The 144,179-nt window shown below is 31.0% G+C and overlaps 13 protein-coding genes across 16 annotated transcripts; 4 read left to right on the forward strand and 9 right to left on the reverse strand.

Annotated features, from left to right (window-relative positions):
* Nucleotides 1-256: 256 nt before the first annotated feature.
* On the reverse strand, nt 257-8,353 carry LOC137931189 (popeye domain-containing protein 3-like). Its single transcript, XM_068774598.1, has 8 exons — nt 8,224-8,353; nt 7,720-7,778; nt 6,521-6,605; nt 5,620-5,801; nt 5,188-5,319; nt 3,067-3,174; nt 901-1,198; nt 257-480 (listed from the first exon to the last, which is right to left on the reverse strand). Exons 1-8 carry the CDS (start codon nt 8,351-8,353, stop codon nt 257-259), a joined length of 1,218 nt encoding a protein of 405 aa, XP_068630699.1.
* Nucleotides 8,354-9,009: 656 nt separating this feature from the next.
* Nucleotides 9,010-31,608, forward strand: LOC137930910 (polyamine-transporting ATPase 13A3-like). Its single transcript, XM_068774266.1, has 20 exons — nt 9,010-9,194; nt 12,270-12,506; nt 12,583-12,811; nt 13,032-13,236; nt 14,197-14,410; nt 15,224-15,354; nt 15,880-16,062; nt 16,554-16,742; nt 17,161-17,373; nt 17,495-17,635; nt 18,385-18,498; nt 19,814-20,087; nt 20,902-21,029; nt 21,874-21,997; nt 22,813-22,974; nt 24,116-24,270; nt 25,613-25,836; nt 26,443-26,591; nt 27,412-27,599; nt 28,113-31,608. Exons 1-20 carry the CDS (start codon nt 9,161-9,163, stop codon nt 28,245-28,247), a joined length of 3,429 nt encoding a protein of 1,142 aa, XP_068630367.1. The 5' UTR covers nt 9,010-9,160; the 3' UTR covers nt 28,248-31,608.
* A 545-nt stretch (nt 31,609-32,153) lies between these two features.
* On the reverse strand, nt 32,154-38,441 carry ppk23 (pickpocket 23). Its single transcript, XM_068774508.1, has 11 exons — nt 38,236-38,441; nt 37,683-37,780; nt 37,506-37,608; nt 36,583-36,760; nt 36,131-36,276; nt 35,912-36,017; nt 35,539-35,815; nt 34,432-34,570; nt 33,646-33,752; nt 32,764-32,947; nt 32,154-32,322 (listed from the first exon to the last, which is right to left on the reverse strand). The coding sequence occupies exons 1-11, from the start codon at nt 38,439-38,441 to the stop codon at nt 32,214-32,216; spliced, it is 1,653 nt and encodes a 550-aa protein (XP_068630609.1). The 3' UTR covers nt 32,154-32,213.
* A 1,101-nt stretch (nt 38,442-39,542) lies between these two features.
* LOC137931155 (adenylate kinase 7-like) lies at nt 39,543-51,705 on the reverse strand. The gene is made up of 16 exons (XM_068774557.1): nt 51,579-51,705; nt 49,144-49,299; nt 47,731-47,876; nt 47,117-47,244; nt 45,620-45,772; nt 45,467-45,548; nt 45,312-45,398; nt 45,073-45,231; nt 44,877-44,996; nt 44,321-44,508; nt 43,912-44,003; nt 43,116-43,226; nt 42,163-42,444; nt 41,920-42,047; nt 40,686-40,844; nt 39,543-39,758 (listed from the first exon to the last, which is right to left on the reverse strand). The coding sequence occupies exons 1-16, from the start codon at nt 51,703-51,705 to the stop codon at nt 39,543-39,545; spliced, it is 2,334 nt and encodes a 777-aa protein (XP_068630658.1).
* yrt (erythrocyte membrane protein band 4.1-like yurt) lies at nt 51,169-57,004 on the reverse strand. 2 transcript variants are annotated; one of them, XM_068774147.1, is made up of 2 exons: nt 56,943-57,004; nt 51,169-55,700 (listed from the first exon to the last, which is right to left on the reverse strand). In XM_068774147.1, the coding sequence occupies exon 2, from the start codon at nt 55,678-55,680 to the stop codon at nt 53,656-53,658; it is 2,025 nt and encodes a 674-aa protein (XP_068630248.1). In that variant the 5' UTR covers nt 55,681-55,700; nt 56,943-57,004; the 3' UTR covers nt 51,169-53,655. The 2 variants fall into 2 exon arrangements, with proteins under 2 accessions (XP_068630248.1, XP_068630249.1); XM_068774148.1 differs by lacking the exon at nt 56,943-57,004 and adding an exon at nt 56,869-56,931.
* A 910-nt stretch (nt 57,005-57,914) lies between these two features.
* On the forward strand, nt 57,915-61,328 carry eIF3g1 (eukaryotic translation initiation factor 3 subunit g1). Its single transcript, XM_068774328.1, has 6 exons — nt 57,915-58,021; nt 58,264-58,452; nt 59,304-59,468; nt 59,723-59,846; nt 60,340-60,554; nt 61,131-61,328. The coding sequence occupies exons 2-6, from the start codon at nt 58,264-58,266 to the stop codon at nt 61,272-61,274; spliced, it is 837 nt and encodes a 278-aa protein (XP_068630429.1). The 5' UTR covers nt 57,915-58,021; the 3' UTR covers nt 61,275-61,328.
* A 2,017-nt stretch (nt 61,329-63,345) lies between these two features.
* Nucleotides 63,346-64,891, reverse strand: LOC137931084 (uncharacterized). The gene is made up of 3 exons (XM_068774483.1): nt 64,805-64,891; nt 64,354-64,712; nt 63,346-64,020 (listed from the first exon to the last, which is right to left on the reverse strand). Exons 2-3 carry the CDS (start codon nt 64,572-64,574, stop codon nt 63,657-63,659), a joined length of 585 nt encoding a protein of 194 aa, XP_068630584.1. The 5' UTR covers nt 64,575-64,712; nt 64,805-64,891; the 3' UTR covers nt 63,346-63,656.
* Nucleotides 64,892-65,162: 271 nt separating this feature from the next.
* LOC137931278 (tRNA N6-adenosine threonylcarbamoyltransferase, mitochondrial-like) lies at nt 65,163-66,465 on the forward strand. The gene has a single exon (XM_068774709.1). It carries the CDS (start codon nt 65,214-65,216, stop codon nt 66,462-66,464), a length of 1,251 nt encoding a protein of 416 aa, XP_068630810.1. The 5' UTR covers nt 65,163-65,213; the 3' UTR covers nt 66,465.
* Nucleotides 66,466-66,825: 360 nt separating this feature from the next.
* Nucleotides 66,826-73,382, forward strand: LOC137931277 (cytochrome P450 302a1, mitochondrial-like). 3 transcript variants are annotated; one of them, XM_068774708.1, is made up of 8 exons: nt 66,826-66,855; nt 68,362-68,593; nt 69,368-69,552; nt 70,035-70,236; nt 70,612-70,771; nt 71,570-71,818; nt 72,220-72,426; nt 73,153-73,382. In XM_068774708.1, exons 2-8 carry the CDS (start codon nt 68,427-68,429, stop codon nt 73,264-73,266), a joined length of 1,284 nt encoding a protein of 427 aa, XP_068630809.1. In that variant the 5' UTR covers nt 66,826-66,855; nt 68,362-68,426; the 3' UTR covers nt 73,267-73,382. The 3 variants fall into 3 exon arrangements, with proteins under 3 accessions (XP_068630809.1, XP_068630807.1, XP_068630808.1); XM_068774706.1 differs by lacking the exon at nt 66,826-66,855 and adding an exon at nt 67,879-67,958; XM_068774707.1 differs by lacking the exon at nt 66,826-66,855 and adding an exon at nt 68,056-68,094.
* A 308-nt stretch (nt 73,383-73,690) lies between these two features.
* LOC137930900 (uncharacterized) lies at nt 73,691-114,371 on the reverse strand. Its single transcript, XM_068774252.1, has 5 exons — nt 114,082-114,371; nt 105,382-105,434; nt 78,749-78,914; nt 76,813-76,934; nt 73,691-76,284 (listed from the first exon to the last, which is right to left on the reverse strand). Exons 2-5 carry the CDS (start codon nt 105,406-105,408, stop codon nt 75,556-75,558), a joined length of 1,044 nt encoding a protein of 347 aa, XP_068630353.1. The 5' UTR covers nt 105,409-105,434; nt 114,082-114,371; the 3' UTR covers nt 73,691-75,555.
* Nucleotides 102,760-103,873, reverse strand: LOC137931112 (uncharacterized). The gene is made up of 2 exons (XM_068774512.1): nt 103,808-103,873; nt 102,760-103,563 (listed from the first exon to the last, which is right to left on the reverse strand). Exons 1-2 carry the CDS (start codon nt 103,871-103,873, stop codon nt 102,760-102,762), a joined length of 870 nt encoding a protein of 289 aa, XP_068630613.1.
* A 4,619-nt stretch (nt 114,372-118,990) lies between the features above and the next one.
* On the reverse strand, nt 118,991-125,207 carry l(3)mbn (lethal (3) malignant blood neoplasm). Its single transcript, XM_068774505.1, has 4 exons — nt 125,143-125,207; nt 123,048-123,192; nt 120,880-121,011; nt 118,991-120,466 (listed from the first exon to the last, which is right to left on the reverse strand). Exons 2-4 carry the CDS (start codon nt 123,190-123,192, stop codon nt 119,400-119,402), a joined length of 1,344 nt encoding a protein of 447 aa, XP_068630606.1. The 5' UTR covers nt 125,143-125,207; the 3' UTR covers nt 118,991-119,399.
* A 14,053-nt stretch (nt 125,208-139,260) lies between these two features.
* LOC137931033 (endocuticle structural glycoprotein ABD-5-like) lies at nt 139,261-141,145 on the reverse strand. Its single transcript, XM_068774428.1, has 3 exons — nt 141,082-141,145; nt 140,425-140,540; nt 139,261-139,692 (listed from the first exon to the last, which is right to left on the reverse strand). Exons 1-3 carry the CDS (start codon nt 141,091-141,093, stop codon nt 139,503-139,505), a joined length of 318 nt encoding a protein of 105 aa, XP_068630529.1. The 5' UTR covers nt 141,094-141,145; the 3' UTR covers nt 139,261-139,502.
* Between the last annotated feature and the right edge of the window lie 3,034 nt (nt 141,146-144,179).

The following is a 144,179-nucleotide window of genomic DNA, read 5'->3' on the forward strand; positions in this document are numbered from 1 at the left end:
AAGTCGAATAAAATTTTATTCTTCTGTTTTAACAATAGTGTAAACTAAAGTAGATATTATTTATTATCTTATATTTGTTGCCTAATATTTTCGTTTTTGTTTTGTTTAAATTTTAAATACGGTTAAATCATGTTCCGATGGATATGATTTCTGATTAGTATATTTTTATAATTGTAACCATTCCTATCGATCGATTTCAATAGAATTAATAATAAAAAAATAAGATAACAAAAACAATTTTACATTCTTTACTCCTTTAATGTCGTAATTCATCATCAGTTTCAACAGCTTCACAGCTATGGTATTTAGATGAAGTGTCCGGGCAACTGTCGGCAACGGAGAGGTCATCAGAAGAGGCAGCCGGTGCCTCGTGCTCTGCTAAGGGAATGAGTTCCTCGTCCTCCTCTACATACGCAGCTCCGGCTATACCGTTGCGTTTCGCAGTGTTAGCCGCATGTTCCGAATCACGTGTCCAACAATCTGTGATAAAATAAAGCTATCTATCGTTTTATACAACAAAACTGAAGTTTATTATACTATAAAAACAGCGTTCTATATTATCTAAACTTGAATGCATTTGAAATATAAAAGCTGTGTATTTCTCGATATTACTTACTAGCAAATACTATTTTAACTGTTTTAAGCATTTTATTTTATTTATTTATTAAAATAAATAAAATAGGTAACATCATGGAGATCTCCCTTGTAAGCATGTAGCTTCTGAAATAAGTGGATGTCTTTTTTTCACACATTTTTCTAATCGTATAAGTAAGTCGCAACAACTGGTTAATTATAAAATAAAAAAGTTATCTCGAAAATATTACAAACAGGATGACAACAACTAATTATAACCTGTTAAGCACATGAATAAATAAAAATCTTTGTAACAAAATTACTTACTCGGTCGTTTCTCGGGAGGAACGGGCTGTACAGTAGTCGGTGGTGGAGGCTTATTAGCTGATCGTAACCTCCTAGGACTTCTAGCAAGAGCATGCGAGATGCTCGGCAACCGTATATCTAAATGTGATCCCCTTTCTGTTACGATTTTATTATTCATAGCGTACAATTTTGTTGTTATATCACGAGCAATTAGTGTTGTTACCACACAAGCAAGGTAAGGCTCTTTAACGAATAGGTACTCAAGGGAAGTACGCTGCCAGTATACGTAGCGGCACGATGATGCTGCTACGATCGATACCTACGACAAAATAAAGCTCACTTGAAAATCAACTGGCAATAAAATAAAAAAATTGATTCAGCATAAAATACTTGAACATCCAAAAAATTAAAAAGTTTTGGACGACGATTCGTAATCATTTTTATAAATTTTTCTCTCTATTTTACGCTCTACGTGGCCTGTCACTTCAATTTGCCAATCTGCTGGCTTATGCCGGTTACTTTCTACAGATCTCCTTCTTCCTGATTCAATCTGGTAGAGAAGACGCTGGAAACAGGCCGCTAACAACCATTTTTTTTTTGGAATCTATCATCTATGAGCAGCGGGCGTCATTTGACTGATTATTTAAACTTTTTTAAGGACTGATTTGTCTTTAACCTTTAATTTAAAGTTTTCTTGCTTTTGTGTTTGTTTAATCTGTGACTAGACACTGATAAAATAAAAAAGATGATTACATATTGTTACTCAAACTCCTTTTTTAAAATATAAACGTTTCTTTAAATCTTCTTGCAATTATTGACGCCCGCAACAATAATAAGTCAATGTTACTTGCTTACAAAAATGCTGAATGTAATCTGACCGTTGTTAGAAATATTAACTATTTTTGTTAGTTCGAATTTGTAGTTTTTTCGCCAAATTTTTAACATCGTTTTACCATTAGCATTTAGATCATAGTAAAAGAATAACGAACATAATATTTATTTTAAAAACAGATTATCAATATATAACTTTAACCTTATAAACACAAAAATCTTAATTGATTTGTCTGTAAAAAACAGACTATATCTTTAACGTTTTACAATGGTTCCTAATATTACAAATTTAGTTTATAAGGACACAAATCTTGGGATTGATATTAGATCATATGTCGCATCTTGTGGGAAGACGTGCCACGCTGCGCTTGCCGGTCCGTGATTTCAGTCTTCAGTCCAAAACCTTATGACACTAGCCATCATATTATATACACGTAGATTTAATTTAAGAATATTAGACAATTTATACTAGACAACACCTTATATAGTTCCTTATTTGAACTCTAATGTAGGTCGGTCGACGCTCGGAACCCTTTTAGTGTCCGTAAATAATGAAGTCATCAGAGTCTCACCCGAACACGTTAGCAAACCCCATTACCTTATTAAACTCCCTGACACTGGAGTTAAGGGGGCATGTTCATATATATAAGGGCAATTTAATTAACAATACATCATTTTGTTGCTAATTAGTTTAGCATAGTAAATGTTTGTTTATGAAAACTATCTCTGACTGCGATTTTTCCTGGTTGATAACAAGTTTTATAAGAATAGAAAAAATATATATTAATGACACCTCGTGAATTAACGATTTTAGTATCAGCGGACAATGTGCCTGTTAAAATACACAAAATACTTTAATTCCAATATCATCTCAACATAACTGGCTTCGAACATCAAGTATTCATTTGATATAACAATTATGAAACAATTCAGCCTATTCATACAAGTTACCAATGCCTCTATTAGTCCGTACGTCGTTAGCGGCTAATGGTTTAAAAAAGAAAAAGTAACGAATTAACTAACTTTGCTTCATTCTGCTCTTTTCAAATGTATAGGATGATTGGTCATAGCTATAAAAGCGTTAAATGGGTATACGTAGCTTATTTGCCAGCAAAAATTTTAAAGCTCACACCTATATCCAATCACCTGTATAAATTAAATGATATTGCGATTTTAGGTATAATAATAAAAATGAATAAATAAATTGACATTAGTTTTAAATGACTTTAAAATGAAACCTAAGTTTTTTAACTATATGTTAAGTCTTTAAATTTATAATATTCTATTTTTGACGCGGACGTAAAGAAATCATAAATTAGAATGTTTTATATTTAATGCTACTTAACATATTCTTACCTTAAATTTTTCATCAATAGTCGCACGACTCGATTCAAATTCAGGCGAGTCCAAAAACTCACAAGGCAAAATGGGATGCAAGAATTGATGTCCGCTCATAACGTTTACCTGTTGAAAATAGTTTCTCAAAAGAAATTTACAACTTACTTTTCAAGTTGACAGAATAATGTATTTAATATATGGCTTAAAAATAAAAATTGATACTTAAATATCATAGATGTGTTTGTTTGTTGCCAGTGATGACATACGGATCCGAGACGTGGTCTCTTACGACGTTGGATCTTATAAAACACTCAAGCTCGTTACCAGCAATGGAGAGGGCTATTCAAGAAGCATCACTGGGAGTGAAATGCGAGGATCCGCAGAAGAACCAAGATCTCCAATGTAGTTAAAGTATTGCTCGTCTGAAGTGGCAATGAGCTGGGCACAACGCTCGTGCAAGTGATGACTGTTGCGGCCCGATGGTTCATGAATAGCGGCCACGAGCAGGTTGACTCGGCGTGGGTAGGCCCCCACTAAGTGTACCGTGGACATACTTATGGTCGAGGAAGTCGTTGGATGTGGGCACCGCAAGACCTGTCATCGTGGCGATGTTTGGGAGAGGTCTATGCCATGCAGTAGGCGACAATCGACTGACATGATGATGAACTTTGATAATATAGTGAGGTTAATATCATGCTATTACATTTACTACTTGTTATACATAAACTCTTTAAACATGTATAATCTTGTAATGTGACCGCTGATCGGTTACAAGCCCTCTCTGCTTATAAACCTTGATCACAGAGAGCCTTGAGCTAATTGATGGATGTTATGTTATTAATCCTTAAGGCTTATTATGAAAATATGTTGTTGTTAACTCGTCGCCATTCAGCTTCCAAGGTGTCTCCGTATGCAATTTAATACCCAATGAAATTAATGTGTTGATATAAAGTAAGCATGACGCTAAACGCGACTGTGAAATACGTCATAAGACGAGAGCTATCGTTGCGTGAAATCGTAATAATAAAAACAATCTCCGCAAGTGAGCGATATATGGTTGTGTATATATTGTATGATAATGGTTTCAAAACGATGTTTTTCTAACAGTTTTTGGGCAGCGTTAATATAATATAATTGCCACGGATTGTAGAAATATGTACATATTGCAAACGAATCTGCGATCTACAATGCTTCAGAGGAGATAATCACTAGGTTATTATTAGGGAATAATTATTCCACAGTCCCACTGCTGCTACAATACCCGGCGATAAATATTGCACGACTGACAAAACGTCACATAGGTAGTGTGGGACAGAGATAATGCTCTACGAAGTCTAAATTAGCCGGTTGTCTCTTTCCAAAGGTCGAGGTGCAATATTTATCGCCGGGTATTGTACATCCGCTGTGACCTACCGTCTCTTGTGGAGACAGATTCAGGTGAACCCATTTCTATTTAAGTTTGAAATGGCCAGTATTGAGATTCGGACACTTTATAGACAAGGACTTAATGAAGTAATAAATAAATAAAGGTTTAACGATGTCTAAGAAGATCCGTAATATTCTTATGAGGTTAAACAAAAAATAATAACGCTCATTAATGAATTTGATTAAAAGGAAAAATGAAACACGTCTGCAGTATAACTGTATAAGCACCCGGTAGATAATGGCGCGTGTACCCACAAAAATTGTTTTACATTACCTCGCCCGTGACACGTCTCCTGAATACAAATTACAATTTACATAATTTGCAACCAATAAGTATAGAGAATTTAAGTATTTTGTAGTATTAATAATATGTATGCACATAAATTTAAACACCTATCGCTGCCCCCTCTATTTTTATTATCTCTCTATATCTTATTAACCAATGTTGATAATTAATAAGGTTTTCAGGAAGAAACACCGTTTTGTAATTAGACCGCCTTTTGAACTTATTATTTTTTGTATAAAGAATTTGATTATGTGATTTCTGTTTATGTTTATGTTTATTAATGTACTCTAAAGAGTAAATATATATATATATATAAATAATATACATTTTCCTTGCTAACACTACATAATGTGTAATGTTAGCAAAGGCGAGAATTTAAAATTTAAATAAGTTTTCGCATAAGACTAAGATGATTTTGCGTTACATACCTTTCCGGATAAAAGTAAACCTAAACGATCGGTTTTAGTAAGATTTTGCATAGCGTACGCTTCTCCTGCATGTAGCGACATGATGTGCGCAAAATCCGGTGAAACCATGCGCTTGAACTGCAGTCTAGTTACCTATTCAAGTTAATGTAAGTAAATATTAAGTATCGACGATTTCTAATATTTATAATAATATTACATACTGTTAGCGGCATCAGAGTAAAAAATAATGAATCGATTATTTTTTTTTATTATTTTACAAACATGCGCATAAGTTAATGAAGAGTAATGAAAAAAATATATCGGCATAACTCTGTTATGAAGACAAAAATGTTTAACTATAAATTTAAATACTTAAAAAGTAAGTTAAAAGTAGTACAAGCAACTAATGTGCTTCCTAAGTAAATTATTAAGTATTGTAGTACAAAATTATACCTTAAAAGGTTCGAAAAGTGTATGGTAGACTTCTTCAAGTTCCGGATCAAACTTCACTGGCCTCATTTCATATACCAAGTACACAACCTGTGCCAGATTTAAGAACACAAATCCAAAATTCCACGAAAATGCGTCAGGTGAACAAATCACATGCCAAGCCCAAATTGAATATAGCATGAACGCTTAAAAAGAAAATTATTTTAAAATTATCTTATTTTTAATCATAAGTATAACAAACCGCCTAAAATGATTAATGATTTTTTTATGTAAGTGATTTAAGTTTCGTCAAAATTTTCGTGTTTAATAAGTATTTTACGAAATGGCGAGTGAGACGGATAACTGATACCCGCTGATGTGAGCGCCTTCATGTTTAATAATACACTTCTATTATAGGAGTTACATAAATATTCGTTGATGATCACAGAATCCCTGTAATTATTTTACAGATAAATAACTTTACTAAGATTGGATGTATTCGTACTATTTATCCGACAAGGTAAAAACTAGAATTTTTTATAAATTCGATATTAAGACACCGCCTCCATTAAAGCCTTATAAATACTTTTGGTATCTGCACTTTAATTCCCCAGCTGAAGGACCTGGAGTGGACAAGAACCGGTAGGTGGATCCGTAACAGTGATGGCCGCCCGCAAAATTGACGGACATGGTAAGGACGTCGGAAGACGCCGGATGCTGGCCAATTGAACCTACTGGAAATCTATGGAAGAGGTCTTCCATAGATTTCCAGTAGGTCGTCTTAATTGACGTCTTAATCATGACGAGGTACGTAATAGAAATATAGACAGTTATATCTCAAAGTAACACAAATTTCAAACATAATTTCGTAAAAACGTAAATTTAGTGAATAACGTGATGTTAATATCAATGAAAAAGCACATACCGAATATTAATATTGTATGCATCCATAATTGTCCTTTTTTTGTACTCGGCGCGCAATACGAGGCTACGAAGAGCATGTTTGATAACTGAAGAGAAAAAAAAACAATGCACCAAAATAGAAGCATATGATTAAAATATACACTACATTAAGAGAACGGTTAGATGAGCTGTAACTGAAAAAATAACTACCTATTTTAGCCATAAATACTATTATAATAAATAAAAACGTAATATTACATTTAAGTTCGGAATTCCTCATTCCTCTACGAATAAATTTTCTCATGTTATCGGTGTTAAATATTCTTGTGTCATCAAAATGGAGTGGAGTGAAGAACCAAATAGCTTTTAAATTCTCCTTCCTATTTATACTTGTTGAATATTTGCATACTGAATTATTAATAGCTACATTAAAAATCTACTTCGTGATAGAAAAAAAAATTAACCTTCCACATAGTATTCGAAAAAATTCTAGTAGAGTCACTGATCATTATTTGACGGATAATTAAAAAATATTAGGGGACAAAATTAAAACAGCTTCTGCGGTACCACAATATTTAGTTTCTTAACGTTGCTAAAGCTAAAGTTCTTAATAATAATTAAAAATGTTTTAAACAAGATTATTTAGTGGATTAACAAAGCCAGCTACAGTCGTCGTTCTTATAAATCTATACTCGGAACAACCTTTATTTTATGACGATAATACTCTATAAAAAAATTAACCATTTTTTCGGAACTATTAAACATGTCGACTCCAACATGTGGCAACCCTAGAATAAACCTAAAAACCTCGGCACTAGACGTCACGAACACGAAAGTTCTCAATTTCAAGAGCGTGCACAACCATGCGGAACGCAAGCAGCGCAGAATTAAGCGTCGATTTGGGTGAATTCTAGTAAAACACACATTTGCCCGAATAGTTCCTTCGCAAACATTGAATGTTTAGATAATAATAAGGACAAATTCTCAGAGTTAAATAACCTTTTTTTCGACTATATTACGCATGTTTCCTCTCAATGCAGTCAAATATTGTATACGTTTTTTTTTTTTTAAATTAAGATTAATATAACTGAGTGGCCACAAATGTCCGAACATAACTACGTATTACGTTAACAATAAATCAACATGACCCAAAAATAACAAAACAATATTATTGTGCTTCAGGATAATCATTTAAACATATTTTTAAAGATAATATGTTACCTGAAATAATGGATGCTGCGGAACTCTCCATAACGGACACCACGGCCAATACCATGGTCCTAAAATCGAGAAAAACCGATAAAAATATGAACATCAGCAATTTTCGTTAAGTTTTATTTATCACTTTGCTAAGGACTATCTTTTTGTAAATTAAATTATAGATAATTTTTATGTAAACATGTAGAACTGTGCATATTAAAAAGAAAAATTGAGTACAATTAAGAACTTCGCAATATTTTAACTAATGAATAACGAGGCAAAACAACAAAGAACTTTGCATTTGGTTAAATAATAATTTCATCATCATCACCATTTCTACCCGATACTACTGCTGTGCATAGGCTTTCCCATAGATTTATTATAGCAGCCTACATTCATCGCCTTCTGACAACCTTATAAAACGATCGTCTCCAACCAATGTGTGTTATCAGTGCTGACTTATGGGGCTCAAAAATTATTCAAATAAATTGTAATAAACACTAGTTACCAATCAAGAAAGCTCACCTGAAGGCATAGTATAATTAACGGAACCAAAATCTTGATATGTTCCATTTTCTCCTGGCCATGTAAAATTATAAGAGCTTATTTCTAAATATTCACTCTTGATTCCTAGTAACGCACTTTGTTGAGACATTTATTTTTATTTTTAATAAAATTTATAATACATATTCGTATCTATGTAATATCTCACTTTACTCTCGTTATCAGGTTGTTCTATAGAATTCTTAACAAAAATTTATACAAAATTAATTAATGTGTAAGTATCACAATATGTTGATATAATCACAAATTTAATTTACGCTTTAAGTACCGTAGAAAAATAAATCTAAGAAGTATTGGCGCCGGCGCTAACAAAATCAATAGTTACATTAGATAAACTTACAGAGCCATCTAGTTGCACCTAGGTTAACCAAGGAAAATAAAATAATTCTATGTGTTAAATGATTTAGACACGACAGTTTATTAGACTAAAATGAAAAATTACGAACATTCTGGTTTATACTTCCATACTTCGATAATATCTGGTAAGAAAGGTCCATAATCTAAATTAGGCCAAAAATACTCTCCGGCAAATAAAATGCTTAAACTAATTTTTTGCCATAAATTAAATCACAATGACAAAATTGTTTTGGATTAAAATAAAAATAATAAGTAATGCATTTCATTTTATGAGCACAGCTATTAACAACATACTGTCAAAGTCAATTAATATTTGACGTTTAGACGGCGGTGCATTATCCTGTGGTTCAATTTGATGTTTAGTTCTAGTTGTCTACGGTATCAGTCACCTTTTTTAAGGGTGTAATGTGAGATTATAATCGCATTCAATAAAAATCCTTTACATTTTGCGATGAGGTAGCACCGATGAAATAAAAAATACATTAAACATCAAAATATTATGCCTTAATTTGAGTATTGTGTCATTAAAAATATTTCGGGGATGCCGAACATGAATAATACCACCGTTCCCAATGGTAAGCATATTTTTTTAAATAAAAGCTTTACGTTTATATTAATATTATAAATAAGACCTACAACATTGACCAAAAAACAACAATTATTCCATGTGTTAATAAAAACAAGAATATAAGATTTCACCATTATTTTTTTAATTCTGACTGCCATAAATGAGATAAGTATATACCCGAATTATAGGAACTTTTGCTACACATGCATGTTTGTTTTAAATTAAAGAATGAAAAAATAATCGTCGGATATATTTTAGTGCGAAAATATTTTATAACCACTAAATTATTACAAAATATTTTTTATACACATGAGTCATTTGACAATGCTATAATCATAATACATATGAATTTCTTAAAAGTGTATATTCTTATCTTAACCCCTTGGCTACTCATTGAGAGCTTGCCAAATTTATCAGATAAAATAAATATTTAAAATATAACACCATTTAAATTTTAAAAATACCACATTCATAGATATCTTACATTTCATGAACTCCAAGGCTCTCCTATGTACGTTATTTTAGTAACATATAGAACCTTAAATTAATTTACCCTTGATAACACTTTCAATTAGTTTTAAATGAATGTAATAAGCAAGTGGTTCATAGTCCAATGTTGGATGAGGTTAAGATGTACCAATCAATATTATTTGGTGGCTGTTTGAAATATGCTTCTTCGTATTTATATATTATTAAAATGCTGTAATTGGTTATATTTCTGTTTCTGTCACTAAATAAAATACTGATGAGTTAAAAATGTTGATTCTCTGTATTAATTTTTTCTCAAATTATTATAATATATTTTATATAAATCATACAGAAAGTATATCTTAAAATTCATGGATAAAAGCATTGTAATTAAGTGTTAAGTGAAGTGATAACAATCTCTGTGTAACTAAATGTACAAAGGAATTCTTACTTAAATATAACAGATAGTAGTGATAGATAATTGTTGAGAAGTATTGCTGTGAACAATAACATTAATTTTTCTGCACTGAACTAATTCAAATACCTCTGTTCTTGAATTATTTCTAGAGGTAGAATTAATATTCCACCTAAGTATTGACCCATCAGAGGAAATCTGAACCCTTAAGGATTAGAGACTTGAATTTTGGTAGAAATATTCTCAAATGTTAATTATTTTTGTCAAGTATAGGGTTTAACAAAATATCATCCACAAGAGGTGTTCATTAAGATAGTGAAGCGGGTAGGAGAGAGCTAGTTACTTATAAAGAAAATAAATATTAACATATTCCAAAAATAAGAAAAGAAAACAAAATTATTAAATATTTTTAAATCTGAATGGACCAATACTTTCTGTAATTTTCTTAATGTTAACTAGGTTTACAATTTATATAATTAAAAGTTTTGAGTCCAGTAACTTGTATAACAACTTATTGAATTTTCTCTTAAAAACACTTGTTTTATATATTTCTCACATGGATACTCATTAAAACTTTGCTATCATTAAAAAAACAAGAAATGATCCAACGCCTAACAAGTTTCTCAATGTTTTGAAATAGTCTTTGGAACTAATTCTTACAATTCTAATATTTGCATCAATGTAAACATTACAAAGCTGGACAAGTGTTAAAATGAAGATAACAAAGGACCAACTTCATTAATCTTTTATCATCCAATCGGCAAATTTAAGATTATGATATTAGAATATAAATATGTAAGATTTTAAGAGCTGAATTGATTTGACCCTATGCAGAGGATATGGTGAATGATTGTTTATATTAAGTGCTCGGCTCTTAAATAACACTATAACGGGAAGTAGTATAATTACATGAAACAACAGCAAGCAGCTAGTCATTTTGCTTATTTTCCATTAATAATTAAGAAACCAATGCAGAGTCTCTACATGAATAAAGCAAAAAAAATAGATCTACATGGAACATGCCATGGCTATTATTTAATAACTTTTGTGACCAAGAAATAGCATTAGGCCAGGCATGTAGCCTAATGTACCTACCTATCAAGCAGCTAAAGTCTAGTACTCTTCATGAATGTTTTCAAAGTTTCTTTCACCTGTTCTTCTTAGGTCTGTGAGAGATATAACTACCATTCTCAATGTCTATGAGAGACATAACCATCATATATATTGAATTATTTTTGTATTCAAATTTGTCAGCACTGAAAAAAGTGAGAAAATGATAGTTTAAATGACAATTGATTAATCATGCCTTGGAAACTTGTATGGGTTTACTGGTGTAGCTTTATCTTTTTATTGATATGTTGATAATGTAAGTATGGAAAATCCTTAAGAAATCCTGGTTTTTAAAAAAATCAGAAAATCAACAATAAATAAATTGTTAACAAGTAAAATTTAAAGATAGTTTATTATCTCTCCAGACAAAATATCCCGACTGATTTTTATTTGCAACTTTCATAAACTTATTTTCTAATACTATGTAGCATTTAAAATCTAAACATGGTGTTTTCCTATTCAAATATCTATCCATTACATATATACTCATATAGTTTTAGATGCACCAGAGCTATATATAACATGTTTATAGACAATTAAAACAAACTTTCCGCATTGGTAGAAACAAATTGCATTGTTTCTCTATTTTACTGCATACTTTGCTCATACTTATAAATTTTATGTTTACAGGCATTAGTAGTATTGTAACATCAGTGAACTGATGTGTTGAAATTATTATTAAAAATCAGTTTTAAAGGGGAAAATGCTAAGCTAAAATTATTGTTTTATTATGCCTATTTATGCAAATATCATTTATTTTTTAGTCTTACAGTTATATAATTATGTAATGCACAAAATGTGAATGTCACAGTATTAAGTAAACAATAAAATGTAGTAGAATCAGGGCTCTTATTTTTTTTCTGCCTTGCCTAATATTTTAAGAGCATAAAACTTTGTATTGCTATTAAAAACGCATGTAGCTAACCACTGAGTTTGCAAGTTTCATGCTTTTCTCTTAATGGTAAAAAACATGTTTTTCTATTAATTTTACCAGCTAAGGTTTTTATGTTGTTTAGAAATAGTAATCTATTTAGTTCCTAAGCAATTTAAGCTTTTTATGTGTCTGTTAATTATTCCATTAATTTTCAGATCAATATGAGGTTATTGGGGACCCCCATTGGCAAATCTTTGAAAATGCTGCTGAAGACCAAGTCATTAAAATACGTGGCTACCAATATTCTAGATTGCGTACCTTTTTGTTTCATTTAATTTGTATCTCATTATGTGGTTTGCCGTATTTTATAATAAGTAACTATCCAAAGTATTACAAATTGAAGTACATAAAATGCAGTTTGAAAATGGCTAATATTATCTGTGGTAAATGTTGTAAGTAAGAGTTTATTATTTGAATATTTTGAAAATGAAGGAGAAGGTATGACCTTTATTTATTTTTTTGTTTCAGTGTCGGACCCTGAAGATAAATTTAATATGGTACCCATTCATGAAATCGACCTAAATCTTTCTAATCATAAAGATAATAAATTGCGTTACTTTATTTACCAACAATGTCGATATATTTGGCTTAGTGATCACGGTATTTTTATAAATGTTCAGACTCTCAATGAAAAAATGACTATAAATTTATTAATGGAAAATATATCCGGCATTAACAAACGCCAGCAGAATGAATTGTAAGTTATCTTAGAATATTCTTATCAGTGAAGGGCTTTAAAATTACTTCACATGTGCACGTAAAATAAAGATAAAATATATGTTATAATATATACACAGTAATTGTGTAAACTTAAACCGTAATTGATGACGTTGATTAATTACTCGTATTTTATGCTTAGTTCGCTTTTGCTGTATGAACAAGTTTGAAGGCATTAAAAATTATTTTAATTTTTACAGAATTAAACTATATGGATACAACTCTGTGGAAGTAAAAGTAAAAAGCTACTGGTCCTTATTTACAAATGAAGTGTTTAATCCATTTTATTTATTTCAAATCTTCTCCATTGTCCTGTGGTCATTAGATGAATACTATCAATATGCAACTTGCGTATTTTTCTTATCCGTGGGCTCTTGCATGCTGGCTTTGTACCAAACTAAACAGGTAAAACTGAATTTTAACATTTTTAGTTAGCAAATAATTTAATAAATACAACACCTGGCTAGATTATAGTGCTACCGAAACCGCTATACCATATCTTAGATATATGCGTCTAGGCGGAAGTATTATACTTCCGCCTCGACGCTTATACCTAAGACACACATCTCGCCCACGCTATTCATAGGCGCGGTACAGTAGTTTCGGTAGCACTACAGTATGAACAGAAAAAAAAATGAACAAATTAGGTTTTGGAGGTTATATGTCATTTACTTATTAGTAACTGCCATTTTCTTACGTGAACAACTTATCAATTAAATTAAAATATCAGGATTATATTTTCAAATGCAGTCCGTTCGCCGTTAAGAATGTAATGAATCATCATAGTCCGCCGGCCTTATTTAAATTACAAGTTCAAACACTGTGTAGAACGTTCGAATAATTTTTTTGATTAATTAGGGACGATTCGATTGGTTTCGGGCGTGGCTAAGCTGGCGGACAATAATACATCTTTAACGTAAACAGGTTGAAGTATCGACGTTGATGTAAATCCATGTATTTATCAAATTGAACTGGAACTAATAATAGTTCCAGTTCAATTTGATAAATACATGGATTTTTTCATAAGAATATAAGATTCATAAGAATTATTTGTACGCTTGTTTCATTATATTATTAATGTAATATGTAACACGTAAGAAAAAAAAATATTAGCATTATCTGAAAGCTTGACATACATATTATGTATAAGCTATCTATTTAAGCCCCAAATAGAGTAGTAGGGACAATAAAATAGTTTCAAATGAATATATAGTATATAGTTGATTTTCTGAACATATGTTTGTTAGATGCTTCCTTGGACCTTAATGAGTTTGGAGAGTGGTAGTCTATTTTCGCGCATTGACATCCGGTATTGGTGAAGGCTGTCGGAAATATAGATATATTAAACGTTACAATAATTTGTAGATAAGCGTAAAACTTCACAAGATGGCTGGTTCGACGAGTGCGTTGACTGTGACCGTTGTACGTCCGACACGATCAGGTCGAGAGGAATGTGTTGTGACGGGCACGCGACTAGTTCCGGGTGATGTGATGGTTCTACCTCCCAACGGCTGTATCATGCCGTGCGACGCTATGCTGGTAACCGGATCATGTATTGTTAATGAAAGCATGTTAACAGGTACGCAACATTATTCATACAAACAAAAGCTTAGACACTACTGACGGTATAGACATTATTGCTATGATCTGTCCCCATTTCTTTCATTGTGGTTCTATGGTGTTGTAACGTTATAAATATTAGGTTTTACTATTTTTAAAAATTAAATGCTCTCTCTTTGGCAAGCTCACAGCCACTCAACATGCTATGGAGAGGTCCATGCTCGGGATTTCCTTACGCGATCGAATCAGAAATGTGCGGACCCGTGCACGATCGAAAGTAAGCGTCAGTCTCGCCGGTGGCAGACTCTGACTCGCAGAACAAATGGAACTTAAAGATTCTGGAGTGAAGACTACAGATCATCAAGCTCAGTGTAGAGCGTCCTTGACCTTAATAAGGTCGTCAAAAGACGCTGGATGCATGAAGATTTCTACCGGTCCTATTAGATATCTGTGGGCAAGGCCTTCTTTTTTCGTCTTACGTTTGAAATGATAATGATAGGTTTTGTTCATAATATTATTTATGATAATGTTGCCAAAGACTGATAAATGAAATAGCAATTACAAATAGAGACAAAGGATTAGTAATATAGAAAACATTTCAAGGCAAAATGTAATTAAAACTAGACATACATTTTATTAGATTTATATTTTCTATTCTTCAACAACACAAAAAAATCCTTTTACTACCATCTGCAATCATGTTACAGTAGGTGATCTATAGATAGGTATCATATGGTAACATTTAGTGTACATATTAAATGTATAGCATTTATCAAAACAAAATCTTTACATCTAGAAACTATTGATTTTATCATAAATATTATAATTCTAGGTGAGAGTGTACCAGTGATGAAAGGGCCCCCATGTGTAACTACAGAAGTATATTCAACTGAAACTCACAAGAGGCATACATTGTTTGCGGGAACACACATTATTCAAACACGGTTCTATGGCAATAATCAGGTAATAACATGATTTAACCTACAATAAGAAAAATTACTTTCATATAAAACTGCGACATACTCGTGATAAAAAATATACTCTATTTAGATAAATAAATAATTTACAACTACACATACTAATCTTATCAAAATTAATATTGTAAAAAAATTATGTTTTTCGTGATTAGAAATATCGAATATTTACGATGCATATTAAACACAAGTTTTTTTTAGAATAAGAGATTGTGAAGGCATCCAGCCACAATGAGCATACTAAATTAATGAAATGGACTGTTTTGGATGTAGCTGGTTATATCGATCGCCCCCTTTGCTACCCAGAATTTTATCCATGCAAAAGCGTTTATTCATTTTAGGCCATGACTTTATGTAAAAATGTATTCAAATATCCCATCGCTGTTTATGATACCATATAAATTAATATATAATTATAGTAGCGTTTAATACCTTAATATTAATTCAAAATATTATTATTATTTGGATTACTTTTTAAATATTGTTCTTTCTAAGAATATTATGTTTGTTCCAGGTTTTAGCAAAGGTTGTACGCACAGGTTTCTATACAGCTAAAGGCGAATTGATTAAAAGCATTCTATTCCCGAAACCATTTGTTTTCGAATTTTACAAGGACGCTGTCAAATTCGTTATATTCATGTTCTGTATTGCCGCTATTGGAATGACATATTCCGTTTGCATTTACATTTTGCGTGGAGTGAGTAAATTTTTATTTATATCTATCTATAATTAATTACAATATATTTTGGTTTTGCACAGCACAAATGACCAATAGGGCAATTAGGATCTGAAGCGGAGACTACAGAGGACTTTGCTAAGGTCTTCGGAAGACGATGAGTGCAAGGCATTTACAACCGGTCTTGAAATCTGTGGAAGAGGCATCATGTTCAGCAATAGACTTCCTGTATCAATTTAACTTAGAATCAGACTGGTGCCACTTAAGTGATCCTTATGGCCCATTTAAATAAGCTCGATGAAACTTGACTTACCCCAAGAAACAAGGACCTCCAATGGCCTATGTCTAAAATGATGGTGATGAATTTTAAATAATGATCTATCAATTTAATTTTTTTTTATCATTTATTTCAACCAAAATAGTTCAGGGTTGGTCAGAATTTTATTTAAAATATTTTTAAGACCATTTTTAATTGCCAATTATTCTAAGTGAAATGTTTTATCTAATCATAGAGTTCTCCGGGCACAATAATTCTGCGTACGCTGGATATCATTACAATTGTAGTACCGCCTGCTTTACCAGCCGCAATGACAGCCGGCATTGTATACAGTCAACAGAGATTGCGAAGAAACAGAATATTTTGTGTATCTCCAGCTCGTATAGTCATATGTGGAAAGTTGCAAGTTATGTGTTTTGATAAGGTCAGTAACGATTTTTTCTTGATAAACCCTGTGCTTAATTAATTTTCTATATTTTTTGTAATCTAATTATTTCTCAGAAAACGTTGTGATTTGTTGTCTACTTATTTTTTTATTTAATATTCTTTATTGTACTCCATATAGTAAACACATATAGTTTCATAATAATAAACAAAAAAGTACAAGGGCGGTCTTATCACACGAGGTATTCTCTTACAGACAACCATAGTATGGAAACAGTAGAAGTATAAATAATTAAAGTTTTTAACAAAGTATTGATGTTTATCATGTGTAAAGAAAAAAAATATATTGAGATCTAGATAGAATTTCATTCAAAAACAGATATCATTAATTAATAAAATGTAACATGTACATTATAAAATGATAATTTCAAAATCAGCTAACAAAAGAATCTTTACAGACCGGTACTCTCACTGAAGAAGGCTTGGATTTATATGCTGTAATACCGTCATACGTTGGCGAAAAGTTCGGTCAGTGTATTGTTGAAATAGCAGCGCTGTCAAATTCTAGCCCATTAGTGCAGGCACTCGCTTCCTGCCACTCCCTTACTAGTATCCAAGGACAATTGAAAGGCGATCCTTTAGATTTGAAAATGTTTGAATTTACGCAATGGGTAAGTGTTGCTTGTTCTAAATTCTAATGCTACAGATAGAGAATATTTTTGACCCAAATATAATAATAAAATAATATTTGTTCCAAATATATTTCTTTTTCATAATTTGAAACCTTTTTAGGTGCTCGAAGAACCTGGTACAGAAAATACTCGATACGATAACCTTACACCAGCTATTGTAAAGCCTCAACCTACGACGCCAAATGAAAACTCTCAGGATTTAGATAATTTGGATTCTCTTACTATGGAAATGCCTTATGAGGTACTTATTTTAATCACAATATTAATTCTGCATAGCCTTTTTTAGGTTATTTTTATTATTGCCATGCGTAAATGTATTAGGGATCTAACATAAATATAATTTATTAAGAGCTACCAATTTTTAAAATTTTATAGCAAAATTTTTTACTCTATGATATTAATTAATTTCGTTTACATTTATGAGGAAATGTTTATTTAAAATATATTAATATTTTCCTTAAGTCAATAGACTATTGATCTTAATTGTATCGGAAATTTCGTTAAAATATAATGTAATTATGATGAAACAGTGCGTTGGAAAGATTTATTTGCCGCGGGCAAACATTCAAACTATAAAAAGCTCAACTATGGCCTAAGTTTATGCTCGGAATTTGTTTACGAGATCTGATCAGGAAAGAGAAGATCCGTAGACGAATGAGGTAATCAGACATAGCACAGACTATTAGTAAGATGAATTGGCAATAGGCAGGCCATAGCACTCACAGACCAGAAGGCCGCAGTGGCCTTAAGGTTTTGGAGTGGAGACCATAGACTGTCAAACGCAGGACGACCACCCCACAAGATGGATAGACGATCATTAATGTCGTCGTGAGTCGCATTGGAAATCTTTAAGGAAGCCCTACGGCTGTCAACCTCTTAAAGCTGAAATGATTATGATAAAATTTGAAATTCCAACCATTAACTGTCAATTAATATTTATAAGAGATATTGTTTGTCGCTAATTCTTTATTTTGGTACCTAACTTTTCAGATTGGTTTATTACGAAGATTCCACTTCTCTTCGTCTCAACAATCAATGGGAGTCATTGCGAGGGTACTCGGTCAGCCGCAAATGGTATATTTCGTAAAAGGTGCACCTGAAAAAGTAAGTCTCGTTATAGGATAATAACTCATATTCCGAATATTACTTACTTATTAGGACTTTTAGTGGCTGTTTAAATTGTATTGCAGAAACTGTATTCCACATATTATTACTAAACATAGCTTGTACATAATCATAATACTACTGAAGTAGTTGTATCGTGCTTGGAAAAAGGCGGGGTAGGAGGCCGAGGGAAAATAAGCAGATCAACGCCGCCACGAGCGCTGACGGAACAGAAAGGCCGATATTTTAATAAATTCATTACTCAATAACTTCCAAAAGGGATAATAAAGCTAACGTTTGAATTATTTAAAACTATATAAGAGTGACTACAATAAAAGCCTTTTTGAGGTTATTGTGCACGCTACTTGGATCAGGGGGTGTTTGGATCTCTCAAAACTCTGAGTTGGATACCATTATAGTTGAGCTCAAACTGAATCTATTTTCTTTCAAACAGGACTCTAGTGGCATTCTTCATAACATACCCACGTTACGTATGTGTACAAATGATTTTATGTGAATAATAATATGAAGAAATAATACTATACCTTTCTCATACCTAAGGCGCGGCGGAACAGCGGTTTCAGTTGCACTTTAATATTTGAATTATTACCTGCTTAAAACATTGTTGACCGGCAATTTTACCGAAAATTTATCTCGTGTCTCTCGTGACCGGGTACCGTTGTCGCATAAATTTTATGTAACTCTTTCATTTGAGAATTGTAAAAATTGGTCTGCGTAGCGACTAAATCAAAAACACTACTTTCAAAAAATAGTTGCACCAGGAATATTTAAATAATTCTGTAAGTTTGGTGCAATGTCATGTTCGTTCCACTCCTCTTTCAAATCGTCGTTACAATCTGGTGCTACAATTGGTGGCCTAATATCATAGTCGCTCTCTTCTGTTACGAACAATTAGATAAAGCTTCTACGTATAATTCATTAAAAGATTCTTCATTACGTTGCGTTATCGTTTTTTTTTTTAATTTTAATCACGAAATATTTTTTAACAACAAAATATTTTGCGGCTTTAATAAGTGAGTGAAACAGCTGGTAAGCTGTATATATGTATGTAATACCAGCTGTTTCTCTAACGAATAATTGCACTGCATGATCGCCAACAGAGATAACAGGGATCAAAAAAACCATCACAAGTTTACTTGTGGCCGGTCAGCATCGTGCGGCTTTAAAAACACGTGTTAACTCGTGACCGGTTAATAATTTGTTATTTGGTGCATTAATATAGTATCAGTAGTAATATTGTTTAACAACATCACTGTTATATTTTATTTAATATTATCAGTAAACCTTCTTTTAGATTGCCAGCATGTGTGACCCGTCGTCACTTCCAGAAAATTTCAGCACAGTACTACACGAGTACACCTCTAATGGTTACCGTGTTATTGGTTTCGCACACAAGAAACTCGATCGTAAAATGAAATGGATGGACGCGCAGAGAATTAAAAGAGATAACCTCGAGTGTGACATGGTGTTCTTAGGCTTTCTAGTCATGCAAAATAGCCTCAAACCAGAAACAACGGGGATTATCAAAGAGTTGCACGATGCTCAGATCAGGCAGATAATGGTGACGGGTAAGCGTTCATTGAATGCTATAAATGTATATAAAGTAAAATATTGCAATTTCAAAAGTTAACTATACCAATTATCATTGGTGTAGTTAACTTTTGCATTTAAAGTGTAATTGATTACATAATTAATATTAACTAGATGTCCCCCATCCATTTAGAGAGGCTACACTTTCTTTTGCGGATGTAATTTATTAAAACCTGTTTTTGGCTTAATACCAAATATGGCAAAGAAATACCAAGTTTTATAGCTATAAGAGGCATGGTTTGAAAATAGGCTTTTTTTGAGCACTCCCTCCCAAGGGGATTCCTAAAATTCTTAAGTGACCCCTACTAGGTCAAAGGAATTATCTTACCAAATATCAACTTTTTAATTCTTATCGTTTTAGGGATATCGCGATGAGTCAGTATTTTAGTTGAAAACTCTTCCATATATACATAAGCCAATAAAAATACATCCAGAGAAAATAGATTCATGTTTTTAGAAAGTTATTTATGCCTAAAAGATTATTATAATTTACAAAGATTTTAATATTAATACCTAAATTCAAAAAAGTAACTTCTACCTATTAATGTAGTTTGTTGCGTTATCCTTTCTTTTTAAAATATATTTCAAATATACATCCGATTTCTGGTTACAGCAACCTATATGTATATTTAATAACAGAAATAATTGCAATACAGACAATTTAAATTTATTATTTTATCGTTGGCAACAAACTCTTTTTATTGGTACCTTGATAAAGACCTGTATTTTAGGCAAGCAGTATTGATTTCATTTATAAATATATATTAGTTAAAAAGATCTAAATTTATATAGGAGATAACATAATGACTGCTGTGTCAGTGGCAAGAGGGTGTAATATGGTGCAATCACATCAGAAATTGGTACTAATTTCTCTTGGACAACAACAAAATAATGATACTCGTCCGCCATTACATATGGAGGTAAGTAATAAACTATAGTATTATTTATTTAAAGATAAGAATACAAATAGTATGTCATATTGTTTTAACAAGAAAATAACCAGCTTAATCTTTCTAGTGACTATTAAATTTTACTAAATTTAATAGTCACTAGAAAGTTCTACTGAACTAAAACGGTTCGCTTTACTGTGTAAGACATGGTATTAGACAAGACAATATACATCTTCTCATTGGGTAGTCATAATGGGAGATAAGGATGCGTTTACATGCATTTGTTGTATGACGACATAACAGTATGGGATTCCTTATCTTGCTTTTATGATAATCCTATTTACTACCCAAAAGGATTATAGCAAAAAAATAATTACATAAAATATTTCTCGCGCACCTTATAAAAAAGTAGTTTAAATTAAATTTCTGTACATCTGTTGATGCCCACTATAATGATCTGTCTGTTACACTTACGACTTAAGTGTGCGGTTTAAAAGAGCTCTATGATAGTCAAATAAAAAAATATGTTTGAGGAGAACAAAGGAGGCAATATGTAATAGTTACATAGATTTCTGAATGTAAAAGATCCCATTTTTAAACTTTATAAGAGAGATTCAAGATCAAGGCTTTTAAATGGATTTTATTAAAACATAGTAATCGATAGGGTTTCTGTTACGCGTATTGTACCTTCGCATGTTCTTCAAAGATAACTTTTCTTTTTGCATGGTGCTCATGGCATTCATAATTTTGCTATATCAGTTATTTTGGCCATTTTCTTGTTCTTTTGAATAACATGTTTTTATATTCTAAAATTTAAGTTGCAGTAAATAAAGTTACATATGAAAACTGCAATAAAATTAATTAATGTTCCCAGGTAGTCGGTGAAGATGGTCCACCGCTGTTGTCAATGAATTCATATGTTTTGGCCTTAGATGGTAAAACGTGGGCTGTTATCCGTACTCACTATCCAGAAATGATGCCAACAGTACTTAAAAAAGGTAAAAGGAATCTTGTTTTTCTATGATCACTTAAGATGTCATTGTAAGTTTATTGTTTATTTCCATTGAATTATTAATACACAACTTAACTCGCTAGAGCAAAAGTTATTTAAAGCGTTCAAAAGTATTAGCCTTATTGTTTTAACACTGGGTTTCTACTGAAAGTCTTCTGTCAGAGAGATTTTCTAACGACAGCCTTTTTCGTGCTACGGAAAAGGCTGTGCTGCGCCCATAGCGCAGTGCGGTAGGGACCGAGAAAAAAGAAACACGAAACAAAGCGGCCTATATTTATCAAATCGATACGCGGTACAGCGGTTTCGGTAGCACATAGTCCATATTCCATATCTAATATGCTTTTCTTCTTGTATATGCTATTTTGAGCGCGACGATCTGCCCGATAAAACAGTAGAACCAAAAATAATTAAAAAGTATTAAACGTAACAAATATTATTTAAACGCAACAAGAAACTAAGGGAATAATAATTGAATTAAAAAATTTATCAGAAATCCATATCGCAATACTGCCGTTGTAGTTTTCTATATACAGCCCGATCGCGTTAAGAATGCGATGAATGAAAAACGAAATGAAATCTTTGTTTTTTGACCTACATACACCCAGCAAATCGTTTCTAATTTGCCATTACGTTCAAAAGTATGCCTTTAGTTAGTCTCTGTGGACCCTACTTTCTAATTAGGCACTAATCTAATTCTGCCAACGAACTTTAGTTTTTTGTTCTTTAATTTGTTAGTATTGTGACTATAAAAATTTAAGAAAAGATGGTTTTCTTATACTAAATGTATTTTAATTTGTCTAGGCATGGTATTTGGCCGGTTCGGACCTGAACAAAAGACTCAACTAGTGACAGCTTTGCAAGGCGAGGGTCTTGTGGTAGGAATGTGTGGAGACGGAGCGAACGACTGCGGCGCTTTGAAAGCCGCCCACGTGGGTATATCACTTTCCGAAGCTGATGCGTCTGGTGAGACTAAATCATATTATTTATCTTTGCTTTTTTAAACTTAATCAAAATCGTACGCACAGGGTGGGCCATTAGGCCGGTTTTCAAAAAAAAAGCGGAAAAAAAATACTTATGTAAATTGATGTGTATAATGGATTTTATTTGTTCATATAAATACTTCTCGTATAATGTAGAGCGGAGAACTTAATGCCAGAGGCATATTTAACTAGTTAACGCTTTTGAACGGTGCAGAGACACACAAGAGAAAGAAATCAAAAATCTAAATATGAAAGGAAAAGATAGCAAAAATTAAAAACACCAAATATAAATATACTAATGGGTACTAGTAAATATAATGGTAAACAAATATAATAATCAGTAAAATTCAATTATCGTGATGTTTCCGTTAACTTGTCAAGTGACAGCTTTCGAAACTTCGCTTTGAATGCGCAAAGATTCTTGTTCAATATGGTAAACACGAGAATTTTACTTTAAAAAAACATCAATAAGGTGCTTGCCATCTAAACTCTTCGAATCTATATATATAATAGACTTCGAATTAGTGAAAACCTGCTGGTACATCGCTCGCGGGATTGCTTCGTGAATGTTCTTTTTTAACGTAAACGCAGCTCTTGTGGTATTACCAGAGAAAAAATCCAATGACGTGAGATCTGGGCTCCGGGGAAGGCGCGTAATGTTTTTTCGACGCGATATCAGTTTTCCGCTAAACATTTTGTTTACAACTACTAAAGACTTGTTGGATAGAATTATATCTTGCTGTTGTAAGCTTCAAAAGTTTGAAAAGAAAAAGTTACGTAACATTGCCGTGTAACGATTATAATTTACTGTTCGCGCACATTTTTGGTCCACCTGTATTTAGCATTGCAAAAAATAAATATCGTTATACTTATTATCTGGTCAACGCGGCCTAGTTTAAACTTGGTTCTGAACATTTTAAAATCGTATAACAACTGTAAAAATATATTGCAATACAGATGCTATTAAAGATCACGATGTTATTGTTTTGTTTTATAGCCGACCAAAATTTACTCAAGATGCATACATTCATAAAATATAATGTTTTATGGTCTACATGATAATAGTTTAACGATTTTATAGTCGGTGTTGACGTTCTATTAATAAATGCATTGTTTGTTTACAGTGGCAGCGCCGTTCACATCCAAAGAGCAAAACATAAGATGCGTAAAACTACTTGCATTAGAAGGCCGATGTGCTCTTAGCACTTCGTTTGCGATCTTCAAATACATGGCTCTCTATTCACTGATTCAGTTTTTCTCCATTTTAATTCTGTATAACGTAAGTTATTATCTTAATAAAACAAAATAGTTGATTGGATATAATTAAACTTCTTTCGAACATTTCTTCTCTTTAGCCGATAGACGCCGACTGCAAGACATAGACCTCCTCCAAAAATCGCTGCCATAAACGGTCGTGCGCTGCTCACATCCAGCGACTTCCTGCTACCTTAACTATGTCGTCGGTCCACCTAATAGGTGCCTAGCCAAGCCTCGTCTTTCGGCTCGTGCTCGCCGTTTGAGAGCCTTTCGTCCCAGCGGCCATCAGTTGCACAAACGATGTGCCCCGCCCACACACATTTCAGACGAGCAATTCTTTGAACTATAGTTCATTCTGAACCTGGTTACCTTGGTTTTTCAGCGAATCTCCTACTTTGTGATGAGATCTCGCAGCGAAACTCCGAGCATAGCCCTCTCAATTACTCTAATAGATTCAGGCGTTACCTTGCGGAAGTTCATCCTAACTAAGAAAGGGACTTATATATAGCTACTTTCGCTATGCAGCAGTAGTCGTGCAATGAAGTGCACCGCCCGCCAGCCCGCTGATAAATGCACGTGCGGCAAACAATGCGAAACACAACTTTTACAAAAATACTAAATTTACTCTACACGTGTTTCACCCCTCCACGGGGAATCCTCAAGAGATGTTACACCGACCAGTGCGCTCTCCATTACCCTCTAGGTGACCGCAAGCCTTCGAACATAGTGGTACTCAATTTTCCTCTTATTGACGCCTAAAAAAAACTGTCATGGTTACAAACCAAGAGAAAAAATAAAAATACTAGTTAATGATCGATTAGGTTTTCGCAATGTTTACAAATTTAATCAAACCACTATAAAAGAATGCACTGATTTTTATATTTTTTTGGCATTTAGTGAAATTTTATAGAAATTACAATGTCTAAAGTCATGAGCAGTTGTTTAATTCAAAGTTCTTAGGCGGATATAGTTTCCCGGAACTCTCGTGTACACGTGTTAGATATGTGCAGTTTCCTAAAAACGCACAAACAACCACCACCTTTGCGTCCTTTAACCTTTCTGAGAAGTTCTTCGTATCCCGACATTATCACAATGTTTATCATATCGCATCGTAGGATGCCTCCAGCCACAAGGTGGACAGACCACGTAGTTAAAGTCGTCGAAAGACGCTGAATGTTGTTTTGAACCGATCCTATTGAAAATGTATAGGGTAGGCCATATCCGACAGTGGACGCCTTACGGCTGAAACGATCACTATGAGATTGTTTCCTAAAAAGGCAAATATTATTGATCATGGTAATTTTTTTATAAAATGTTTGATTGAATAACATCTGCTATATTAATAATAATATTACACTTTTCAGTACTTTTCAATCCTGGGCAATAATCAGTTCTTGTACATCGACCTGGTTCTCACGACACTGCTAGCGTTATCCTTGGGGCGAGCGGCTCCCGGGCCTGTCCTGACGAAGCAGTCGCCCCAGGTGTCCCTCGTAGCTATGGCCAGCATTCTACCGCTGACAGCGCAAGTCACCCTCGTACTATTGCTCCAGCTCGCAGCCGTCTACCTACTACACTCGCAGCCCTGGTAAGTTCATTATATATATTTTTTGTGCGAATTTTCATTCACAGTTTTTTAATTGCTAGCCAACTTCGTACTGTCAGCTAGTAATTTTAAAAATGTGTGTGAAAATTCATGCGCTAATAGCCAGAGTAATCTTTAATTTGGTGTGGAAATCTTCTGGATGGACACAAGATATCCTGCCCTCTGAAGTAATATAAACACATTGGTTTGGTCATTGATTCTAAATCTTAACTAGATGTTTGCGAAAACCTTTTTCTAATATTATTATATTTATAAATATTTGTAGAGCTCGGTATCTTATTTTGGTTTCTTAATAAAATAAGAATTAAATATACTGTTTCATAATACGTCACATTTTCTGTTTGATTACATACATCTTATTTTGGTTTTCATTGACCTTAAAAATTTTGACAGCTATGGAAAGAGAAAAGAGTTGTTGGCATATGTTGTTTATAACAAAATTCATTGTTTCTTAAGGAAGTTATATGAAAAATATAACAGAATGGGTTGGCTCAAACTTTGTGTTTTGAGCTTAGCAACAATTTTGGCAATTTATTAGAAATAAATTGCCAAAATTGTTGCTTGTAAATTAATAATTATAAATTTCAGGTACAATCCCGCGAAAGGAGGAGGAGAAGTAGAACAAGTGTTGCTATGGGAAAACACCGTCATCTTCATCGTAACTTCATTCCAATATTTAGTACTTGCCTGCGTATACGCAAAGGGCTGGCCTTTTCGTCAACCATTTTGCACTAATTGTGAGTAATGCGTTATATAACTATTTAACACTTTGACTGCCATGTTGGTCATATACGAGGGGCAGTAGTTTGTCCTGTGACGCCACGGTGGTCATTTGACCGGAGCCTTTCTATATTTTCACAATTATAAGAAAGTAAATAAAAATCGAGAGTTAGTTTATTTAAATATGACCGATATAAAGATGATACTTTAAAATATAAAATGTCATTGAACGATTAAAATTTTTTATTCAAAAATTAATAAAAAACAATGTTTGAATAAATCATGCATTTCACGGTGCATTTTGTTAAAGCACTTTAAACATAAATGTGGCGCGTCAATACAATCCGTACAATAAATGGTCACCTACTTTTACTTATTTTTATTAATTTTTGACCTAAAAATAAGCATTAGAAGGACCGGAAAGTAATCGTTCGTTTCTGTCGACATATTTAACAGAAAAACCGATTGATTTTTACCGCTCCGGCATTAAAAATTCGTATCATAGATGGCAAAAGGTTGTTGATAACGAAAGTGAATATATTGTTGATTAGAAATAAAAACATGTTAAAGTGTAGTCGTGTGAATTTAACTTGAGAAAGCCACATACTTTGCGGTCCTCCTGATAGAATGGACAAACACTGCTTATCCTTTTCACGCTTTACTTAGGATGGATATTCCGTTTACGACAAAATAACAAATGCAAATGTTTCAACCGTTACTAAGGCGCTATGGTGGTCATCGGTGACCTCCAATAAGATAAACGCCCAAAAGATGCAGTGGCGTCTAGGGCAAAACAAATGATTATTCTTGTAACGTAAAGCAAAATTATTTTTTCAGATTACATGGTGTTAACATTGGTAACTCAAACTACATTCGTCATCCTGCTTCTTCTGTGCCCTTGGCCGTGGTTGGCAAAAGTCATGGAGATAAAACCCGTCGACTTAGCTGATAAAGAACAAAATGTATTCCGCATTTACCTGCTGGTTATACCGGTGCTACATTTGATATTAGCGATCGCTATTGAGGTATGATCGAAAACATTTATCACTGTTTACTAATATAGATATCTGTTTACATTTTTAAAACATTTTAACCCATTTGCACTATATGCGTATATACACTCAATTATCCTGGTCACTATCACCAGAGCATATATACCATATATTTAATAATAAAACACTCCCTAGCAATACAAGATACAGAGATGCAATTATATTGATAACATAATTTTATTGTTACATTGCTTTAATAATGATTTGCTATTTTACATGACTTTTGGTAATTAAAGAACCAACTAAGGACCAACAACATAGTTAATATCGCTGGATGCGAGCAGCGCAAGACCGGAAAATTTCTCCCTTGCAGGGGGCGTAGGTCCGCTGACATGATGATGATGATGAAACAAAGTGCGTTTACAAAATATGTAAAAGTGGGAAAGCTATTACATAAAGGGTACTATTGGCATTCTTGCATGTATTTAAAGAACCTTAATATTATGCAGTAGTTTGATACCTTATTAAATAAATATACTTTCGCAGGCGACGTTATCAGAAGTCGACAAGTTCGGTTCCTTGTTTCGCATGTTCCGGAGACGATGCTCCGATAAGGAAGAAGCTGCAGCTGAAATCACAAGCCCTCTATGGCTACCTCACTCCACTTCTGAGGTATGCTGACTTAAAGTTCGGCTTTTTAACACGTGACGTCACGGTACTTAAATTTTTATAATCTAATGTACGCGTTTGCGATAGTTATAGAAATTCACAAAACATGAATCGTATTAATAGTATAAAAGTTACGTAATTTGTGTAGAATATTCATGGCAGTGGTTGAATACCCGTTTTGATAGCTGTGAATGTAATTATCAAGAAATTAATTTGATATTTAGAATTAGCGCAAATATAAGAATGCATTCTATAGTTTAATTAGTTTTGATGAAACATTTTAGAAAATACCTTTTTAGTTAATATACAATCATTTATCTTAAGCTGACCTTGAAACTAACATAGTAATTGTTATTAAAACATCTAAAGTGCTGATTGACTTAAACGTATCAGTCTAATTAGTTTTTGTAGGTACCTCCTGGTTTCTTACAACACAAGAACAACTCTTACAAATAATTTTCATATTATTACATTTGAATGTAATGCTTTTTTAATTTAAACTAAATTATTTTATATTCATTATAAATCATCAATTTTCATTTCTATTTTGTGAACTGGTTGGTACAATTAAAAATAAAAGTGTAAACTGTAAATCAAAAGATATGAAGTATCAATAAATAAAATAATTAGTGAGAATAGATAAAAATTTAGTTTTTTTTTTTATTATAAGCTCTTAAATCAGTCTTTACTATATTTGTCTGATATTTCAACCGCGCTTTTAAAGGTTAATGAATGGAACAGCTGATTTTCCTTCACCGTTAGTGGGCGTTAATAATCGTAAAGAAATTTAAAGATGCGTCTACACATGGTCAGTTTTTTAAAAAACTATCAAATGAGTTTTAAAATATAAAACTCAAAGTTTATTATATGATTCATTGTCAGTTTTATAGATCTCTTTCATAAAGAAATATTTATGATGTAGTCCATGATATATATATCTTTTTACGTGAAATAATATGAATCAATGATGTGTTATCTTTTTAAATTAACACTGTCCGCTAAATGTAGCATAGTGTAGTTTTAAAAACTAAAATTTATACCAAACATTATTGTAACTATATAAATAGTATGGATATATGGTACCGCGGAGATGGCCAAATTTGGAAGTCAAAAGTTACTATGAAGCGCCCTTGTGGACATGGAGCAACAAAAGAGGATATTGAATTATAAAATATCAGTTTTAAAAAAACGCACTAACCTATGTGATGGTAGGAAACCAAGAAAAAGAAAGAAATGATTCATGGAATTGATACGATAGAATTAATAAAGTGCCAATATGAGTATGCATTGAATTTGAATTGTAAGAACATGAATTTTAATTCATAAAAAATGTAGAACCATTTTTCGTCATCATAAACGTTTTTTAAAATTTTTTATCATTATGTATTGTCTTATTTTAATTCAATCAGCTTTGAACACTTTCATAGTCCTCTTAATAATTTTTATAGTTTACCACGCTTTATTATATTAGTAAATTGAATACTATTTTGTTTTAAAAGTAGTTTTATGAATAATATTTTATTTATAATGAACATATTTATTAATCAATTTATAATATAATTGCATCAAAAGGGTATGTAATTGTTAATTTACATAGATTTCTTCATCTTGCCTGATGGTGTTAGCAATATTTTCTACAGACCAGTTTATGTAAATATTTACTTACATTATAACTTATGCTTACAGAAATGTATTATTTATGTTTCATAGAGCTTATAAACAAAGAATACCATTTTATAAATAATATAGAAATATCAATTGGGCATAGAATGAAAAAATACTATGCAATGATAAAATGAAGAATGATAAATTAATTATCTTCTGAGGTTTGTTTGTTGCCTCAGTTAATTATTAATATTATTGATTGCGTACAAAGACATTATTTCTAAACAAAAGCGGCGATACATGCACTTTTACAACTTACTCTGTAAATCTAATGTATGAACTTTCTCACGTTTTCTTTACTTCGTTTTTGTAGATTACTTAATTTATTTTTCATACAAAACACAAACACATCAAAGTACCAGTTTACAAGAATTACAAAAAAATTACTCGATCGAATAAATGTTTGATAATTCAACATAATTAAGACAAGACTTAACCTATGTTAGGTTTTAATTTACCCGTACAAAAAACTTTCGTTTAAAAAGTCTCTCTTGAACTATCAAACGGCAAATGTCTTTAGAAATTATTTTCGAACACGTCAGCACTGTCGTACTTCCTAATTATATCACCATATATATAAAATAAACGCCATAATATTTCATTATAATCAGTATAAATTACTTATTTTTAACATTTTGCTATTGTCTCAAGAACATTCTGTTAAATGTTTTTTATAACACAACTGTTAAAGTTTTTAGTATCAGCAACACGCTTTCTACATTATTTTATGATTGTCTATAGAAAATGTATTTTATCATTTTTCGACTTATTACACAATTATATTTTTTTAACAATAATGTAACTACTTTCATACCTTTTATTAATTAACTACCATACGAATATATATTACACCGTGTTAATGGTCGTTTGTGTAAAGTAATATTTGAAATAAATATTTTAATAAGATAAATTGGTGTACTTCGTTTTAGTACTTACAATTGCACTATTGATACATTATACAACATTAATGTAGGAGATATCATAGTCTAAGAAATAACATTATATTCGAATGAAAGTAGTTGAATGAAATGTTAAATAGAAAGTCGGCAAAAACAATATTTTGGTGACTTCATCCTTAGAATAAGTTTGTAAACAAAACACATTTTTAAAAAGTTAATTAACGGGCAAATACGAATTTTAAATCAAATTTTATTCTAATAATTTAATAGCGAAAATTAAATTTATAATTCTAAAATTTATGCCCGTATTTCTTGACTTAATAAATGTTGTAAAATTAATCTTCTGCCATGTACTTATATTAATTGAAAATTTATTTAGTGGGTCATTTTTTGTTTCATGCATTTATTATGGCGTTTTGGCCGAAACCTTGGATTATTCTCATTCTGTTTTTGAGTTATGTGAATTTTTTTTTAGTAACATTAAAAAAATTGTTCTAGTAAATATGCAATGTTTTGAATGCCCTATAGGTTATTTAGTATTAAAAAAGGCTATGCACCATTCCTAATAAACTAGTAAGTACTTAATTTTTTCGAATTTGTCCTTTGGCGCACATAATGTATAAAAAAATTAAAAGTATTCTTTTAAAATTTTATTGAAGGAACTGCATTATTGTGATCTTTTGTATTCTTGTTATTTCTATGTTTATAATCCTCGAATATTTTGGAACTTGTTGACTTGTTTTGTGTCCAACCTTCGAAACGATAATGTAGTTCGATATAAAATTTTACCTCGACAATTTTTAGATTGATATGACCAAAAATTTAAATAAATGTAATTATCTAAATTTTGTTTTATTTATTTCCAAATCTAAACCCCGAAATCATAGGCATACTATGTGCGTTTATTACATTACATATATTGTGTGGTACCAGTTGAATATTGCTATGTCAATTCATAAAACGCATTAAACTTTTTCTTTGCGCATTTTTTCTTATGCTATATATGTTAGATGAAACTTCTATTCAGTTGAAACGTTGCCAAATATTCATTTATACTACACAATCGCGTGTTTGGATTTAAAGGACTCTTACTGGTAAGACTTTTGAGCTAATACTAAAATGTCACCTGAACATAAAATGTTTAAATAGACAGCATATTTGAATGTCTTATGTCTAAGTGACGACCACACAGGGACTTAACACTTTGAAACAATATAATTATATTATATATATTAATACATTATAATTTTAACAAATGGGTTGTAACACTGGCCATAAGATTATCGTCTTGCTACAGGTTAAAAAATAAATGATTTATATATTAAAAAAATATATAATAATAATTTCACAGAAAAATTGTAGGAATCAAGTAACACTTACAAATTTTATAATAAAGTACATAATCTTCAAGAAGTCACGGCAGATATTCAGTGTATCCAGGAGGCGGTGAATACTGCGGCGGCTTCACATTTATGACGTTTAATTTAATTGGAACATCCTGTGGCTCTGGGGGTTCTTTCCACCTCAAATTTTTAACATATTATTTGCTTATATTTTTATTGTAATTACGGAAAAGCATTTCCTAAAGTTGTTTAGACGGAAATGTGTCATAAACATAAAAATGAGAACTTTGTTTTATCACTCGTAACCTACAGTTATGTCAGAGGTATTTAAATAATATTAAAAATTGATGGGAGAGACCTATGTTCAGCAGTGGGATTCCTTCCACTGTAAAGATGATTAATAATTAATTCGCGGTATAGAGAAATACATTTTTTATATTCTAACATTAACATTGCGATTAATAAGAACTATAGTAGAAGAGTATTCTTAAACCAAATAAAAAAAAGAAATCGTTAAGATTTAAGAATAGGAAGGGTAAAATTATAGACATCAGTGGATTCACAATATCCATCACGAATTTCTGTATTAAATTACATAATCGATAAATGAAAATATCTTACCATGGAACGAGACTAAGGTTATAGAGTGGTTTAGGCCTAGAAAGCCTTTCGGCGCGTTCGCGGCGCAACATATCTGCCTCCCTCCAAACCGAACAGCACGCGCGCAAAGTGAAATAATACACTAACTCAACTCCAGACAACAGCGAGAAACCCAGAAAGAGACCGGCAATCCCACCGAACGATACTGGAATTATATCAAACAATTTCAATAATTAACATACACTATTCATTTATTTAAAAAAAAAAACCTATATATTAGGTTGGATCTAGATCCAACCCAATATATTTTGTAAGTTTCGTCAAATGGACTAATAAAAAAAGTAAAATATGTCTTATTACAACTTTGCCGGAAAATTCAGGAATTGCTTGAATCGCAAGATGGAGATTTCACTGTATCCGACTCGGATGAAATGTCAAATTCACAGCCCATTTAAGAAGAGGCTTCAACAATCACTGTAAACGTGACAATTAATTTGAAAAACTTTGTGAAGGTTTAAGAATGGCAAATGAATTTTGGAATTTCTTTGATTGATCCGTCTATGGAACGAAGTCTTATTTTTAAGAGGCAAATTATTAATGCAACTGCTGATTTGTCTGAATTGAAGGAGCTTTAAAAAACTGCCAAGGAAGAGAAAATAACAAAATTCTTCAGACCATTGTTTATGTTTATTATTATTACCAAAGGCATTGACATTTAAATTCGCGCACAAAATATAATATACAGCTTTGACACGGCTATATATTTGAATCATTTTATTATTCATATTTGAGTATATTTTATTTAGTTTTAGTTGCAACGTTTCTCTAATAAACTAATAATAAAAATATATATGGGTAAAAAGATATACATGGAGACAAAAATATCATACTGAAAGTACTTGCCTAGTAGATCTACCCAACCGAAGAGCACTTCGCGTTTATAACGTACCATAGGCCACGAAACGAACTCGATCTCTAATGAATTAGAAGACAGAGGTTCCTTACTTGTACTGAAAACAAAAAAAAAACAATTTACCTTTCTTGGTCATAATTTGAGAGGATGAAACATATTTTAATCACAGTTTTAAATACCCCCGTAGGTATTAATTGAATATTTAATTAAGTTTTAATAATAAAGATTGTTAAAATAATTAAATTTTAATATTAATAAATAGATATATCTGTGGCTACGCGCAAAATTTATCCGGGTTTCTTAATATTTTCGTTGGTACGAGGAAGTTGCAGAAAAATCTTGTATTGAAAGAAAAATTGCGACTTGAGTAGTAAAAACAATACTTTTCACCCATACACTCATGCTAAATTAAACACTCATTCTTAACTACCAAAAGTGTCCTTAACGAAAATCAAAAATGTATCGACCGTTATAAAGGTTTACAATGAAAATTTAATCTTAATAATGTTTAAGATTACAAAAAATAAAACTTGTTTTTTAAGTAATCGTAATTCATTATTAAAACAATAATGAAATTTAAAAAAAAACATCATTCTGAAATTTCTTTTATTCAACATTTCGTCTATTGGATTGCGATAGCTTTTAACTAAGAGTCAGGGCTGCAGGTAAAAAATAACAATAGAATCAAAATAATTAAGGAACTTTTCAACTAATTATAATAATTTTATTGCTAATACGAAAAATAATAAGAATCGAGTGAATTATATTATATTTACTCAATTTCCGTAAGTTTCTCGACCTCATACACCGTGTGGGAACAGCCAAGTTCGCAAGAACATCGGGTAACATCCGTAATTGCCGCCGCGTACTTGGCAATACACTCCAGTTCGCGAATTGTGCATTGCCTGTAACCTTCTACAAATAAATAATTTTTAAATTATTACTGAAACAAAAAAAAATGGAGAGTAAGGTTCAAGAGTTCAAGGTATTCAAGAAAATAATTGTGAACTGATAGCAACGGCTATTTTTTTTTATAGTAAAACATATGTCCATTAATAACTCCTCCATTAATGAAATTGCAAAACACAGTTGATTTATGTAAATTAATTCAAAGAAATTATTAAGACGAATGTAAAAGCATAAAGCTTGGCTGAATTTTAAAATTGATATCTTTTTCTCATTTATTTTATTAAGACTATTACTCAATTCTTCATAAATTTACACTATGAAAAGTGAATGAAATTCCAAAAGAGTTATTTTAGTATAGTAAAACATTGAAATAAAATTCATGTTTAATTTACAAAAGGACCAGTTATCACCTGCCCACTTCGGGCCCCGCGAACCTTTTCTGGATATAATTTCATTAAATGACAAACTTAACGTACAGTACTTTAACGTACAAAAAAAAATATTCTGGTCAATTTTTATACCCACAGTAAATAAAATATGAACATAAGCATTTTATAGCACCTTCAACCGGGTGAATTTTCGTAAAATCCGGTCTTACCCTTCCTCCACGCGGCTAAAGAAATATTCTTCAATTATTAAAATAATTTCAAGTTTCTAAACCGTATGGTTACTGTACTGACACCGGAGAGTGTAATACTAATGTAAATTCACTTGTATATTCTCTAAAGTACACGAGGCCTACTACGCTAAAGGAATATTCCAGAGACATCGTGATCGTCATTCTCTCGATCTGAAAAGTTATTTAGATTTCCACTATATAATAACATACATGGGTGGATATCTCTTATATTTTATGTTTAGGTAAGGAAATTGCAGACAGCACAAATTATTTTTGAAACATCAAATTATAATACTTCTAAAAATAAAATTAGTATAATTGGTGAAACGAAATGTACACATTAGAGTACACGCACTCGTTTTTGGGTAGAAATGTGGCACACATTTGCAATAAGAGCGACTCCTTTGCATTCTACACTGTCGCATGCACGCTGAATACGTATAAATGGGGGATGTCTCTAATGTTACTTCGTCTGCGAAAATACATCGCCTCTGCCGAATTGAGAGTTGTCGTGCGTCCTCTGTAGTGTACGTGTGTTTAACCGAGAAAGACACTTTCTCCACAAAGTGATCCCAAGAAAGTTGCGCGCTTTGTTCTAAACCAGCCATTTCTTCCGTGGAGTGTATGTAAATCTGAAATGCGTGGCACTGTACATTCCCTATTTTTATTTGTATATACTATAATAAACAACTTTATGAAGTTTAATTTAAAATTTTAAAGTTACTTACATCAATTGTAGATGTGTTTTTTAATGAATTAAACATAAAAGACCATTTCGAATCCGTCTCATGAATGTAGGCTTCAATGAATTGTTCATTTTGTGCCTGCGATTGCCTATAACATCAACTTTAATTAAAAGATAATTAAGTAAAAAATTTAGAAACCCATCGATAGTATGCTTGGATATACTACAGCGTTGCAACTTTAAAAAAAAAACAAAACATTACCATGGCCATGATTTCTCCGCGTGCCTTGAATTGTAGGCGTAACAAAAACCCATTTCTGTAAAAGCCGGTACTAGGAAGTCGCAACACTCCTCTGAGTCCCCTTTCCATTCACAATCATAAAATGCCATATCACATCGCTGGACAATCTGCGATAAATTGATTATCATTTTTTATTTTCATAACAATATTTTTACAGTACTTTCTTAAAAGTATTCTATTAAAATACTTTGTCGAAATTTTATAAAAAAGAACTTTTGTGAATGAATTCTGTATGAAAACTGATAACCTTTTCTAGACGAATTTATTTAAGTTTCTTATTTAATGTACTACTGCATGTACACACTGTATGTACGTTTGCTAATTTTCAAAATATAGGACTTATATAACCTGCTACGTGGTCCAATGTTTTTAAGACGAGCTCTGTATGCGGATATTATTGACTAGATACTAACACTGAAAACGGCCTCCTTTGGGTCCAAAGCCGGTGGAGGCGCATCAGCAATGCTATGTCCGACTAAATCTATTTGTTTCACAAACTTGGAGGCACTTTCGGCGATAGAGCGGTAGCTTAGAGTTGCAAGCCACTGCATCATATCGCTTGCATTTTCCGGCACTCTCGATGGCCACACTCTATAAAACAATAAAGGTACTCCGTTAATCGGGTGCAAGCAAAAATCGACAAATAATAAACACATGTTATTGGGGTCCGAGTGTTACGAGCTAAATTAATCTAGCCAAGCCGAACTAAGTTAAATGTGCTATGTTAAATAGGTTAGCTTGAGTGAACCCTAGCCTTCACCACAAGCAATACCAGGCTCGGAATACTGTGCCACGTCTGATAGAGTCAGTTGAATTCGTCCAAATTTTTCACAATTACAAAGCGTATGTTTTTTTTAGATATAAATCTATTTCATTTTTATAACAATAACCTCTATTTTTTATTCTCTCTCTATCTCTATTTTAAAATTTGCTATTTAGCTAGAACTAAAAGAGATATCTGTAGTCTCTTTTTTTCGAGAATAAAGTATTTATTGGCAAAAATTGGAACATGCAATACGTATTAATAATTTATTTTCTTCAATTTGCGCCCGGCTAACGTTAAAGTATCAACCTAAAATTTATAAACACAAAATTGTATATCAGACAACAAATTTTGGGTGTTATGGGATTAAATATATAAAATATCGTATATACTACAATCGTGGAAACAACGAAAAAAGTACATACGAATAAGAATAAGCACAACGCTTACTGTGATTGTTTTAGGTTTTTGGTGTTAGGGATTTACAAGACAATTATCACTGTAGCTTGTTCAATAGTGCTATAGTTTAAGTGTAAAAAGATCAATCATACTTATGAGTATAATATAACATACTTAGCAACATATTCACTCAATAAATCTTCATCGACAGGGTTCATATCGCATATTGTAACGGCTGGGAAAGGTACGTCCCAATTGTGGAAGTCCGTATCCAATCCTATGTTATAAAAATGATATCGATTATTAGAAGAACAAATCCAAAAATGGTTAGACATTATTAATTTAAATTACCTGTTATTGTAGGATTTGTTTGAAACTTTTCCCAAAGACTCACAATTATGATGCAAGTTGCAACTGCACCGATTGCAGTAAAGCTAAACCACATGAATCTAAAATAGTAATAAAGGTATGTATTATTAATACGTCGCAATAAATAGTAACACGGCAGTTGAACTTTGTCTCACACTTACTCAACGGGTCAAGGAGAGAGCTATGCTCGGAAGTTTTCAACGAGATTAAATCACGAAATTAACCGACATATCCGAGTAGATTGTAAAGTTGACCTGGCAATTGACAGACCCTATAGCGCACAGAATGGATGGCCGCTGGCGTTTTAAGGTACTGTAGTGGAACCCACAGACTGGTAAGCGCAGCGTAAGACGTCCACCTACAAGGTGGACAGCAAATCTTATTAAGGCCCTCGAAATATGCTGGACGCAGAACGCTTCCGACCGGTCCTACGTAATTATTGATTAATAATTTAAAAGTGTAACATACCTTTCATTGTTTGATAACTTTAATTAATTTTCAAGAAATAAAAATGGTAATTTTTATTACTACTCACTTTTCACAAAATGGTCGCTCTTTCTCGGCGATATAACGAACGCCGTGTAATGTAGAATTGTTGAAAAATTCTGTAGTTTGGTGACGTAAGCTACTTGCAAATAATGATAATATACCGTCATCATCTTTAGTATGCTGGTGACGTTTTTTTCTCTTTCTCGCTTTTTCATTACTATTTATTAGTATATTTTGAGGATAAACCTTCATAGTTTTTTCAGGTACGATTTCAAAAAATACGTGTGTCCTGTCGCACTAAATCACGCAAAGCAATAATAATTTATCGACCCAGATTGCGTGTTAGCCACTTTACTAATTATGTCAGAGCAATCATACAAATAAAATCAAGATTACGCTTTAATAGTTCACCGTTCCAATTTTTATTGTCTACACCGATGGCGTATGATGTCTTTATATAGGCGTTCAAAATAAAGTATTTTCCTACTGCTACACGAGCATTTTAAAAAATGATTACAACCAAATTATTTATTAAATGAAAACGTGATTTTTTCAACACGTAAGGGTAAACCATAGTTTACTACCGTGTATAGAAAATATTGAAAGCTTACAAAGTTAGTATCAAAAATTAAAATAAAATATAGCTGTAAAGGTTTTCTAACCACGCAATTAAAGGTTTTGTTACAAAATAAAAAATAAATGTTTTTTGAAAAATGCATATGTAATATATATATATATATATTCTAACATTACGTTATTCTTGTGTACAAGGCACTTTGTGTGAAACTATCCGTAGGGTGTCCAATAATTCAAAGGTTCTTCAGAATAATTTAAAACATGTAACTTGATGTCACTTTTTATCAGTATAATTGTTTAAATTTACTTGGGAGCTAGGAATCAGCGACTATTTTACCTCATGTAAACAGTTTAACCGAGAAACGCAGAGTATTACATCTAGGAATTTGGATACAGGCCGCTTCAAACCGGATTTGTTAGTAATTTATAGATGGCTGGAGAGGGCTGTAATGATAGTGATAAAGACTTTCTGGTTGACTGTCTTTCAGGTGCTCCCGTACAAACATGCAAGCAGGGTTGCACGTGAAGTTTGACCTGTTAGTATATATTCGTTTAGCACACCATATAATATCTGTCACGAATTTAGAAAACATTTTTGTGGTGCCATCTAACCTGCGTTTATTATTAGTAAAATTACTCTTTTTGTTAAATTACTTTACAATCTTTTATATTTTATATGAATTTGAACCAGCAATAAAAATATGTAATATTTATAAGTAAATTTATTATTATAATTTGTTTTGTTTCGAACACTATAAAAATAACTCATACGATATTCTACAGTGCACTCATGCGATTAACTTCCTTCTTCGATGTCGTGGCTTCACCGACATTCACGTCGACGTCGGCCGGTAAAAGTGGTTCAATATTAATATTCAGATCTTTTAAAGCTTCATCTAATATTTTAATTTTACCCATTATTCTTTCAGCTTTTAAATTATAACCCGGTTCGAGCATTTTGCCGGTAGGGTTGAGCTTAAACAAATATTCAGCCTGAAAAGGAAAAAAAAATAGAAATTCGATTTATAAGTTCTGCGACTCAATCTTTCACTTATTAATTTGTACACTTGAATAAAATAATTTTATTTTAAACATTGTTATATTTCTCATACATGTATCGTTTATTCATATTATAATCTTTTGTTAATGCCGCTAGCTTGAACGCTTTTGTAGCTACATCAGAACTGAGTTCTTGGAACTGTAGGGTCCAAGAACATAAAAAAAATATCTAGCCCGATGTGAGTGTGAGGTCTGCGCTTGCAGTGTTCTATGTAACTGAGGAGGATATGGTGTGATGAGTGGGTTGTGGAAACCCTGAGATAGTATCAGAAAGGACGTTCTTACAACGCCTCCTTCTAGGCTTGGAGGAGTAAAAGGGGCAGAGGTGAATACTGGATTTTGTGACATTATATTGTCGTTTATATTTGTTATTTCAGTTTTCCAAATATATGAAAATATATAAGAGAAAAATTTGATTGTAAATGCATATTCACGCAAAAATGTTTTGAAATTTTGTAATAAATAAAATTTGCGTTCTGTGTTCATTGTTAATAAGTTCATTGTAATATAAGTTATTTATACGTTTTCTTCACTTTCATGTAATTTATCCAAACTACTTTATATTTTGTGTACTTTATATTATATGATAAAAAAGTAAATTGATTTCATTCAGAGATCACTAAATCGGAAGTACGTTTTATTAAAATTACTAAGAAATGATGGAAGCGAGGTCAATATATTACTAATAGTTATATTAAGAAATGGATATATTTTCATCTTTATTTGCGAGTAAATTAAAAAGCAAATGTGATTAGCCTCACTCGCCCATTCGAATTTCGACACCTTTTCGATATAAAAGCGATATATGTACATACATATATTTGAATAAAAACAATAATTTATGTATAGCACGTAACTTACCAGGAAGTCTATGGGATCTTTTGGACGAAGTTTTGCTACTTCTAGGAGGCCTGCAGTCAGTGTAGGAAAGATATATTGTACTAGGTAGTTGCGCATGGGCTCGCCCGCGGCAGCGAGAGCCATTTCCTCCTCCTCCCGCATCAAACCATATAACTCCGACTATTAACAAAAAGTTTTAGATACTTTGCTGCTACTTCAAAATGTTTAAACAATAACCTTATAATAATGTTAGTCATTTTAAACTTTTGAGTTTAAAATCTACTCGCATCGTTTTTCTTGGTTTTATTTGATATACACTACTTAAAGTTGATATTTGAGTAATAAAAGAATAATTCAATTTTACGAGACTGCAGCGAAAGTAATTTTACAATTTCGTATTTATAGTTCTGTAGGTCAAATAAATTGTCTTGATTTACCTCGTCTAACGTGTCTATGGTACATTAGTCTAACCACCGGATCTCTCGAACTTCATCGAATTGAAATGCTAAACGCGTGTGTACGGAAAATCTAAAATGATGCCCTGCCGGCCGGACCTTGTGCCTGGTCAATGTCGGCCCTAACGACTTACGAGCTTTGTCGGAATTCCAATCCGGCAAAATATAGACATAACGGTCCGGATCGAAATTTTACAGGTTTTTTCTAATTAAGGGAACTCTTCGACACCTCCTAACTGCAAATGCTAGTAAACCAAATAAAGCCATTCCGTCACGGAAAGTGGTAGCCCAGCGATAGAGGACTGAGAGCGACACTTCCATCGCAACTCTTCTGCCAAGCGTGGCGATTATGCTACATCCCTCTTCTATGGGAGGATATAGCATATCCTTAACCTTTTAACGGAGGCCTATACCATGCAGTAGCCGTGTATGGGCTGAAACGACGAGTCGCAATAAACAAATCTACGAACGACAATTCTCCTTAAATATTTTCTACGTGGATGTTATTTTCTATTTGACAAAGTCGTTTTTAAAAAGTTAATATTTAAGCGCATTTTGATTATGACCAGCACACATTCTTTCCCTAAGAGACCACAATCCAAACCGAGGCAATATTTGGATTCGAAATCAAAATTTACATTTTCGAACTTTAGCGCACACAGTAGTAATAGTTTAGATGTTTTATTCAGAAAATACGCAGTTAATGGGACCTTTGATAATGATTCGATCTTTGAGCAAAAATTCCTAATTAAAATAACGACTATGACATAAAGCCGTTTGCAAATATTTGTGAAACTTACCCAATACTCCATTTTATCCTCTCTCTCTTCCTTCATTTTCGCTTCCAATTCCTGTAGAGCTTTCTTTTGTTTATATTCCATAAGTTCTTTATCAGCCTTTTCTTTCTTCTCCGCCTTTTCGATGAGCTCTTAATTGTCCAAAAATATTTGAATGTGGCATTGTATATTTGATATATGATGCATATATATATATATATATATATATATTTGATGTAATAAATGTAAGTGTGACATATATCATACCTATCAATTTCCCATAGCGGCAGGGCCGTCCCAAACGGAGTGATACTTCAGCATAAGGACGGTTCATACCATAATCATTATGGTCATTCACTGGCACTACAAGAGGATGAATATCTATTTCATCAAAGAAATTAAGCGGAGTTATATCTGGTGCATCCCCTGCTCTGAACTCATTAAGACTCTTCAGCACCACATCCTCATCCAATCGGTTATCATCTTCTGGTTGCCGCATTGCCTTCTCACATATAAATTCATCGGTTACTTCTAATGCCACGACTAAATCTAAAATAATATTGTTATAAGTTAATGGAAAACTCTAGAAACTTAAAAATTTTGCTGCGTCATTGTCTGTTTGTTGAGTATTTTTTTTTAATGGCACCCGCTATTAGGAGCCTCTTGATCTTCCCCTTTTCTGGGTGTAGAGGGATACCAGTTACAATAATAGTTTATTGTCTCAATTTTCTTATCTTTATACTGTTCTTCCTTCCATCTTAATGCCATCCATTCATTAATCTTTTATTCGTAACAAATTCTTGCGTATCAATTCATTCTTTATATTCCTTCCATACCTCACCTCACTCATTTTATTTAGCTCATTTATATATCTTTGCTTTATTTTATAATTCATGCACTTTTGTTCCTATATATTTTTTGTTATACTCAGCCTATTTGTTTCCTCAGTTGAGTATTGTGAGGGTACAATTAATTGATTAATTAACTAAAATTGAGACAAAACCAACTGCAGCATTATGTGACTAAAATTTATAAAATTTATAAAATTTTAGTCACATGATGCTGCATTTTATAAATTGTTTCTTCGATTTGCATGGGAAATCAAAGATACAATGAACATTATATAATAATGTTTCACTGAAAAAATTGTATTTAGTTCGATTTACTTATTATAGTAAATATATTTTTATTAATTTATTTCTACTTGATAGTAGTCATACCCGGTAACAATTTCTTTAGCACATTACTGTACAAATCTATGTCTTCATCAAAGCCATCAGGATCAGCTTCGTCATTTTCTTCCGTGTCCTGTTCATCGCCTTTTTCAAAAACTGTTGACAAAACTTTTGTATAATATCCCTATTTTAGTAATAACACAACATAGTTCCTATCAAAATTAATATGATTTAATTCGAAACTGCGCTTGAATTGTTTGCTTCTGATAGATTTAGAAAGCCAATTATAACAATTATTATTTTTTCCAAAGATCCCTTTTTGTTGTGAACACAGAATAAGCTGGCTGAGTTTGCTGTGGGCTCTGCTCATCATCAAACGCGTTCGGAATAATCTTTGTTTTATTTTAAGTCAAAGGATTTAACTTTTAATTAATCACACCTCAATTTGATATTAGTTTCTATCTATTTACGATCCACTCGCAATATTATCTTGACGTTCGGACATCTGTAATCACTAATATGTACTATTTATATATATATAAATGAATCTAAGTTGAAATGAATAACAAATTTGTTTTAATTTTGACTCTATATGTTTTTGAAACCGATGTAGTGCACTTTTTACGATGAGGGGGACAGAAAAAAGGGGTAAAGGCCATTCCGTTTCGACAGCCTGCTGTCAACGCTTGCAGCGGCGTCGCTTATGCTCATTTTCCTAAGCTGCCTCCTCGCCGTGCTTTGCTATGGCCTAGTATAACGGTTTCTGTAGCACTATAATTCGACTACGGTGGTTATCTTTCAAATTTTACATTTAAAAGACGTTAATACAAAGATATCTTACGTGCAGTACATTGTGCTAGAGTAGTTGGGAAACCATCTAGTACCCATCCCTTGTTTTGTGCCTCGTGACTTAGAAGTTTTTGTCTGAGATATCTGCAACGAACAAAGAACATGTTTTACTTATGTAAAACGAACGTGCTGTATATTTAAAATATATTCTACACTACAAAGCTATGTCCTATAGAAAAGATTAGTAGATACACTGTTATCTCTGACTGATGCCAATTCTTTGTCTTATGGATAAATGCAGTTTATCCGCTGGCGTTAGCAGCTTTAACAACAGAGTACAAAAGGTGCTTAGCGTCTACTTTTTTACTGTAACTAAGGTCCCTGGGAGTTCTTTAATTTATTTCACCAGATTACAATGGATGCAATGTTGTGTAATACGTCTACAACTCAAATGTGCAAACCCAATAATCTCCTCTTCGCTAGGTGGTCGACCAGAACGTAAAAGACCCAGCGTCACACGCGCCGCGTCTTGTTCTGTCTCATTATCTTCTTGTTCTTCATCATCGTCAACAACATTATCACCCTCTTCCATTCCAGGAAGTTTAAGAGCCGCTGTCTCTCCTATCTTCCAATGTTCCAAGCGTATTTCCTTTAAATATCCAAATATGCTTTAAATATTGCAGACACATGTCTCAACTGACACTACCAGACTTGTCGCAGTCTTCTGGTTTCGGTATTACTTGTTGTTAACATGTTGCTTCAGGTAATGATGCTTCTTTTCAATAATGTTTCATTAAATAATGAAGTGAAACCTATAACTTAATTCTCTCATTGTATTGTCGCCGGTTTATCATATAATTTTATAATTATTGAAAATTTTATTATAATAGAAAAACATCCAAAAATCTTTAATGAACAGGTATTTCAATATTTTGTAACTTTAATATGGGCAAACGACAGTTATTAATAGTAAAGTACGAGCTACTGAACAGCAAAGAAATATTTAAAACAACTTACTAAACTCTGTGCTATATCTTCAGCAATAGTCTCTGGTGAAACATAGACAAGTCCATAAGCTTCACATATTAATTTCGATAAAGTAGTTTTGCCAACGAGTAACGGTCCGTATATTATAATCTACAAGAAAGCTAAAGTTAACATAATTTTCAGAATGTTAGACTAACAGAAATCTTCGTTACATCTTATGACAAACCTTAAAAGACTTCAGTTCTCTTTCCTTTTTAAACTGCTTTATAAGGTCTGGAATATTCTCTGCAAAACTTAACTCTGATGTCCATTGTAAAGACATTGTTTCAACAATAAAGGTAGGTTCCATATTTAAATTAAGGTTCATCAAATCGTATGTTCTTTGCTTAAAATAAAATAATTTTATTAAGTGAAAAAGATATTTTATAATATATATTTTATTTAAACTGCTTTATCAATTCTCACATCTATTTCAGGAATCAAAAAGGCGTCTTCTGGCGGTATACATTTAAACATTCCAGAACCAATTGCACGTCCTAATGGTTTGATAATCTGTAAAATGACAAATCGCATGTCGATAGGTAATGGAATTTACATTAACAAATTTACGTTTTTATTACCTCTCTTTGTTTCGTAATATTTTGTTCAACAGCTAAAATGTAAAGTTTCTTCGGAAATGTTGTAATAAGATTGTAAATAATCCTGAGACAAAAATAAATTGTTTATAAAATATACCTTATTGTCCTCCCTTATTATCGTTGATAAATACTAACTCTGATAAATCCAATACATTAATGAGAGGAATTACATTTCCACCACGACCTAATATGGGTAAATATTGTTCACATTCCCAAGCTTTTTGAAACCAATAAAATAATGCCTCTTCTTTTCCACCATATGTCATACCAGAAGCAACCACCAAGGCCCTAAAACAAAAAAAAAACTTAAGATTCTTTGATAATTTACACGATTAAATTAAATATCCGATTCCGATTTAATGTAATCTGATAATATATTTTTTTTATTTTTAGTTAAACTTTTATAACGCAGGAGAAGTCCAAGCAAAGTGGATAGGCCTGGTTTCCTATAGGCAATTGATGACACAAGTTGTGTTCTCATGATGCATGATCTCTACACCGACGCCATGACAATTCAAACAACAACTTACAGCGTCCATACGTTGTAACAAAAAAAAGAGTTTGTGTCTTTTACTTTTTAAACAGATGTAATTTACACTAATTTATTTTCATAATAAACTTATTAAAATAAATGTTTGCATAACGACGTAAGCACGTTTTAATGTTTTAATCAAAATATTATTCACACTGATCCCTTTTTGGGTAAATAGGATACGCTAATCTAACCACCTTGCGCGTCGGTTAACTGCGTGTATGTGTGTGTGTCTGTTCGGTAACCATTTTGTGTTTAGTTTGATGACGGTGCTTAAATTCATACACAAAACAACATCCATGGTCAGAAATCTTGCTAAAATAAACAATAAATGGGGAAAAATCTGGATTTGTTTATCCGATTAACTCTTTAATTTACTCCAGACCGAAAAGAAACCCTTTGGGTTTAAGAAACGACATCTTGAGATTGCGCTTCGATCACTAGAACCTACTTCTGTAGCTCGAATGAAGGGGTTCAATAATTAATATATAAAGTACACCCAGAGACGATTTGATCGAATGCTGTTTCGTCTGTCACACGTTGTATAGGAGACAAAGAAGTCACTTCTGTAATAACTGCTACAATGTATAAATTATATCCACTTCCTTCGTGAGGTAAATCTGCTTTGCCCGGTAAGTAGGTAGAACAAAACGGATAATCGATAGGTTCTTGTTTTAACTTCATTTTAAAGAGTATTTTAATATATTTTTAATGATGATCGCATATAACAAAAGGTGAGTTATAAGTACAATTAAAGGTAGAAAAAGATTCTCTGGCTAGCAGGATTTCACATTTTTCCTCAGTTTTCCTTAACATATCCTCTTTATCCGGACTTCCGCTTAACCTTATTTCCAATGTTTTTTTTTTTTTTTTTAACATGGATGTTGCGACTTTAAGATTCTGGAGTGAATACCACAGACCGGTAAGAACACCGTAGGATATATATTTCTAGCTGGCCCTTTTGGAAGTGTTAGGAGGAAGACCACATTAGCAGTGGACATGCTGCGGATAAAATGATGACGGTGATAATAACATTTAAATAAATAAATGTTTTGTAAATTGAACTTGCGGTTTTGACACTATAAACTGCCCACACGAACCCAATATTTGTTCTGTATTTTCTTGCAATTCCAATGACCTCATTTTCTACGTCGTAATGCTGTTTGTAATTCGGGTGCGGTTTCCTCTTGCGAAAGTCCGTTTCAATAAACGGCATATCAGGAGAATCCTGTTAATAAACATAAAAAATGTAGTAGTAGCAGTAACATGAAAAAAATCCTGGCTATTTCATAATTTCTATTGTTTGTGTCACATATATTTGACTTTATGTACTGTAACCTTGTGTTTACGTTTTTTGCATATAATTTGAAGTAGGATAATGTTTTGTTGTACATAATTTAAAGGAAGATGTAGTGCACGCATTAACGTATGTAAATTGATAAAATAGCATTTATTTCAAATTGATTTAAGGCAAAATAATAATAAAGGTCACGTCATATTAATTTTTTAAAAGTTTTCACAACGTATGTTTTTTTTTTAAATTTAATATTTTATAAAAGTATTTATTTATGTAATATTTTTAAAATGACACAATGCGTATATGTAAAACAGAAAAAATAATATTGATACAGATTTATATCAATATTATTTATTCTGGATGGATGGATTCTAACAAACGCTTTTTTGACTTAAATAGTTGTATTTCTGCTATTACCGGGTCTAATGGTTTCGTAAGTGCCCACGTCATTACTGTTGATATGAGTATAAGAATACGTCTCTTAGGTACCGCAACATCGTCGTCATCGTCTGGACTTTGTGTCTTTTCTTTGGGTTGCTCTCTTTCCAGTAAGTCCTTCAAAACTATAATTAAAACAAGGTGAACAGTAAACTTTCGATAATTATTTAGGTGGAAAGAAGCACAAAGTTTTATCGTGTTTAGTGTATTTATAAAGCTATTGCTGAGCAGTGGTAGCCCAGTGGTAAGGACTGAGATTTACGACCGTAGTTCGCCAGGTTGATTCCCGGGACACAATCTTCTAAAATTCACACTTTGTGCATTAATTATTATAATAGAGTACCACTGCTCATAAACAAGTATCTATAGGATGGGCAGCGGCCTACCCTGTATGCCACAATATTACATTTGTGATCGCCTACCTGTCGGCCAAGCGAGGCGATTTGACATCACCTCATAGATGTCTTTGTGAGAGGCCTTGCAGTAGACATCTATAGGCTGGAACGACAACGAAGTACACTATTTTTCAAATAAAAAATGATTTCTACAAAACCTTGTGATAATACGAAACTAAATATTATTTGCAATTTTCGTATCCGTAAATCATTAAAAATAATTGGAAAACTTTTTTAAGTTGTCTAATTAAAAGCTCTGTATATTTTGAAACAAAATTATTATTTTCTGTTGTTTCATGTTATTGATATCAAACATCTGAAATGTTCTCATTAATTATCAGCTCATTAATTATAACTTTTTTCAGTTAAAGAAAATACGGACTCTAAGTTAAACTTTTCGCGAGACTGTAACTTCCGGGTAGGATCTTCGATTTTTATTTAATTCTTTGAAGCGTTTAAAATTAAAAAAAAAATCTCGATCTTAAACGATTCATGGTCACGGAAATTCCATCTTATAAAATATCAGGTAGATGCCTTGGCTAAATAACAACTATAGTCGTATGGTATATCCCATCATAGATATCTTTGGGGAAATTTCATTTAGTATTAGACTAAAAATTTAATACTAAATCCTATGTCAATAAATTATTGGTATAAGTGATTTTTTCTGCGTTATCAGATGGCTATGTGAAATATTTCTTTTTGTTGCATTTGTTGTTTTTTTTTTGGTTAAATTGGTCATGAAAAATTAGGCCGAGTTATGCAAAATATTTTTACAAAATCATAAAAGAGGTATGTATTTTCTTATTTATTTATATTAAATATTTCACCATTATTAAGGAATTTGATATGAATATTTTTGTTTTTTACAATCACGCAATATTAAATATGATTATTTTAATCTTGTTAATATTATCATCAAAAATAGCAAAGTTTTATGTTTAACATCGGCTAACATTATGCACGTAAATTAATTTAAAAATAATATAGAACTTACGTTTCAAATAATCCGACGCAAGTTTAACTTGTTCCATATCACTACTGATATCCAATATCACCGTACCGCAAGTAAGCATCTGTGGTAAGCATTCGTTAGAAGGTAAAATGGCGGTAACTTGATCCATTGTCTCGATTTTGGAGTCGGTGACAGTACCTAAATGATAAAATACAATAGCTATTATCTAATTTACTAACATATTTTGGACAACTTCAATAAGATATGCCTTTTTAACATTCATCCGTCCAAATATTGTCTGTAAGAAATCGCGAAATGCGGTAAATCTGCCATTTGTGACTGTGTTGTTATTGTTCATTTCTGCTTTATGTTTATACGGTAACCTTAGATATACAGTAGTGTAAATTCGGCCCTTCTGAATGCCCTTGATTCAAAATGCTAAACACTTTCTGACTGCTCAAGCCCAGATCGCTTAAAAGACCCTTGCGTCGGACACGTCATGGAACTTCTGCCTAAGCGATCTAAGAGCTCGGACGTCTCTTAATCTTACAATGAGGTAGTAAAGCAGCGGCCCGAATCCACTCCTTAGAGATCCCTGGGGCCTAGCTACCAAAATCAAGGTTTACGCTTTACGCAATCTGCACCCTGCTCCGTAAAACCCGCGAAATATGTAAATATCAATAAGTCAACAGTGGTCATCCGTTGTAAAGAATAGAAGTGCAAAGGCGTATCCTAGAATCCAGCCTGAGCATCACCGTGCATCGTTTATATATTAGTTAAGTTTAACTCTTGCTTTCAGAACTGTATATTATATTGTATACAACTGGGTAAGCCAAGCCAGCTTGTCGCACAGTAAGAATATAGCAAAAATTTAGCGTTAATAAATAAATATAAATCAATGGTATTGATTAGGAAGCGTGATTTGCGATCCTACGCGACGGGTTCTTATTTCAGTAAGATATACACTGTGTTAATTATACCACTTCGCCACCGCGCAATGGTGACGAAAAACTTACACCTTTGTAACAAAAATCCATAGGATATATGTAATGTACTTATCCATACTGGGCAATCATAGTCATGACTCACAATCCATGAGAAGCTTTTCTTCCAACAGAGAGAAGAATACCCGATGACACTTTTATAAATCATAGTCTTAAATATAATGTTTACCTGATAATCCGCTCTATTTTTAGCTTTGCGATTCTCTCCTGGTTTTGAAATTCAAAGCCCTGCTTTGGGCAGAAATACGTCCATCAAAATTTAAAAAAATATTGCTAGTTCACTAACGGCGAACGTAGGCGCTGCGTTGAAGTCTACCTGCACTTTGTTACGAAACAAAACTCCCATAAAGTGTTAAGCAAAAGTAATAGTTCATATTGTTCCCGTTATAAATTATATAGATTAAGTCATTTGAACTAAATTCGTGTAAGGTGCATGTTCTTATTTTTCAATTATAAATAAATATTCTAAATGTATTATTAATGAAAAATATATTGAAAAATCGTAACACTACCGATTACTCCACGAGAATCAACAGGCTTTGGGGACTCCAATACTTCCGCCGTCTGTTCTCCGACATTGGTTACCGACGAAGGTGCCGTTGAAGGAGAAGCATTTTCGATTATTTTTGTCAATTTCTTCAAAATATATACTCCGATATAGGAATCCAAATTGTTCAAAAAATAACGTTTATCTGAAAATGTATTCTCAAAAGTCGCGGAATCATTTTGAATAATGGACATTGTTATAAATTATTTTCCGCACTTTCAATATCAAGCGTCGTGTGAAGTTTGTTGATGTCCTATTTTATAAACGTTATTTGTGAAAAGAGGATTTATGACAATATGTTTATAAATGATTATGTATTTTAAAATATTTGTTAAGTTTTAAACGTAGACTAAAAAAGTTTTTTAAAAAATACTATAAAGTACTACGTATAAAGAAAATCAGAAAATTCACGTGACAATTGATTTTTGCAGCAACAAATGAAGAAATGTAAACAAAAAATTTAATTAAACAATTTATTAATGATTTTCGATACATATAGTCGATTACAAATAGTAACATAGCACAATAATAAAACGTAAATATTTCAGTACATTTTCGTACTTACATAAGTAAAAGTACACAGTAATATAAGACACATCCTTGCACTTTTTTATAATAAAAATATTAATATATACTTAATTCTCTAGTAAGTTACCTCCGAAGATTATGTTCAGTATAATGTATGAATATGAGTATAAATTAAGTACTAATTTTAAGTACAATACACGGACGTCAGTTGGACGGAAATGAAAAACTTAGTGGAAATATTCTCCTTATGCAACTGAAAATTTCTCAGAATTTCAAGTAATAATACGAATATAAACTATGGTACAACGTTATTGTAACAAATTCATTGTGATTTCGTTATACAAATGCATAATATCGCGTTTTACGTTCATCTTGATAAATCCCGTAATTTCACTGACTCTCGTCCTCGAAATAGCGCAGCCAAAATATATTTGTCTTCGACAATGGTATACATAGTACAGCTACCAGCACTATAGATGTTTTTGTAGCGACGAGACATGCGCCCAATGTTAACGAACACGACATATCTGGCAATTTACGGCATTACTATGTGTTTTGTATTTCAAAATCTTCCATATCAATTGCAAGTTTAAAAGGTAAGAGATCAGTTCACGTTTTCCTTCGCATGAGAAACCAATAATAGCTTGTAGCAAAACTTCATTATAATTCATTCATTCACTGCGTCGTCGGCCCACGTAACCGTGGGACTTCGACGCGGCGCCTTCCGGCACGTAACTGCCGCTCGAGATCCTTTCGGTCTTTAAGGGCTGTCGGCAGCACGAGCCAAGTGCTGCGCCCACTGCCACTTCAGATAACCAATTCTTCGACTAAGTATCTGGTTCTTCTTCTCATTTCTGATTTAATCTCTACTCTTATTATGATTGACGCTGCAAAAGAATCTCCTTCCCGAGTGTAGATTATTAAAAATGCATTTAAATATTGTACTACACATTTGAAAGTATTCCCAAGCACCATGCAACTAAAACTAAGTTTAATTAATCTAGAATATTCAAATTTATATAAAACTTAAATATTGTCATGTACATTAAAATAATTTTATCATTTATATAAAAGCATTATGCAGTAAGAATACGACAGAAAATTTCATCAACAAGACACATTTAAAAATTACCCAATTTCAGTCTCAATTCCTTCGTTTGTATATTCCTCACGTAAACGACACATTAACAAAAATTCGAACATTATTGAAAAATGGAATTATGGCACAAACATTTTGTTTGATATAATACTGTTCATTTCTTGTACTGTATTAAATAATTTCAAAAATATATTCGATGTGTAAAAGGACGGCTAATTATATAAATCTTTAAGTATACATTTATTATATGTTAAAGATGTAAGATACATCGTCGTGTAAATTTAAAAACATTTATTATAGTAAGGTTTTACTTAAGTAAATTATAAAATATTATTTAAAACAAAAAAAATCCTTGCGAATATCGCGTTATCGACATGTTTATGGGAATGTTAAAATGTATATTTTTATTGGAATGTGTTTTATTTTTTTGAAGGTAAAATGTATTCGAATATAATCATTAACTGTGTTTTGATTTGTTAACTAGTGAGTATTGTTTATTCGCTATTGCTAAATTAAGTACCATTTAATAGGAATATTGTGAAACATCAATCTTTTATAACAAAAAACTCAAAACATTTAAACTTGTATCAAATCGAAGTAGTTTGTTCATAACATATAAAACTATTATCGCGCTTTGTATTCGCTGTTTCTTGTTAAAGAAGATTAATGTTTGTTCGGTAATTTAAGTACACAAGTGTAGCTTTTTCCGTGTTATTAACCATGAAAATTGTTATTCATACTCCATTAAAAATTTTATATGAAAAATCTTAAAAGTATAACATTAATAAAAAAATGTAATTATAACTTTAATATCTATACATTCGAATAATAATCACATAAGAAAATAGAAAGAGCGCACAGGCAAGATATTTGACCTTGAAGGCAAAATTGAAGTCAGTTTTAAATTGTGAATAACCACTCATTTGTATGCAGATGTATTGCAACGGCATACATCTTCGTGAACCAACTTGCTAGTTGAAGCTAACAATGTCCGTAATGTAATGATGCAAACCAGATAATTTGCACCTTTAAAAATTTCATAATTGGAATGTTATAAGCAATTATATCTATAAAATATGTAGATTTATTCTTAACCTAATCATGTAAAAGCTTGACAGAAATATAGGCGATAATAATGTATTATCTCGCCTTAGGTTTCCTTCGAAACTTCAAAAGCGAAATAATATTTAGTCTATTAAAGGCACTTCGTTGTTTTGTGTATTTATCACTGACAACTGAAATTACAAGATAATTTCAGAGCACCTTTGAAAATTGAGAACTGGATTACATTATTAACAGCACCTGACTGTTCTTTAACTACTAATATCTTGATTCATTAAGTACCAGCCATAAAATAAGTATTTCGAAGAATAATTTTACAACTGAGTTGTAATAACCGACTTGCGATGTATTATTGTTATTTCTTTCTCTCCAATACCAGACGGTGAACTGGGTTCGGAAGTTACAAGCCAGGGAGACAGGGAAGATATTGGCTGTGACTTAGGGATGACGTCTTCTTTTCTTTCTACTAGTTTCGGTGAAACTATTTTTGATTGCGCACGAGGTGGCTCGACCACCACTATAGATACATATTGAGAATTATTTGCCAACGGAGAGCTGGGCTCATTAATAATTTTTGGCGATGGCGTAGACGGAATGGACAGGTTTATATTCGAAGACTCGTTGATTATTTTCACTTCGTTCTCTCTTGCTTTAAGAATGTTATTGCATTTCAATTGCCCCGGAGGAAGATTTTTTGTCGAGGACAAGTAACATTTAGCTTGGTTATTGGGTACTTCCTTATCCGGCAACGAATCTGATTGGTCTTTTTTTGCCTCGTTTTTCGAATCATCACTATTTAATTTCTCTTTGACTAAACTCATAAGAAGGTCATTCAGAGGATTAAATTCGGCTACGGGAGAACAATTACAAGATGGTTTATTTATAACAAGCTGTGTAAGGTTATTTTTCTTCTCGTCTGTACTGCCTTTATCAATTTTAAATAACACTTTATTGCTTATCGCATCTTCCTTAGAAATCTTTACTTCCTCTTTTGGTTCGTCATTCATAAAGTTCTTTGTCGACGATTCACCTATTTCTGTTAGCTTGTTGTCAATGTCAAGCAGTGATGACTTTTGGGACTTGGCACTACTCTTTCTGGATAATGTATCAAGTCCTGAATCCAATACTAATGGGGTTGTATCTGTAGAAGTGCTAGGCAATTCAGTATTTCCTTCAGAAGGAGATGACGCCTCAGTTTTAGTGCATACGTTCTGTTTTTCACGTTCTCTCAACACGTGACTTTGACGACGAGCAAATCGCTGACTTGGACGTCTTTCAAATTGAACGGTACGACGAGCTCGATTTTGTTGTGTAGTTTGATATTCCGTTTTGCCGGAATACTGAAATCTCGATCCCATCCTAAAGAAGTTTTGCCGGGCGGAAGGCCCTTTGACGGGTGCTCGTAAGCGGAAGAAGGTGTGGTGTTCTACAGCACATTTCCAAAGATGTTTACAAGCTTTCTCATTGTGAAGACGAAAAACAAATGTGTGTTCTTGTTCTCGCCCTTGATCATCATCTTCTACAACAACCAAGGTTAACTTTTTTTTCTTAAAATCCAACTTACTTATTTTGGGCCAAAAAAATAGTCCAATTTTTTGAGGTCCTTCAAAGACTAAAATACCTGTAGGCGTCAACCCCAAGTGGTATTCACACCCATCTTTACCTAAGACAATATGCATGTCAACTCCATACATTTCGAGCCACTTGGCCTTATTCAAATAGTTTACCTCAGCTTGAGCTGGAGTGAGACCTTTGTATTTTTTGTACTCTTCCAAAATTTCAATCTCCATTTCTTCTGTTTGATTTGGAACAAATCGAAACTCCGAAACTGTTGCAGGGGTGTGCAAAGATTCATCAAAATCTCCTAACTCTGATTGCAAAGCTAGAGCAGCCAATTCTATTGCAGTGGAGTGAGGGCATTCCAATTTACTTTCCAAAATATCTTTTTTTAATTGTAGAAAGAACTGATATCTTGTCAATTCTTCTCTTAAGTTATTTGGTTCAGATGAGTAAAATTTGACTTTAAGACGTAATGTATATGGAGGTCCGATTTTAACTTGTTTCTTTATTGTTTTAGTAGGATCTAACCAATGCTTGACATTATTTGTATCAGTAAATTGAAGACCAAAGTAATCTTTTTCAATTAGGTCCAATGAATAGAAGACTTGTTCATAAAGATCAGCAGCACTGGCTTTTTTAGAAAGATTAATAGACAAGTCAGTTTCATCAAGTAACATTACCTTACATTGTATAAAATTCTTGTTGCTTGAAGCTTTTTGGGCTTGTTTGTTGCGGTTCTGGCTAGATGAGCGCCCTCTTCTACTGAGGAAACGCAACATGTTGACACAGCGCTTTAAATCTATAACAATGAAAGCATATTATTGAAGCACAGTGCTTATACAATTTTATTATAGTTAAAACCAGTTTTTTATTAGAATGCAAATTTTCCCTGAGTGAGAACAATTTTTTACTAAATATCTTTGTTAAAATTAGAATTAACTAATGTTAAATATTGTTCAGTAAAAACTAGCTCTTCCTGAACAAAATTTATTCCTAAAAGAGTCTGTTAAAACTGTTTCAACTGAAGCTATATTTCATAGGAAAAGACGAGGATATACACACTGCATATGCACAAAAACATAATTTAAAAAACTTTCTGGTGCAAAATTACTTAACCAAAAATCTTTGAATAACAATTAGACACCACTCATTTTTTTTAGTTTTTTAAGGCCAATCATTTTTTAATTTATGCCAACCAAAGTTCCTATAGTGTAAAATTATTATTTTTAATAAGTACATAACTGTGTACTAACTCTTATTAAGCTATATCTTGTTTTCAAGACTAAATTAGTTTTCTAGTATTAGTTATAGTTATGTAGAACTGAAGATGTAATATTTGTCTGTTGCTAATCAAGTTATTAATTTTACTTTGTATTGCTTGTTCATTAATTGTTTCAATGTAAAAACAATTAAACTTGTTGCAATTACATATATCATCAAACTTTATTTTTTTCAGAAGCCATGTATGTGTATCAGCTAAGTTGTCCCTCATAATGGATAAAATAATGGTAATTGGATTACTTTTATGAATTATGAACAAATAGGAAAGGCATGTACTCAATTTTACATTTACTCATATATCACATATTAATTCCATCTTTTTCTGAACAAACTAACACAACCAAAAACCAATAACTATCAATAAATGAATGAGAAAGTATTTGTCCCTAATATATAATCCTTGTTATGTTTTTTTACCATATTATTGAAAATAGGTCTAAAGAATTTTTGAAATTGTAAAACATAAATATTAGCAATAATTATTTATTTATATTATTTTGGTGGTTGAAAATAGGTGTGTATTGGATCAATGATGAATTTTTATGAAAATTATATATTAGTGTAAAAATTTTAACTAAGATGTCTCAGATATTGCTAACATGGTTTGTCAATAACGATAATCTTGACATGTATGGGGGCGTAATCAAGAACCTAACGTATTGGCTTACAATATCAATTTTACTTACAATTTTATGGAAATATGGTAGGAATAGCAATTTATTTCTAATAATTTTATATCTTAACTTGATTCTAAACTTACCAAAACGTTAACGATGTGCAACGCCTTAACAACCGTAACATAAAAAATACACCCTTGACAACACAACAGACTGGAATAACAAGATGTCAAAAAATAACAGAATAAAAAAAGAACAAAATAAAATTCATCAGACTGAATAAAAGTAATTTAGTTTGAAAGTAAATACATCTCAAATTAAACTTAAGAAAAAACTATGCTCATTAATAAAGTATTAAATAAAGATAGACGTTTCTATTAATTATTATTCCGATTTTTTAACTTTTTAAAAACATTTTTTCCTGTCGCCTCCATTTGCACCATATTCTCTCAAATCCATCGAGTGTATCTTACGACGAAAAAAATTCATCAATTTAAGAAGATTTTTATTTTTACAGAACAAAAAGAAATCACAGTAAACAGATATAGGGTTGTAGAGCTAAACAGAACTAAGTTTTATCAGTGTATTGAAAAAGAAGGCCCTTATTTTGAACATAATTTTGAGGGGTGCTCGTTATGTGAAATATCATGGAGATTGAGTTTCACGTTTTCTTAAGTATTCCCATACTTTCCAAAGCTTCGTTAAATCTAACTTTTTCCTCCCAAAAAATTATTACTAAGAACACCAAAAATAAGGGTTATATCATTTTTGTATTTACAATAATGTAATAAATATTTTTACTTAATAAATTTTCCTAAATGAATTACGTGTTATTAAATAGAAACTTTGTTTTCCAAAACATCTGCGGTATCGAAACTTTATTAAAATAGTTTAAATACAGACAATTTTTTACGTGAATTGTTATTAAGGGTATAATTCATTGAACAGTAAAAATTATTTTTATACATATAAGAAATAATTAAATAGATAGTACCAAAGTCAATAATAACAAAGGTATATTCGTAATTCGGAAACTGCTATTCATATTTCAATAATATACGAAATAACACACATAATAGTCATAAACTTAAAACGTACGCAGTAATAAAAAATAACCAGTGAGGCCTTTGTTAATCTGTTGTTCCGTCTTTTGATTTTGACTTTTAAGTTAAGGTGATTGTGCGTGGCTACTATACAATAAAGAGAAAACCGTTTTTTAAGGGTAAAAGCAATTATTATATTAAATCGATCAATATTTTTTTTATCATTATAAGTGTATAAATGCTGCCTAGAATTTAAATGCAACTAATATTGAATGTAGTTAAAGAGGTTATACATTAATAAAAATTAACATTAACCAAATAAGCTAAGATTAAAATTTTTGGAATGCAATTAAGATTTTACATCATAATGTGATTAACTAAAATTTTACTATGCAATGTTTACAATTAATTATATATACAGATGCCTGTAGCTGATGATATACAGTCTTCTTGGGCAGATGAAGTTGAAATTGATCAGGGAGCCTTACCTCCACCCTCTGAAGTAGTTGAAAATGGCTTGAAAATCGTCACTGAATACAAGTACGATAACGATAACAAGAAGGTTAAAATTGTTCGGACTTACAAGATTGAAAAGCGAGTTGTTTCCAAGGTTTGCTTCTTATTTTTACTATATATAATTAGACTTCGTGTAAAATATGCCCAAAAATTTGTTTGCATATTAAATGAAGAAATTTTAAACATATTGTGCACAAAATAGGGATTTAAACTTTGGTTTTTTGTGACAAAGTTGACATAAAGTGCAATATTGTGAATATTATAAATATGTGAATATAATACCATGTCTCCATAAATAGAATGGTGCAATGTGTTTTGTATTGTAAAATACATGCACGCAATTTTTTTATTGGTATTAAAGAGACTAGATTTGTCAAAGTAACTTGGTTTTGTTATAAATTTAGTTATCTGTGATAATTATCTTAAAAAAAAATTAAAGTAACATTTGTCTTAGTTTTGACTAACCATGAGTTAATCATGTTCCTTTTTTTCTGTATATGTTGGGAATAAAAGAAATATGGAATGTGATAGATGTAATGTTAAACATGTTATACTAATAGTTTGAAGAAGTGAAGTATGGTTAAACTTTGTATTTATAAAAACAAAAGATTGTAAAGGTATTACTGTAACAATGATATAATGTTTTTAATTTAGTTAAAGTAAGTCAACTCATGTCAACTATGTTTTTTGCAAAAAAATTGAGACAAGCATGTCATAGTACTTTGAAAACATGGTACACTTTTAGAGTACGCAGTGATTATACTTGACATTAAATATTGGAATTTGAATTGTTGTTTATAATGACATAATTGCAACAGAAACTAGATATTGCTTTTGTATGCCTGGTTTGTTTTAATATCTGTCCTATCAACTTTTTGGGCCTTATGACTTGTTTATACTTTCCATTTACTTTGGAAAGTTTTATTTTTACCCAACTTCTTACAGAGCATTGCAAAGCGCAAAACATGGAGTAAATTTGGTGATTCAGCTAATGATAAGCCAGGGCCTAACCCTGCAACCACCAATGTTTCTGAAGATGTCTTCATGCAATTTATTACCAGCAAAGAAGAAAGTCAAAGAACTGATGATGGTGAACTGGATGGTCTGAAGGTACATATTTCATATATTTATTTTATCATTATTATTACACAATTCACAAAACAAAATTTTTTCTTTAAAATTTTCTAACAAAAAGTAAACACCTTTTTATAATGTGTTAGGGTTAAATCTTAGTATGGTTTGACCCTGACACACTCCCTCTGAGAGGTCAGTGTTTAAACAATAAGAACACTAAGACCCTTAGGTAACCATAGTTGTTTAAATATTAAATTTAGTAATATTAACCCACCTTTCACAACTTTCAGCCTCAAACTAGCAGTGTAATCTACAAATGTCGTACATGCCAGGGAGAACATTGGACTTTGAGTTGTCCATTCAAAAGCAGCGATGTTGTTATGGCTAAAGCAAACGAAGCAGCAAAGGCATCAGGTCTGTTGAAGTATTTCTAAGTAAAAGGATATTAAAAAGCATTGTTTGTAAATAACAACCAAAAGTAGTTTATTCAATATGGTTGATGGTTAATATTATTAATTAATATTAATTAATTAATAATATTAATAGTTAATATTAATTCCTGCTGAACAACTTCCTGTCCAAGTTAAAATCAGAGTTTTCCAGACCTTTTTTTATCGACCACTTCAAAATGTAGCTGGTTCCGGTAGACCCCCTGCAACTAAATTTCTACCATGTTCCCAAAACTCAACAAAAATGTAAAGATCCAATTCATATATGGAAGTTTGCATTGTTGCTGACTTTCAACAACAAAATGATAGTTTTTTTTTAATAAAAATAGGGTTTAATTACATAACTTTAGAGATCAGTAGTTAACATTGTGCATCTAAATATTTCATCAAATGCTTCTATATTATTTATTGTAACAATACTTGTAATAATACAATATTTTAATTAATTTTTATATTAGCTGAAGTAAAACCTGCCGCCACTGCTAATAAGTACATAGCACCAAATCTTCGCGAGGGAGTCAAACCTATGAGTCGTGAGCCGCCAGGTCTCAGACGCGATGACCTTGCCGCCATTCGCATATCCAATCTTAGCCACTTTGCTGTGGAAGCTGATCTTGATGATCTTGTTCGTGGATTTGGTCCAGTGCAGAAACTGTATCTCGCCAAGGAAAAGGTTGGTGTCTTTTTGATATCTTTGGAAATTATCGCAGTATGTACGTATAATTCTTCTTAACAAGAGTCAAAGACAAATCAATAAGTTTATTCTCAACTCTCTTTAAAATATTTTATTATGAGCTTATTAAATGATTTTTAGTGAAAAAAAAAATTTCATTATGTGCCCATTTGCTTTTCGACACGCTTCTGCCCATGAAACACTTAAGCGCCCACTAGAACCGACGCTAAGGAACCTAAGATTTGGTTTTCATGTTATTAAATTCAAGTGTATACATTTCCAACTTTGGCTTTTGAGAGTGGGTGTAAAAAAAGCAATGTAAAGTATGTGCTGACTTATCACGATATATAGTATAATATAATAAACTATAAATTTGCTTGGTATATTCTATTAGCGGAGTTCAGGTCAGTTAATAATGGATTTTACGAAATTGGTGGTTACGGGAAGTTAATTCATGTTTATGAAGATTTTTACATAATTACTCTTTCAGAGTAATTATGTAAAAATTAACATAGTTTTAAGAATTCGCTTCCAAGAAAAATATTTTGTATAAAATGTAATTGTTGTTTATTTCAGAGTACTGGACAATGCAAAGGATTTGCATATGTACATTTCAAGTTCCGAGCTGATGCTGCGAAGGCTATCCAAACATTAAATGGCTATGGCTATGATCATTTGATTCTAAATGTTGAATGGTCTAAGCCTCCACAAAATAATTAAATTGTCACAGAATTAAAATGTAAACATTTCACAATAAACTTTATTAAATTTCCAGTATGTACTTTTCCTTATTTATTGTAATAACATATGAATAGTAACAACTTCTAGGCGCTTGAAATTGTTCACTTATATTGTGCCTCTCCCTTATGTACAAATTTCTCCTTATTGAAAAAAAAAATGAGCCCCTTTGGTGGATAGTACAAAAGAAATTTGATTGCACTGAAACCCCTAAAGTGATTGTTGTTTCAAGTCTTATTATATATTATAGTTATTCTTTCAATTTTTAGATAAATATTACAATATATTGTTTTATCAACATGTAGCGGTTTTTACTTGATTTTAATAATAAATTCGTTTCCTAATTTTGTACATAGAGTTAATCAATTTTGCAAATATAACATGAAATTTTTTTAGTCTATTATTATTAAATATTAGAATGACCACATACTAACCTCAATAATATGTTAACTGTATAGTTTTGATCTGCCTTAAAGTAGTCACAATAGTGAGTCTACTATTTTGAATATTGCTACATGACAGAAATTGTACTATTTTTTTTGTCTATGGTTTATACTCCAACACCTCACCATCAACTCATCGTTAAGTACTGTATTTTCTTACAGACGAAGATAAAAAACTACTATACATTAATATTATAGTACCATCCTGTCCTGATTAACTGATTACTTTCTACCTGAGCTGAGTATTCTTAAAGTTAACTGAAGCACCCGCCCATTTTACAAACCAGATCAATCCCGGCAATCAGGTCTCGTAAACCAAAAACAAGGATGTTTGTGTATAGTATATTGATAATTTTATTGCCTCATCTGAAATTTTAAACCAAAAATTCGGATGTAATATGCATTTGAGATTAGTGGATATAGGACATTCATAGTTCAAACTTTAAAGAAAATAAAAGCTTGTAAATTTTACTTTTTTTGTCATGGCAGAGCTTGAAAAATTTTCTTTTTATAAAAGCGAATCCCTGTTTCGTAGTAAAAGGTTCTTATGGAAAAATTCGAAAATCATATGGAATCTTGAATATTTTCAGGAAACATAATATTCGAAAATTCGTTTATTTATCAATAAATTAAGTAATCACCCAAAAACGTGTTACATACATTTAAAGTTTATTATTTCTGTTCAAACATCTAGTACAATATACCTACATATCCTTAAGTGTACATAATATGATTTGTGACAAAATCGACAATAACTTTTTAATAATAATTTTTTCAACAGCTTGTTCAAATTGGCACATGTACATCATAGTATTCTATTGTTATTTATTTGTTTCTTATTAACTAAAAAATGATTTTAACTGATGTCCCATTGATGATTTATTGAATAATTTATTTTTATAACACCAATTTGCGAATATGGAATGTATTTGAAATTTGTCTAGACATAAAATTTCTTCATCAATGATTACTCTCATATTCTTATAACTTAAATTTCTTAACAAAATTCATATAACTATTTTCATAGTTTAAGGTTTGTTTAAATATCACCTACACCATTGTCCAATATAATGAGTTCTTAGTTCTTTTTTAAAGTCTTTAGTTAGTAGTTAGTCTGAATTTTATTGCAACTGTTGTATAGTAGTAACAAAGCTGTTACAACTATATATATATTTTTCCTTATATGTATTTGTTCTTAAAGAATTATTATGCATATGCATGTACTGGAATGATTTATAAAACAAATTTAAAAAATAGGTCTTTTTTAGTTACCATGCCAGGAACAAATATCCTTGTAATATTTTTTGATTTAAATTTAATTTAATGCAATTTTAATAAAAAATTTTACAATAAATAAATTTGCAAGTTTAACCCTTTCAGTACGGTTGGTATATGTAGGTACCACATATTTTTTTATCATTGTCTTTATGTATAAAAGCAATGCAATTTGTACCATGCCATATTTTAAGTGTTTCATCAGTTAATGGGTTTATATTATCCTAACATATACCACACTTTAATATTATTATACAAAAAACATTTTTAAACAAGTTTTTGAATAGTCCCGAAGGGTTATTAATGCTTTAAGTTACTGGTAGTCTGGTGATTTAGATAAAATTATGTTTATGTAAGAATTATTTTAATAACAGGGTTAATTAAAAACTCATGTAACAGTAGCAAAGAAATTGCATTTATCAATAGGGCATGTAATTTAAAGAAAGGCAAATCAGTGGAATTCCAATGTACACAGAACTCACCTCTTCACTTCCTATTTTAATAAAAAATATTTAAAGTTCATAGCTTTTATTACTTAGGACTAGACATTTAAATAAAAGCAGTCAACACCAACTATATAAAGTGAATAAATAGATATGAAATAACATTTGCATATGATTTAGTGAATGATCAATTTTCTATATAATTATATATCAATGTCATACTTTTCATCGTCACTATTAGGACTGTATGTTTCTTCAGGTAGCCGTACTTCACCACAGAACATGAGTTCTACATAATTGAAATAATCTAAAGCAATATTAGTCAGAGTTGCTCCTGTAGCAATACCCAGAACTGTGCCAATAACAGGTCGTTGACCTACAGAGCTCCTTAGGATAGCCCATAGAAATATAGAGCCCAAAGGCCAGAGGCATCCGCCAAGGAACGCCCAGGAGAAACGTCTTGCGGGTGCTGCTGTAGCAATATGTGGTCTTGCCCATAGCCAAAGTCCTGCACCACAGCCTGATGATAGGAATAATATATCTGTCACATCACGCCTTGGAAATAATCTGGAATAAACAAAGAAAATCACAAAATATTTAATAGCTATTACTAAGATTTTAATAAGGGTAAGAACAGTGGGAAAAATATTTATAATCTAAAGATGTGGTGATAATTGTTGATATGACTTAATAACTTTGTTGCTTTCCTTTATAATATAAAACAGACAATATCTGTAAAAAATAATAAAACAAACATATCTACATAAAAGTGGTAATTTTAATAAAGTTCTAATCAATCTCTATTTTTTTTTTATGGTGACAAATCTAAAAGGCAATGCTTTGAGAAATAATTGTCTTTGATAAGCTAATGAAGAAATTTATACTGAGAAAAATACAAACCTGACCATCAAATGTGGGTTCATCACACTTACTGACAAAGTTGTGTAACTGACTAGGCCCTGCATTGGTAAAAAGTAAAACAACACATTGTCTTTCGTGAAAGGTGGTATTCTTATCCTTTGGACTGATTTATTGAAATAGTCAATAGTTTTTGGAACTGCCCCTGGTAAATTGGAAAGTTGCCGCTTGATGTGAACATACATCTTTTCGAAAAAATCCATGTTTGAGAGAATAATTAGTGCACTATATAATTCGCCGATCTACATTTACAAGGTTACGACGTTGCTGAGTATTTGGCAAGCCTTAGGTGTTTATTTATATTGTTATTTGCCTTTAACATTAATTATTCGTAGTCAACACTGCAAAGAAAATTTACTCAATTGCAATCGAAAACAGACTAAAATTTTTGTTAAATATTTCACACAGACTACAAATTTAAGTATTTTTTTACCATATCAAACTAAAGAAAAACAAAGTAAAGATACGTGAGTGAAATTTCATAACATCATATTGATTTATACATGTTGATCAAAGAAGATCAAAACCGTGTGGTTTGTAATGGTACTTAATGCGCAAATATGCTTAGAATATTTTTTATTAATAAAAACCTCCTTGCATTGATTTTTTAAATCAATTAAATGTTAAATGTGTATCCGCAATTCGGACAGAATTTTAAACACAATTATGTTTTAAAATTTTTCGTATGTTAATAATTCTTTACGTCAACTAAAGCTTTTAATGTACTTTAGTCTATTACTCAGACTTAAAAAAATTGAAGCAGTTAATGTCAAATTCAATTTGACAAAACGTATTATATTTGTTTATAATTATTAACTTTACGAAATATTTATTAAAATAATATGTTTACGTCACGTTTTAGTAATTTTACACACAGTACTAAGGCTAAATATAATATCTACTGCAAAAGAAAAATATTCTCTTTTATCAAAAGAAAATATAGTGATGGCTATATACTTGGATTAGAAACGTCTTGTGATGATACGGGATGTGCAATTATAAACAGTGAAGGGGAATTATTAGCTGAGACTTTAGTTTCACAGAATTTAATTCATCTACGAAATGGGGGTATAATACCTGATATCGCTCGTGATTTACATACAAATTTCGTTGAACCAGTTGTAACTAAAACATTAAAACAGGCCAAATTGTCAGTAAATGATGTTACTGCCATAGCAGTAACTTTAAAACCTGGTCTTCCCCTTAGTCTTACAGTGGGTATGAACTATGCAAAACATTTAGCTCGTAGGTGCAACAAGCCTATTATTCCAATACATCACATGGAAGCACATGCTTTAGTTGTTAGAATGGAACATAATGTTAGTTTCCCATATCTAACATTGCTGATATCTGGTGGACATTGTTTATTGGCTGTTGTTGAAGATGTCACAAAATTTAAACTGCTCGGTGAAAGTATAGACATAGCTCCAGGAGAAATGTTTGACAAAATTGCTAGGCGAATGAAATTAAGGAACATTGTAGAATATTCTGAAATGTGTGGAGGAGAAGCTATTGAAGTAGCTGCATTAAAAGCTTCTAATCCCCACTTATTCAATCTTCCATTACCTTTAGCTGATTACAGAGATTGTAATTTTAGTTTTAATGGGTTAAAAACATCTGTACTTTTACATCTGTATAGAAAAGAAAGAGAGCATAATATAATTGCAGATAATTTAATACCAGAAGTAAATGACTTATGTGCCGCAACACTGATGGCCTCATCTAGACATCTTGTTCATAGAACCCAAAGGGCTATGGAGTTTTGCCAGCAAAATAACTTAATACCAAATGAAAAAAAACAGTTAGTTATATCAGGTGGAGTTGCATGTAACAATTACATCTTTAAAGCTCTTACCTTGTTATCTCATGAATATAATTATGAGATATATAGACCAAAACCTAAATTATGTACAGATAATGGTGTTATGATAGCATGGAATGGCTTGGAAAAGTGGAGAAAATGTTCGGATATTGTTTTTAATTTACATCATCTGGATATTGAAGGTACTTGTCAATTAGGTGAAAGTCTCATAACCAAAGTTGCAGAAGCAAGAATACCTATAAAATCTATGAAAATAAAAGTCAGATGTTGAATTTGTTTTATTTATTCATTATATGTTATATAATATTTTGAAATTTAGCTTCATATATCTGTTTTACATTAAATATAAAATAAAAACACATGAGAAAATTTCTTTGAAATGTCTGTTCATAGACAAAATTCTTATCTTTGTTAACTATGATTTCCCCAAAATTCAATAAAAGAATGGGTATGGTGTAATTTTCTTAAATGTTAGACTTCAGTAGAATTACTAAAAGTGTTATCTTTGAGATTTATTGAGAACTTATTGAATCCTCAACCAAGCTTTCCAAGATGGGCACATCTTTCAGCAATGAAGATAGGCAACTAAGTAGTAAAAACATTAAAACAACTATGCTGAACTACTAAGTAATAACTGCACAAAAGCTGCTAAGTAATATATTGTAAGTATATAACAAGCTGAGTAATATAACACTAATATGAAATGGTTTCGTATATTATCACATTAAAATTGTAGTTAATGCTTTTGTTCACAATTCAGGAGAATATGTCCAATTACTACTGGCTTTAATGGATCTTCCATTAAAGGTGCATTTGACAATATTCTCTATTTGGTTGAAGGATCACTTAATATCATCTCAATTGTATAATTGTACCTTTTTTCTAGTGAAAGATAACCAACTTTTAAAAATTATTGAACCTACTGTACCTAAAAATGTTGGTACTTTCCGCAAATCATGGTTACAAAAACCTAATGCTTCGAGGTTACATTGTTTACGACCGTGTCAAAAATTAACTAAAAATAAAATGAAATTTGTTTCTTAATATTAGACTACAACAATAAATAATTTAGCATTTTTAGTGATTCAAGTTTAAAAAATTACAATCTTTCAATAACAAGCACATTTATATAAAAAGCATATACGTATAAAAGCACCCACATGCTTCATTAGCGCGCGCTTCACAATCTGTGTTGACTTTTGCCCAAAATCGAAATAAAACGTTTTCATCTAAATTACCAATTAGAAAAATAACTAACGACTTAATCACACGTCACTGTAAAATTAATTATATTAGCTTTTTATGTGTCCCTATCCCATAAACTTTTATATGTACTAAGATAAAATGTTAATAGTTGTTCAGCAAAATTATAAATCGATATCTCTGGGGTGTTCAACAACGTAAACATCATTTATATTCAAGTTACCGGGACTTGATCTGCTTTTTCAGTTTGTTTTGCTTGTTTATGTGCATCTTATTACGGCCCGACTATATTTTGTAATCAAATGCTCAGTAATATTTTGTTTTTCGTGCGATACGTAAGCGCCGATTGGTTAAAAAAGTCGAATAATGTTTAAAATCTGTAAGATTAACGTCTTAAAATGCAAGAGGCGATTTAAGAATGAGTGTTTTGTTTTGAAAGATGGTTTAAGATTTTTAAATAAGCAATGCACAAGCAGTAGAATTCCCTTGAATTTTAACGATATTCCAGGCCCAAAAAGCTATCCGTTAGTTGGAACATTATACAAATATTGGCCATACGTAGGTAAGTAGAAAATAATTTAATTGGACAGTTCAAGTTTTTAAATATTTGATAATTTTTAGATTTTTACGTTATTTCTTATGCACTCTAATAGAAAATATTTTGATGTTTGTGTATCAGAGAACTTTGTCGACAATTTGTGAGTTTTACAAGTAGCAACAACATTATAATTTTTATGCCGTATGACTGTTCATTACATAAATTATTTTTAAGTTGTCCCTTGAACAAAGTTTTGTCTTCGTATTCAACCTTTTAAGTGAGACTAATCTATACTTTAGTTTTTTGACATTCGTAAGCAGGCAATGAATTCGACACTAAACTATAGGCTCTTAAGGCTGTTATTACAAACATTGATTAACAAGCTGAGAAGAGAGACAGACACGATCTAAACTTGTCTTATTTTTAGGAGATTATAATGCAGAAACTCTTGATAAGAATGCGTGGTTAAACTGGCGTCGATACGGCGGCCTGATGAAGGAAGCTCCTGTTGTAAATTTACTTCATGTTTTCGAGCCTGACCTTATTGAAGCAGTATTTCGACAAAATGATCGTTATCCAGCACGGCGAAGTCATATTGCAATGCTTCATTATCGTCTCAGCAAACCAAGCGTGTATAACACCGGCGGTTTACTATCCACGTAATGTATCAATAGTATTCCAATATTCCATCCCCATCCCTAGTATTCGGGTTTTATTTCAGATTTTTTCTTTTTGTGTAGTCGTTATTAATTGGTATTAGATTATTAGTATATATAATTATATTATAAACATAACTAGTAGATTAATTCTTACATAACCTAACATTTATAGCCTATATACAAATCTAACATACATTTATTTTTTAATTGATAGACTTGAATGTAAATAAAATCTAGCTCGAAAATTTTTTCTTATTTTTTTGTTCGGTCACTGCGCCTTTTAGAAAATTTTATCTGTAAATGAATTTCACTATATTTTGTTACTGTTTGTTTGCTGTAATACATATGAGGGCGCTAAGGTTTTTACGTAATATATATTTATCATAAGAGTAGCTGTAGTCCGTCATGCATTGTGGCGTCTCAATTAGGTAAAAACTTCAATTTATAATAAGATCAATATTAGGTAAAATTAAACAAATATTAAGATAAATAAGGATAGACCATATTTATCCCCTAAAGTTAAGATGTTTTAAATATTCTACATTTCGTTATCATCTTTACAACCGTAGGAAATGCACAGTTGGACGTAGGCCTCTCCCATAGATTTCCAAAACCTTGGGTTTTGGTTGTAAGCGGTCTGCATTATGCAGCTTCCGACGACCTTAAGAGGGTCGTCTTTCCATCTTGCGGTGGCAGTACTACGCTGCTGTTGCAGCCCATGGTTTTTATTCCAGAGTCATTTACGTTCGTTTTATAATGTGTCTAATTTTCCAGAAATGGTCCTGAATGGTGGCGCCTCCGCAGTACCTTTCAAAAAAATTTCGCGGGTCCACAAAATGTTAAACAATATGTTAAATGTGTTGACGGTGTTGTTCAAGAATTTGTCGAGTGGATAACGAAAAGCAAATTGTCGCACAAAGAAGATTTTTTGAAATATCTCAATAGACTTAACCTTGAAGGTACGGTTTATCAAAGTATCATAGAATATAAGGAAAGTACTGAGAAATCTAGTAACTTATAGTTTTCTTACACATGATTTTAGAAGAAGACTGATGTCCATCGAAAGAGAAAAGCATCTGTGGTGATGCGCGCGCTAATTTATCTTTTTATTTCTTAATTTTATTATTTATACATTTATTGGAGATTATACGAAGTGAAACTTCGTCTTCGGCATGTTTTATGTTTTATAATTAGAAAAATTATTGTGTTTTGTTTATGAGAATTAATACAATTACAAAAAAATGCCTCCCAAAAATTAGATCTAGTAATTTTTTTTTCTATACGAATAAATATCTAAATTTTGAAAGTTTACTATCGTTCTGTCATAGTATAAATTTCTATTGCAAGGCATTGGCCTCCCCTAGTGATCTCCCCGGGGTCTTGACTAAAGTTAAGTTTCAAATGTGATTTTAGAATTTTTATTGTAAACTTTGTTTTTCAGTGATAGGAGTTGTGGCATTCAAAGAAAAATTTAATAGTTTTACTTCTTCCGAACAAGAGCCAGATTCTCGTAGCAGCAAAGTGATTGCAGCTGCTTTCGGTTCCAACAGTGGCATAATGAAGCTTGATAAGGGAATTTTTTGGAGGATGTTTGAGACACCGCTATATAAAAAACTCGTTGAATCTCAACAGTACTTGGAAAAGTAAGCATAAATATAGATGCTGAATTCGAAAAACCTTTAAATATGTGGCATTTTTAAATTAATTGCATTCTTTTTCGTAACACTTGCTTTATCTATGTATAATGTGGATAGTAGTCTTTATTAAAATTCTAACTAGAATTCAGCGCGAATTCTGAGTTAGAAAAAAAGTAAAAGAAATGTATGTTATGTTTCAAAATCATAACAGGTTATTTTTAACAAATACGAGTAAAATAATTAGTGTCAAGAAATTACAAAAAGAAAATCCATTTTACATTCAATTTTCTTCTTTTCATTAATGTACATGCTTTTATTTTAAAATAAAGATTCCTGGCTCATGTTCCTAATAAACTATGAAAGTAATTTATGTATTTTCAGAGTTTCAAGGGATATTTTATTAAACAGACTTAACTTTTTTGACAAAAGAGAAAACTTTGAAAATAATTCCTTATTAGATTCCTTTCTACTTCAACCGAATTTGGACTTGAAAGATATAATGGGTATGATGGTGGATATTTTAATGGCGGCGATAGATACGGTCAGTATGTGAAACTCGACAAATTTTACGGGTTTTTGTTGCGTATTCTTATGGCGAATCAAAACGATACAGGTCTTATTAAATTGAAAAAAATATATATATATTAGTCAATAAAACTGTTTCCATGTGAAGGCTAAATGCTTTTTTTTAAGACATCAATGGGTTTTTAATGAAGTAACAAGTTTATCTAACAAATAATTTTTAAGTCTACCAATTCGTCGAGTATATTTACCATCATGAAGTGTGCCAAAAAATTCTGTATTTCAGTTATAATCCCTGCTTGTTTCTGCTATCTATATACATCGGTTCCGGTTGAGAATACTTTATTAATGAAGTTCTATTTATATCTTATGCTGCTATTTATAAATGTAATACGCTTTTACGCTCAACACCTTAATTCATGAAATAGTAGCATGAGTATTTTTAGTCACACTAACCGGTTTTTTGCAATTTACCAGTTGAAATATATGGATTCACTGGGTTTAAGTATAGTTGAGAGAATGTGTATAAGAGCTTTCTAGTGGAAACATTAAATTGTGCTATAACTGTGCGTTTAGCATTCCTTTTCGAGGAAACCCGAGAGGGCCGAACCTGAGCTATAAAGGTATAGCATTGCACTGTTATAGCCGAATAATGTGGCATGCAATCATGACATTTGATTCTTGTTATCACTTTAATTTCAGTACAAGATTTTTTCATTTAATTTTTTCCTAAGGATCTAAAAAAATTTACTTTATGTTTATAAAATCCATGTGTTTTTTTTATTTTACAGAATTAAATATGATCTTTATTTTTTAGACTGCTTATGCAACGAGTTTCGCTTTATATCATCTTGCTCGCAATCCAGAATGCCAGCAAAAATTATACGAGGAAGTTGCTAACCTACTGCCGACGAAAGAGTCGGAGCTTACGTCAAATGTATTGGCTAAAGCGGTTTATGTTCGAAGTTGCATTAAAGAAAGCCTTCGACTTAATCCAGTTTCTATTGGTGTCGGCCGTTTGTTACAGAAAGATATAATTCTTAAAGGATATTTTATTCCAGAAGGGGTAAGTATGAATTTTAACGGAGACATGTTTTATGTAGTAATCGTTTTATTTAGCGCCGAATCTTGTATCTGTCTTCAAACGCCTTGTCGAAATAGTTGATCAGCTGTTTCTACGTCTACCGCTTTCCTCAGGGTATTAGTATTAGAAATTGTCGTTAATCCCTATAACTGGTAGATTATTGTGGTTATCTGATTGTCTGCAATGTGGCCAAAATAACTTAAGACTCGTTGCTAACATGTCATATTTTAGTCTTGATGTGTAGGTGGATAGACATGTTTTACAATAGTTCTTGTAAGAGTTAAGTAACACTAACCTCGTGCTTAAAATCTCTTAAATTTAATTTTACATAGTAACGAGCTATTTATGATTTAATTATTTATTATTAATGATATTTTTTACAGACAGTAATAGTGACACAAAATATGGTAGCGTCACGATTGCCGCAATATGTAAGAGATCCTATGGTATTTAAACCAGATCGCTGGATTAGGGGTTCTGAACATTATGAGAATATACATCCTTTTCTTAGCCTTCCTTTTGGATTCGGACCGCGATCGTGTATTGCTAGGCGATTGGCTGAACAAAATATGTCCATTACTCTTATTCGTGTAAGTTCTACTCTCTGACTACTATAGATATATTAGTGAAAATAAATGGCTTAATATCAATAGAAATAAATTATTATTGTGATAATATATTGTTAGATTAATGTCTCTTTGAAAGTTTTTTTTTTTGGCAAAACCTGACGACATGAGTTTGACTTCACCTTATAGGAATTTATACTACCTAGTAGTATTTGAATCACTAAAATACTAACCAGTCATATAATGCACAAAATTCTACGCAACGAAGCAATACGCTTACCATCTTCAAAAGTAATAAGAATTGCATAATCCGACAATAGCCACTAATCGAACCGTGGTTCGCCATCATCGTTGATGCGTCCATCTAAGTCACTTAACAGTTCATTTACTGTCTTCGCCATCATCGTTTCAACAGGACATCACGGATCGACAAGCGCAGCATAAGATGTCAATGTAGACAGACGATTTTATTGAGGTCGTTGGAAGACGCAGGATGAAGGCTGTTTCAAATCGGTGCTATTGGAAATCTCTGGGGATATATGTACAGCAGTAGATGTCCTGTGATTGAGACGATGATGCTGATGACAGAATATTATATTGTTTGATACGTTTGATATCATTTTTTTAATCTTGGAACATTAACGTTTTTGTGATAAACCTTCGTTGTCTCTTTTCATTAATGAATTTAGAAATACACTTATGTATTCTTATTTATTTTTGTTTTAATTGTATTCAATGTTTTCATTTCAGCTTGTAAGAGGGTTTGAAATGAAGTGGATGGGAGGAGAACTGGGCGTTAAAACATTACTTATTAACAAGCCCGATAAACCGATAAACCTATCTTTTATACCCAGACAAGAGTAAATAAAACGTAGCCAGTATTGTTATAGCAATACTAAAAGATGTTATTTTTTTAAATTACTTCATTTTACGTATACTACTGTCGTTAATATATTGTTTAAATTTTTATGTATGCGTATTGTTGCAGATGTCATTAAACTTTTTTCAATAGAAATATAGACTAGAGCTTTTTAATTTTTTCCTAAGTATTTTTGTGAAATTATTATTATTTGGTGTAATCATTCCCGTCGTTGATAATTCATATTTTGACTTATTTATGACTACAGAATGTAATATTTTAGTCACCAGAGGCAATCCTTTGAGTTTACACTGGCTTTTTTTTAATACGCGGCAGAAGTAACATAGTTTTGGGTCTATTTGACTCTGAATAATAGTTTCGAATTATGTTTTTTTTCTTTATTTTTATTACAACATGTTAACTTAATTTCAATAGACGTACAATTGATTAAATGTTTAATAATATTAAAATATACATGTTAATTTATATTAACAATATTTAACAAGCTAATATTACAAATATGTCCCCAGTCTCAGTCGTTGCAACAAGTCGTCATTAAGTTGTTTTAGTCAAATTACTTTTGTTGTTTGTCTATTAATTATTAATGACAAATTATTCGCATCGACTGTATATTTTATCTTACACCAAGTATAAGCTGTTTCAATATATAGTTATTCTAGAAATGGGTAAGAAAGATTTTTTTATAATCTGTAGCAGGTATCAGTAATCTGTTTAGGCCGTTTTAATTTAATCAAATAGTGAACATTTTTAAGACTTATTTGACAGATATGTTTGTAACAATATTTTTATACGTATATATGTTATTCTCCGAACATAAGAGCTAGAAATTTCTAAAATGGGAACGTTATAGTAGGGTTGCTGACTCCTGGCTGTGTATTATAGAAAAATCCTTATACATATATATATTATCTTGACGACACGACTAGAACGTTCGTCTGTTTTTTAGTCATATGATACTTATTGTTTTAAAGGAATTTATTTCCCAACGTTTTGTTCACATTCAAAAACTTAATACATAATATTACGTCGAAATAGCTCATGATCGTTAGCAGTGGATGACCATCGGCTGAAATAATCGTCTGAAAAGCGTTCAGAAACCACTGATTTTCTTTTGTTACTTTTCCGTTAGATGGGTGCAAGTAAAAATCACCTCATCATTTCAGAGGTAGGCAGTCCACAACTGGACATGAGCTTTCCCCATCGATTTCTTATAGGCTGCTTGTAAGCTGCCTGCATCCAACATTTTCTGACGACATAACAAAGTTAGTAACAATAAGGTAATAATTTAATCATATAACCCTTAATTTATGTTTGAAAACTTATACATTCATAACAATTTTGTTCATTCGCCGGACAGAAGTAATCCCAGAAATTGCGCATTTAATCCCATTGGAATATTAAAGAGACGTTTACAGGTAATATTCGTTCAAGACGTGTTTTTTTGTTTGATTTTTCTAATATTCATTATTATATTTCCGTAACATGGCGTTTTACAAACAACGGTGACCAATACATTGGAAAATCCAGCAACAAAGAGTACAGGACGGAATGTTTTATCAACTGTAAAGATGTTGTTAAAACAACTAAGAAAAATTGATACGTAGATAATATTACTTGCCGTGTAATAGCGTGTTTAAATTTGATTTCTTAAAATTTTTCTTAAACAGGATTTTTAATATACGTTCATGCCTAATATTTGATATCTGATTATATATCTTTATATAAATTACAATTCAGATTATATGAAAGAAACTTTATTCGTATATGGCCACAATTAGACATAATAGATTATTCATAATGATGGATACCATGGATCTTGTAATAAAACGCCTTCGCATAAACATATAAGTAATTCATCTTGATAAGTCATCGAGATAGTCCAAGTTCAACGTCTTTATTAATAATAATTCGTAAGAACACTAACTTTCAACACATGTTTTGAAGCCTAAAACTAAGAAAATAGTTAGTCGAAATAATTGATTAATAGATACAATAGCATAACATTAGAATAAATATAATGGCACCTACATTGAACTAAAGGCCATTGTTTTAGGCGTTGCGTTCTATTAATACGAAAGATTCTTTAGTAAAAATAATAAATAAATTAGAGTTATCTTTTTATAAATTAATGCCAGCTAATATTTCACAGAATGTTGGCTAAGAAATTTCGTTCGAGATTCATTCGTTTCGTCTTCTATCAATTTTTTTTGTAAATTATCAATACTGATATTCAAGAGGTAACTTGGACTCACTTCATAGAGTTGTCACAAGAGTCATTGAACTGGTCGGGGATCATAAGGCGTCGCGTCGTGACCAACGTATCTGTTGTTTTTACGTATCTGAAATCCTTCTTCGGGTGACGTGTTATAATAAATAACCCTTCGAATTCCAAACGGGTCGACGTAGCCAAAGCTTCCTATCCTTTCATTAGTATCTTGTGTTGCTTCTTCGTGATATTGTTTTGGGAGGTAATAGCGGAATCCGTTTCTTCTGTAAGCTACACCATCGTACCCGGGGAATTGAGGCGTATATCCATCACCAATGCGAACATTGCTTTGATATCGACGCATCCAATCGTCGGCGTGTCTGTATGAGTTAGGATTATAAACGTCATAACGTCTGTAAGGAGTGCTGTCACTGGCGACGTAATGATCATCAAGCGTGTTTGAGTTTTCATAATTGTTAGCGTTTGGAGATTGTGCTGCTTCATCAGCAGTGATTGGTGGTACAGTGGGCCTTAGATTATACAAGGTCGATATATCGATCGAGTTAGGGGATACATCGACTTGCGGTGTTGAAGTAGGATACAATGATTGGGAGGGCGTTATTGAAATTTCATCTGTGTTGGATTGCGTTTGCTGGCTGGCCGTGGTAGAAGAAGGTAATGGAGATTGTGTCGTGGTACTTCCTCGAGTAGGTGGGTTGGAGCGATGCAGTGGTGGCGCTGGTGTGATGTTGAATCCAGAATCAGTTGGAGCAGTTTTTGCAATTTTTATTGACTCCTGTAAACAACAAATATTTTATTCTCCATGTCTATATTTTAGATGTGTGTTTCTCATATACATACATTAATTTATACCAGTAAATGACGAAAGAAACAAAATTGTATCTATATCTATCAGTATATAGTTAGTAAATAAAATTAATTAAACTTACATACAAGTCTCTTGTTTTAAAAATTGTAATATTAAACTGTAAATATTTTTAATATTTAATTAAACACATAGTGATATTAAGATCAAGTTTAAGAGTATTTATTTGAAATAGGACAGAAAAATGATCTAATCACCTATGTTGGCTATTAATAATATAAACACTCGTTTTTAGTGCACTAGCACTGGGTTAATAGAATACTTCATAAAAGTATGCTTCATTGATTGGTATATAAATATGATACGTGTATATTAGTATAGTCTTTGAGGTATATGTTTCCGTGTTTTATTATAAAAAATTACACCAGGGTATAGGTCCGGGCAAGATCCTGATAAAAAAGTAGTTAACGATATTAAAATATATACATGAATACATACTCCAATTGGACGATTCAGTCCGACGTAAACTGTTTTAGACTTATAAATTCTGTATCCTTGGTCGTCGGCAATGTAGTCTTGCAATCGCAGGAAGCCATCGGCGCCTACCCAACCAGTTGTTCCTGAAAATATGTAACAAAATTATGGAGCAAGCTAATAAAACCAAATCTATTTAATTTTGGAATATATATAATCTAATAGCTTAATAAAATTAACTATTTAACGATAAGTTTAAACATAAGAGACGTGAAATAAAAAATAATAAATGATATTATTTGAAGTTGATAAAGGAGCAATTGCATGGATTCTCGGGAAAGGCACACTTTGGGTAAATATAGCTCACTGCCACTGTTATTGAATTAGGACATCGGGCGAAAACTGTTTATACCATCAAAAATTCAAAATGTATGAGGTATCTACTTAAAAGTATTTTTATCATTATAAATTAAAAAAATACAAAAAATAAGAAACATCACTTGTGGTCTATACAAGTTTGTTTGTAAAAATTATTAATGAATGAGGCTAGTTGTTAAGAAGTATTTGTAATTGGCATTAAAAAATTTCCATGATAGAAAAAAAAATGTTTTCTTTATTTTTTCTTTTTCTTATTCATTGACTAATTACCAAACCACGAGAAATATGTTATAAAATATGTTAATATATTATAAAACTTGTGATCGTAGGTCCCAGGTTCGATTTTCGGGATACAATCTTAAATAATTCACACTAAGTGCATCAATTATTTAGGATTGCCACTGTTCACAAACAAGTTTCCAGAGGATGAGCAACAGCGTCCTCTGCGTATTGTAATACGAGTACCATACTGCGATCACCAATACTGCCAAGCGTGGCTATTAGGTATATGCCCCCCATAGATTTCTTTGAATGAGGCCTATACCTTGCAAAAGGCGTCCATGGGCGGAAAAGACAATGTTTATATACTTATTATTTTCTATTTTTATTAATTATGTAGTTCTGGTTACTTAATTTTCTTGGTATTTTTTATATTATATGAGTCTACACTCTTTAAGGAGATAATTCTTTTAGCATTAAGTTTGTCTTATAAATTTTCATTTAAACTGATAGCTGTAATACCAATTCTAATTTTTTTTTACGTATTAATATAATTGTTTAACTATATGGAATGATAAAGCAAAATAGAAGCAATGAAAAAGTTCAATTTGTTTATTTATGAAAAAAATTAAATTGTTACAGACACACAATATACATAATATTATTTTCATAATTTTACTGGATATTAATAAAAGGACAACGTAGAAACGTATGCATAAATAGTATCTTTTTATTCTGAAGAACAGCTGCCAACCCAAGAAAAATAATCATAATTTTACGATTCCTCTGTGATCTCACGATAATTAAAATACTTACTTAATTAATGTTTAATGTCACGATGAACATAAGTTTGCCATTTTATAACTTACTAAGTGAAAAAAATTTTATGTAGTACTACTGCAGTAAAGTTTATAAAACAAAAACTTTATTTAATAAAATAAAACTTAGATTAAAACAATATAAAATTAATTACTGTTACTATTGAAAGTTTTAAATGTTTATACAGTTATTTTTATTGTTAATGGGCAGTCACTACAAAGTAAGTGTACTTCGGAGAATAAGGTTATAATAACCGTAACTTGTAAAAGGTAGCAATAAACGCATTCTAAGTACGTTTATTTAAGTTAACAAAATTATAATGATGAACCGGGAATAGCGAAAGACCCGTACATGTATATATTTTTTTCAAATTGGAGAGTTTTCGTGGAAGATTAGTGAAAAAAGTCAAAGGTATATTCCCGAGATCACGAAAATTCTTTATTGGAATACTGACACTAGCATTTGCAGTCTTATTCTAGATATCTGTCTTGTTGTCACCTTAAATAAATAAAATTAAATAATATTAATAAAAAAAATTACTCACCAACGACCGAGCCATCTTTTAGCCTCCTCTCTTTGCGATATTGGCCATTGTGAGTTTGGTAAAGGAAATAGCGTTCATCGTCTTCATCAGTCTGTATATGGAACTGATCCGGGTCCTGCTGCGGGCTGTATCCATCGAGCGCAGCTAAAGCGCCGCAAGTCCACACCTGGTCGAATGTGAAAATTAATACAGGCAATATACGATAAAACAATTTTAATTATGATTTCCATTAATTTTTTTTAAACGTTTTTGTGCCAGTTTTTAATGTGTAATCGGACAAACAAAAAAAAATAATTCACACGTTCTGATAAATAAATTCTATATTCAGTTAATTCTCCGCGTGATTGTAACCATCGAATATTCGATCTAAATTACACATATCTGCAATATGATGATATTATTTGATTATAACACGCAATATAAGATAAATTTACTCCCATTAAAACGTGTATTGGAAATATGAATGTGATGAATATGTGGGTATTGAGCCTGTGGAATTTATTTAACTACCGAATTCCAAAAACAAAAATTACATCATACACTGTCGTTTTTTTTTTTCACGGATGTTGTTTATTAATTGTCACTATACCGGATTATGATTGAGATACCAGAACGTGAAAATACTTCAATAAGAACCTTTTTGCAAATACTATGATTGGAGATACTGTCTTAAGCTACGGCTCCGATAATCCGTTTCACCATATTGGCAGGCTGCTTAAGTTCTAGGGTAGCTGGACGGACCATGGAGTGACTGTGTATCCAAAAGAGCCTATAAAGATTATGTCGGTTTCGTTTGTTACTTGTTACGCATACGGTATTCTGATTAATTAGCGCTTTATAGGGCCGAATTATGACTCGATCGATATAATATGTTGACAATAATGAATCACATCACTCATCAATAAAAATGCATAAAACTTACAACAAGTCGATGTGTGGAAAATAATGTAAAATAAATAATACAGTCGAAAATAAATTTCATAACGAAACTTTCGTTATGTATTTAAGTAACTCGTTTATTTTGCATTGAATTAAAATAATAAGTTTTCTGTCAGTAGGGACGGTTTTTATGCCTTCTACCATTGTTGTCTGGCGTCCAGTAAGATCTTTCACAATTGTATAAAAATATCGACAAACTACTTCTAAAGTTGATCAACGTAAATACGTTTAAGCTGTATATTGTATTTGTATTTTATTTTAGAATTAAAGTTATGATTTTCCCGCTCATGCACGTTTCAAGGAACATTGAAAATAATTAGGGACTATTTTCACATAAAACAATGGAATGCCGTTTTTGTAAATATTTATAATTTTAAGAATGTTCATTAGCATTTAAAGAAACCTAAAAACATTACGGTAATTAGTGAAGATTAAGGTTCTCAGAGATTGATGTAAAAACTTGCACGCCTTGGTCATCTACGTTGTATTTTTTTACCCTGGTCTCGTTTTTCATCGTCTCTCGATGTGCATTAGCCGTAAAATCGGACAACGAGTTGGGAGACAATAGCTTTGCCTCGAATTAGAGACGGAACATACAATTTTCAGAACAATAGCTCGATACTAACCAGTCACCGAAGGCCGTATTGACGTAATGAAAACACATGGAAACAATACAATTATTCAGACTATTTCTATTGCAAATATAACGGTTATATTTACATATGCGGAATAATTTAATATAACCTTTTCATGACATTGTCACAATTCATAAAGTGCATTTATAAAATGTAAGTATACATTTTCATCACATTAATATATGTAAATTAAATGTTAATCACTTGTAAATGTGTATGTGAACCCATTTTGTATAATCACCGCCTGCTGTGAATTATTACTTTGCTTTTAAAGACCCTTTTTATTTTGATTATTTAAGAGATTGCGATTTTTAAGTCTCCCTTAAATTTATATTCTGTAAACACTTGTATAAATATAGAATACGTCATTATACCGAATCTGTAATCAAATATTCTGAATGTAAATTTGTGTTAACAGATATTATATTTTTAAGCTGATGTGTTTAAGTTTGAAAATATTTCTTTTTGTGTACGTATATGTTTGTAAGTTAGAAAATACAAGGAAGCAAGTCAGCAGTACACATGCGTGCTTTACTTGTATTTACAGCGACTATTCTTCTAGAATATCAATTTTAGTATTCATAAACAGCGACCTGCAAGGTTGGTGCCATAATAGCCTCGGGAACATACGTGGGCTGATAACTAAGGATCTATGCGGAAACGTTTTACATGGATATTGGATTAGACTTATTCCACTAATTCACATTGGTATAGATAGAAACAGTTACGCGTGTTAAATAACAATTAAAAAGTGTGATATGATTTTTTGTGACGAAATTTTCGGTAAAGAATAGCACAGTGATGGGTTTCTAAGACTTTGTAGGTTATTTTTAATGAGTCAGACAAACGAACGTGATGTAATTTATCTGATGCTATGTGATTCATCAAAAGTTTACGTTTATTCCTGACAAGAAAACAAATCGCAGATAAGCTCATGTTTTCTTAATACCTAAAAAGATTACTTCTACGATATTATGTATATTAAAACATATTTCCTAATAAATAAATGATAGGTCAAAGTAATTTATTAAGAACGAGAAGATGAGAATTCTGTGTTATTTTTAGAAGGGCTTATGCATTTTATTGATTTCTAGTACTCAAAATTACAGCAGTAGCAAATTAATAATTTAATGACTTTGAGAAGCCCGCAGTAATTAATTTACTTTGTGACCACTGAATATACAGGTACAATTTAATTATATATACAAAGATTTAAGACTTAAGCACGCCTTTAAAGTTCCATAGGTACGATTGACATTTACTTTGGCTTCACCATTTAGAGCTTTCGGTCAGTAAGGCAGTGGTATTGTATTGTTAACAATACGTCATTGTTGGGAGTGACTAATTGTTATGTTACGACAAATTCATTGTACCGAAATTATGAAAGGTTACGGTATTTTTGTCCAGGCTACAAACGCATGTATTACTGGTTTTAACTCTTTTTTGTATCGCCATAAAAATATCAAACTAATGCTCCATAGCCTAAAACTTCGCGCAACTTGTAAAGGGTTTCTGTTGGTAGATTTATATTATCAAAACTAAATGAAAAATGTTATATTTGGCACAGAGATTTAATTTGTTTCAGTCGAGGGTTGCAGGTTCTCTGAAACAAGTAACGGTAGTTTTGCATGTAGACGTGGCCAAAATGATGATATATAAAACCTAAATCTGCTACCAGATACCTTATGTAAGAAAATGTGTTAATGGAAAGCGCATAGTTGTTTTTATTAACATTGTATCGTTACTATTTCTTTTTTTTTAAATATATGTCCTTATTAACGTAATTTTACGTTTTTTTAAATTAACGTCAGTCCAGAAATAGGAAAAATTAACGAAATTTCTACGCTTCACTTTTTAGCCTGACAATAATTCACTCTAGTTATAAAATTAATGACGTCGATTATCACAAAATATATAAGTTATGGGTTTACTCTAAATACGGCTCCCTTTCTTAATACACACTAAGTATTCTAATAAATCCGTTTTGACATTTAGCAAAAGAATTGACACATAGGAGAATAGTATATTATAAAGTTAAGTTTTTATGTAATAAGTTTTCAATAAAATTGGAATTTTTTGCGGAAAAATTAAATCGTGCTAGAAGCACGACCAAAAAATCTCATTAGTAACGTTCATAAAAATTACAATTCTTTACAGTTCTGTTGTTATTTTTACGCTAATTCCGTCAAAAGAAAAATAGACATTTGAACAATGGTATAATGCATGTAAAAACCATAGCTAGTAGTAAAAACTGTACTGTAGGATTTGAAATATTCCGCGACCGAAACGAATAGTAACAAATCGTTCTTGCTGGGATATATACAAAGTTTTATTTAATCTGGTCTTTAATCTATAATTTACAATGGTGAACATTAAAAAATAAACTACAAAAATGCAACAGTAATTACAAAGACATGAATTATATTTATTAATTATTTGGAAAGAAAAAGGATATAATTCACGTGAATAAACACAATACCGTAGACAATTTGTGTGAATATAACTTTTTAATATTATATCAATTTTAGTTTAAGGCGTCGCCAGAACGTAATGAAAGATTTTAATTAGTATTCAATAATACGAGTAAACGTAGGTCTCGTAAAGAATTTCCTATAGAAAATATCTTGTAAAATAAGGTCTTGATATTTTAAGTACTGTTTATAATTTTACATCGTCACCTGGCTATAAACTAGGCTAGCCTATTCATATAAATACTTGTACGGTAACATTGACGCAGATAAATTGTTCTGTTCGCATTAAAAACAATGAATAATCAAAACATGAAAAATTCGCCTGGCGTTCAGGAAAGATAAGATTGAAGAATTTTCCTTGTCGGAGTAAAAGCAATACAAAAGGTGTATTATACTATCCATAAATTTAGTAGACAGCCAGCGAGTTCCATATGATATCTTAGACCTTCATTTACTTAGTTTTAAATCTAAAATTATAAGTACACTATTAATAAATGTTATTATAATATTTTAGAATTCTAAGTTAAACGAAATGGTGGATATTATAATGTATACATCAAATATTGTTAAATTCCGTTTAAAAAGAACAGGTGTTGAGTTTCTGGCCTCGCTCATCTCAGAAGATCAGCGTCCTGAGCCTGTGGTAGCTTACAACAAAAAATCTTAAATTACTTGAATAAAGATATTTTGTATTTAAATTTGACATCTCGATGCTACAAGTTTAGTCAGGTTGCGTGTTTTTATTACCTCTTCCATTCTACTTCTAAAATAGTAAAGAATGTGTTGTTTTCTTGCTAAAAATTTACTCACGATTCAAATATACATTTTTCCTTTAATTTAAAGTGGAGTTTATAAGGGTGACGTTAGCTCAGAGTATGAGTCAAGGCGTGTCGCGACCGTTACCATACATGGGAGAAGATAAGTCGTAGGCCCGATAAGCAGCAGTTACGTGACGGTGGTAATAGCGTTGTCTATATATTTATGGAGTTCTTAGGTAATTCACGAGTCCTAGTTTATGATGATTTGCAAGCGAATTCCATAAAAAGAACGTAAAGAAAAATTATTTTTTATTTTTTTGATTTCAAGAAACTGATCTATTAGAAAACAACGACAATAAGTCGCTTAACAGATATACATAAACAGGATAGTTCAAATTAAAGAAATATAATTATTAATACAATTGAATTAATCGCATACTTTGTGATGAACCGGTGATGATACGATTTTTTACGTTCCGGTCAGAGATTTTTATTTGCATTATAAAATTAATTTACGTTTAGTAATCGAAACTACGCGTAGGCTTTGTCGATAATTTAAAGCATGAGATCAGCTTACATGGAATTAAGTAGGTGGGGCGAAAAGTAGTTCGTATGCTTAACTATAGACTATTTAAAAAAATTAACTATCGATAGCAATAATATTTACATTTTTTATACTATTGAAAGTTTGATGAAATGATTTATAAGTTCTGTTTCTGTTCATATTTTAGGGGTTCGGAAAGTAATTTCGCTTTCTTAAGTTTAAATTCACACGACTACATTTTTAACAAGTTTTTATTTGTAATCACCAATAAATTCATGCCTTCGTTATCAACAGCCTTTTGTCATCTAGGAAACAAATTTTCAATACTGGAGCGGTAAAAACCAATCGGTTTTTCCGTAATATATGTCGACAGAAACGACATTACTTTCCGGGCCTTCTAATATTTCCACATAGTTAACTCAAATCAAGTAAGAAAAATAAACAACTTAATAAGAAAAAGGACTATAGTCATACAAACAAACAGATACACGTCGCATTTAACATTGTACGTGTTTTGTAAAACAATTATCAGAAAAGATTTCAGTTCATAATTGAACTTGACGTAGGAATCTACCGCATTTTGATCTGAACACGTGAGGGAATCGATATAAATATAGACGAATGTTTTTTTATAGAATTTGTTAATCTATACAGATTGAAAGATTGGTTATAGGTGTAAAAGGGTTGAATGTATAGCTCATTTGTCAGCAAAAAGTGTTAAAGCCTTTGCACCTATTTCCAATCACTCTAAAATATGCTACATTATTTAGTTTTTTCTACTGAAATGCAGTTGGGAAATAATTTCTGGCGAACAATATTTAATTATTTAATAGGTTGTTATTTTGGAAACGATTTTTTACAATATATTTTTAAATGCACAATATCGATACGTTAGTTATTATTTCTGCATTCCATTGAATTTTGGATAGGGTGTATCATAAGTTTATTGACAGCAATTGAACTGTACGTTCACCTCTTTTAAACTTTCACACCAATAACCAATCACTCGTATTAACAATGAGTAATCGGTTCGATAAATCAGTAATATAATATGCTTGTTATTTAAGATATGTGATTAAGCCTTCATTGTTCGTTAAGTTTAAAATTGTCTATTTATCAGCAACTTTGGTAATGCGCAATCCCGTGTCCGTGGGCGCCACCTACTGTGCGTGGGTACGTAGGGTAAGCAAATCCGCATTGCACGCGTAATGTAACCTTGGATGTCATGTTCACAAGGCTAGATTTACATTATGGGGACAATTTAAATTGAGTAATTTGTTTTTCCGGCTAAGGAATTACTACTCCGTTTTAGCTGCTACAAAGAGTCATTGTTCCGAAATTTATTTAAAGAGGTACTGAAACATGGAAGAAAAATAAAGCACTTGCGTGTACAAATAACTTTTAAGATAAATAATATTCTAACGTGAATTTTTTTTTTCACTATTTAGCAACTATTATTATACCCTGAGGAACTTTATCAAGCAATAATGATCTATTGAACAACTGAATAACGGAAACAAAAGAGTCATTAACTATTATTAATAGTTAATAACTTAAAAGAAGTGTAATATTCATTCTATTATTTTCATAGGAAGGGTACCCTTACTATAGGTATCGCCAGAAAATTTTTAAATGTTTTGATGAGTCATATGAAACATTTACACTGTTTACCAAATTTAAGAACCAATTAAAAGGGAGAAGCAAATAGAAATCCGGACAAAAATTTTTCGCAGAAAACAAAATAAAGATAAGTAAACAATGGTTCTTGTGCCCAACAATGGCGATATATCAAAGTAATTAGTGAAAAAAAAAACTTTTTGATGGCTTGGGCGAATTCTTGATATGAACACACGTTCCCCGGAAACAATGAAAGTGATGTTCTATGCGACACAATGCGTCGTAGTTCTCACGCGACGAAAGTCTGTTGACGTAATTGTACACCGCAAGTTTACCAACCAATGGGAAAATATACCCATAATACATGCTAATAGAATAAATTAACATTTGCAAATAGATAGTTCATACACGTAAATTCTACTTGCTAATAATTAACATGTCAAATAAATCATTTGCAAACTATTTGGATATTGATTAAAAGGAAATTATGTTTTTAATTAGCTTTAAGTTTACTTGTTCCGTTAAATTTCCTTTATGTTTGTATATTGCCTCATAACGCTAAAACCGGGGAAACGTTTCACAAAGAACAATAGTTTAAATATATGTTACATTAATGTTCTTCATAATTAATCATTGTGCCAATTTATTTCTTTTATAAAAACTTTTCACAAAAGATTCTTATCAAAGCTGATATAACAAATAATCAGATAATTTAACACGTTCATTGTAAAAAGATATCATGGAATACATACTATTTTGTTTTTATGAACTATTTATGCAAGTAGAGTTATTAATGTAATTACTTACAATTGAGGAAAACACAATGCGGTTATACTTGTATTTATTTTATTTATTAACAATAATAAGACCAATATTTATATAAAATATCGTTATAATTACTATATCTATATATTAGTAATGAATTACATTGCTTTTAATAATAGAATTTAAAATCCTCCTCTTTTCCTGCGTCGTGTGCCTACTGAGGGTCGTAAAAATATAATAAAAAGAAATAATTAATAAATAAACCATGTACTTTTATTGCGTACGAAGTACAGTTTATACTAGGTTATATCTTTATTTTTATAGGTACACATTAAATAAACTTCTCCGTCTCGAGCTAGTGAAGTCTGTTACCTACACCAGCTTACATCAAATGCACATTTTTCCAAGAATGCACCAATACATAAACACCCAAATACTGAGATAGTTCCAGATAAAGTGTTAGCTTAGATTAAATATTAAATGAGTACTAAAAACTTAAAGTTCTCAGTTAAGTAATATTTAACTGCAACGACAGTAAAATTTCTAAATTATTTATTTATTAATTAATTGTGAAACAAATTATGTATATTTTGAAATTGATATACAGACAGATGCAACTGTTAAACTAATATAGAAATCTGGAGCGCGTGAACTATGGCCTGAAGTTTATAAATTGCAAATTGCTAAATATGCAAAGTTTAATAAGTCAAATATTTTATGAAAATTCACTAGTTTCAACGCAATTTTCATCTTTTATACGAACTCGGCGTGATCAACGTAAATTGAGGAAAAAATTTGACACTTATATGAATAATAGATATCATATAATTAAATAAAAAACTAATTTAAACTTTTAATTTAAGCTAAAATTCAAATTACTAATATGCCAGTTCTATGTATCGAAAATGTTAAGTAAACTAATATTTTTTGATTAATCGATACTGTATGCCGGCTGGCCGGTAGTCAGCTAACTCCCGAGCGAGTTGAAGCCTAAATAACCGGTCGTGTACACTTATGTGAAATGTAATATAAAAAGGCATTCTATTTCGTTCCAAATTGCAAATTCAATTCTGGTTTAACAGATTGGTACGACCAAAGGTACTCGTATGTTGCTAAGACATATAATAATTTGTTTTATAAATTAAAATTACATTTTATTATTCTCTTGGCGAACTAAGAAAATGCCGGCTTTGATTATAGACATCTCTTATTCTCATTTATATAACATCCGTAAATGCTGTGATGTTATTGTACTTATATTAAGTATATATGTTTATTGTCGGCCTTACCTAGTTTTACAAGTTAATAATATTTTTAAGTTTTTATTATTAACATCACGTAATAGTATTTAGATTGCAGAGATGTCAAATGTTTTACCTACAGATTTTCTTCAACATATAACAATTTGGTCGTAAATCCGCCGCTAAGCAATAATTTCTAAGTTTTATTTATCTATGGCCAGAGTTTGAAAAAAAAATTAAAACTTAAAAGCCGGTAATATTACAGTATTCTTTGACTTCTTCTCTTTTCAGCCGATGGACGCCTATTGCAAGACACAGGTCTCCCCCAAAGATCGCTGCAATGACCGATCCCGCGCGGCTCGTATTAAGCGGCTTAACTACGCATCGGTTGCACAAGCGATGTGTCCCGTCCACTACCACTTCAGACAAGCAATTTTTCGAACTACATCGTAGATCTTGGTTCTTTTATGGATCTTCTTCTTTCTATATCCCTCTCCATTGCTCTCTGGGTGACCTTGAGTCTTATTTAGGAGGCCCGTCGTCATAAGTGTACACGCCTCACGTATGCCATATGCCATCATCGGCAACACATATTGGTTAAAGACCCCTACTTCTTCAAACATTGCGGTATTTTGGATGAGACGAGGTTTCGTAGCTTCCTGAACGCGTTATGCTTCTTTAACGTGTTGTGTTAAAATTGTGGGAAAGCTTTTGCATACATCTATAGTTTCAACGGCGGTGGCCTAGTGCCTCAGCGTCTTAAGGTAGAAGTGTCCTACTCATAATTTTAAATACGCGAGCAGAATAAAAACGTGCACTACCGCTGTGCCAAGTACATAAGACAGTAAGTAAGATGTACACAAGTCTGCCACTAAGTTATTGTTTTGGGAGGGCATGGTATCAACTCTAGATGTCACTCGTCAAGCTGCGCATGAGAAACTCTTAAGTTCTTTGTCTTTTCACTTTGCTCAGCCAGGTGAAGATGGCAGATATACTCTTTTTTTGGAACACTTTGTGCTACAATATTCTGTTTGTGTGTGAGTAGTACAACGCACTAGGTCAAGTCCATCTCGTTACTTATAAACGATCAAAATTCGACAAAAATATATAAATATGTATGTCTTTATATTAAATATACTTTACAGAACCAAATAAAAACCTTGGATTGATGTCTTTGTAACACTTAACAGCTAAAAATGTAAATGAGTATGTTCACTGATTCATATGCAGTCGATCGGAAGTACGATACGTAAACACTGTGATGGACATATTACACAATGCTATTGCAAAATAACGCGTAAGTAAAACCGCGACACTTTGGCATGTGCCAAAAGAGTAAGCACTTTCTAATTCAGGACCGGACATTGCAATATTGCAAACGCTTAAAGGTGTCAAATAACACACTATACTTCTTGATAATTAAATTAACGAATATGTCTTTGTGGAACATATCAGTGTGTAAAGTATATGCATTGTGTAAACAGATGTCCATACAAATTTACATACATGTAGATGCGTACCGTGCACTGATTTCTTATCTCCTCAGTCTAAATGTTACTTCATCGATATGTATCAAAATTGCTGCTTTTGGCTATGCTTAGCCACATTCTTGTTCGCTTTCAAATTGTCCGTCCTATGATACGCCAGTTTCCGTTTCCTCAAAAATACCGTTATGTTTTTTCTTACCCATCTTATTCTTAACTTACCGTTCAAAAGTAATCTGTTCCTCTTGTAACTTAATATTCTGACTCGAATATTAAGTTCTAATATTAAGTACTCGAATCTCGAACTATTTCGCAGGATAAGGAGGACGTCCCATATCTTCCGAGGCTATGGCCCTGGGATATGACAGTTTACTTACGTTTTCCTTAATGGTTTGTGAATTATTACAACTTTATATTCTTCATAATAAGTGTGCTCTTTGCTGGGAAGAAATCCTCGACTGATAAAATCATCACTCATAGATCTACACGTTTCTATTGCTGTATTATAAAAGTTAGCAGATTTTTGTAGAAAAATGTGTTTACCATTTTCTAGAAATTTTCGATTCTTGCGCCTTAACGAAGTTGAAAAAAATTAATTATTTGAAATAGTCGTACCGGTTTCGATTCTCACGTGTAGCATCACCTTTGTCGACGAATATTTATTTATATGTATTAGGAATAAGGATTTGTTCAGAAACCATATACACTACTGTAACATATACTGTTTTGCTTGACATATGTCGATGTACAAATACTAATAAAAAATGTAATAATTCGGATGCATTAATAATTTTAACAATTCAGTTCGTACGTTACTAATTTTATTATATACACACACACACACACAAATATATATATAGATGTATACATATATATATATATACATTTATATATATATATAAATGTATGTATGTGTATATATATACATATAACTATTTCATTATTATTATAATCTGTTATTTTGCAATTATGTATATTTATTTAGAACATAATCTGCATATTGAAACACGGCTGCTAAAATATTAATTAAAAGCACGGATATTGCAAATTACTAAGAAATTTGTCTAGGATTTGTACACATATCGTTAAGGAAACAAAGTTAATCGCATATTTCTTATAGCCGACGTTATAAAAACGATTAAGAATAAACGACTAAAGATTATTGAACAAATTACCGGTCGATAGCGAAACACGTAAAGATTTAATTAACAAATAAAATGCCGTGCCTAAAATATGGATTACTTTGCACGCTGTTTCAGATTTCGATTCTGCGATTTGTACAAATATTTGGAAATACAATTTGGCATGCGAATTTAGTCACGATAGAGGCAAGGTTATTTCGAAAAAATATAAAGCAATTAAATGTTTTTGAACGGTAAATCAAACTAATATATATTAACAAGTGAAAATATTACGATCGAAAGACAAGACAAAAATAAAATAAACACAAATCAAAAAATACTTGTGTGATTATGAAATTGTTAAATTTTTAATTGTAATATAATTTATTTCTAAAAAGATTTCAATCTATCTAAAAAATGGTGGAAATTATTTTTATATAATTAAAGAGTATTTATAAGTAAACGAAAAACTGTTCGCAGGCTGCACGAATTGAAATTTATAATCACCTTCAATGCCTGGTTTGCATATCTGTTGGTTTAGGTTTTAATTTTTACTACATTTAATAATATTATCAAATTTTAATTAAAATATATTGCCGAGCCCATCATATCTTTAATGGAAAAATATAACTTTTCGGTTGAACCAGTGCAATTAAAAATTTTATTGTATCATCTATACAGTAAAATATTGGCAATACATTGGCATACAACTAAATAAACAAAAAAATTTTCTCCGTGGTGCTTGTCTTGAATGTTACATAATACACTAAAAAAAAGAGTCTAGAGATTCTAGAGCACTGCTCATGACAGTAAAAAATAAACTCCATTATAATACCACTAAGCACATCCTTATGGGCGGTGGCAACCGAGCGGGTAGGGTGACAATCTCATATCATTTATTACATTTAGTGCCTTAATAGTATAGGATGGTCACTGCTCACAAAAGCTACCATAGGATGGGCAGCAGTGCTCTCCGCATATCATAACACTACACTACGACCGCCAGCCCGCTTTCCATGCGTGACGACGAGCAATGACGGCATTATATTAAAAAGAATGATGATATGAACAGTTTAACGAAGTCTGCGTTATTTAATTTTTTAATAATAATTATTTTTTATGTTCACAACTTCGGTCGCCTCCAGCTATGTTTTGTAAAAAAATGTGTAGGCATTTTAACACTATTGAACAAAAACCTTGTTTTTGCGTCATGTGATTAATCATTTTGGATATTTTTTTATGTGACGTGTGAAATAGTCATGTAAATATATTTAGTTGAATACAATTCTTTTACTGAATTTTTGAGCTTCTAATGTTTCTTCTATTCTTATTTTCTTTAATGTGCTTGTTATTTGTCGTTGTATTTGTACAATTTTATGACGTCTCTTTATGTAAAGACTGTTATTTATATCGCATTAGAATCTTATTCTGAAAACCATGCGTGTATTATTCATTATTTAGACCTTATGCCATTGAAGATTGATATAGTCATTCTCACTTACTGTAAGACCTTGAATGGTACAGATGGATGTATTTTCTGAACAAGGTTTCTTCATTGTTTCGTTTTTAGCTAAATGGCCTTTAATGCGGTCGCCGGCTGTATTTTCAGTGCATGGTTATTTAAATATTTTTTTCTTATATTATTTTAAAATCACTAAACTATTCCAATAAAAAAAGGATATGAATCTATAATAAATGCGTCATTTTGTTGCAGTTACCTTTATTATAAAAAATAATTAATTCTTTTTTATTTATGTTAGTATATACATATTACACAATGTTGTATTATTTGCACTGTTTATGTATGATAATTGCATCAATACATACCAGATGGCTAATGATGGGGGCGGATATGTACTCTGCATGTAAATTATATTGGAATTATATTGTAATCTTCGTGTTTTGCTAGGATCATTACGGAGAATTCCTTGACAGATGTCGCTGCTAATGTATAACTTTGGTGTAATATATATTGTATCAAAACAAATAAAATAAAATAAGAATTTATTTCCGTCGTAAAATAAATTCTGTGTATAAACTTTATTTTAAATTACTGTGAATATATACGAATATAGTTTATGCTTTAAATATTTTTTAGTTACGCTTTTGTGCATTTCTGTTATGTTAGAAGCTGCCACTGCAAAGTTTCGCAATATTCTGATATGTCCAGGTTATAACCAGCATATGCATATATGGATGATTAGCGGATTTTGTTTGTTTTATGCCTTAGTTCCATATGATATGAAAAATACATTACATCATTAGGATCAGCTGCTTCTTAATAATAGTCCGTTTATACGGAGAAAAATGTTAATCTTCACCCATCTTTTGCATAGTGCGAATGTGTTCTCTATAATATCTATTTATCAAAGGCATTGTTAAATGTCTTTACAACTGTTGACACCCACTATAATCATATGTCCCTTTCACTTGCTAACAAAAGTGTGGAAGAAAGAGCGCTATATTAATTCTGTACAGCGATTAAAGAAAAAGGTCTGTTTAGATTCACAGGCGTATTACAAGTTATTGTAATGCAAAGTTTTATTTAGAATTTCTTATTCCTGGCTACAACTTAGTTCTTATTTGTTAATCTATTAAAATAAAATTGTTTAAATAGACTGACAAAAATATAACAAAAATACAATGTCGGTATTTCATAGGAATAAAAACATGATTTATCTCACGTAGTTTATTTTGCAATAGATAAGCGATTGCTTATTCAATCACGAGATGTTTGTTAAGAGTATTAAATTTAGTGAAAACGTTTTTGGGTATCAAGTTAAGAGTGATGTTTACAGTTTAAACATACGTAATTTTCTGGTATAATAGTGTATATAGTATGATAATGTATATAGGTGTAGATAAATTATTGTTGGATATGTTAAATCGTATGAATGAAGATTTTGAACTCTTTTTACTATTATTTAAGTTAAAAAACGTCACATTTCACGTCTGATGTTATGGACTACTTTTTACAGTCTATTTTTGTTACTGTCTAGGTTACTGTTTATTGAGTGTATTTTTGTCACTTTTTGTCACTAAATCATGTTTTAGGCCTCTGCCAAAAATCTATAACGGGTATTTGTCGCTGGCGCCTATAACTTGCGAATAATAATTACAACGGCCTAGACCGACATGCGATGGTCATCGCTCAATTTATATAGGGACGACAACTTGGTTTCAAGAGCAACTTTAGTGTGACCTAATACCTCGAGGTATTACAGAAGTTGTACGTCACAACTAGGTTTTACAATACCAAACTAAAATTTGAATACCGGTGTTTGATATTTGAAATTTGAAATATCGAGATACCGGTATTATTATTAATAAAATAAATGTTATGTTTTTATTTATCTCAGTTGTTATATTAACTTGTTAACAAATAATACATGAAATCCAATAAATATTGTTCAAAAATAAGTAGATATTATTTATTCTATTACATAGAGAGTAGGAATAGATATTTTTGTTGTTGTTATAATTTTTGTTTGTTGAGCCTGTTACATTTTACATGTAACAGGCTCGTATGACATTATATAATTAAAGAAGCAAAAAATATAATTAAATTGAGAGTATTTATAAAATAATATTAATATCTTGCGATTTGTTTATTAATGTATGCTCTTAAAAAACTTGAATAATCAATCGTTTCATCATCAAGCGAGGATCAAATTTTCGTTAGATTTATATTGTGCATAAATTCAATTTTTATTAACTAATCTAATACCGATATACCGTTTTTTTTACATGAATACCGGTTTTTAATAAACGGACAAAAATCCTCCGGGATTCCGGTATTCGGGATTCGGGTATTGTAAGCCCTAGTCACATCAATATTTCAGACTGCCGACTGACTTTCGTGACTTTGACCTAATTAGGCACATTACTACAGTAACGAACAATGAAAAAGTATTAATTATAAATATTATTAGATATTGTTTAGATATTTACAGAAGTTTTCTTAAAAAGTTGTAATAAAATAATGAATCGACTTTAATTTTTTTAATAGGGTTTTTATTCGCTAATTGCATTGATGGCTTTTAGGTTTAAACTTTTTTGTATATTATTGATAACGCAACACAATTTTCACTACGTTGATTTGTGTATTACACAGAAAAATTGTTAAAATCAAGTATATATAGTAATATAATTATTAGACTTATTTTCAAAAATATTATATAAAGGCTCTAAAGTAAGTAGATAAATTTAAGATGTATTTGTTGTTTTAGAGAATGTAACTTCTATTTAAAGTTGATTAAAGTTAAAAATTTTCGTTACTTTTTTGTTTCCCATTCAATTTATTGTTGGCATGTCGATAATTAAAAAATAAAAATTACATGTAAATGTCGTATGGGGATGTTATTTAAGTTGTATCCGGAAAGTGATTATTTGGAAATGCTTGTTATATAAAATAGCCATTTTGTAATCGGGTCAATGTATCGAACGCGATAAAATCGGACTTGTTTTTGAATTAGTGGGTGTAACGCAATGGGCAGCGTGAGACTGCTACGAACTGCGGTAAGTAGTTGTACTTAGGGTTGCCAATTTTAAAATTTTCATACACTTCATAACTTTGTCCTTTAGTATATTCTATTTACAATGCACGTCAAAAATTTAAATTTTAAATCACAATCAAATTAATCTTAATAATTGTTGTAATATATGATAATACACATTGCAATTTAACCCTAGACATCAATTTAATATTAGTATAAATTATATATAAAACTTCAACACAAATCCATGATTTGTTTCGACATTGTACTATTTTTTATTATTTTTTTTCTGATAAAAATTAACGAGATTTCTTTTCTTAAAAAACTATATAGCTGACTTTGACCTTCTGCGAATATTTTCAGAAACTGGAAGGGTAAATATAGTCAGTGAAGATTATTATAATTTGAATTTCTAAATTTAAAAATTATAAACTAAAAAAATAAAAAAAATAGTGAATTAGTTTCATATTCATCATTATTGTAAAAATTTCCATAAAAATTCATAAAATAATCGTTTTTGTACTATTTTAAATATATTGCAAGAAGTTATTAAATATAATCACGTGACAAATCGCAAGTGAAAACTCATGTTAGGAACTATATTCTAGCCAGAAGTTTTATAATATCATAACATTCATAAATATTCAAAGCAATGTCAAGCCCTGTCTGAAATTGACGTGTATTGCGTAAGCTTGACCTAAGTACAAAATTTTCTACAGATTTGTGATCGTATAGAATGCCCGCTAAGGTTACACATTCTAGCGTTTTTTTTTTTAAAAAGTGTAATATTTTTTAACTCCAAAAGCTTTGCCGCGGTAAAAGAAAAGCTTTGACTTGTTTAAATCAAATTATTGTCAATCTCACCTCATGAGGATTCATATGATTATTCGATTTGATGCTTAAAATGAAAATATTGCAGGTCAATTAACTCACGGCACAGCAACAATATACAAGATACTAATGGTGTCCCACTTTTTAATATAAGTACTATAGTCTAGGCGGATAAAGAAATATCGAAATGAATAAAGTTGACGATTCTTAAACTATGATTGAGTAATATTTGTACGTTCGCCCACTAACATTGAGGATATAATTTACACCTACCCACTTTTAGGTATCACTAAATACCGGTATCGCTATGAATCATATAATTTAAAATCGATGTGAATTTACTGACCGTAACTTGACGCGGTAAATATTTTTAGGGGCAAATCTACAATATCACAATACAAGATGATTGGGTATAGATGTAAAATATTTAAAAGGGTGATCATAATCAAGATCAAGATCAAGAAATAAAGATAAATGATCTTATTAGATCATTTATCCACTATGTGGTTGGACGTATTAATAAATTTTCATTACATGGATAAGAACAAGTAAAATATCTAAGTACCTTTTTCAAAACGGGTAATGATCTTGCGGGTGTAATTGCTACTGGTAAAGCGTTCAATAATCGGACAGCAACAACAGTAAAGGATTTCTCTATAATTTTAGTATTTACTAGTCATCTTCAATTTCAAGTTTTTCGATTATTGGGGCAACTTATAATGTGTGTCTAAAACACAGAGGAATCTTCATTTAAGGCAAGGAAAAGTAAGATAATTTAAAAATGCTATACACGACGGAAAGATGCGGGTATTTTAGCTAGCTTGAATGGACAGACCACATGAGTCTACTGCGAAACTCAGGTACGTAATAATATTTGTGCAAAAAACTTGAAGGCTTCAAAGGGGTTTTTTTTTAGTAACATTAGCATCAGTATAATCAAGGATGGCAGCAGAAAGGATTCTATCAGTGAAATGTAAAGGACTCCGTGCACATAAAAACCTTCCATTAACATCTTGAAGCTATGGTTCCCATGTGAGTGACGATCTTAAATATAAATAAATAGGAGTTAAAACCAATAGTAAAGCTAGGATTTTTGTACGAGTTCATGTATAGAAAATAAATTATTATATTTTTAATAAATAACTTCTACCTTTATTTAAATTTCGCTGGTCTCTAATTTAAATAATAATTCTTAAGTCAATTAGTATTCTAGGTAATAATACCAATCACTAATCGCAAAGCATGAGTAATATCATCAACAATGTTATAGGATCCATTTAAATGTATGTGGAATAAATGTGGAACATTGTTATGCTCTTAGTGTGGTTTCATGCAATAATTGCGCATTGTGTTCGTGATACATGCATTTCGACGGACTTCCGAACTCGAGAACTGGTGTCCATATGGTTACCATAAATGATTTAAAAAAATGTAGGACTCAGCAACTAATTACTTTTAAATGTTGATCATTGTTTGAATTTTTGTCTTATAATTTATATATATATATGTATATATATATATATATATATATATAATATAATAATTATATGATATTAAGGATAAAAAATACCTTTATAAGAAATTTCAAGATCGATTCTGATTTTGGATTAAGTTTTTTTTTTTTTTGTTAAAATAGTTTAAACAGTAGGATACTGACTTTTTATTTATGACTAACAATAGCGTTTTAGCAGATAGACGTGATGTAGGTGGATCCTCCACTACGTGGACTGACGACATAGGCAAGGTCACGGGAAGTCGCTGGACGTGGGCAGCGGAAAACCGGACATCGTGGCGATCTTTGGGGCTGGCCTATGCATTGCAGTGGGCGTCTATCGATTGACATGATGATGACAATGTTTTCACGTAACAAAAAAATACTTGTCCGGAGAAAGAGTAATTTATGGTTCCAATTTTAAGCAAGGTAGTTCTCGGACTATTGTTCAGCACGTTTGGTTTAGTGACATGACGGACGGATTTCTCGCAGTACAATTTTTGCTAATACCGCACTAAGTTATTTAAATCGCACCAGCAGTTAACTATCGCTAATTTAAATAACAAATAATTGCATCATACGCTTAGTAATACAAGTTTTATTTGAAAAGAAAAGTCTTCAACGTTTTAGTTTATTTGTTTGATCTTATTAACTGTCCTATTTTGTAACATCTTTCACTTTTTAACTAGAAATGCAAATAATTTAAATGCCTAATTTTTAATTCAAATAATTAGCATAAAATTAAATTTTAATGAAATTGATAAGCCTAACCATCGTTAGGTGGTTTCAATATTACACATTAAATTACGTAGTGGCTTTAAGTCTGCCAAAAGTCGGTCAAAACATAGGTGCGCCCATGCCCAGGTGTTTTTCTGTTCTTGTGTTATATGTAGTGTGCATTTATGTGTAAATTATCTTCAAATGTTTTTTTTTTAATATTTAATTATAGTTCAAGATATGTTTATTATAAGAGTCCAGTTTTTTGTTCAACTGAATCAACATAACATAAATAGATCGGTTATCTGATGTTATACCGGAGGTAAAAAAAAATTATTTCAAAATTAGGCAGTTTTCAATAAGATAGCACAATATATTGTCACACGTTGAAACTTGTAGATTATAAAGTTTTAGAATATTGCAACTTGAATTAAAATTTTACTTTAATCAGGGGTTTACATCGTATTGTATCATCATACAGATATAACATAACAAACAAAACCTATATGACGAAAAAGATGTTCAATAAGCAGCAGTAAGAATATAAAAATGATGTCCGGGATTTTATAACACAATTTGAAGCGCAGCTATAGGATATATGTTATGTAGCCTAGTATACTACTAAATATTACACAATGTGTACGATAAAAGTGAGCAGTAAAACTAAGATGTAAAAAAAACAATTAATATTTCTTATTGAGAAAGGCAAATTAGTATTTTATCTAAGATCGCTATGAAGGAAGGAAAAAAATTTCATAAATTAATGGTAATCAATCTAATGTTCACATTTGCACAAAAAACGTAACATTGTAATGATGTAATTTTATTTCATTGCTTGCTTACAACATTAGAAGAAATTATTAGAAATTGGATAAACAGTGCATGCATTAATAAAATTACTTAAAAGTGGTCACGGCCACTAACACCAATTACAGCAATCGTCGAAAACGTGCAACTGTCATGCATCCATAAAACCGCCTAATTTATTTCTATAACGACATACGAGATTTCGACAGATGACCTGTATTTGGAGATTATAAATCTACACTGCGTTAGACTTATTCGTCTTTGGTATCATTAGTTTTTTTAGTTTCATTTTTATGGGGTATTATTGTTTCATCATTATCACCATCTTTATTTCAAACATTCTTTTTCATTCTCATTCATACGTCCAGTGCTTCCAACCATCTAACCAGGGTGACTTATTCACTTTATTGGAGGACGTCCTTCACAATACTTACCGGTACGTAGTCTTTACTCCAGAAGTTCAAGGCTCCAGTGACCATCAATTCAGCTCGCTATGTAACCCGTCCACTGCTACTTTATCTTGCCAAATCTATGGACGAACCTAGGTAGCTGATATAGTCCATGAATCTTCTTATTTCTAATTCGATCTCGAAGGGAAATCTGGAGCATAGTCCTGTCCATGCCACGTTGAGCAACTGTGAGGTTGTCAATGAGGCTAGAACTGAGAGACTACCATTTCAACGAGTGAATCAACGCGTGCATTTTATTTCCTTTAAGTTCCGTTTTCCCATGTTATTTATAATAGAATCAATAAAGCCATGACACTGCGTTCGTTACAATCAATAGTGTGTATGATTTATAATGTCCACTAGTCTCTCGAGGGACGACTTTTATACATGTAGCGTGCTAACATAGTTAATAGGTTAATTGACATTTAATTTATTTTAAATGTATCCCTTAAGATATGTACTTGATTAAGATATTGTTGATGCTTTATTCATTATATTATTGTGTTACCTTTTTTCTTTACGGAATCTGTCAGCATTTTGTTACACCTTAAAAAAACATTATACCAATTTCTTTAAGGGCTTCATAAAAAAACGTAGTTGTTAATCCAAATTTTCAACATTTTATAAAGAACATATCTCTCTCTGTTTTCAACCAATAAGCGCCCACTACAAGGCAAAGGATTTCGCCAAACGTATTTATGGGAGGATTTACCATAATCGCACACGTTTGGCAGGCGGGTTGCCGATCGCAGTGTGGTATTATGGTTTGCATAGAATGCTGCTACCCAGTCTCCGGAAACTTGTGAGCAGTGGCAATCTTGTATAATTAATGCACAAAATGTGAATTATATAAGATTGCATCCAGGGAGTCGAACACGCAACCCACAATATCAAGTCTAAGTTCTTTATCGCTTGGCTACAATCGTTCTAAGGAAAGATAATTTAAAATAAATTTATTTAAACGCCGTAAGCAAAACATCCTTTTTTGAACATTTTCGAAATAATATTTTCATAATATATTTCGTAACCAGGTACCAACAAATTCTTGTGCATTACATCCCTATAGCCTAGTTAACTAATGAAAGGTGAGTCTGATAAATCAAGGTAGTGTTTTTCTCGCCTAAATACAGTTAATAAAAATAACATTCAGAAATATAAAAACAAAGATAGAAATAAACAAAATATCTCCTTGTCTGACCTGTAGCGTTATGCGAAGTGGTCAAACGTTTGACATATCCTCATATGATTTTTTGTGTACGTGTTGAAAGTGTTATCATCTCTAAAATTAAATATAGAGGAGCGGTTACACATCTATTACTAAACGTAATAGTATCAAATGTGGTAGTCGAAAAGGTTTCCGAAAAAATTTTATTTTTTACATAAAGGGAAATCTAAAACGTGGATAATGCTTTGTCTTTGTAAGCTGTATAATTATGATAAAATTAACTTATTTACTTTTTAAATTGTATTTTCAATAATCACGAGAAAGTCATGCAAAGGTCCAAGAGAAGAAAACGTGAACGTGGCGATCCATGTGGCGACCGCCGCCCTTAGATTTCCGGGAATCAGGTTGTGAAACTGAACAGCCCGGTCTTTCCATTCTTTATATACCGAGCTAAGATCTGGATGCGCAGAATTCTGGAGCGTTGAAAAATTGAAGCTCTGGAAATGTGGTGCTGAGACAAAAGCCGAAAATCCCTTGACGGTGCACCTTACCAACGTGTCGATCCTCAAAGAACACAGCATAAAAGAGTGGTTATCGGCGACTAACTAAATACGAATTCTGAATTTGTTTGCACATGTCACCAGTAATGAGGACTCAATAGAACTTTTGTTAGATTTTCGCAAAATAAGAAAATATGTGGAAATCTTTTTAGCATATATAGACAGGTAGATTAATAACACGATGATAATATACATAGATAGATAATGGCAATGGTCTTATTAAAAAAATGAAATGAATGTTCAAAAAAATGAAATCATTGTATTTTAATAATAAAAAAACTGTCCTGTCGAAAAATAAGTGCTTCATTTATTGATAATATTGATTTGTCATATTACCTCAGTAATAATATGTATTGGAATTCGAGGTACATAAGATTCATTACGTCAAACGTACTGACATAAACCAGATTCGCATAACTAGGGATATAATAATTATGTAACTCGACAATTTAATATGGATGTTGCAATTAAATACCAGTTATCAGGAAATGTTGGATCTGGGTCAGTTTATTTGTTATTTATTCGCCTGTGTATTACAGGGATTTTGAATTAAGATTACAATCTTTTTACCATTATTAAGTACGGATACGTTGATATAATACTTGCGTAATAAAATGTGAGTCCGGCCGCATGTGTACTGAGAATAGGACTGTCCACTTTCACTCTCAGGGCAAATGTTACTGACTCGTTTGCAAGTTGATTGCATCATTGGGTGTGAATACTGCTTTACATTTGTTTTAATATTATGTTCTTTCGCATTCCTTAGTTTTTGTGTTATTCGAGAATGTTATATTTTATCTCGACTTTCAATGCATGCGTCATTGGTTCATTATTATTAGTCCTTTTCAAAACGTGTTTTAAGATGTAAAACGTGATAATATGAATTTTATTAAATCTGGTAGAATTCGGACGATTAGTTATCATAACAACAATTACATATGATTGATATGCATTTTATAAGAGTATATGTTATTAAAAAACACTCTATGGACTTTTAGTTAACCTATAGTTCGAGCTCTACTTAAAATAAACCAATCAAATTATATTTACTTATATCTCCGCCATCACATTGCTAACATTACTCGGCATATCCGATTACAATTTAATTAATATACACCCAACGTTTACGACATTCATTGCATATTCGTTGCATTGTGCGCCATAAAAGTAAAGTATTGATTACAGTTTTTAGAACAATAACATATCATACTATGATTTAAAACTAAACGTCTTTAAATGTTTCTTATAGATATTCTGCCGTAAGAGGTTCACTGTTGGACATAGTCCTACCCGATAGATTTCTAATAATAACTATGCGTATACAAACTAAATTAAGTACGGCACGTTTAATTCATAACGTGTCTTATTTAAATTATTAAACTGAATCTTTAATGTCATCTGCTGGAGTTTGTAAAGTAGGTTATCTGGTGATCTTAAATATTAGGCGCAGCATTATCGAGTTTCGGGACAGAAAGGTAGAAGTTTTGAATTATTGTTGTGAAGAAATTACCTCAGTATCTTTCAATAATGAGGCAGTAGTGACTTACTTATTACCCTATTACTATTTACTCGTCCACTACCTTTGATTTTAATAAAGTAAATAGCGAATTTTCAATGTTATTATTCCTAAAATATTACATTTGTTGAACACTGCGTACATTTAATTAACTTTATGTGTTGTTCATAATTAATTCATAAATTCTCTATCTAGATATCTGTTCTTGCAAATGTACTATACATGATTATTCAAATATGATTTGGTACTCAGGTAAAGAGTTCATACTGTTGTTAATTATTTGCAATGTATTTAAGATTTGGACACAAAAAATTACATCCATTTAATTCTAAGTAATTTACAGTATACCTTGTACTAATGTTATTAATTATGAAATATTAATTATTGATTAAGGGTGATTTTTCTACGGAGTGGACCAATCGCGATCATTGTACATGTTTCTTCCGTCATTTGGTATTCTCTTACAGATTTGTTGTCTGTTAGCATAAAAGCAACGATAGATTTTACCTCCTGGCGGTTCATATCTCTGCCTAGACATTATAGCTCTCCTAAATGATGCCATTTCTCCTTTGTATCCACACCAGTGATCTAAACAATAATACTTTAGCTTCACCACGGCGTGGCCGGATCTTAAAAGTATTTCGTTGGTGTTTTTAAGTAACTCTTTTTTCTTAAGACCTTTTTCGAAAGGAACATAAGGGTTTAGATCACATAAAAGTTCGTTTGCGTCTTCTTCACAAATAAATTCGTCCTGGGAGAGAATATTTCGTTCATTCTCTCTTACTAAAGTTCCGAAGTCTCTTAGCTTTACCTGTGTATCTTTTTTTTGACAGACTCGCGCTCCGTCTGAATATAACAAACAGTCTACTAAGTAAAATTTCTTATACGGTATAATGTTCGACAAGAACAATAATTTATCAACGTTTTTGAAATAATTAAAGCGGATATTTTCGCAATTATAGGTTAATTCAAAGGAACAACTCGATATGTTCAATTCTGGCGATGTAAGTTGTGTAATTGATGAAAATTCGACGGCATTGCAATTTGATTCGGAACACTCATAAAAAATTGGATTTCTTCTAGGTATGTAAGGGTCGTAGATTGGTTCATTTTTTAAGTCATTTGCACGTCGAGTTGGTGAACTTATGGCCGTACACACGGGGTGCTGACCCTCATCGATGAAGCAAACAACGTCTTTATTATATACCTGTATAAATCAGTATTTTGTTAATGTCTTAATTATAACAGTGTTTTAACATAATATAATACGATAACGTAATGCAATTTTAAGCTTTAAATGTTTTTAAATCGGTTATCATAATTATGACAGAATTTTTTTTTAAATTAAGATTTAGATTTGAAATCCTCCTCATAGTTTTAATTGCGGTTAGTATTATAAATTAAGGGAGTTTTCAAATGTTTTACGTTTATAAAGTAAGTTTAATGCATACCGCATAACCTCCAGTCAGCAGTAACACAAAAGTATAAGTGACTAGACATAAAAAAATACAACACATGGCTCTTATATTACATAACACGCATTGAAGAAATTGTAAATAACAAACTAGGAAGTCGGATGCAATAAATGCTTAATTATTTATTCGGTCGATTGAGAGTAGATGAAGTATTGAATAGAAAAGATTAAACTCTCATAACATCGAGGCAACGACATTCAAGATGTGAAGGTATTATTTTTTCTTAGTTTAATTGTAAGTTTCTTTTGTAGATTAGATTAGATTACATAACACGTTTTAAAGCCTTTTTTACTCCCGGGGAAACCCTAATGGTATGCCTGTTAAGGAACGAATGAGTTATGCACTTTTATAAACAGGAACCATGTAGGAGTCTAGTGTAACTTTTTTGTTGCTCCTGCGGCGGAAGGTTATCGCATAAAGAATTTCCTCAAGAGGAAAAAAACGACGTGATATAATGATTTCCGTACTTACGGTAGCTGGTGAAAAGCTTATACTTATAGACTTGTTACATTCACTTGTATTACGCTCTTTAAATTGCTTCAGTAATGTTTATGCTAATGCAGTATCGTTATGTGCTTAGTGCAAGATATGTTTTTCCAATTCTAATTAATGGTAGCTTTATCTTTCTAGTAGAGCTGTTCTATATTGTTTTAATGTTGTTTATTCCGCGACTTTTGACAAAAAGTTTAGCTAACAAAAATAAACTATGAAAAAGTCATTTTAAAAATATACATTTTTATCGTATTTTAACTATGGGTTTGCAAGTAACCAACTGTACATTTGTAAGTCACATTAAATAATAAATTTTTAACTATATAGTTTCAAAAATTAATTGAATTGTTACTGTTCTTAAAAATGAATTTGATATTAGCTAAGAAAAATTGAGTAAGTTGTTACTTAACTAATAAAGCGAACATCATATAGTAACATCAAGTTACAAAATGTTTTTTGTATGCCACACCGATCTAAACAGTTACTAATTGAATTTAGAAAGTGTAACTCTAAGGTTAAGTTTCTCTAATTTGACTTGAATCTACCATTTGACAAATGAAGTTTAAACATTTTTATTATGTCGTTCGGTGAAATAAAACGAGCAGGAACCTCGCTCTATGTACACAGATGCAATATTGTGTATTTAATTATTTTTAATAGAACGATAAAAAAACTTATTTACTCCCGAGAAAGTCCTTAGCATGTTAAGAGACAATATTGGTGGTTGGATAAAAGGTTAACGAACGTGTCTAAAATTGCGTAAGGCAAATATTTTTTTAAAATAAATAGGGATTTAAATACAATGTGGAGATTTATAAATAAATTTTAAATCATTATAAAATTATTTTTTTCATTATGCAGTCGCAATGGAGACACGAAACACACAATTTTTTAGATGCTGGATTTTTTTGTTATTGGTTATGAAATATTGGTATACATATTTTTTGTATTGCGTACTATTTGATTACTTTACTAAAATAAAATAAAATAAAAGGATGGTGGAGGTAAAACGTAGAAGACCAAATGATAAATTCAATAATCTTATTACATTTACTTACCAAGAGAAGAAGTTTCGGTTTAATCATTGTTCATCACAAGAAGATCTGGTATTCTGGAATGAAAAAATTAAAGTAATTATGCACATTGATAGTAATTTTTTTTTTGGGAATTTTCCATATTTTATAAGTTAATTTTCGATAATAGTTGAAAGTAATGATACTACCGCTACCCATATACGTAACCATAACCACTAAATTACAAAAACTGCGCAAGCCGAAATAACTTCAGTGTCGGTAGATTGTTCAGAGTATTATTGAGACCCAAAATTTTAAGTGAGTTTGTAACAGTATCAAAGTGGAGTACTCGCGTTCACGGTGTTCTAGTTTCGTCAAGGTTACAAGTAGGTATTGGTGGCACGTTATAGTAATCGTATGTGGCTTACGGTATCGTTGTGAATGCTTTGTGATAATGAAGCTGCACATGGCCACTATGTCTGTACATAATGTTACTTTATAAATATATTTAAAACATTTTACTAATATTTTTGGACAAAGAAATTCCCCATTTATCGATGTAGATATTGAATTGTCTTAATTATTTTCTAATAGTAGCCTGTGAGTTACTTATTCGTATTATACGCCTATTAACGACAAGTACATCAATAATTTATTTTTATTTTTAAATAATTAAAATAAATAATCTTTCGGAATAGTATCGTTGCTTATGTCGGCAAAAAGCAAAAAATTAAGGCAATGTTTATTTATAGAAAGTATCGCAAACAATGGGACATTGAACGATAGTGAAAATGTTAACGCCTCTTGCATATCAATCGTACAATTTGTATTGACGTTGAAACATGTTGCATGCTTGGCTCATGGTTGTCAACTGTTATTGAAATGTGGGATCCAAATGATAATGTAACCCGTTCAGTTGCCCCTTGTGGAATGCAGACTACGTACTGTGAGATTTTCGGAATTGTATCGATAGTGGTTCTTTAGGAAACAGATGTTTAGTTAAATATATAATGTAAATTACTTCTAATATACAATAAACATTTACATAAACTCATCTCTTTATTTTAGTATTCCGTTATCAAAATATGTTATTACATTAAATGAATGTTTTGATGTGGAATACAAGTAGTACAAATATAGTTGCTTTGTTTATTGCCACTCAAAACACTATAAGCGACAGACTTCACAACAACAACATCTCCATCTATGACAAATCACACTTAGACATTACAGTACGATGCACCAAAGTCTAGCAATACACAGTTTACAAATCGCTTGGCTTCCGGGGACAGCCACTCCCGCTCCCGCCTCAGCGCACAGCGAGGACGTTCCGAGGTACACACATATCCCTCCTTCGATCGCTGAGTAGCCCTCGCTTTCATCTCACATCGTTGACTTACACTCATTATACTATATACTCACACACGTATAGTCTACCTCCTTGCAAATGTCTTTGTTCAACGGGCTAAATCGGACTAGTTTCATTTTGTCAATTTCAAAAAAAAAATTAATTAAGCTGCAAAAGCCTTCGGGCCAATAAAATCAACTTCAATAGATACAACATATAAGTTAGTAAACCTACATTACCTAACCGAATTACTACATAAAAAAAGGTTTACTGCTGCACTTCTTGTTGAAGCAAAATATTTCCATAAAACTTAAGGAATGTCCCACAATAAATGAAACGTTTATTACAGAATGCTATTTTACATTTTTTTGAAACCTAACTATATTTTATCAAATTTATTATCAGAGTTATATTCGACGTTTATATATCCGGCTTAGGAATTTACCCCGTAATAAGATTTTATATTCCAAGGGAATATATTTTTTATTATTTTTAATTATTCATCGTCATGTATATACTTTAATAAAATACTAATTTTACTTTCCTATTGGTTTTATGTTTTGTTAGAATAATATTCAATAATTATTTTATCACTTAAAATGAAAGTTGGCGTTTATTAAACTGACCAATTGTGAGAAGGCAATTGCGTTTCATCGTAATAATCATTTCAAGTTTTTGTAATAAATGTAAGAAATGCGGATGAGTAATTCGATCGCACGGTTGCGGCTGTGGTTTCATAAGTATACCACGAGACTTACCCGGTTGATTAATGTAATGTATGTTAATATTTTTTCTAGCTTTGTGTCTTATTGGTAATACAATATAATTTACTACAAATTTGATTTTAAAAAATCTTTTATGTGCAAAGCGCATCTTTTAGATAAAATAAATTTGCATAAGAATAATAGTTAATTTTTGGCCATAGCGTGTAATTTTGGTAGGTTGAATTACGAATTTTATGATGTCTTGATTGGAATTCAAATTGGAGATTGAGCGTAAATGATTAAATATGATTATTTTGTCTTATTAACAAAGAGCAAAAACATAACTTTCACATGACTTATGTTAGCTTATGCTGTATTATATTTTAAGAGTGTTACGTCACTTGTTAAATGTTAAATTAAATTTTAAATACCTCCTGGGGCGTATAGATAATCGCCAATAAGAAAAGTAAGAGCTGTAAACGCTCTTTAATCAAGAATTATCTTCTTGGTTATAACAATACCGTTTTTTTTTATTTAACAATCTTTTGTGGTATACTATTTACTGTTTCACATTCGTGCTAAAATTTACACCAGATTCAATATTTTTTAAAAATATTTTTGACTGAATTTGATCTTTGACGAATAATAATGCCTGTGGAAAGGCACAAACGTCACAGAAAGTTGACTTCGTGAATCATGATGAGCGACAGTTGAGTGATGGGAATATCTATTTTTACGTGATATTAATAATGTATTAAAATATATAACTTTTATTTTTTTAAATGGTCCATAAAAATCAAGTTTAAAATTTATCACGGTTTTGTTCGAAGTTAATATATTTAGTCAAAATAACGTGTCGAACATAGTCTTTTTTACACCATCATCCTTCGGAAAAAGAGTAGTGTTCCTTCGATTGTGACATGCGGACACCATAATAATGTAATGCTCCTAGACTTATAACACAGACTGTAATTTTCGCTGGTATCTTTACTACGTTTTTAGACAAATTTAAAAAAAATCATGTTTAATTATAAGTAGAGATATATTTCATTACAACCTTTAAAAGTTAGACTACACATTTTTTTATGATTTCAACGTGTATATGATTTAATTATTTTTAAGTTTAGACACATACATTGTATGGTTCATCGTCGTAATTTGAGTCGCAGGACTGTTGCTTTTTTATTTCCAATAAGACCAGTTGGAAGTGGTCTGCATCCAGCGTTACTCGACGACCTAAACAAGGTCATCTTGTAGGTGGACGTTCTACTCTGCGCTTGACGGTCCGTGGTCTCTACTCTTGAACTTTAAGGCCCCAGCAGCATGACCACTGCCAATTGATGTGGCTACACTATATGTGTACAAATAACAAGTGGTTTCAAAATTGTTTATAAGAGATACAATATCACTATTTATAATTATATAACCAAAACTATAAGGATTATACTTCTTTGTTAATATACAGTACAACCGTTAGCATGTTTCGATTGCTCGAATACTTAACATCGTTTTAAAGGATAATCAGAATGTATAATTAGTAATAAGAACAACCGTTGAATATACAGAGCACTTATCAAAAGCTAGCATCTCACATTCCTGGCGGTGCGCTCTGCGCGTATGTAAATGATTGCGTCGTCCACCTACTCTGAACAATTTATGCTATTATTCATTTTATCATGTAACCTTGATATTATTTGATAACAATAAACAGTTATTGATTTTGTAACTGGACTTTCAAATTGTTGTGTGAGAACCAGGTATTTTATTAAAGACAGATTAAAGACTTAATCAACGACACGGGTAAATCAAATGTTTGCGAGTTTTAACATTTATATTGCACGCCTTGTATTTTATGGGTGAAATAAAAGTATAGTTAAGTAGAGTGAAAGTATGTCAGTAAGATTGGTTTCATTAATATCATAATTTCGTTTAGTTTCATCAGCACGCCAATTTTTACCCCCTTTTATGCAACTCAAATATTATGTAAAAATTGTAGTAGTTTTATATGTTACAAAATAAAAAAGTTCCTTCAATTCATTTAGTGTCAATAAATATTATCGTAAAACTTAATAAAGGCATCTTAAAATAGCATGTAAGTTCACATTTAAGCAAAAACGTTGTAAAAAAAATTGTTCAGAACTGAATAATTATGTAAAATCGATTGTATGTGTTCTTTTCGGAAGTGTAGCGAACGTTGACTGAGCTCTATTAATACAATGATCTCGTTTTGCCTTTTAAAAATAATGGTTCCGTTGAACTTTTTATAACCAACCTAATGCGATAATACGAAAGAAGGCGTCGGAATTTATTCAAAATAAGATATGCCTTTTCAATATTATAACCCAATTATTGTCATCTTTCATGTTTGATTAAAATTATATATTATTTATTACAAAACAATTAGGGGCTATTTTCTGGATTACTATTTGTTTGTGTAAATAAAACAAAATTACAAACAAAGATGCAAATACAATAAAACTGTTACGGATTATTATAAATTAAATATAATTTATCAAGACTAATTCTAGCAAGCAACACTAATTCTCGGTTCAATTTAATCTTTTAAATTTATTTTTTATATTTTAGGTAAATGAACTTAGGTTGTGAATATAAGGACATTACATTCATTAATGTCAACCGAGCTATGCCCACTGCAAGGCACAGGCACAGGCCTCCCGAAAAATCACCACCATGATCGGATTTGCTTTGCCTGCATCCAGCGACTTTTTGCGACCTTGGTTTGTTGTCAGTCCACCTAGTGGCGGATCTGCCCACGTTGTATTCATCGGGTCGTGGTCGCTACTCACGATCCTTTTAGAACCAACGGTCGTCGGTTTTAAAAGGAATGTGCCCTGCCTTCTGCCACTTGAGACGAGCAATTTTTCAAACTATATCGGTGGTTTTGGTGCTTCTGCGGATCTCTTAATTTCTGATTCGATCTCACAGCGAAACTGTATCTGCGATACTATACACAAGTTTATACCGTTCGACATAAAAACTGTTTAAAAATTATTAAAAAATCATTACCATTTTCGATTTATGCCATTATTAAAAAGTAAGAGATTTATGTAATTAGCTGTTACCTCATTCGTTAGACAATGAATCACTTAAAAAGTTAACTTCCGAACGGACATGAAAAGTAGCGTGTTCAGTGGCATGTGCCAATTATTCACACGCGAAAATCTGCACGATAAAGTTAGTTTAATAATTCATAAATAATACATTATGTCCGGTAGAAGAAAACATGTACACATTTTGTTGCTATTAACACGAGTAACAGAGAAAGAGTTTCTTAAAATTTCGCAAGTAAACGCAAAGACGTTTTGACTGTGCTTAGAGAAATAAGTTAATATATTTCTGGGTATTTATCGATACTATTTTCACAACAACTTGATTTCTAGATTATTTTGCAACTGTCAAGGTGAAATATAAAATGTGGATAGTTTTATGTAATTTCGTATCCGAAATTTACATAATTTTTATTCTCCTGGCACTATGAAGAAAATGCAAATATTACTCAGAAATTATTTTGCATAGAAATTTTTTTTATGAATAAATTGTTTACGAATAAAAACATACCACGAAATATTAGCTATGAAATACTTTTTGAATAATAATAAATTAATTTTTCTAAAAGATTTCATAAAATTTTGCAAAAACAATAAATTTGAGAGTAGAACCATGTTCGCAGTTTTTATATTAAAAATTGAATGTGTCGTTTTTGATAAACTATGTCTTCACGGCTTGCGTGTCACGCTATGTCATTCTATGGTTATATCCAATTAGGTATTTAGGAAGGACAGTTTTAATTAGCATACTGTCGTGTGTAATACAACTATGATTGAGGATCATGTAACCTAATGGTAAGTCATGCTTCAAGGAAGTCATGCTTCGATCTTTTAATTTTTAGCTACAGTATAAATTTATAAATTTGTCTCATTTAATTATAGATATCATTGTTTAGCAATAAGTGCTAAACTTCGAAAAGTCCTGTTTGTGGCTTACATCTAATGAAGATTTAGAGACAGTAATGAACTGGATATGAAAATAAAACTTTGTACGCGATTTTAAATTAACGTAGTCGTAATTAAAATTTAGATTTAACCCTTAATTAGGCGCATTAAGAAAATCACTCAATTAGGCGCATGGGGTCTTAAATGACCCCAAAAAAACATTGGGAAAGGAGTATCAAAAAGGAATAAAATTTAATGGATTTCTATAGTAATTAATAAAGTTCTTTAATATACTTAATTTTAAGAAACAAATACTTACTATGACATTAAAAATATTAAAAAAAAACTAAAATAGTGAAACTCTCTTTAAACTAATTTTTTTGGCATAGCCGAGATCAACTTAAGAAATAAAGTTTATTCAGCCTCATCAGCGGAATTTTCTGTTCTGCATCCGACGCAGTAAATGCTTGAGTGTTGCTGACAAATAAATTTACGACACTTGAAACATTTTGTTAGCACTTTTTTGTCGTCCTTTCTAGGACATGATGAACAGCGCCTGCGCTTAGCTGTCGATTGATAAACCGCCTTGTTCACATTATAAACTTCATGGAACCGTTTTCTTGTTGTCGCTGGTATAGCACGTAGTTGTATGCGACGTTTTTGGTGATCTTCCGCAAGTGCCGCAGCTATTTTCTTCAAGAAAAACCGTCTTGAATATGTCAAAGTCTTCTCAATATTCGCTTTGTGTATGACAAATGCCAGATATGTATATACTCCAGGTAAATGTAAAATAATATTTTGTGCTCGGGTCCTTACTGCGTTCGATGGTGGTACTTTACACCATTTCACTTTCGGGCCAATTCTCTGAGTATGTCGAGATAAAAAATAATTATCTTCCGTCTTCCGATGTCTTGGATATGTTCAGACTCCTCAATTTCGCTTTCTGAATTATGAGCACTATCAATGATAGCATCGTTTAAAGTTTCGTCTTCCGAATCCGAACCAGCGACATCTTGCTCTTCATCAAGCACTTCATCCAGCCATTGCAATACTTGTTGGTCGTTAGGCATTTCAATTAAAAATAAAGAAAAAGCATAGAAAAAACTCAAAAATACATAAAGAAATCATACCGTATCAAAATACACACATACAAAAATAAGTAGTAAACAATATACTAAAATAAACACAAAAAAACAACAAAAGTAAAAACTTGCCTTCGCCAAAAAATGTAACGTAACTGGGCGCATGGGGTCAGCTCTCTAAAGGACAGCGATGCATGCATATGCGTTAATGTTCTGGATGTGACTAATTTGCGTACCCCGGGGGGATTGAGGAAGCTAGAAAGAGCGTTAGTACGCTCTGAAGACTGTAAGCCATAATTTTTTGAATTTCAAGTGGCCCTGACCCCATGCGCCTAATTAAGGGTTAAGTTTTCTGAATAAAAGGTTAATCTATATATGTATAAAATTTGAATGAATGAAAAATTGATTTCTGTATGTATTTCCGATGGTTCATTCACCGTCATTCATTTTTTTTTAATTCTAATACTCTCTAGCAGAATCTTATGAATGCGATGACTATTGAAACTGCGCATTTGACATTTCGCTGTGATGTTTGAATTCATTAATTAAAGCTAAGTCAGCACGTCTACAGGGTCAGTTACATTGTTACAAAAAAGACTGCTCTGTGTATTGAATTATTTGTTTTTGCTCACTCAAAGATTTATGTAATAGTTTGAGACAGACCTGGCATGTGGTTAAAATAAAATTTTAATACACTACATCTCATAAACATAGTGTTACAAATTTGTTAGCTATCATTAATATTCAAAAAACGTTACTATCTATTAAAAAGAAGCTAATAACTAAATTAAATAAGGAATTGTTTATTTTTATATTACAGTTATTTAGATTAGATACATTTTTCTAAAAGGTAAGATAGCGCTTTTTCAAATTTCAGTGCAGTTGTAAAGAAAAGCCGATAAAATATAAACAATTGTTCCTAGGTAAATATTTCCGTCGTATATTAGGTCCTTAAAAGTCAACTTGTATTAATAGATGTGTTAAAATGAATAATGGAGCGACTATAGTCATATATTTTGTAATAAACCTTGTGATGTTCACTTCTAAATTTTACAATGTTTACACAAGTTAAATGGCCTTCAAATTAAACATTAATATAAATAACGATAGTTTTTTAAACTTTAATTTATTTTAGAGCGAAGAATGTAGTTTTATTTAAAATCTTTTAGGAGTTAAAAATAATTTCAAGTTAAAAAAATTGTACAACTTTTAGTAAATAATTTTAGAGATATTTTAATTAATAATATATCACCAAATTCCATTGGTAATAAAAACTTAGAATTGACACTTATCATATTATTATTTTGAATGGTAATTAAAATTAATTTAACTTTATTAGTAATCGTAATAGTATCATAGTATTTTTCGTCTTTGTTTTTAATTATAATTACGATCTTATTTGGATTATATTTTTTTATTTTCGATGAAATTGCAATTGTATTTAAAATTTTCGTTTGATTATAAACTCATACGGTTGTTAAACAAGTCTATGGTAAATATTAATGCTTATTAATAAGAATAATTAGTCATTGTTAACATAATGTAAGGGTTTTTAGGTTATTGATATGCCTTGTTAATAAACAAATAAATAATTAATTTTAAACTTTTTCAATCTCATGTAATGCGTTTATTAACTGTTTAATTATAACAATAGTTACCTTTTATTTCTTCTACCTTATGTCATAAAGTCAAACTGAAAGCCGCAACGGGAGTCTTAGTAATTTTATTTACACAAGTTTTCCTTTATAAAAGTTGAACTAGCACTTGTATCGTGGATCGAAAGGAACTATTCACAATATATTATCTAGTGTTACTACAATTGTTAAAGCGAAGTGTCCCCAATACTTCCATTTAAACTAACTGTTGGAACAAAAGATATTAGAAGACAAAACGTCGCGTTCGCGATCGCATCAGTTTTAAAATTCGAACGCGTGTTGCGCACGCGCTGTCTCTGTTGTAACTGCTCAATGTTTCCCGCCAAAACGAGCAAAGACAGTATCTTATAATTGAATGCAAAGATAATTTTTTATTGCGATTTCATGAAATCTACTTAATATGGTTAATCTTTAAAGTAATACGTTAGACTATTTTGGTAACAATAATTTATAGCTTGTTAAAATTTGTATGTACTCGTATAAATCATTTTTTTATTCATACGAAGTGGGTTGGGGATTGTGTATCTTCTTCCCGGAGGGTCCAAAAAGTATTTTTTTACACCGTAATATATTCTGTAATGGCATTTAAATTAATATTTCAATTTGTATTTATTTATTATAGAATCGATGTAAAGCGACCCCAATATTTGCATAAATTAGTTGCGTACACTATATATTTAAGTAACTAATTAACTTTTAAAGAAATTGTATAGTTTTTTAAGACAGAATAAGAAAATGCTGTATAATATTTACAATCTAATAACGTATATTCATCAGTCAAATTCGTTGTTTTACAACAAGTAATTACCTCGAAATTTATTTGTAAAAATATGGCCTACCATTAGGGGTACGCGGCGCAAAACCTAAATTATATCTCGCGAAGATATTCTTAGGTAAAAAGTTGAGTGAAAACGTATTACGAACTACTCCGTTCGTATTTCGTATTTGTATTACTTGTAATATTATTACTGTAATATTAGTCCGGTTTTGATTAAATAACTTTTTGATAAAATTAACTCAATTGGTTGTGATTGAGAATGAAAATCAAAGTATTAAAAGCAAGTTCTTAATAAATAAATAAATTAAAAAAATAAATATTTCAACAACAACCACAAAAACGAATATTTTTTTAATTGTAGTGTGATTTTATTTTTATCTATTAGTATATCCATTAATCTTAATTACTTAAAAGTAAATCACAGAGTTGTAAAAACTATGAGCCCATAAACCATTAAGAATGTTGAACAAAGTGAAACAAAAGTCATGTACCCTTAGAATATCTTCAAGGACATAAGAAAAATTCATTATATCTGTTTTTGTGTTGGATGAGAAATACAATTAATTATTGTTACAGTCTGTTTTATTCATTTTTACAAAAACAAGCCAGCATCCTGTTATGTATAACCGAAATAACATATATGATAATAGTTAGTATAAACCCATGATAGTAGTTAATGTGAGATTAGAATATATATCGGTAAAAAGGAAATTAATAATTAGTTCAAAATGTACTGATTTCATTTACGGGTTATAAACTTCTGAAGGATATAGAAATAAATCGAAGCAGCTATATATTGTTTAGGAAACATCATCATATATATATATATATTTAATACGTTAAGTAACGTTACAATATATTTAAGTATATATTAACGTTTCATGAAAAATCTGCATTTTGCATGTTGCATTTCCATGCCATCTATATTTAGTAAGCAAAAACGTTACACATATCGTTATTATTATCTTTATTCATCATGTTATGATTCAAGATGCTGTTTTTTCATTTTCATATTTTTAACATAGATGACGCTAAATTAAATAGTAGGTTTCAACCAGTGTCTGGAATTCTTTTAAAATAACTACCACACAGTGGCGTACCTAGGGGGGGGGGGGGGTGCGGTCCGCACCGGGCGGCACTTACCTTGGGGCGGCATTTTTTATATTTACTTATAGTTGTAAAAAGCAACTTATTCATTTCATATTTATTTTCTTTCTTGAATAATAAATGATTATTATGATTATTAGAAGAATAAAATAGTAAAACGAGATCAGATGCTGGAATATTATTCAATTCTATGCAATCTTTTTCTTTTCTATGTTACCTTTATTTATGGTAACCCGTGCTTTTGGAAATTAAGGTCGCTCAAAAATACCTGCAAGTAAAAGGGTTAAATGTCCACCAATGCCATATAAAACTAAATTCTTTGCAAACACATTTCATGGAACAAAGAGATACGCTATTACAAAACGCTGTTATAGCAGCCAAAATAATTTGTGAAGAGTTGGAGATATCGACTGAGCGTCGAGTTAGAAGGAGAAAAAATATGAGTGGAGAAAATTCGACGTGGAGACGTGGGGCTATCCTTAGAAGAAGAAGTACGAGGAAAAATGTTTTTATCTATGGACAGAATTATAAAGGAAATAAAAGAACGCTTCGATCAGTTGCATGGCCTTATAAGAAAATATTCGTGTATAATACCGTGTAACCTACTAAATGAAGAATTTGAATGTCAAATAAATGACTTGATTGACATTGATAAAGAACAGTTCCATATTGAAAGAAAAAGGATCCAGGTTTTAAGGCTGTACCTACACTAAAAAAAGAGGCAAAACATTAGAAAAACGGGGAGAAGGGCCCTCTTGATATGCTAAAATTTATTCAGCGGTATAGGTTGGAAAATTCTGTTTCCAACATTGTAATTTTGTTAAGAATTTTTTTAACAATTTAAATCAGTGTCGCTAGTTGCGAAAGAAGCTTCTCAAAATTGAAGTTGTTAAAACGTTATCTTCGTTCTACAATGAGTCAATTAAGACTACAAAATCTTGCAATATTGTCAATAGAACAAGATATTACAAATAATATAAATTTTGAGAGCATTATACTCGATTTTTCTAGTTTGAAAGCTAGAAGAGTAGATATTAATATATAAATATATTTACGAGTGCATACAAATATGTGTAAAAAAATTTACTCTGTGTATTAATTAATATTGATTAAATAACTTAATAATTTATTTATGTGTTAATTATTTATTTATTAATTAATTTATAAAAACCACTATTTGATTGACTTATAATAAAAGGGGCGGCAAACTGGAGATCGCCCCGGGCGGCAAAAGTTCTAGGTACGCCACTGCTACCACATATTAGGAAGCAATACTTTACATGTCTCAACACGTGGACTGTAATGTTATATTTTAATTTTGATAATAACTCCTGCACATCATATAACGTATGAACAAATTTCTAACATTTTCTATTAACTTATTATTCGCAATTGTCTTTTAAACCTTCTCATTTAATGCACGATTTAGGTACCGTATCTAAATAAAAGTACCTCAATAAAATATAATATAATATAATATTTAAAATCAATGACATGTCATTATATAAGCTGTTGAAATGAATAGCTCTGAGTTTCTCTCTCATTTTATATTGCGTAATTGCAGCAAAACTACTCATATCTTAACAGAGGAGCTGATAAAATTTCAGACGTGGACAGGTAAAATTAACTGTTAAGGTTCTACATAAAAGTAGTTTAAAGTAGAAGTAGTGTTCCAACGGGTGAATGGTATTGCTTACAATTTTGTGAATTTTAGCGAGCTTTTTTCTTTTTTTTTTTTCGAGTTAGATTCTTCAAATTTACACTTTTTATTTTAATACTAGGAAAGAACGGTCAAAGACCATTTTTAATATATGGTATCATAATAGGAAATTTCTGCATTATCATAAATTAATACCAAATTGATTCTGTTCACACAAGAAAAGCATTGCTTTGCTTTGTTACAAGGCGCTAACAGTCCTGTTATGACTTGTCCATGTATTGGATTGTAAAACCGAAAGCTAATATTAAAATTAAAACGAAAGAACTTAAAAAGGAAAAAATGTCGCTAAAGTTTGTGTATACAATGATTGACTTCGAACGATTAGAACAGCGGTCATGAAGATAAGCGAAAATTCAGCAAAACCTCTTATTCGTCTTAAGTTAGTGTTTTATTTCCAAAGATCCCCGGCTTGATTGCAGGTGAAAATAAGTGCTTAAACGTTTTTAAGACAAAATAAATTTAACATTGTCGAAATAGAAAACTACAACACGGTAAAGGGTATGTTTGAAAAGGGTAGAAATTATTAATTTACGTTAAATTTTAAAAATAAACATAATATAGAGTAATAAAACATATATACAACTAAAAATGTTACCGATATCTTATAAAATAAGCGCAAACTAACAGCCTAATCCGGTAACAATAGCATGTATAGACCCGACCCGAGGTTCCTGACAGAACCCTCGAATTTTGCCTGTTTTAATCCTTACCAGAGTTGTAAAATTTTGAATTGTAATAACTACTGCATTGATATCTAGCGTGTTACAACGATTAGATATTTAAAAAAATTTAACTTTATTTAATTTTTTTGCACCGCTCCATTCGCTTTAACAATATTTAAACTAAAGAGCCTGACATTTCGTCGTTTTGTGATTTCAGTCTAAGTGATTCAGACTTGTATGTACTTTGAGATTATATTTGAGCTAAGATGCAACCTTTGCTACACATATACGTACGTATATTACTAATGTTTATAAGTAGTTTTGAACTTACCTTTTAAATAAACTTTTTTTTTTATCAAAAGAGTTAGAATGTAAATTATTTCTCTTTATAATATCGAGTACAGATAGATACAACATTTTGTTAAGCTTTTCGAAAGGCACTGGAAGCAGGCCGCTTCCAACAGGTCGTATTGAAAAGACACCATGTCTACTAGCGGTATGGCCTAACTGATGATAATGATTATTATATTTTTTATGTAAATAGAATCTAATAGACTTAGGTTTCTTCAAATAGTATCGAGTGTTTCGAAATGGACATAAAAAGGATATAAAAATTAAATAATCACAAACTAAATACACATTTTTATTAGCAATGATCTTTGTAGTAAGTATGCATGTTTACATTAATGGCAGTTTAAAGGGCAGTGTCAGTGCGTAAAATATGATTACTCAGAATATATCATCACCACTTTTTATAAATTTCTTAATCTAATTGTTAAGTATATTACACAATTCCGCAAAATTTAGATCTTTTGTATTTTTGTTATTATAATCGCAACAAGATTGTTTACTTTTCACTACTTTTCAGCAATGCTCTGCTATATACATAATATTACGAATATTTTTCTATCATTTTGTGTCTCATATTTCAGTCTTTTGCCGTAAATTTCAAATAAAAATTTCATAGCCTAAATTTTCAAATTATATCGACAAAGAAAATTACAGTAAAATTATTTTATTATTTGGTAATTTTCGTTTCAGATTATAATACCATTCATCGTCGTTTTGTATCTTCTGGGTAATAAAGCCATTTGAATTCATAGCCTTTTAGACCGTATTTCGGATCTTTTTCAGTTTCAGCTTTAGGTACTTCGTCTGATAATAAATCAAGAACTTCTTGCGTGATTTTGGGCTGGAAGCCATGCTCATCAGCAATGTAATCAATTCTTGTTTTAACACCGTTTCTTCCAGTTACAAAATAATAACCTTGTTTCGCGCCATTCGTATAACCTTCCTCATAATGTCCGTGAAAGCCTACAGTGTAATTGAATGTATATAAAAGTTGAGACATATCGTCCGTAGTCAAACCCTTGGGGAGACCATCTTTCTCGCCTGGGCGTTTGTAGTAAATATCAGTATTTTTATCAACTATTTGCATCTGAGCTGATATAAGTTGTGGTTTTTTAGAAACTGAACTCTCATGAGGAGATCCTAATGAGGAAGGTGGTACCTCCACACCATTGGGATGTCCTTTTGTTATTTGCTGTTGCGGGTATTCTTCCTCATATGATTTAGGCTGCCGATTTACTTCTGATATAGGATTATTTCCGCCAGCGTTATCAGCGGAATTTGTTTCATAGTTTTGTCCATAATTTAACCCACCTGATTGGGGATAATTTCTTTCGGAATTTTCGACCGTTTGGGGATAATTTCTTTCGGAATTTTCGACCGTTTGGGGATAATTTTGTTGCGAAACAGATTTATGCTGTGGATAATTTGGTACGTTCTCAATTTGATCTGAAGTGTTTTGAAGTTGTTCCTGTGAAATAGCTTGGTTAGCACCCTGTTGAGGATAATTTTCAGGGTATTCCTCTTTCGGTAGTACATCTGGGTTTAGTGAAATTTGTTGTGCATTGTTATAAGGAATGTAAGGCGTTTCAGTGGTTGTCGTTGTTGTTGTAGTCGTGGGTATACTGCAATGTGAACAAGATTTTGCTGGTGACGCTGGCCCTGGTTTTAACAATTTTTGGTCTTCTTTATCTGTTTTTTCAGGTACGGCAGGGTTTGAGGGCGAGAATTCAAGCGAACGACCTTTTTCTGGACCAGCTTTAGCAGTAGGATCTGTGGTCAAGTAAAGATGAATTATTGTTAATTAAAACAAGTTACGTTATGTTTGTAAAAATTATAACGGTAATTAAAAAAAATTGTTTACCCCATATATAGCATAAAGAAAATTACTTTATTTAACAATATTTTTGTTCGAAGGTTTACTATATAGTCTCTTTTTTATGGATCTCTTATATAATCGGGACGGTAAAGAGTAATGAATTATTTGTTAAATAAAAGAAGTTTTTATTGACATGTTATTCGTAAAAAAGTTATGCTTTTCAATAAGGATTATGTTGACATTATGTATGGCACAAAAGTATGAAAATAGTGTAACAATGTATCATAAGAGAATTAAAATTAAATTTGTGCATTAGTATTAATAAAATAAAAAGTAGGAACAGTAATTTAAAATAACGTTTACTTACATGGCTTGACTCGAATGTTCTTCATTGATAAAATTTTAAACCCTCCGTTTTCATCGGTTGCATAGACAGTTACATGGTATACACCATCGGCGGTGATGAAACCAAATTCACCCATAATTATTCCGTTTTCATCTGAAAGAAAAGAGAGCAAAGCATAATATAAAGAGATGATTTCGACAGCAAGGGTGACATATGAGCATTTGATCCACATAATACGTTCAGACATTCAAAAATTTCGGTCCATAGACTACTGAAATTGATTAAAAATATTTTTTTTTGTTAACGAGTGATATTCAAGCTGACTAATTTTATTATATAGTAATTTATTATTTTTTAAATACAATGCTTTGAAATTTTTTTTCCCTTTAGGAACGTTGCAAAGAATAATGCATTTTAATGTATTTCTTAGAGTGGATGCGTGCAGTGCAAAAGCGGTCATCATAGCGACTATCGGCTAAAAGGAATAAGAAGAATATATCCTTTAAACTAGCAAGGATTTTTGAGGTAATAGTATCGCCTACACACAGACATTTGGGGCAACCAGTTCTCCGATTATTTTTGTATAAAAACGCTAACGACTTTCATTATAAATTCCGCAGTTACTTGTCGAATATTAGACCCTGTTTAATATTTAGAGGATAATGTCAACGTTAATTTAATTTGTTTTTGTTCTTTAACAAGTGAAGAGATTAAAATAAATTATATACAAATTCTGTTTTCATGTAATAAATGGGAATATTTTTCTGTTATTATAATTTCCTTAACCTTTTTCATTTTATATGAAAACGCATGTCTCCCAAATTGATATTCTTGAAAGTTATCAATAGGTAAACTGTGAGTTTGTGATAAATGATTTTTTACGTTATCATTACATAAAGCACGGAAAAGATTCAAATAGAATTTTAAGTTATAAGTTAAAATATTTTAATGGCGATGAAGATATTGTTTCAATGTAACGAGTTATTAAGCGCGATCTGGAATGGTGTCCATGCAAATCCCAACCTATCGTACCATTTTACAGCTAAATGTAATTTCCTTAAGTACGTGAAATGTCCTCATGAAAGAAATATTTGTACAGACAAAGTTTTCATAAATTAAGTTTTTCTGATAATTATCTTGCGAGGTTTTGTTGTTAAATATTATTAAAAATTTCTCTTCAAATTAAAATCAAATTTTGTTCTAAAGTCGATCTCACATTTCGAACAAAGTATGTTACAAAAGAACTCCGTAATATTCAAAAGTTTATTTAGATAATAGGTAAAATATGTGTTAATCCCAGATACATTTTGTGAACTGAACATTTTACTTTGTATCGATATTTTTATACATATATTATATTTAATATTAATAATTTAGATCGTTTTACTAAAGGCCAATTTATGTATATTAACACTTCGTTGTGTTGATAAAATCTGCTTTTTAGTTATTTTTTTACACCGAATGAAAAATTAGGCAAAAATTAACAAGGCAGGCGCTTCATGCAGTGACTTGACGGAAGAACACCTGAAAAGCAAGGGGACCTCGGCTTGGTCTGTCACTCAATATGTGTTTAGTATTTGGATTCAAGGGCACCCGCTGAAGCCGAATCTCGATTGACTCGGTTACCGTTGCCTGACTAACATTGCTACCACCAGGAGAAGCAATAGCAGAAGAAACTCCAAGAACGCTTTTATCTAGGATGATTCTCTTCCTTTACGCCTTCTTAATCATCATAGCTGAAAATGGCTTCATATAAATGTTTTGACTTAAATTTTTCTATAAGCTCTATTTCTTATTGTTGTCAAGGCGTCCGAATTGTAGAAAACGTGTCTCGGCTATTAACGAATTTTTATAAATAGCAGAAGAGTTAAAGTAATGAATCGATGCTTGTTTATTGAACTGGGCTGTCGTTGGTATTCAAATCAATTAGACAAATCGGTTCTGCACGACCTGGAGTCTTATGAATAATCGGTGACTTGATATGCGTAAAGACCGGGTCTGCGTTCAATACGGGCCGGGCTTCCGTATGATATGAACAATGTTCATTAAAAAATCAACAAATAAAAATTCCCTGTTATCAACTTGTGCAATGAACTTTTTTCATTAGCGAAAAGGTGTTAGTCAATATGATCAGTAAATAGTAGTTGAATACTCAAATGACGATTAAAAACAATTTCGCGTATTCGTACCTTTTTTCTCGTGTCGATGTTGTTCACCGGCGATGGAAAATCCAAATTCGTAAGGCCTATTTTCATCTGTATATTTGTCTGCGCATTTCACTTGAAGCATGAGTATAGCCACACATAGTAATATTAATTTTATTCCGCTAAACATCTGAAACGTAATTGTAGCTATTAGTAGTTTTAACTGGATTGCGCTATTATTTTATTGAATTTTAATTGAAATTTCTTGTATGCATAAAATTAGAATAAATCACATAAGTTATTTTAATACATTAATTATATAACACCAATCAAGTTTTGGTTTTTATTAAGTATGAGAAAACGTTGGTCGGTATGAAAAAATTAAAATAGCAAATTGAAGTTATTGAACACTAAAACCACATCAGTTAAGTTTAAATATAAACAGTGACGTATAACCGGATATCTCTACAACAAGGATTTGCGAAAACATTTTGCTAAAATTCAAATCAATATTATATCAACGATCGATTTAAAGAAGCTTCTATTTTGTGTAAATATTGTTTTTAAGTTTATAAATTTATTGTTTTAAATTATGAATAATAATAGAATTAAATTTCTGTAATGCATATATTATCGTCATTAGTATATTTAAGTAGTAAGTTTGTTATATGAAAAATATTAAAAGAAAAATATCAATATTAGAATTATATTAATATTAAAAAATGAAAAATATTAAAAGGAAATCATAAACTGTCAATCAGCCAATAAATTTTGATCTATATATGTTAACTTATTAAGAGTATTTAGTTTCCCTGAATGTGTGAAACTCGGTTGTTGACTTATTTATATGGTTGATATTACTATACTCGTATAATGTACACTTAAAACATTGCTAAATATTATTTAAAAGTGCTACTGTTGGGTTTCTGGAACGGCGTTCCGAGCCGCTGGTGACTTGGTGATATTAAAATTAATTATTATATACAACAACAATTTTTTTATAAGTATTTGTAACAATTTATTCATTGAGTGCAGAAAAAGCTTAATGTATAATGTTTTGCGGTTGTGCGACCCGATTTTTGATAATTCTCAAATGAATTTTAAAAAAAATATTTTTTAGAGTTTATTTTTTTTTTTGGTAACTTTATAAAACAATACTTGTTATCGGTTTTATTGTCTATAATTATTAACGTCTAGTGAATTAATGATATCAAAAATTACTGGTTGTGTATAATGCGTGGTAATTAAATACTAAATTAATAATTTATTTTTCACAGTTAAAAGTCTGTTTTGAATACGTTTATAGCTGCCCAGAGTATTATAATATCTGAATGAAGAACTTAGCGATGATTACGATAATTGGATTTTATGATTTATTACAGGTTTAATTAGTTTTAATATCGTAATATTTTTTTATTACTTATTCTTTACTGACAAAAAATATAACGGTTTTTTCTGACTAGTTTTATAATATTAAGAACGAATTCTAAGTTTTACATGGTTTGTGTCGTCCATTAAAAGTTGATTGTTCTAATTTACTTTAGAACATGGGTATGCTTTTCCAAGGGATGATAATCATGATTGCTATACAGATTTAATACTTTAAAACATTTCAGCCAATAAAAAAGGGAATATCGCTAGCATGTTCCTTTTACTATGACTATATTAAATAAAAATCATTTAATATATATATTTTTTATCCAATGTATAGAAAAAAAAATTGAAGATTAGAACGAAAGTACGATTTTTGTATTCTTAACCTAGGAATATTGCAACTCGTAATTATACATATTCTTTGACACCACTGTGTTCGCATTAAATTTTATGTTCAAGGCAGAATTTACAAAAAATATCTTAACATACAAAAGATATGTATAATGTACATGTATTTGGCATTTATTTTCTAGGAATAGTCACTAAAGAACACCAACAACCATTTACATACGTTACAAAATATTGTACCACTTTAAATCTTATTTTTAATTATTCTCATTTGTACTTTTTCATAAATAAAGTAATAATTCGCAAAAATATTTAAAAAATTTATGAACGATGTAGCTACTTAAAGTTTCATACGTTAATTTATTCATGTCATTGATAATAAGCTGATATAACGTTAAATGTTTATGTAAAACCTTACCTTATTGCCTATTTTACGCTTGCACGTGAAGGCGTAGCCAGACAGTACGACCTGTTGCGTAAGAGTTCGACTAGACTGTGTCGATTCTTTGCTTCACGTAATTTATTAATACGTCCAAAACATGACTTCATAGACTATTTTGCAGTGAGCAGAGGGTTCGCATGTGTGCTTATAAATATTTAACGTAACAGCAAATAAGTCACATCCACAACAAAAATATTATTAATATTTATTCTATTTCTGTACTTAGTCTCTCTTTCATAATTAGCATGTTTTCACATTTAAAAGTGATCACTTTATGCATAATGATTGGAAAACTTTTACATCTACTTTTAAAACTTTTACATTTTTAACCAATCATCCTGTATGATTTGAAGTACAGAGTTATAAACAATAAGATAATTTTAATTTACTATTTTAATTATCAATAAATTATATCGAAAGCTGGCGGTTGTTGAATTTTAACTAAAATTTGCTGCTGCAAATAAATAAGATTACTTTGAAATACATTATTTCGTCATTCAAAACAATTTGTTAACAAAGTAACGCCTTTTTAGTTGAGATTATAATCTTACATATGAGAGGTTACAAATTGACACTTACAGAGTGCTTATTTAGCTTATCCATAATTCTCGATCGTCGTCCTGATTTGTTTCATTTTGAATTATGTTTAATTATTGAAATACTTAAATTACAATTATATTGCAGTAAAATTAAAATAAGTCTTAATTAATAATTTATTCGCATACTACGATTGACCTCTGAGAGAATTAAATTTATACCTATTTATAGTTCTGCGTTTTTAATCAATAACGATGATTTTATAGTTTCGATTGTTAGTACAATCATGTTTGTTTAGTACTCTACGAATTCTTTATATATTAGTTATATCCGGCAATAGCTACAAATTTTTATTATGATATAATTAGCAGTGTTATTGTCATTGAAATGTTTAAAAATATATTACTTGTATTATATTTTTCCTACCTATATAACAAACCGTTTTATAGATGAATAATAAACAAAATTAAACCAGGGTAGCTATGTCTCAGTACTAACGTAGTTTATAACTAGGGAAGACATAGGTAACGTGTGAGATTGATGATATGGTTTATTGTAAACTACCGTATACAGCAGTATCTTTTGGTTATTTTTATTCGATTGTAATTTGTAACACCCTTCTTAGTACTATTTATGTCAATTATAATTCAGTTCCAAGGCCATGGGAGATATTGATATGGTTACATAAATACGAAAAATTCACGAATGTTTCGAAAATCTTTAAAAAAACTCTTCATTGATTTTATTTAATAATGATGTCTACAATTGGGATAATATTTGTTTCTGGTAAAAAATGAACATACGTTACAGTTTTAAAATAACTTAAGTAAGGTTTTCGTCAGAAGAAAGGTATCAGCATGATATATTGATCGATGTACATGTAGTAATTTTATGTAATAAAGTACGTACTTGCATTGTAGATTTCAATTGCTCCCCTAATTAAGGGTTTGCTCCCCTAATTAAGTTTGCCAACGGATTGGCAAGTTGGCAGTGGAAAGGCGATAAAGCGCGTACAACCAATGGCCGTTTAGGCCTTAAGGTTCTGCAGTTGAGACCACGGACAGGCAGTTGCGTCGCAGAATCTCCACCCAAAGTAGACAGACAACTCAATTAAGATCGTTTGAAGAACCTGGATGCAGGCCGTTTATAATCGAGCATATTTGAAACCTAATGGCGGCGGCCTATGTTCATTATTGAATGTCCTTAGACTATTTTTTTAGACCTATATGGAGAATACTTTTAATTTTCGATCCAATTTACCAGTTAACAATTTTATAGTTGTAAATAAAATTGTAAACTTCCAGATGTGAAGTCAGAGGAAGACGGAAGCGTAATAACTAAGAAAAGCTCTATTGACTTAACTGTAGGTGATGTAGGTTTAAAATTGTGTTGCTACAAAGCAAGTTTAATGTTTTTCGATTGGTTTTTTAATTACATTTTTTCGTTTCTTTAATTATTAGGCCTTTTATTATTGTAGAGCATTAAAAATGTTGCAATACTCTAATGATTAGTATAGATAATTTTAATATGTTAAAAGGTATAAACAAAATTTAATTCTTTATGTATCTATAACATTTTGTAAGCCTGAGCAACGAAAGCTTTAATATTTTATGGATGATAACAATAATATTTAAAATGATTTCAACATTAAATGTTTTATGAAATAAAGTTAGAATAAGCACCAGCTTCATATATTTTAATAGTATATACCCAACTGGTGCTTAATGGTTTATGTATTGGTAAATGATTTATTTTATACATTAATAACGTGGTTGTTACGTGCATCGATAAACGCAGCCTTGAAATAAGAGATGGCGTGACTCCTCAACTCAGTAATAACTATGGCGGTCTACAAAATATTACTTTGCTTTGGTAATATTTTTCGGACGAAATAAACATCAATGAACGTTTCTGTAGAATAGAGGAGAAATCATCAATATTTTGTTCACTGCAGTGCTACCGAAACCTTCATACTTCGCATAGTAATTGACAGTTCTACCTCTCAGTGATTTCCTAAGACGCGGTACAGCAGTTTCGGTATACACTGTACCGTAATAATGATATAACATAATTTCATGATTACAACTTTTAATTTATCAATGTATTAAATAGTTAATTTTATGCTGCTATTGTTTTACGGTCATGTGATGTTTTTCTTCATGGCCCTCGTTTCTGGAGACTGCGTGCTCTCTTGTTATGTATAAGCAGGGAAATGGTTTACATTAAATATTTTACGTATTTTTTGTTATTTCCACTCTTCTCTTTTGCCCTTAAGATCTTTCACTCATTCCTCTGTTGTCCTTCTCATTCCCTTCTATTCCTTTCTATACCTTGTCATCCTTTGTACATGGTCACTCTTCCTTCGCCTTTCCTTCAGAATATCATCACAATTCTATATTTTTATTTTTGATATTTACTTTATAATTTTTATTTATCTATATTTTATAATTTTTATATTCTATTTTGTTTCCATTATTTTATTATCCTTCATTTTTATACATTTCTATATAAATTACATATATACAATTTTTATTTCGGTTTTTCACAGTTTGTTTACAATATTTATGTAACTTCTATTGACTTACGTTTTTTCCTTTTTCCTTTTTATTACTGTTCCGATAATGCTCCTACACTACTCCAGAGACATCTGGCTTTCTTTTTCTTAGATAACTAGCGAGGCGATGTTACTATCCACTTTAGCTCAAGGACTCCCACAGCAATGTCGACCTGTTACATGGTTTCATCAAATTGAGAAATTGCCGGGCAAGTAAATGCGGCGTAGGTGCCGCCCCTCCACTAAGTGGATTGATGACATAGTCGTAGAAGTAGGAAGTAGCTAGATGCGGGCAGCGTAAGACCGGTCATTGTGGCAATCTTTGGAGAAGGCCTTTGCCTTGCACTGGGCATTCATCGACTGAAAAGAAGAAGTAGAAGTGAAGCTGTGGAGCTCTTACATCGTTTGGGAGGCCGCTCCATAGACTAATGGACAATCTCTGCTTGGACTATCATTCAAAACGCGCTTATCAATCCGACTCGATTAAGTCCATTAAGTCTGAAACTGGACTCGAACCATTACCATAGTCGGAGCAACTGTTACTAGCCAAATCTAAGACTACTTTCATCTGATGCTCGGAATGAAACTATGTTGTTCTAAGGTCACATCTTCCTTTAATAATTTTAATTACGTAAAAAAAAGAAATTTAATGCTCTATGTTCATTTGTAAAATTTTCTTTTAATATGGCATAATATTCGTATTTATTTTATATAACTATTTTGATTTGATGAGCTTAACATCATATCTATATATGATTGTAAGTTAAGTTCAACAAAGGATCATAACAGGAAACTATAATTATTATCATCGAAGTCATTGCCATATTATAATTATCACGTTTAATACGTGTACACAATCATAGTTAATGATAGGTAGTATAATAATACAGATATAACGTAGAATAATTTATTTTGTAGGAGTATAAGAAAACTTTTCGACAATCAAGGAAATATGTATCCAAAGTTATTTCGGTTACATGTACCAACTTCCGCAGACCGTCAACGGTTCTTAGCGTTTCATACGAACGTCGTACACTAACGAATTGACTAAGGTCAATGCGGTGTTATGTGTTTGTTTAGCAATTACCGTGACAATCAAGGTTGAGAATATTAAGTTCTTATGAATAGAATAAAGTTTTATTTACTTTACCAAAAAATTATTTATATGATTTCAAATGGGTAACATCTTATAAAGAAGCAATCAAACTAAATGTTTACATATTTAAATAATTACTTATAGTTCAAGTGGCACTATTATTGCTAAACTAATAAGATGAATGAATATCTTTGCTACTTTAATGGGATACGAGTACACCAAAATATATCCTTGACATAATGAAGATAGTGTGATATGCAAAATCAAAATTTATTTTCTTTATTGATATCTAAGTATTAATTTTATGGGAAGAGTTACCTTTGATATTGGTACAGTAAGTTCTTATTAATATTATACATATTTATGCCCCGTGACAAGTATCAAAATAGATTAAATTTAAAATAAACGAATTTTTCGCCTTGCAATCTACAATATTACTTTAGAATTAAAATTAAGTGCTTACAAGATTATCTATAAGTCAAACATTTGTCCACGTTATTTAAATAGACTTTTTATGCATCAATACCACATAGCAGTTTAATGGCACGATGGGTGGAATACGTCGTGTTTAGTATTATTATCAGTTTGATAATCTTTGTTAATATATGTTAATACAGTAATTTTAAACATTTATTATTAGCTATGAAATACCAAATTTTGATGTTGATGTAAGATATGTAAATGAGTCTAACTTTTTTTGTCGTCTTACATAAAGAAAAAAAAGTGAAAAAATTGCATTTATTTTTCATTTCATATTTTAAGATATGTCAGATTTATTTGACGTAATTTCGTTATTTTCGTTTTGTTACATAAATTTAAAAGTAAAATGACTGCAAGGTTTTACAAATAAAAGCATTGCTTCAGTACCATCGAATATAAATTACAATAACAAACATTGGGTAGACGATTGGTGGAATAAACCAAAATATGTGATATTTTCATGTATTTATATAATTTTATTACTTTATTAATATATAAACAAAAGTTATGTTTATTTATTTTCATAGTCGTAAAATAAACTCAGGTAAATGTTGTATATTAAACACCAATTTAAAAAAAATGTCGTGTAAATGAGTGCATGGAGTCGTATATTTTTAATGTTAATTACAAGAAAAATAAAAATAAATCTATCAACATTCCTTTTACATTTTTTAATTTCTTTTGGGGCGGAAAAGACAGTGTCACAAATAACTGAGGCTCGGTTGTAGCTTGATATAAAAATTATCACCTGTTATTAACCAACACGGAACAATTTTGCCAATCCAAAATGTATTGCATTTTAGGCGTACACATTACTCATCGTTATACGTATGTGTCAGATCCTTCTGCCAAGGATTTGGTTAAAGTAGTTATAGTTTTGATAGATCGAAATGATAAAAATAAACATTTACGCGATTTATGTACTTGCGGAATGATTTATTTAATTTGTTAGATCATATTAAATTGAGATGTGCAGGAATTGATGCGGTCCAGGAACTGGGAGTTGGTCACGACTCGTGCCGATGCCATCACGTTCGTACATTATTTACTAAAGTCAATAGAATTCCACAATCGGAATCAAAGGTTCATTTTATTTAAATGTCACTATTTTATTTATAATTGTGCAGTCTGGGTGGTATTCTGTAATATCATAAATAAATTGCAACAGCCGTAAGTAATGGCAATCAACTTTAATAATTTTTTATTTGAATTATTCGATCACTTTATATCTTTATCATTCTTTATGATCGCGTCTTGACTTTGGTTTCTAATATTTTTATTTACATTATTTGACAAATTTAAAAAATGTCCAATGGACAAACAGAAGAAATTCAAGCGAAAAAATTTATATTTCTCGAGTTTTAGAAAATGATTCCTCTTCAAAAAGTAAACGTTACGTAGGCACAGTAGCCAACTTCTGTACGCGTGTTACTGAATTAAAAATAAATGGCGTCATATATATTTGACATCGGAATTCTCGAATTTTACACGCCGAAACCAAATTTATGCTACTGTTACTGACCCTGCATTAGGTTCATTAACGTTTCATTTTTTTTCGTCTGTCTGTATTTTTTTCGTTATTGAAATAAATGTTAAAAAGTTATCGAATTTCTACAAGTTCCTTCAAGTTCAGAAAAAACATATGAATATTATATATCTCGTACCTAAATTTTACTACCTTGTTTCTTTTTTAAAATGTAACCTTTTCAACGGCATCAAAACCAATCAGACATTGCGACGAAAGATATTTTATTTTAAGTTTATTCATATTATGTGTGGGAAAGACTCCGTTTGCGAAATATTTTAGCTTCCAATATATAGTAACAATAGACAGGCTTCACATATTTAGGTGTCAAGGGTAATTGAGGTGCTACTAAAATTTTTGTATTTAATAAATATAAGTTAGTATTTAATATATATAAAGTTACTACATTGTATTTATTTTATATTGTATTGAAAATTACGAGTGTATAAATTATTGTTATTGAAAATACTTAATAATAGAGATGGTGCTATTAACATTATAATTTTAGTATTAATTATATATTTATATGGAGTCTTAGTATGTAAAACTAAAATGTTTTAATTTTTAGACATTTGTTGCAGTTCGCTGTCTATTCCATCATTAAATGCTACCAAAGGCATTTTTGTATTTTTCCTTTCTAAATTCGAAGCGTACTCAAAAAGTTTTGAGATAAAGAAATAAAAATGTAAAAAAGTTTACATCGTTTTTAATAAAACTTAAATAAACATCCTATACTCACTGTGCCATGCAACTTGCAATTTTAAAACTAATTTTCTGATCTGCATAACAGGTGCTTACTCTACGACATTCTCAATCGCGGTGAGCGGATTTTCTGGCAATGAAAACTGTATCTCCTTGAGCTGGTTTTTAATTATAAGGTACAAAAAGAAGATGCATCGTGGTCGTTTAAAATAAAAAGGTCGAAAAAAATTACAAGCTATGTTTTTCAAAAACTCTAGAAAAAATTCATAGAATATTTTATGAGATAAACTATATTATATCTTATGCAATTATACTAGTCTAAGTAACCTCCTAACGTTTAAACGATATATAAAATGACGTGTGCAAATGTGGAATTGTGCGAGATTTCGAATTATAATTTAGGAAATCCGCACTATTTTAGGCCATCGTTCAAAAAGGTGAACGTCCCGTTATATCAATCCAGTTTACAAATATACTCGTAGATGTCAGCATCTAGCAGCTCGCTATATGTAGAGGGAAAATAACCCGCGAACATGGCCTTTCGTTAAAAAAGAAGCGTGCGAAGCGTCTTGCAGAGGGGAAAATGGCGGGAAGTAGCGAGGAAAACCGTGTATCTCCATCATCTCGACGTTTCTAGCAAGCGGCATGCTCTCTGCTAAAAAGAGGGCAAAAATTTTTCAGATAGTAAAACTGCTTCATAACATTTAAGGAAGAAATGTATTTATAGAATATTAACTTTTATCTTTTGAGTAGTAAAATAACTACATTTGCGTTACAACGGCAATTAAAAAAATCTTACTCGCTTTATATGGGATTTCTTTACGAGATCGAATCAGAAATGAGGATTTCCGTAAACGAACAAAAGAAACCAACATGGCCCAACGGGTAGGTAAGCTATGGTTGCAGCGAACAGTCTTCATAGTGTGCAGGACAGATCGTCGTGGGGTTCTTAAGGTTGTGGAGTGGAGACTGAACCGATGCGCAGCGTAGGACGTTCATCCACAAGATTGTCGGAAGACGCTGGAATCAGTTTGCTTCCAACTGGTTCCATTGGAAATCTATGGGTGAGGCCTCCTGTGGGAGAGGCCTAGGAGTCAACGTCCTAAGCCTGGAATGATGATGACGAGCCTTATTATTTAGTTAAAATACCGAGGGAATATTTATTTAAAGTATGCATATTTGTTCAAAACAAACTTATAAACTTTATCATACTTATCGAAAGCACAAAAAATGTATTAAATAATAGCATATGTACTAAATAATAAATAACAGCAATGTAAATAGTGACTTTAGACATGGCGCTTAAGTTCACAAAGTATGCGATTATTATAGCAGCTAGCAGTAAAAATTATTGCTGAAAAAATGGCAGGCACATAAAATTTCAGCTTTTCTAATGGTTTCCGTGTATGGGACAAAGAGGTGTAAAAATAATTAATATTGCTTAAGAATAGAAGGCTACACTTCAGTTGGTTACAAAGAATGAAAAAAAATCTCTTTTTACGAGATGTACGGATTTGCGAATATTTTAAACAAGTGTCATTCGTAAAAAAATGTGCAAGAACAAAACTTAGTAGGATAATATATATTTACCATTAATAAAGACTTATGATCAGTTTGTAACTTTATTTTTTTACTTGATGGGTTTAGTCTATGAATGAATTTTTAACTACTTGCAAGTTATATCAATGTAGCAAGAGAATTTTAAAAAGTATTAACTATATTATAGTATTAATTTTATTTGGCTTCTACTGAAAATAAGTTTGGATTGTCCGGTGTACCTGAGACTTTGCTTCAAACTTTTTCAGGCTTGCAATTATCAGTGAATTTAGCAAATCGTTAAGAATGAATTAGCATACATCTGCACTTTGATCTATCTGTTTTTCTCCGTTTAGATTTTGTGTAAAGTTGTCAATAATCTGCGTAAAGATGGTGAAGATTGTGCGGTAAAAATAAAATAAAAATATGACATTAAATCCATGTTTTAATATAATATGTAACGTGGAGAACATTGCAGAGACAATTATTCACGGAACAAACAGCTTTACTAATTTTTATTTCCTAAAAATTATGCAAGGTACTCTACCATATATATTTCATTCATTAATATAACTTATTTTTTGTTGTTTGTTTTAGCAATAAACCAGCCTATCAGGAAAAAGTCAAATGTATGTCCATTTTTATATTAGCCAACTTTAAAATTACAGATTTTAAGTTTGTACAATATGCAAATAAAAGTTTTCGTTTTAAAATTGTTAGTGTCTTTGTAACTTTTAGGAACGTTTATAAGTATTTATGCACGCAATTTCTATTAAATTTGATGATAAACAATTTAAAAAATTAGAACTTATTTTACTATTGATTTTTAAATTAATATTATTTATTACAAATTAATAACAAAATGGCTAAAAAGCGCCTGGAATATTATAAGAGCAAATTAATTTTTTTTGCGTTTTGCTATTATGTTTGACTGCTTAGTAATAGTGCAGAAAATATTCATTGTATTATATAGCATGTCCCGAGTCAGCCTTTTTATTCCGTAGAGGCAACAAATCACTCGATTTTGCAATCAAAACCTAGGAGGACTACCCTCTAAAGCCTCTTACCAAAATCCTTTAGAGTAAATGATAAATCGTTGCGATTTACACTTATCTCAATATTTTCAATAAATCTAATATTATCACATAACTTTGCACTAACAACTTTTTCCTGCGACTATTAATTTGGTAGTTGGCAGCGTTTTTGCTTCAAAGATTCTTCTTGGCGTGACAAGACACGTCATCTAAGGACATTACACGATTGTGTCCTTCGAGGAGATGTTTTATATTTTACCTTTTTATGTCATTATATCTTAACTTTATCCCTCCTTGTTTTATTTATTAGCTCGATCTCTTATAAACTTATATCTTCATACCATGTAATTTCTTCCGGCTCCCAATTTTTCTTAATTTGCGGTTATTCAATTTATTGACGGTAAACAGGGTGTAGAAGGTGATTGGTTATATATAGGCGTAAAAGTTTTAATAGGGTAAATGTTCAAACTTTTAAACCATTTACACTTGTATAAAATTATTACCTATATATAAAGTGATCACTCTAAAAATGTAACATTTTTTTCTGTTGGAATGCGAAAGGCCAATAATTCGTCCTAGTGCAAAGTTTATAGGGACAGATAATAAACAATAATTAATTTTAATTATTATTATACGAAAATATACTATACGCTATTACTAAATTTTATTCCGTTTTTATTATTTCTGAAACTATTAATTTTTAGATAGAGTGCAGCTTGCTTTGATTGATACCCAATACATTCATTTCTTTAAAACTTTTTCACATACATACATATTGTACTATCGATAGCTTCTGATGTTGAAAATGATTACATGAGTTGTTTTATGATTATGTCTATTTGAGATTTTATTCTCCCAATCATCATTCAAATTTTAAATTCTTCATTTCCTAATAGTAATTCCTTCATTTAGTTTGAAGAATGTGACCATTATTCCTCTAACTAAACGTACTAATCTTTAGTGATTGTCTGAATAAATATTATCATATTTCTCTCTTTATTTTCACTTTAAAGTTATCGAAAGTCTTGTATATTATTAATTATTATCTTTGGTATGATATCTATGCTGGCACCTTTAACGATGGTGTCTTATCTCTAGTGACTTACTGTTTGCTTAATGTATCAATTTGGTTTCTATGCTTAACAAGTTCCTTCGTATCATTTCTATGCAAATGATTTATAAATTTCTTTTTGGTGGATCAATTGATGAAAGCAAAGAAAATTGATAATTAATAAAAATGTTACTCGCGCTGACAATTGGAACAGCGTTTTAAGATCTTAGAGTGAATCCATCAAAAACCTAATTTAATGTAATCGCTCTAGAATGGTTCCGATTTCCACGATCTTAATAGCATTTTCCGTGTCCAATTTGATAATAACATCATAGTGACAAGCTTGAAAACTCGTTACGTTTGTAAGATTGCTTATTGTCAAAAATTTGCTATCCCCAAAATGCAAGCAACGAGTCTTAAACTGCTTGCAGCGGAAAAGTTTCTGCGATAAGTTAGTAATTTCCATTCCGTTTCCTTGAAAACTTTGTTTGTACACTCTCATATTTCGATTAAGCAAGGATAATATCGTCTCAGCACTTCAGTTAAAACTTAAATAACTATTGTAGTAGTTATTAGAGTCATAAAATATGTATTCGTATTTCTTTTCGTATACAGAGGACGCTGCTGCCCATCCTCTGGAAACTTGTTTGCGAGCAGCGGCAATCCAATATAATTACAGATACAAAGTGTGAATTGTATAAGATTGTACATTGAAGGAATCAAAACCGCGACCTACGATCGCAAGTCTCAGTTCTGTGCTGCCAAGTTACTTCTGCTCTTCAAAAATACAAATACTAAAGAATAAAGTTACATAATTATTTTTTATTGTATTAGAAATAATACTTGTATTAGAAATAAATAACATAAATTTTTGCTTCAGCGTAAGCGAAAAAATAAATAAATATAGTGATGGCCGTAGCTACGCAAATACATGTCCAGCTAATAAAAATGATAAAAGAGAAAAAGCTGAAATGTACAATTTTATAAGTTACTAAAAATTAAAAACATTTTAATAGTTTTCCAGGTAATTATTTGCCCATTCAAGTCATGAAGTGGCATAAATTATATTTTACCAATAGAACAATTAAGTATTGTAAAGGTTAGCGTTTGAATACATCTACACACGTACGTTGGGTCCGACGACGAGACGCAATTCGTATAAGCTGGCATTTAGCCTGCTTTGCGAAACACGCGAAGAATACTTGCGCTGTGAAACTTCTTAGTATAACATATTAAAGCTTAAGTATAAATGGTTTTAATGGGTACGGAGTTGTATTATGTTTGTACTATAAAGACCAAAGAACCAATACACTATTTCAAAAAATAAATTTTTCTATAATATCTTTTGTAATTAATATAATGTTAGTCGATTTATCATTTTAACTTTTTATTTTTATAATTATTTATGCAGGATATGCATAATAAATACGAAAGTTAACCTGAAATTCGTTGTGATTGATTGTGATTCACTCCGTTCATATTTTTGAAATCTCTACTTATTTAATCGTATCAGAGAAATATGTTGTGAGTGAATATTTATTTGTAGAGATTTAATCGCAATTAACAAACATCAAGTTTGTTAATTGACTCTCGGACCACTCGGAATTCGTAACAACTGATTACTATATTTAAGTATAAAAAATTATTATTAAATATTACTATATTTAAGTAATGATTTAAAAATGAATACGTATGATTCAAATTTAATTACGGTTTTTATAAATTATTCCTTTTTAAATTATTATTTACATGTAATCTTTTAACATTATTACTGCTCAATTTTTATTAAAGCAGGGCCTAGCGGTATGACATTCTTTGAGTTATATACGTTTTTTTAATTAACTTTTAAATAAACATAAATATCGTTTTTAATGTATTATTAATAAATGATTATTCAAAATATATTTAATTACTCTCACAAGTTATTAAATATTTGCTGATTTAAATTTTTGTCAGTTTATGAAGTCATTTTGTAAATAAATAAAACGTTAATTTATTTACATCATTTATTATAACGTCCGAAAACGAAAGTAACTAAATGTTTGAATGTTCGTGGTGTGATTGATGTTAAGAAGTACAAAACGTGGTAAATGTGTGACTCTTTAATTTCAACATCGAAGCGTCTGCAACTTTAATAGCGTACTAACCTTTTTATTACTGTTTCCGATATTTCTTCAGTTGTTAAGCAACTATAGCAGAAATATCAGATGGTAATATTATTTACCAGTTCATATTTAAATATAGTATATACTTTATTATTTTAAGACCATTATTTATTCATCTTTAACGTTGTTATTGATGATGCACAAAGACCGTTTTAATTTGTATTCCAGTATGTCAGCATTCCATCTAATGGAGCAAAAAATACTAGAATAAAATAGTAATTAATTAGAATTTAAAATAATACGCAATCCTTAACGTAGATACATATACACATGTATCTTTATTTATATGAATATTTTGTATATTTTTATGTATTACATTTGTATATTGAGACGATTACTTCAACTCCCATTAACCTTACGATGCTATGATGCAAAGGTTATGCATTAACTAGATTCGTTACAAGATGCTAATCGCTTTTAGATGCCGTTTTTGCATTCTTCTTCCATTACGGATGGCATTTCACATAATACAGTCACGATTGTTTACACCGTTGGGAAGCTGCCAGGTATTCAATTGTTTTACTGTCCACTTGTAATTTGTTACATTTTCATCTTATTTTATTTGTTAAAGACAAACAAAAAAAAGGGTTAAAATATGAACACATTGTCTCGATGTATAATTTTTTTTGGGTACCCAGTTTTTTTGTTGTCAATAGATAATTGTCTTAAAATGTGTGCGATGTTGAACAAAATTATCTTGTATCATAAAAGTTCATAAAAAACTGCATGGCGCGGGCTTCTCGCAGGCATCAATCATAACAAGGGAAAATTTAAAATTATTTTTCCAAAATAACTAATAATACATTTTCCTTTTCATAAAATTATTAATGGCTTAGGGGTGTAAATATAAAATATTTCTATATACATTACGTTATTATTTACACTGATAAATGTAAATTTTGTTGCATCATCGTTTGTATCTGAGTCACGTATAATATGTATTTATATATAATTAAAAACCTTCTTTCTGAGTTTGAAGGGACTGCTTATCATTGATTTAATCTGATGTCGATGTAATATTGTCTTAATACTATTTTAAACAGTACGTATTAATTACATAAAGTGCCTTAAGTTATACTAATTTAATAACCTTTTACGTAAAACGTAAAATTTTTAACAGAACTATGTATAACACAAAAAGAAAAACTTAAATATATTGTTGTTGATATTAGTTTTTATATGCCCGGGCCACTGGTAGATTTGGATGGATGATGATGAATGGTATTTACTTATTAAGAGTAAATCGCCTTTAATTCGTTATTAAAAAAAAAAAACTACTGTGTCAAAAGAAAAATTTTCCAATAATTTTATAATAACAATTAGTCAATTGTAAAAATTTTGTGGCATCAAAAAATGTAAAGAAATATGCTTTAGATCATAATTTTATGAAACTAAATTAACATAAAAAACGCAGTAATTTTTATAGGTCTTTTATTTAAAAAAGAGAGATATAAAAGTACAAAATGTCTGTTATGGCACTAGAATTTAGATACATGATCCTTGATTCTTTATGCTCAATGTTATTAAGAAATAACTGAGATCGAGAGCTTGTATGTGTTCAAGTTATTTCAAAAGTTACAGTTAAATGTTTTTTAGTACACTGGCAACGATACGTCACGGATATATACATGATGTGCCAGGATATTTATGTTTATTCTACTTCCTTTGGCCAAGAGAAGTCTTAGGCTGGAAGCCATTGGGTCCAGCGGTGAATGTAACTGTGTAGTGTTTGCCATCAGGCGCCACATATGCGTACTGGCCGGTCACTGTCAACGCAGCATTTTCAGATTGCGGGTTGTCAAGTTTGCCCTCTTCCTGGCGAGATGTGCCGTCGCTGGTTTCATATCTGTTAAAGTGTGTGTAAAAATATCAATTGACCGTTGTTTATAACATAGTCTGCAATAATATTATTTTAAGTACCGGATTAATATAATTAATAAATAAAAATGTGTCGCTAAGCTCAAAACAAGAAAATAGCTAGACCACCTCGACTGTTTTTTAATATATTTATTAAAGACACAAGAAATTTGTAAAAACCTTTTCACTTTTCTCATTAAAAGTACAATATAAATTAAAATACCCATAGCTAGTTAGTAGTCAACCATTTGACGTCTTCAATATCACAAAAAGGATACACCAAAACACAACAAGACATAAAGCGTTACAAAAACAATATAATAAAATTATCATTTGTTTCGCACTGTACGATATAGAAAACTGCAAGTAATAGTAGTTTATCATTTATACATTGAATTAATAATTTTATTTTCTATAGGAGTGCGACTGATCAATAACTTTTTTCAGTATAGTAAGACAGAAAGGGCTGCCTCTTACTAAATATAAAGAAATTTGTATTACTGCTTAATATTCGAAATTGCTATTTTAATCAGTTTCATACTTAGTGGATAATAAATAGTATTTCAATGGTATTTTAATTGAATATAAGTATTAAAGATTAGGAATACAAGTTGATAATTCTATGTTTATTAATAGCGCAAAAACCGTACGCATTAAAAATTATTTAGTCTAAAGAATGCATATACTATAAAGAAGAATTAAAGAAAATATATATACTAACGCAAAACTGTAGCCGTCAACTTGTACGTCATTATCAAATCGCAGGATTTGTACATCTTGGTTATTTTGTTGGGGCGCTCCAGAGCAAAGAGCTGCTACCACGCACAAGACAGTTACCTGTACAAAGAAAATAAATCACTGTAACGTACAATCAAGTAGAAAACATTTTAAATTAAGCATAAGTATAATAAATAAAAAAATAATTTACCATTTTATCTCAATAGCATAAAAGAATTACATCATAATTTGGTAAAAAATACATGTTGTACTACAAGGGTTAGTGACTGTAATTACATGTTAATTAAAAAGATTCCTTTTTTTATTTATTCCTGTAATTACGTAAAGATGAAAACAAATGTAAATGATGTAATAATAAAAGTACATACTGGTATATTAACAGTATGTATTTTTAAAATCACTTTTTTATAAATATTTAATAATGATGCCGAAACAATTTTTTATGTATATATTTGAATCGTAAAATCGTCAGTTTAAATAAATTTCTTTACACACATATTTATAAATATCTTTACACAAAGAATTGAATAAATTTCTTAGATTATTTCAAAGAAACTCATCAAGTGTTGATTTAATAAAGAAAAGCTTTGAAAGTTTTATATGCGCATTAAACTAAAATGATAAAATATTAGCAACTCACGTATCTGAGCATGTTGCTTGGGTATCGTCTTGAGTTCAAACTAACGAATGAATAACGAGGAGAGTTGGTTCATTTTATATGATCTCCGTAGTACATGGCTCGAAGAAGGCTGACATCATGCGAGGATGGGTCGGAGGTGACGCGTTGTATACACTTCACTTTTTACTTCGCGTGAACTTAGATTTTTTTTGAACTTTTTACATTATATCAATCTTGTGTTTGATTATTTGAGATTGTCACCAATAAATGGTGTTATATAAGGTTTACATTATTGCAAAACTGTGGGTACTTTATTGATTTGCAGCTTTATGTTGTGCAACAAATATGAGTCGCGTGTTGACACCATCACGCTGTAGTTAGACGGTGATAAACACTCGAAACACTGTGTTATCGCATTGTTAACCAATTAGCATTAAAGTACACGCTTTCGTTATACACGCAATAAAGAGGTTTTCTTTAGTAAGTTTAATTTTGACAAAGTTAATTAGAGAAATAATTAAATTTTTCACGTTGTGAGGATTTCATGTAACGTATTTGCAGTATTAAATACTTTATATATGATGTCTATACGTATCTATTACATTTTTAGTTTTTCTTTTGTAACCTAACAAACGATATTCTTCATCTAAGTTGGCAAAAAAGCTAATAATTACTAGCTAGCCCACGGAACATAAGGTCTTTTATTCCTCTTAAGGTCGTTGTAAATTATAAACTAACGAATTGTGTCTGTTTGTCTGTTTGTAGCCTTAAGTAAGTTACCGTATTTATTATTCCCTAATTAAATAAAAGAAATGCAACAGTATATTATATAGCTTGATTAGGTAATAGTACGTGAGTGAAAACACAATGAGTTCGTTTGAAAGTGTCATATCAACTTCGTGATGACATGTTTGCAAAAGCTCTGTCAAGCGGTCATGATTTATTAAAAATAACAGTACCAAGCTTGTGTTATATAATAATGAATGTGAAATATTACTGAAGGCTTGTTCTAATTGTTTTTACTGACTGTCTTTTAAGTCGCTCATAAAATTTAACAAGAATGATAATACACACAAATAATGTTTTTCCTGTAAATATTCGATTTTTTGTTGGAAATATTTGTAATTCACAAATAAATATTTAATTTTACGCCAATTAATTATTTAATAATGTTAGGATTAATTAATAACTGTTAAAGTTCAACAACGTAATTATTCACATTTTTAATGTTGTGGATTTTGTGACTAATATAAACTTTTTATAATTATCGAAAGATAACGCGTAAAACTCACAAACGAATGTTTGTTGTAATATCTACATCATGATCAACCTTGACATTAACTCTTTGATGAGTATCACAAAGCTATGATTAGAATCGTTAAAAGTAAGTTTTTTATCCACGTCTGATGCCTAGACAAAAAATAATGGTTCCGTCGACTGTATAAGTTGAATGCAGCAAACACTTTAAAAAGGTTATGAAAAAAATTACACGTAATTTTTTTGCCCGTGTGATAATATTTCCTTGTAATATAATTTTTTGAATTTTATTTGAAATACTAAGATAATATTTAATTTTTTGTAACCTAAAATAACTTTTCTGAAGTTTTTTTTGTAAAAGAAAATTCTTGACATAATTGTTTTTTTTCCTAAATAATACAGGTACGTCCGTTTCCAGCGTTAAATGAGGACAAATTCTTTCTCTCTCTATTTTTCCTTAGCAACCATATCCACCAAATGTTTGTCTTGAAGAGAGGACCATTTGTGATAACACCGCCCTTTTTAGTTGATTTATTTTTAGGTACTATTCTACAACAAATTATTGGATAGTGATATAAACATCTATAAACATTTTTTTTGACAAAGCATAGGATAATCATTGAATACCATTGGAGTAACCAATTCCTATCTGTAAGCAAGAGAGAAAATAAATACTTTAAAAAAATATGCAACGAATATATATACATTTTGCACATGTTTTTATGTACGTAATTGCTTTTATAATTGTGTTTAAACTTATGATTAAGTAGGAGCTTTTCTTCGTATAGAACAGTTTCAAAAGTTATCTATTGTCGCGGACCCAATGCAGTTATAATTATGTCATGCAAATCTCGACACGTTATTTTGAAATTATTCAAACTATTGATATTCTAGTAGGCATTTACATGCGCTTTTGAATTGTCAATAACTTTGACATAATCTGTAGCAAGCTATCAACAGATCGCTGATGTATTGAAAAGAGCCATCAATAATTACTCTTACAACACCCTTACAAACATTTGCTCTTTTAAATTAAATGTAATGATTTTCATGCGTACATTATAATATCAATAACGCAAATGAGCCAAATAACCAAGTTCTGCACATTTCGATTAATTAAATATTTTTGAAGTATTAGTTATTTAATGAACTACTATTAATTATAGATTTAACACTAAGGAAAGGAAAACCAGAGAAGTCTTGTGAAACTTTTTATTATACATATTTGTACACCCTAACCTATTTTTTATATCAGCAATGTAGAATTCCGACGAGTTTCCCGTGGATTTCTGGGGGTTCACCTAGACTACTTTGAGAACTAAGAATATAGTGAAACATAGTTATACTCATATATTTATATATACATATATATCTGTAGTTATAATTTACTATTAAATAAATATAAAAGCAAACGCGTTTAGAGCGGTTTGTAATATTGTTCAATTATTACCTTAGGTAGTTATTTTTAAATATTACTTAACGGATGTATGTATTATTAGCCGCGACATTTATATGCATGTATCTGTTTTGTTTGCATAAACCAAGAACAGATTGCCATTACTCGAACTCACACATTGTCGACGTAACGATATTGTTTAATAAATTAATTAAAGAATTGTGCGGAAAACCAATATACGTAGTAGGTTTTTGTGCATTTTAATTGTTTGCTGATAAATGGTTACTAAATCCTAAGATTGTACTGTGTGCTCTTTAAGAAATAACAACGCAATTAAAGTAAGCAGGTTTTGATGTTCTTAAAAACAGAAAAAACCTGTGAATAATTTTTAATACTTCATTATAAGCTTAGTGCAAACATAGTTTTTTTCATTCATTTAAAACTAATAGTTTATATAAATGTGATA

Source organism: Battus philenor, unplaced genomic scaffold, assembly GCF_028537555.1.
Source record: "Battus philenor isolate CCGP_79_NKW_IND1 unplaced genomic scaffold, ilBatPhil1.0.hap1 SCAF_7, whole genome shotgun sequence".
NCBI lineage: Eukaryota > Metazoa > Arthropoda > Insecta > Lepidoptera > Papilionidae > Battus > Battus philenor.

Coding starts and splice junctions, on each gene's coding strand:
- LOC137931189 (XM_068774598.1), bottom strand. CDS start 8,353: ATGTCTCAACAAAGTGCGTTACTAGGAATCAAGAGTGAATATTTAGAA. Junction 6,606..7,719: donor CGCAGCATCCATTATTTCAG/GTAACATATTAT, acceptor TTTTCTCTTCAG/TTATCAAACATGCTCTTCGT. Junction 1,199..3,066: donor CTATTGATGAAAAATTTAAG/GTAAGAATATGT, acceptor ATTTTGTCGTAG/GTATCGATCGTAGCAGCATC.
- LOC137930910 (XM_068774266.1), top strand. CDS start 9,161: ATGCCGAACATGAATAATACCACCGTTCCCAATG. Junction 21,998..22,812: donor GCCAACAGTACTTAAAAAAG/GTAAAAGGAATC, acceptor TAATTTGTCTAG/GCATGGTATTTGGCCGGTTC. Junction 24,271..25,612: donor CCATTTTAATTCTGTATAAC/GTAAGTTATTAT, acceptor TACACTTTTCAG/TACTTTTCAATCCTGGGCAA.
- ppk23 (XM_068774508.1), bottom strand. CDS start 38,441: ATGAAGGTTTATCCTCAAAATATACTAATAAATAGTAATGAAAAAGCG. Junction 37,609..37,682: donor AACAAATCCTACAATAACAG/GTAATTTAAATT, acceptor TTTATAACATAG/GATTGGATACGGACTTCCAC. Junction 36,018..36,130: donor GCGGAGAAATCATGGCCATG/GTAATGTTTTGT, acceptor TTGATGTTATAG/GCAATCGCAGGCACAAAATG.
- LOC137931155 (XM_068774557.1), bottom strand. CDS start 51,705: ATGTCGTGTTCGTTAACATTGGGCGCATGTCTCGTCGCTACAAAAACA. Junction 43,227..43,911: donor TCTAGCACAATGTACTGCAC/GTAAGATATCTT, acceptor TTTTGTCAACAG/TTTTTGAAAAAGGCGATGAA. Junction 40,845..41,919: donor AGGATAAAATGGAGTATTGG/GTAAGTTTCACA, acceptor TTTTGTTAATAG/TCGGAGTTATATGGTTTGAT.
- yrt (XM_068774147.1), bottom strand. CDS start 55,680: ATGTTGCGTTTCCTCAGTAGAAGAGGGCGCTCATCTAGCCAGAACCGC.
- eIF3g1 (XM_068774328.1), top strand. CDS start 58,264: ATGCCTGTAGCTGATGATATACAGTCTTCTTGGGCAGATGAAGTTGAA. Junction 58,453..59,303: donor AAAAGCGAGTTGTTTCCAAG/GTTTGCTTCTTA, acceptor AACTTCTTACAG/AGCATTGCAAAGCGCAAAAC. Junction 60,555..61,130: donor TGTATCTCGCCAAGGAAAAG/GTTGGTGTCTTT, acceptor TGTTTATTTCAG/AGTACTGGACAATGCAAAGG.
- LOC137931084 (XM_068774483.1), bottom strand. CDS start 64,574: ATGGATTTTTTCGAAAAGATGTATGTTCACATCAAGCGGCAACTTTCC. Junction 64,021..64,353: donor AACCCACATTTGATGGTCAG/GTTTGTATTTTT, acceptor TGTTTATTCCAG/ATTATTTCCAAGGCGTGATG.
- LOC137931278 (XM_068774709.1), top strand. CDS start 65,214: ATGTTTACGTCACGTTTTAGTAATTTTACACACAGTACTAAGGCTAAA.
- LOC137931277 (XM_068774708.1), top strand. CDS start 68,427: ATGAAGGAAGCTCCTGTTGTAAATTTACTTCATGTTTTCGAGCCTGAC. Junction 70,237..70,611: donor TCTCAACAGTACTTGGAAAA/GTAAGCATAAAT, acceptor ATGTATTTTCAG/AGTTTCAAGGGATATTTTAT. Junction 71,819..72,219: donor GATATTTTATTCCAGAAGGG/GTAAGTATGAAT, acceptor TATTTTTTACAG/ACAGTAATAGTGACACAAAA.
- LOC137931112 (XM_068774512.1), bottom strand. CDS start 103,873: ATGTGTTGTATTTTTTTATGTCTAGTCACTTATACTTTTGTGTTACTG. Junction 103,564..103,807: donor TGCTGACTGGAGGTTATGCG/GTATGCATTAAA, acceptor TGATTTATACAG/GTATATAATAAAGACGTTGT.
- LOC137930900 (XM_068774252.1), bottom strand. CDS start 105,408: ATGATTAAACCGAAACTTCTTCTCTTG. Junction 78,915..105,381: donor AACCGAAACTTCTTCTCTTG/GTAAGTAAATGT, acceptor ACATTCGACCAG/GTGTGGACTTGCGGCGCTTT. Junction 76,935..78,748: donor AAAAGATGGCTCGGTCGTTG/GTGAGTAATTTT, acceptor ACATATTTTCAG/GAACAACTGGTTGGGTAGGC.
- LOC137931033 (XM_068774428.1), bottom strand. Junction 139,693..140,424: donor GTTGACGGCTACAGTTTTGC/GTTAGTATATAT, acceptor ACACTTTAACAG/ATATGAAACCAGCGACGGCA.